Below are 144,179 nucleotides of genomic sequence, written 5' to 3' on the forward strand. Positions count from 1 at the left end.
GTTTGAAAACTTAAAGAACCAAAAATAATCATTTTGTGCACATACTGATCCCCATCAGGCAACTTTATGGCATTTTTGGACAGTGTAGAAAGACTTCAGTTAATCAAGAAACTTTAAATAAAATGTTATTGTAGATGGAGATTTAAATGTAAACTTTAAAATAACCTGTCAAAATGTACCTAAAGTGAATAATTTGTTATATTCACAAAATGTATCACCCGCTATCCATGAATACTCTAGACTTGGAAGGACCACTAAAACTACAACTGATCAAATGTTTTTGGCTTGCAGAAATTTCATCATAATGTAGAAGTGATTGACACATGATTATCAGATCATGAAGCAATAAAATTTAAGGTAAATAATGCACTCAGCACAAATTCTAATAAAAGTGAGAAATACTTTCATAGAAATGTATAAATGAGAACAACATTAGGATTTTTAATTCATTGTTAAAAAATACAAACTTCAAGTTGGGTAAATATGGCAAATCAGATATTAAGTTTTAGTCATTTTTCTTTGTTACAAACATGACTCTGAAATTGTATTCCCTTTCAAATAAATTACAGTAAAAGTCAGAACTGACACTTGGAGAACAACTTAGACTGTTAATTAAATTAGCTAGGCAAAATCCAACTCTGAAATAGTGTGTAAACTGTTACAGAGAAGTATAAAAGAAAGTCATTGTAGCAGCAAAAAAAGCAACTATTCATACATCAACAGAAACAAGGGGAGAACGAAACGAAATCAGGTTCGAATGTGATAAATACAAAGTTGGGCAGAAGAAAAGCAAAAAACATGAACATTGTTCTTAAAAGCAAGGGCAAAACCATAAATGATCCTTTCCAAATTACCACTATATTTAGTTGACACTATATTTAGTAGACACTATATTTAGTAGGCACTATACAAGTTTAGTAGAAAATCTTATTAAAAACCAAAGTGATATGAAAGCTAATCCTAACATCTCTGTAAATCCCAAAATTATTTTTTGTACCTTTTAACAACACAAAAGGTACAGAATGCAACTAGCAAACTAAAAAATAAATTTTGCTATGGTACAGACAGCATTCCTGACAAAATAATTACATAGCAAGTATATTGTTCCTCTGGGTATTGATATAATTAACACTTCCTTCAGCACTGGCATTTTCCCTAGAGAACATAAGCTATCAATAATAAAATCATTATATAAAAACACTGATCCTTACACTGTAAAAAAACAACATCCCTTTAAAAAAGTAGTCTTGTTTCTCAAAAAGGTTTGCTAGAGTAATATACAAAAAAAGACTCTCCCCTCTTTTGAACAAATGTGGAATATTTGCCAGTGAAGGAAATGATTTTGGAAAAAATAGATAGTCTGAAACTACTATATATAAGTTCCTAAAACTTGTTGTACATTCCATTGAGCATATCCAGATAATCTGTGGATTGTTTTTAGACTTATCTAAGCCATTTATGTTACTGATCACAAAATTTTGTTTGCTTGAAGAACTTTACTGTGACAGAGTCTGTGGCACTGCCACATGTAGTTTAAATCATACTTATCTGTTAGATACCATTAACTGGAAACAGTTCATGAAGGTAAACCCCACATTTCTGAATATGAGAAAGTTACTCATGAGTACCCCAAGGATCGGTGTTGGGATCCCTGTAGTTCTTGATATTCATAAATGACTTACCAAGTTATTTAGCACAAGCTCATCCTGTACTGTTTGCAGGCAATACTAGTCTCGTTGTTAAATCTCAAAAAATAGAAATAACAAATGAAAAAGTAGTTAAATGGTTTAGAGAAAACAGTATCTGTTAATGAAAAGAAAATGTTATGAATACATCAAATAAAGTAATCTCGAAAATAATAGTGAAGTAAGGTGAACAGAAAGTACTACAAACTTCAAGTCCTAAATTTTAAGGAATTATGTGTGCAGGTTCAATAATTCATAATTTAAAGGATTCTCAGGATATTCGTTTTATAGGTTCAATTGTTAATTTTATACCTTTAACTTCAGTTTGTTTTAATGTTTCTAGTTTGTCTTTGTGTGGTATACCATTTTTAGCAGGTTTTTATTCAAAGGATTTAATTCTTGAGATGGTTTGTTTAAGATGAATTAATTGTTTGATTTTTTTTCTTTATTTCTTTTCTACTGGTTTAACTGCTTCTTATTCTTTTCGTCTTTTTTATTATTCAATATCTGGTGATAATAATTTTTATTCTAGATTTTCTTTTGACGATAAGGGTTATTATATTTCTTTTGGTATAATTGGTTTATTGTTTGTTTTTGTTTTTGGGGGGAGTCTTTTATCTTGATTAATTTTTCCTGTTCCTCATGTGATTGCTTTGCCTTATTATTTAAAGTTTTTAACTATTAGTGTAGTTGTTTTGGGTGCTTATTTGGGTTATCTTATTTCTGATTTTGATTTCTCTCAAAATTTGTTTTCTTTAAGTATACTTTCTTTTGTTAGATTTGCTGGTTCTATGTGGTTTATACCTTTCATTTCAACTAAGTTTATTAGATATATTCCTTTAAAATTGGGTTATTATTCGTCAAAGTCGTTTGATTATGGTTGAGGTGAATTATTTGGTGGTCAAGGTTTATATAGATTATTTATTTATTTAATTAGTTATATGCAAGGTTGATATGATTCTAATTTTAAGATTTATCTTTTAACTTTTATTTTTTGAATATTTATTTTGGTGATATTATTTTTCATTTACTCGAATAGCTTATATTTAGAGCGTGACACTGAAGATGTTAAGGAAGTATTTTTACTTTTAAGTATTTATAAATATACATATATTATTTTTACAGTGAAAATGTAATGTTTTATTTAAACTATATAAATTTTAGAAATGTTAACGGAGTTTAACCGCTAATATAAAAAGTTAGCAGCTTTCATATTGGCTTTACATTTCCTTAATTGGAACTTTATAGTTCAATCATATTATTAACAGTAATACGCCTCTTTTTGGCTTCAATTAATAAGAATAAGGGTATTTATTTACCAACCTTCCAGGTCGAAACTGACTGCAATACTTCGCTTCTTATTCTATTTAAGGTTGATTGATTATATCAATACTTTTTGAATGCAACCCAAATGTTATAGTTAACTACAACCCTTTATTCTGCTCATTGTAAGGCTACTTGGTTTCATTCATGGTATAGTCCACCTAGTAATACTATAATAAAAAATATTGTTGATATTGTTCAGATTATAATATCTGAAGTTTTAAAAATAATTACAATTGGAAGGATTAGTGCGATTTCTACATCAAAAATTAAGAAAATTACTGCAATTAAGAAGAATCGAAGTGAGAATGGAATTCGTGCTGATCTTTTTGGGTCAAATCCACACTCAAATGGTGATCTTTTTTCTCGGTCATTAATTAATTTTTTTGATAATGTTGTTGCAAGGATTATAACAATTATTGGAATAATAAATCTAATAAAAATTCTTGTAGATAAAATTAGGATTGTTTTTCTTGATTTATATCAAGCTTTTTGATTGGAAGTCAAATGTACTATTTATACTAGAAAAACAATTATCTACCTCATCAATAAATAGAAATGTATAAGAATAATCATACTACGTCTACAAAGTGTCAGTATCATGCTGCTGCTTCAAATCCAAAGTGGTGTCTTGGTGAAAATTGGTTTATTGAATGTCGAAGTAGACATGTTGATAAGAAAATTGTTCCGATAATTACATGTAGACCGTGGAATCCTGTTGCAACAAAGAATGTTGATCCATAAACTGCGTCTGCAATGGTGAAGGGTGCTTCTCAATATTCATATGCTTGAAGTATAGTGAAATATAATCCTAGTATTACTGTGAAGAATAGTCCTTGTAATGCTTGAGTATGATTAGATTCTATTAGACTATGATGTGCTCATGTTACTGTTACTCCTGATGCTAAAAGAATAGCTGTATTAAGTAATGGAATTTGTATAGGATTAAAAGGTTGAATTCCTATTGGGGGTCATAATATCCCTAGTTCAATAGTGGGTGCTAGTCTTCTTCTAAAAAATGCTCAGAAAAATGAAACAAAGAATAGTACTTCTGATGCAATAAATAAAATTATTCCTCATCGTAATCCAATTGATACAAATCCTGTATGTAGTCCTTGGTATGTTCCTTCTCGTACTACATCTCGTCATCATTGGATTATAGTTAATAGGGTAATTCCAAATCCGATTATGAATAAGTTAATGTTAAATAGGTGAAATCATTTTGCTAATCCTGATACTAGAACTATTGCTCCAATTGCTCCTGTTAATGGTCAAGGTCTGTAATCTACTAAGTGGAATGGGTGGTTTGAGTGAGTTGTTAACATAAGTTTAGTATACTTCTCTAGAATATAAAGTTCTTAGAATTGAGAAAACTTAGGCTTGAATTATTGCTACTGCTGATTCTAGAATTAATAGAAGTATTTGTCCAATAATTAGTAGTGAGATTAAGTTTATTGCTATAGATGGTCCTGTATTTCCTAGCAGTGTTAATAGTAAGTGTCCTGCAATTATATTTGCTGCTAGTCGTACTGCTAGCGTACCTGGTCGAATGATATTTCTAATTGTTTCAATTAATACTATAAATGATATTAATGCAGGTGGTGTTCCTTGGGGAACAAGGTGTGTAAATATGTGATTGGTATGATTAATTCATCCAAATAACATAAATCTTAATCATATAGGTAGAGCGATTGCAAATGTTAATGCTAAATGTCTTGTTCTAGTAAAAATGTAAGGGAATAATCCTATGAAATTGTTAAATAATATTATAATAAAGATTGAAATGAAGATGAATGTTGTTCCATTAAATGATTTTGGTCCTAGTAATGTTTTAAATTCATTGTGTAAGGTTAAGTTTAGTTTATTCCAAATAATATTAATTCGTGATGGTGTAAGTCAAAATATTGATGGGATTAATAATAATCCTAGAAATGTTCTAGTTCAATTTAATGATAAATTGAAGATATTAGTTGATGGATCAAATGTTGAAAATAAATTTGTTATCATTTTCAATTTAAGTTCTTTATATCAATTGTTCTTTTTTCTGCTCTTTTGATAAGGTTTGGTTTAAATGAGAAAAAGTTTATTTGATTAAATAAAACTAATGTGGTTGAAAATATAATAAATAGGGAGAATCATATAAGAGGAGATATTTGAGGGATTTGGATTGAATTTCCCCATCAGAAGTAGTCGTTAATTTACTATTTTTTTGGTTTAAGAGACCATTACTTACTTTCAGTCATCTGATGTATTTCAAGGTGTACTAATTATTTAGTTATTTTAGATTGACACTCTAATGTTATATATTAACTAACTCCTTAGATTATCTTAGATAATCACTTGATAAATAAGTTTACTGAAGTTCTTTCAATTACAATTGGTATAAATCTGTGGTTTGCTCCACAGATTTCTGAGCATTGTCCAAAGAACAGTCCAGGTCGGTTTATTGTAAATGTTCCTTGGTTTAGTCGACCTGGTGTTGCATCAATTTTAACCCCTAATGCAGGTACTGCTCATGAGTGTAGAACGGCCGATGCTCTTGTTAATACTCGTACTTCTGTATTTATTGGTAGGATTGTTCGGTTATCTACATCTAGAAGTCGAAATCCGTCGTATTCTAAGTCTTGTTCTGGTGTTATATAAGTGTCAAATTCTACATCTATAAAGTCTGAATATTCATATCTTCAGTATCATTGTCGTCCAATTGTTTTAATTGTGATTATTGCGTCTACTGAATCATCAAGTAAATATAGTAATCGTAATGATGGGAGTGCAATAAAAATTAGTGTAATTGCTGGTAGTGCTGTTCAGATTGTCTCAATTAAATGTCCGTGAAGTATGTTTCGGTTTGTATAAGCAATGAATAATATGTAACTTAGGGCATAACCTACAATTACTGTAATTAATAATAATACGACCATAGTATGATCATGGAAGAATGATAGTTGCTCCGTTAATGGTGAAGCTCCATCTTGAAGGGATAAATTTGATCATGTTGCCATTAATAAATTTTTTTCTAATAAAAGGTCAAACCTTTATTTGTAGAGCTTAAATCTACTGCACTAATCTGCCATATTAGAATCTAGAAATTAATGGTAGTTCTGAGTAACTGTGTTCTGCAGGCGGATTATTTTGTAGTCATTCTGTTGATCTTATATTAGCTCTAAATATGATTGATCGGTTTGTAACCATTCTTTCTCATATAATTAAAATAAATATAATGATTCCTACAATAGAAATTGTGGACCCAATTCTTGATACTACATTTCATGATGTGTATGCATCTGGATAGTCTGAATATCGTCGTGGTATTCCTGCTAGTCCTAGAAAGTGTTGAGGGAAGAATGTTAAGTTTACTCCAATAAATATAATTGTAAATTGGATTTTTAATCATGTATTATTTATAGTTAATCCTGTAAATAATGGGTATCATTGAATAACACCTCCTATAATTGCGAATACTGCTCCTATGGATAATACATAATGAAAGTGGGCTACTACATAATATGTATCATGTAATACGATGTCAAGTGATGAATTTGCTAATACTAATCCTGTTAATCCACCAATTGTGAATAGAAAAATAAATCCTAAAGCTCATAATAACGGTGGATTGAATTTGAATTTAGTTCCATATAGTGTGGTTAATCATCTAAATACCTTAATTCCTGTAGGTACAGCAATAATTATTGTTGCTGATGTAAAATATGCTCGTGTGTCTACATCCATTCCTACTGTGAATATATGATGTGCTCATACAATAAATCCTATTAGTCCAATTGATAGTATGGCATAAATTATACCTAATGTTCCAAATGATTCAATTTTCCCTCTTTCTTGACATACAATGTGAGAAATAATTCCAAATCCTGGCAGAATTAAAATGTAAACTTCTGGGTGTCCAAAGAATCAGAATAGATGTTGATATAGAATTGGGTCACCCCCTCCTGCAGGGTCAAAGAATGATGTATTTAAGTTTCGATCTGTTAATAATATAGTAATAGCCCCTGCTAATACTGGAAGCGATAAGAGTAGGAGAAGGGCTGTAATAGCTACAGATCAGACAAATAAAGGTGTTTGATCTAGAGTTATATTTTCTGATCGTATATTAATTGCTGTTGTAATGAAGTTTACTGCACCAAGAATAGATGATACACCTGCTAAGTGAAGTGAAAAAATAGCTAGGTCTACAGATGCCCCCCCATGTGCGATGGCTCCTGCAAGAGGAGGGTAAACTGTTCATCCTGTACCAGCACCATTATCTACTATAGAAGATGTAAGAAGGAGGGTTAGTGAAGGTGGTAGTAATCAAAAACTTATATTATTTATTCGTGGGAATGCTATATCTGGTGCGCCAATTATTAATGGTACGAGTCAATTACCAAATCCACCAATTATAATAGGTATTACTATAAAAAAAATTATTACAAATGCGTGAGCTGTAATAATGACATTATAAATTTGATCATCTCCAATTAAAGATCCTGGTTGACCAAGTTCGGCACGAATAAGTATTCTTATTGATGTTCCTACTATTCCTGCTCACGCACCAAATAAGAAGTATAAAGTACCAATATCCTCATGGTTTGTTGAGAATAATCATTTTTGCGGTAAGATGGCTGAATTTAAGGTGGTAGACTGTAAATCTACTTATGAGATGTTTCTCTCTTACCATGCTTTAGGTCTTATATTCAATTATGATTCTAGACTGCAATTCTAGAGGTGTAAATTTTTACTAAGGCCTAAAAGATTGTTCTTTTAATTATAACTTTGAAGGTTTTAGTTTAGTTAACTTAAGTCCTTAGTATAATGAGATTAAGGTTGATGTTGAGATTAATCCTATTGTTGAAATTATTACTGTTATAGGAAGAATAATTCTTGATTTTTGAGACTTTATTTTTATAGATCACGAATTTTCTGTGTATGACATGATTAGGGCTGAGAATCTAATACGTATGTAATAATAAAGTGTAATTGTAGTTAATACAACCATAATTGTCATAATAGTTGTTATGTTATTTTCTATTAATGATTGTATTACAATTCATTTTGGTAGAAATCCAAGGAATGGTGGTAAACCACCTAAGGATAAAAGAGATAAAAATATTATGAATTTAATTTCAGTTTTTATGTTTCTGGCTGAATAAATTTGGTTTATAAAAAATAGATTTATTTGCTTAAATAATAATACCATAATTAATCTTAATATTGAGTAAATAATAAAGTATAGTTCTCAGATGTTTTCTCTAACTGTTAAGGATCTAATTATTCACCCTAAATGTCTAATTGAGGAATATAATAGAAGTTGTCGTAGAGATGTTTGATTTAAACCACCTATTGCCCCAATAATGATTCTTAGAATAATAATTGTTCAAATGAAAGTTCTTAGTTGAATACAATAAGATAATACTATTATTGGGGCAATTTTTTGTCATGTTATTGGTGTTAAACAGTTATTTCATCTTGAAGCTCCTATTACTTGTGGAAATCAGAAGTGAAAGGGTGCAGCCCCGATCTTTAATAATAATCTAGATCTGATTATTATTGATGGAATAAATTCTGTTTCTCATCCTATTGGATATTTTATTTGAATCAGCAAAATTGAAAATAATAGTATTGTCGATGCTATTGCTTGGACAATAAAATATTTAATTGATGATTCATTTATTATTATATTTTTATTTCTTGTTAGGAGCGGAATAAATAAAAGTAAGTTGATCTCAAGTCCTATTCAAACTCCAAATCAGGAGTTTGATGAAATGGACAGGATCGTTCCTATCATTAATGTTGATAGGAAGAGAAGTTTTGTAGAGTTGTTGGTCATTAAAAAGGAGAGGATTGATACCTCTATAAATGGGGTATGAACCCATTAGCTTGTTTAGCTTACCTTTTTACATTAAGGTGTATGATGCACGTTAGTTTTTGATACTAAAGGAGGTAGTTTAATTCTGTCTTATGTAATTTTAATGAAGGTAATTTTATTTACTTGAGTTACCCTATCAAGGTAACCCTTTAATCAGGCACTTCATTTATATTTAATATATAAATTAAAAATTTTTTTAAAAATTTGTTTATGTATTATTTTGGTTATTTCTAATTAATTTATCTCAATTAGGATAATCTGAATATATATTATATATAATAAATAATTTATATTAATATATTACATTTAATTAAATTTAAATACTTATAATGTTATTTTATAATTATTAAGTGATTATTTTAATACATTTATTTACCTAGGATTATAGCTACTTATGTTTTTAGCTTAAAATAGGTTATTATGTTATAAATTATATAATAATATGTAAATTAATATTAAATATTATTATAATTGGATATAATAAATATAATTAATATTATTAAATATAAAATTTTATATTAATATATATAATTATATTAATTATAATAATATAATTTTATAAATTATCTATAATTAGATTATTTAACTAATTAATATTTAAGTTAACTTAATATAAAATTAATTTTATATTAATACCATATTACATTAATTTAGATAATTATATTAAATATATTTATTATATTATTTAATCTTTCTTTATTATTAGTGAAAAGAAAGATTAAATAAGAAAGAATATAATACATTTATTGGTATACATGTTCCATATTAATCTTTATTTATATATAATAGAGAGGTTGTTGTGGTCATTCGAGGGCGCGTTTCTTTTTTTTGTCATTTTTTGTGTTTTTTTTTCTTTTTTTTTCTTTAAATATTTGAATCTTTTATTTTTTCTTATTTTAAAAATTTTTAAAAATTTGTTCCCAAAAGTTTCATTCTTGCTTATTTATTCACTTTTTCTTTGTATTATATGTAAGTTTTGTTAAACTAAATGTTCTATTTTGCAGTAATTTGATTTAATTATCAATTGATTTTGGATTTAGCAATTGATTTAGTATCAGCATAATTCGTGCCAGCAGCTGCGGTTATACGATTGATACAAGTGAATATTATTGGTTAAAACAGTTGTTTATATTTTTAGGGTTAAAATATAAATTTGTAAGGTGAAATGTTAAAATTTATTTATAGCTCTTTTTATGAATCTGTGAAATTTGAATAATAAACTAGGATTAGATACCCTATTATTTTAAATGTTAATTATATTTACCAGGGTACTATTAGTTAAGGTCTTTAAACCCAAAGAATTTGGCGGTATCTCATTCCATTCAGAGGGACTTACCCCGTGATTGATAATACACGATTAACTCTACTTGATTTATTTGTTTGTATATCTCCGTTATCAGAGAATCTTTTTAGAGTTATAATTCTCAAGATTTATAATTATAAAGTATTTCAGGTCAAGGTGCAGCTTATAATTAAGAGGAGGTGAGTTACAATAGATTTTTATTTATAACGGATTTGATAGTGAAATACTGTTAATGAAGGTGGATTTGATAGTAATTTAATTTATTTAATTTAACTGATATTGGCTCTGAGGTGTGTACACATCGCCCGTCACTCTCATTATTGATTATTCTATTTTATTGTTTTAATTTAGCTTCAATTTAGATGAGATAAGTCGTAACATAGTAGATGTACTGGAAAGTGTATCTAGTCAGAGTTTCAAGATATAACTTATTAGTAAAGTGTTTCATTTACACTGAAAATTTTTCTGTGCAAATCAGGATATCTTGATTATTAAATTTATTGTATTTATTTTTTGTTTATTTGATTATTTAATAAGAATAATTTTGTTGAATTTTGTCTTAGTATATTTTGTAGAATTGATTTTTTAGACTATAGTTTATTGGTAATGTAATTGTTTTATGAAATATTATTTTGAATTTTTAAAAGTAGATTTTATTTGTTGTACCTTTTGTATCAGGGTTTATCAAAATTTTAGTATTTACTTACTTATCTCGATTTGGGTTGATTTATAAATAATTTATAGTTAATGTATCATAATTATTATTAAATTATTTATAGAAATGAGATGTTAATCGTTTCCCAAGATATCTAGTTTCTTAAGAAAAAATTTAATTTTTTGAAGTTAATTGTTTTTATTTAATTTTTTAGGTATAAATATTAACTTATTTATTCTTTAAGGGATAAGCTTTGGAGTTAATAACCTATAATTTGTTTTATTAGAATATAATAGTAAGCTTTAAACCAGCTATCTTTAAGATTACGTTTTAGTTCATTACTTTTATTTTTGATTTTATAATTATTTTAGGTTTTTTATTAAGATTATAAATTTAATTTTAAAATTTTTGTAATAATGATAGAATTAGTATATTTATTTGTATATAATTTTTACCTTGTGAATTTATTATAAGGAACTAGGCAAAATTGATTTCCGCCTGTTTATCAAAAACATGTCCTCTTGAAAATACTTTGAAGTCTGGCCTGCTCACTGAGCAGATTTTTAAAGAGCCGCGGTATTTTGACCGTGCAAAGGTAGCATAATCATTAGTCTCTTAATTAGTGGCTGGAATGAATGGCTTGACGAGAAATCAACTGTCTCTTAATAAATTTTTGAATTTAACTTTTTAGTCCAAAGGCTTAAATTTTTCTTTGGGACGAGAAGACCCTATAGAGCTTAACATTTTATTTTTATATAGTTTTTTGTTTGTCTTTCTATATTTAATGATGATGTTTTGTTGGGGTGACATGAAGAATAGATAAACTCTTCATTATTATATCATTAATTTATGTTTTTGTTTTGATCCATAATTTATGATCATAAGATTAAGTTACCTTAGGGATAACAGCGTAATTGTTTTTGAGAGCTCATATCGACAAAGCAGATTGCGACCTCGATGTTGGATTAAGAAAAATTTTGGGTGCAGTAGCCCAGTAATTAGGTCTGTTCGACCTTTAAATTCTTACATGATCTGAGTTCAGACCGGCGTGAGCCAGGTCGGTTTCTATCCTGAGATTATTAATTCATATTAGTACGAAAGGACCATATGGTTGAAATATTTTTTATTTTATTGATTAATACTAATTAAATTACTATTTTGACAGATTAATGTGTTGAATTTAGAATTCATTTATGTAGATTTTTCTACAAATAGTATTGATACTTTATGATTTATTTATGTTTACTTTGAATTTTCTTTTATTAGTTATTTGTGTTTTAATTAGTGTTGCTTTTTTAACTTTATTAGAGCGTAAGGTTTTAGGTTACATTCAAATTCGAAAGGGTCCAAATAAGGTAGGTTTTGTTGGAATTCCTCAACCCTTTAGTGATGCAATCACTAAAGGGAGTTCTGTGAGGAAATAGTCAAAGAACTGAAAGTTATGACTATAACATCCACATATATCTATGAAAGTATATCCTTTTTGAAATCCCATCCCCAGCTCTTTTCTCTGAACTGTGAAACTAGACACAGAACTGACTTCCATAGAGCAACACATAAGAAAGCCCTGTATCAAAAAGCGGTAATGTATCATCCCAAAATTCTTCTTAGTTACCAACCCTTAAGAGTTAAACAGAAATCAAAGCTACACATTTTTAAAAATAAGCTTAAGAAGATGTTGTGAGTGAAAGCTTTTACAGTGTTGACGAGTACCTGAATTTTATGAATTTGAGGACATCCATAACTTAAGTTAAACATATGCACGTGTCATTGGATATAGAGTAATCTTAGAATTTGTTTGTTTAATGTATTTGATTCTCTGTATGATTTTTATCTGTATCTGTATGATTTGTTTCCGTTTATGTACTTAATTATAAGTATGATTTGTATACAGATACTATCATTTAAGTTTTTTTATATCAACATATGAAAAGTCCTATGTAATTGTATAAGATAAAATGGATGATCAATAAATGAAAAAAAGTATTTGTATGATGTGAGGCATATCAGATATTTAGTTTGTTGTCAGTTCTTAAAACGGTTGCAGTTTTTTCAGAAATTTCGGCGGTTAGTTATTGTGAATGAAAATGGGTGAGAACATTTGTATTAAATTTTCCTATAAGAATGGAATAAAGTGCATTGAAGTTTTAGAAAAGTTAAATATTGCTTTTGGTGGGTCTGCTATGAGTAAAACAAGAGTTTCCATTTGATGTAAGGGTTTAGAAGGTGAAAGTAACAAATTGGGGCATTATAGGGGATGAAACATGAATTAACAGATACGATTTTGAAACTAAGGCTCAATCGTCTCAGTGATAGGCTGATAGCACTCAGGATTACTAGCCCAATAAATTCTCATTAGAAGTGATAAAATGCGAATGTTATGCTTCCCACAGTGTTTTTCGAAGTTAATAGTGTAGTCCACTATGACTTCTTGCCACAAGGTGAAACGGTGAATAAGGAGTACTTCTTAGAAGTTCAATATGGTTTCCATGAACCATTCCGAAAGAAGTTCGGAGTTGTAGGATAACAGTTCATAGTTTCTGCATAACAACAATGCACTACTTACACTTCGTTGCATGTTCATAATTTTTTGGCCGAAAACAATACTCTAGTAATATCCTTGCCTCTATATTTGCTTCATGTGACTTTTTATTCCCTTAAATAAGGAAAAATTTTAAGTGCAGGTCTTTTACAAATATAGATGACATATAAAGTAGATCGCTGAGGAAACTAATTGGCATTAGAGATTAGGACAAATTATTTCTGAGATGTGGTTCCAGTTCCCAACTTGTTTATGAAATCTTCCAGTTTTTTATTGGTATATTAAATGCTCATCATGTTTCAAACATAAAATACATAACTAGAAAGACGAAACCATGGTACGTCCAAGGCCTCGAGACTCTAAAGAATTAACTACTGCTGTTAAAGGGCTTAAGCAAAGTTAATAATTCTTCTGAAATTAAGGATCTGCAAAAAATTAGAAACTCTACAAGAAAGAGTTGCAGCTGGCTAAAGAAACATGCAACACTAATTTATTAAAAAAAAAGTAGTAAAAAACAGCAAAGCAGCCTGGTCAGTAATTGATAATATTAAGGGTGTAGTCAGGAACTCGTGATAATTCAGTTCTGACCCCAGCAGACACATTCAACCAATATCTTGTAAGCTGTCAAAAGAAATCAAAAAGTTAATAAGAGAATCTAATGAAACATATACGGATTGTCTTAAGAACACAAACCTACATCATGATCAGAGTGGACCTTCATTAAGCAACTTTAGCAAGATAAACTAATTGAATGTTCTTGAAATTTTCAAAGACATTGAAAATTCATATAATACAGATACTTTTAATATGTCAAAGAACCTGCTGAAAAAGTAATATATTACACTATAGTTCCACTAATATATTTTATAAGCTTTTGTTATACAGGAAGAGTTTTTCCTGATCCTCTCATATTATCCAACATTACTACCATCAAGGGAATCAAGTCGGAACCTGCAAACTACATACCATCGTCACTAATCTCACTAATAGCCAGTGTTGGTAACATACCCACTGAACTACCAAATTTTAGTGTAACAAATCAAAGAAATGACTATAAAATAAGAACCAGTACTGTTAAGCCCATACCACAAAACAGACTGGCAGAACAAATAATAGTCATACCTACATGCAAACAACATGAACTGTGTAGACATGTCATAAGCATGCCAGTCACATAATATAAACAAAAACAGCACAGCTTCTTGTTAGCCAACCCATTTTATTCTTTAGAAGTATTTCTAGAATGCCAAATACAACAATATAAATATTTTGTAATATTAATAAGTAAATGTACTGATGATATCTATTGCATGTACAAAAGCTCAATGGTTAATAAAGAATTTACTTCTGAATCTAAAAACTATCGCAAATACAGTGTTCTAGAAGTGTTCCAGAAATTGGGAAAACACTCGGATAAATCTATAATATGTTATGGAAATGAGGATAACATTGATGTAATGAGCGTTTGGCTTCCTTGGTCGGGGGGCCCCCTTGGTACAAGTCTTATTACATTAGACGCCACATTGGGAGACCTGCGCGCCAGATGGGGATGAAATGATGATGAAGACAACACAACACCCAGTCCCTGAGCGGAGAAAATCCCTGACCCAACCAGGAATCGAATCCGGGCCCATAGGATGGCAATCTGTCACGCTGATCACTCAGCTTTTGGGGCGGACAGATTGACGTAGACTAAAAAATAATCTCAGTATTGTGTCCAGTATTCACCACTGTTGCTTTTACTTGCATTGCCCATGTTGGTGTCAGCGTCACGACCGTGCCAACATTTTGTAAGAGTAACATTGTGTGTTGTCCACCCAAGTTTCAACGATATAAAAGAACTTACCACTTTGGTCTCTTAATGTCCTTACTTGTGTCAAGTATTTGCATTGCCTGTCGGTTACATCAGTTCTATTTACCAGAATGTTTCTTTTACATATAGGTCACCTTACAGTAAATACCATTTCACAGTGTCTTGTGGCAATAAGTAATTTTCGTAATTCAGGCATTGTGTTTTCGTCTGTGTGAAAGTCCCCCAGCACTTGTCGAATTACCGATTTTGGGAAGCTGTTTACAAAAATGCCTTTCTTTCCAAAATTCTTAGTGCTCTTTCTTGGCAATGCTACTAAACAAAATGGCTTATTTTATCATTCCATTCCGGTCGACCTTTGTATAAATCGCAACCCTTTACTTGGGTTAGGGAATATTCGCCCTGAGTTCTTTTTGTGACAACTCTTTAATAAAAGCTGTAATTACTTTAGGGACACCTGAACGCACTTTACTCCAGAGGTACCTCTTCTTTGTGTTGTGCACATTTTCATGTGATGTAGTACACTTATCCATCACTTCTGAATAACTAAATATATTACAAAATATATTAATTAGACTATCTGTCACTGGTTAACTATAATCACACAAACAGAATAAGCTGAGTTTCCAAAGGCATGAATTTATTACAAGTGTATACCCTCATGAGGACTCACATAAGTCGACTTATATCTAGAAACACTTAACTTGTACACTGTCATGCCAACTTTTGCAGAAGTTGATAGGTATTCTACTTTCTTACACGATGTCACTTCCTCCACCATCGCTTGCAAGCTTCAGCAGCTTCCACTAGGAGGGAGGAGGCACCTGTTCTGGTTCATTTGACAGTGCAGATCTATGATTGTTTGGTTATGCATACGCAAAGTTACTGTCCTGCCAAAGTAATAGGGTTAGGCTGCAACTAACTATATAAGTACTTTCTAAAGTGGCAAAATGTTCTTAAATGGTGCGATAGGAATATCACTTTAGCATTTAGAAACTCCTTATAATTACTTATTTGTGGTAGAGTAAGACACCATATTTTGAAGTGACGAAATGGACTGAAAAATATTGAAACTGTGAGTGGTAACTTGCTGAAGTTCATATTACTACAGAACAGCCAGTGTTACAAAGGTACTTTTTTATTTCAGTATAATGATGATAATTTTTTTCTTGAATCTTTGAGTTCATATACTACCTTGAAATAGAAATTTATTTGTAGTTTTAGGCATTTAAAACTACTGTTGCTCCTCAGTAAAATTCTGTCTGAATATAACAGCGTTCACGTGGGCTCTATCAATGAGTAATGACTGCTTTGCACAGTATTACAAAGTTTGGTTACAAAATGAAGTACTGATACCATATTGGCGAAACAAATGTACAGTATATTTATGGCATCTGTGAACTATCAGAACCTTGACAAGATCTGAAAATAAAAACAGAGCTGACTTGTTGAGACAAAAACCTTACTTTCTGATCTACCTTCAGTACATTGAAGGTAACGTAAAATTTTAGTAACAGTGCTCTTCAGAATGCAGTGATTCCATTGCCAGGTATTCCAATGGTACTCATAACTTAATGCGAGCTGGCAAGGTATCTTGCATATTTGTTATATTAGACTTTTATACAGAACAGAAATATAGCTCAGAATATTTCAAAATTGATTTTACTCATTAGAAAAAAATTTTTCGAGCGAAACAATCCTCATCAGACAACTCCCTTATTATCATGTTTGATAATCCCAAACAATTCGTACGAGGTGCCCGTTTCCATTTCCATCATCTGTGGGCCCGGTTTTTCTTCGTCAGTGTCAGCTATAAGCTGCGCAACTCCCGTACGAATAATCTCGTTTGTGGCCATCTTGAAAGTCGCGTAAACAGCCTTTCCACTTCAGGCGTGTAGAAACACTTTAGTGCATGTGAGTGCAGTGGTGGGGGCAAGCATGTGCCTGTGGAAACTCGGCTTAATGAATCATCTCTCGCTGCGCTACACTACTGGACACTGGACAGAAAATGGAAGACTGATTTTGGGTGTGCTTGTAAAGCAGTCGCAGGGCCACTTTCACCACGGCTGCTGCTCGCTCATGAGTTTACAGACAGACTATAGTGGTGTAGCCAACTTCAGGCTGTGATAGTGGACTAAGCAATATACGTTTTATCTTGTAGTTCTGTTACTTTGTTTATTGTAATGACGCCACGATACCTGCTGATGGCTACATGAATCGGCGTTCGGGTAATCGAAAGTCAGCTTTGAACAATTTAATTTTAAAAACATCTGCTCGTTTTGTATTTCAGAATGTGTAATTCCGTTTCCTTTTGCATTTGTATTTTCCTTTGTTTAAATCCTAATGTGAATCATGTAAGTACTTTCAGACTGAATGTCACAGACTGTATACTTCTAGTTTTCTGGACTTCGTACCGTTAGCGGGAAAACATCTCAGGCCAGCGGTATTGCTGCAAGTGGCGCCATTGTTCTCTGGTCAGTAGCAATTCAAGGCAGCCAATCAGCCATGTTTACTTTCCAGTGGGGTGTGTAGACCCATAGTGGGGTGGTTTATCATCCCATGAAAACACACAGGTTTGTTCCAAATTGCCTTCACAAATATTGCGTTGTTAAATGCTTAACTCGTAAACATTCGCGTGTTGGACAAATATATTGTGAATACGCATTTCGCAATCATCCGCCGAGAGGGTAAAGCTGCTGATATTTTCAAACACTTTTGAATCGTAAATTTTTGTAGCCAGAGTTTGTAGCCAGTGTTGAAACATGCAGTGTTTTGTGTGTGAATTATAGGGATGTGGCTTCAGGAGATCTTTCTCTGTTTTTGTTTTAGAACGCACTGGTACGGAGATGTAGCTCGTCGTGTGACGGTATTTGTTTAAATCGAAAACATTTTTGTCATTACCAGAAAAGAACGACTATCATACTTGAATTCATCACTTTAGGAGCCTATGATGTTTCCTATGCTATGTACTTGGAGATTAACTTTGTTATAGTTCTGTTTCGCACGTATCTTGCATGGATCGAGGTTTTTCCTGAAGTTTCAACGTACTAAGAAATATCCGATCTTTAGTTACGCTAGACTCATATTAGCCGTATCTGTTTTGATCTTTTAGTAGTGTATATTGTATCAAAAGTTGCAGGCGTTGTTTATATACACTCAAAAGTTGATGAACGTTAATACCAGTGTTGTGGTGGAACAATTGGAATATACATTGACCCATAATGTAGATAATGAGTCATAAGAACTGCTTAGTACTATTGTTGTTCCTTTTTTTTTTCTCCAAAATACTGTAGACAGTCACAGATGCCTGTGTGCTCGGAACCTTTTATTTATTTATTAATTCACTTAAAGGTCAGCAGTTAGTAGGACCAAAACGTGTCAGGCGATTAATTCCATTAAAAATCGGCCATTAATTTGTTTTATCCACATTAAGATATGTACCGTAATAAGTTGAAGAATGTACTGAAATATCTTTATTGTAATGTAGGTTCCACAAGGGTGCATTCGTTGTGATAAGACCCCTCGAAAGCATTTAGTATGTGTTGCGGATAGGGAGCCTTACTTAATTAGTTATCAGACTTTATTATGTGTGTGAAAAGAGAGTATTTGTGATAAAGTAAAGATGGATTTTGGATATGAAGGTTTGTATGGTTTGCAAAATCACCTCTTTCTCAAATGAGGTGGATCCCTCACATTGTGCTTAAGAGTGGCATGCCCCTTCTTTCTAACCTTCTCCAACATAATCATCTCTTCTAATCCTTCTGAAAGTTGTGTTATTTTGGGGAGAGAGTGAGTGTGAGTGAGTGAGTATGTTTGTGTTTTAGCAGTGCTGGCAAGTACTGCTCTGTCAGTATTCAGTACATGTAGTGTGTTAGTTAAAGAGTGAAGGGTGAAAAGGTAATTATGGGTCCCTTTTGCTCTAAGCCATCATTATTTAACCACCTTCTGATCTATTTGTTGAAAATACTTTTAATGCAATTGTAGTGTGAAGGCTGCTGTTGAAAATTAATTACATACCTTTGTGGTCAGGATTATAGATCATTGAAATAAATTGTTCTGTACTTACTGCCATGAAATTATTAACATTTTGACGTTGTTTTAGTGTTGATTTTCAGCTTGTTTCTTGTAGAACAAGTTATACATACATATATTTCTTTCTGTTCCAGTTTCAGAATGGGATGGAGCCTCTGTGTAGTCCATCTGCATAATTAGATGAAAAATAGATGTTGGCATCTTAGTGTTAAAACACATTTGGACATGGATAAATATGAAGAAACAGGAATGACGATTATATATTATAGATATTTCTTATATTAGTATGTGTGCTTGAGTTATTGCAGACTTATATCAAGGTAGCATTGTCAATAAAGAACAATGCCACACATGAGTATTATTCACTAGAACTATTTTATGGAACTTTTATTCCATTTGGATTTGGAAAGCCACTTTGAAACTGCTCTTAGCTAGAAGTTGTTTGGACATGAAGAATAAACGGAAAGTTGCTGTACTAGCTCACTCCAGCATTCCACATTACCGAACATCTCGTGAGCTAGAACCAATGATTTTTAACTTGTGCTCTTCATTGCCATCATGTTTCACATGCTGAGGTGAGTGCCTTGTTTGTTTATAAATTTACCCCAAATTGCTGTTGATTATTCACATGTTTCGTGGATTATAATTGTGACTTCTCACTACAATGTAGAATTATTTTAGAACTTTTTCTCGGTGAAAAATGTGGCAGAATCCTGACTTTATACAGACTGTCTTTGAGCAACTAATTCTTCCTTTTTTTTCCATATAGGCTAGTGCTTTATACATAACTTGTGTTCAATCACTCTAAAAAAAATAGTATAAATGTATAATTCTGTACATGAAGCACAGCTTACATTTCTAAGTAGGCATATTGCTTAGTAACATGTCACTGATAATTGGGCAGGATTTCTACTGGAGATCACTATGCTGTGTAGTGAAACTTATGGGAAAAAACTAGTTATGTGATCTTCACAACACATGGCCAGCCCATTTGCTACCTTGCAATACCAGCACTTGAAAACAGAGTGAGTTGGAACTTATTAGTGGTATGTGGTTGGCTGTCACCATTCACCTTACCTGAAACTTGGCCTGATACTCCATTTGTCAGTCACATTTATTATTTTTTTGTTGTATTTTTATTGTGTCTTCTCTTGTGGTCTTCTTTTTTGCATTTGTGTGCCCTTCACATTTGTGACTGCTTACCTTCTTCTCGTCTACTGCTCGTTGTTGTATCTGTATGTATTCAGTCTGCCTAACCGTTGTTCGACTTACGGACTGTTCTGTTATAAAATTGTAGGCCTATGTATTGCCACATCGTCATTAGGGTAAACTTCAATACTATTCCAAACTTTAAAAACTTAGTAACCTTGTCAATGTGCAGCTTGCAGAAAATTTGTGAAGTAGGACTGGTAGTCCATTTGTGACAAAGTTGAGAGTGAGTGTTAAAAAGCCTGTATAGTTAGAAAACTGACACTGTATTTTGCTTCAATATTTTTTCAGCTATAGGTGTTGACTGACGGGCTGGTCTGAGGTGTGGGTTAGGTTGCAGTGGTGTATGTTCTACAAACTTAGATGAAGACCCAGCTTTAGCTTTGTTATCAAACTGGTAATGTTACAGTGGGCTCATTGTATAAACATCACTGATTGTTGCTCAATTTGATAAGTTCAGAAATTGAACTCTATTGAGGACTCTGCTCTGCGGAGCAAAGGGGGTTCAATGTCGATCTAAGTTAGCATGGTTATTGACATGATTACCATGCTTCAACTCTAGATATTGATTGTAGTCATCAATAAACACTATTTGTCATCAAAAGTATTGTGTTAAAAGATGGAGGAAAGTACACTGAAAAAATTCTCCCCATATGAAAAATATTTGTCAAAGTACATGAAGGCAAAAAAAAAGGTTGCTGCTGATTTCAATTCACAGAACATCAGGACAGATCATGACTGAGAGTGTTTGAAAATATGTTATGAAAATGCTAAGAAGATAACCAAGAAGTCAAGTGCAGTTGAAAGGGTATAATTTACAGGTGCTCTTTATAGTTATTAAATTTAATCTTTATGTAAGTGCATGTGGTGTGTAAACTGGAGCAAAAACAGTGTCAATATCTTTCAAGATTGAAATGCATATAACTGGAGTCAGTAATTTTGTCTCTGTTACTGGAAATGGACAGAAGCTAATTGCAATCCTGGTTGCAGTTATTTCACATCATCAGTAATAGAAGAGACAACTGTTAAGGTCTCTGTACGTGGTTAAACAATTTGTCAAGTTGTGCTAGATTGGTCAAATTTTTGCCGATGTATGGTCAACTTGACATGTTTGTGAAACATAGTTTGTTTGACGTGTTGTAGAAGAATTTAGTTTGACTACAGACTTGACAGTGTGGCAGACATTGTGTTGATGTTTTGCCACAGATGCTACCACAAAATATCAACAGTACAGGAGGAAGGATAGGTTGCTACTCGCTGTAAAGATGACAAATTGAATTGCAGACAGACGCAATGAAAAGACTGTTACACACTTAGCTTTTGTCAGGAGCCTTCTTGAGAAAGGAAGACATTCACACTGGCAAGCACATCTCACAAAGACATGACCACCAACTCCAGCAGCTCAGACCGTAATGCAACTGCTATGTGGAACAAAAGCAACAATCTGGAGGGGACGGTTAGGGATAGCGGGGAACAGGTGGGGGGAGAGAAGAGCTCTGCCTGGCGAGGTGTGCAGGGCCTATGTGGAGGTGTGACAAGACTGCCAGGAGGCAGCTGTGGGGCAGGAAGGGGGGGGGGGATGGGTAGCAGGAAAGGAGAGAAGCATCCATTCAGGAGTCCATCTATGCCCTGGAACAGTCCACTGTGGTGTTTGTGTGGACCCCAGGACACGTCGGAATCCCCGTCAACGAACTTGCCGACAGGCTGGCCAAACAGGCGATGCAGAAACCGCTTCTGGAGATAGGCATCTCCGAAGCTGACCTGCGTTCTCTCTTACACAGCAGGGTTTTCCAGCTTTGGGAGATGGAATGGCATAACAGTACGCACAACAAACTGCGTGTCATTAAGGAGACTATGAATGTTTGGAAGTCTTCCATGCAGGCCTCTTGCGGGGAATCAGTTGTCCTCTGTCGGCTCCGCAATGACCATACATGGCTAATGCATGGTTACCTACTCCATTGCGAGGACCCACCTCATTGTCGTTGTGGCTCCCGAATGACAGTCGTCCACCTCTTGCTGGACTGCCCACTTTTAGCCACTCTGCGGCAGACTTTTAACTTTCCCAGCACCCTGCCTTTGCCTCTACAGCAGCTTTAGTTTTACGTTTTATCTGAGAGAGTGGGTTTTATACTTCTATATAGGTTTTAGCGCATGTCCTTTGTCCCTGTGTGTTCTCCACCCTAGTGCTTTTAGGGTGGAGGTTTTAATGTGTTGCGGAGTGGCTGGTTTTCCCTTTTTATTCTCGTGGTTGGTCAGCCACTGTAATCTGCTTTCACATGTAACTCTCTTCTATTTCTAGTGTCTCTCTGTCGTTTTCTTGTCCTCATTTGTTCCTTTTAGTGTTTCTTGCCTTCCCTTCATTCTTGTGGCTTTTCCTTTCTTTCTGTTTTGTGTTATATGTTTCGTCCGTCTTATTCTTACACTTTTGGCATTGTTTTATTAGGAACAAGGGACCGATGACCTTGTAATTTGGTCCCTTCTCCCGCCTTTAAACCAACCAACCAAAGAGGAGTGGGGAAGGGGAAAGGCGAGTGGGTCCGTTGGCAGAGAGAGGCACACAATAATGGTGGGGATGTGAATAGGAAGGGAGTGATAAGACAGAGGGTTGGAAACTTTTGGGTGGTGGGGCAAAGAAAAGTGGAATGTGGAGTTAGTAAAGTGGTCCAATGCTGCCAATAATAATAATACCACCACCCATTTTTGTGTCTCCTTTACAAATAATACAAGGGCATTGCATGTCATTTTACCGGTGTTTGTGGCATTCAGTTGTCAGCCCCTGCCAGGCACAGACAGAAGATTATCTTAATGTCATATTGTTAATTCTGGGAAAGTAATTAGTTAATCATTTGACTACAGTGGACAGGTTAAACCATCATGCTATGCAACTCCCCAGGTACTGTCAATCTGTGTCCATAACCTTACTCTGAAAACCACTGCAAAGTGCATGGTAGAGGGTACATCCTGTGTACTAGTTATTAGGGTTTCTTCCAATTCCATTCACATATGGATGCAGGAAGAATGATTGTTTGAATGCCTCTGTGCTTGTTGTAATTCTTCTTACCTTGTCCTCGCAATCCCTATGTGCATCGTATGTACGGAGTGGTGGTATATTCATAGAATCATTATTTAGGCCTATTGTCAGGTCTTGTAACTTCGTTAGTAGACTATCTCGGGATAGTTTACATCTATCTTCAAGCCTGCCAGTTCAGTTTCTTCAGCATCACTGTGACTTTCTCCCATGTACCAAACAAACCTGTGACCATTCGTCCCACCTTCTCTGTATATGTTCAATATCCCCCGTTAGTCCTATTTGGTAAGGGTCCCACACACTTGAGCAATTTCTAGAGTGGGTTGCCCGAGTAATTTGTTGTCCATCTCCTTTGTAGATTGACTGCACTTTTCCAGTATTCTACCAATAAACCAAAGTCTACCACCTACTTTACCCACAATTGATCCTGTGTTACACTCAAGTATTTGTATGAGTTGGCTGATTCCAACAGCCACTCATTGACATTATAGTCATAGGGTACTAAGTTTTTTTCGTTTTGTGAAGTGCACAATTTTACATTTGTGAACGCTTGAAACAAGTTGTGCCAATCTTTGCACCACTTCTTACCAAGATCTGACTGACTGTTTATGCAGCTTATTTCAGATAGTGCTTCATTATAGATGATGCATCATCTGCAAAAAGGCTGAGATTACTATTTCAGGGTTGCCACAAGTTCTGGAAATCGGGGAATTTCTAACTTGTTAGGGAAGTCATGGAAATTTGTCTCGGTAGACGAAATGGTTTGTTTACTCAGATGTCATGTGTAGTCACAGGCTGGGTGCAACTGATTATGTGCACCGCTTCCATACTTCCTCATTCTTACTGCTTCTCGCCTTCCTACCATTCCCCTCAACTTGCAGACAGTGCTGCCACCACTTCTTGCCACTAGCCTAGCAGCTACCAACAAGAGGCAGGGAAGCATGAGGAGTGCTTTGTATATATCTGATTCTGAGACTGTTGATGCAGCAGCTGGAGGTGGTGGTCATGTGTGCATGCGTTGTGTCTGAGTTGTTAAGTGAAAGTGTGCATCCTCTAGTTTTCTGACAGAGGCTGTGCCAGAAAATTCAGTTGTGAGCGTGATTGTCTTGTCTACATGCCTGTCTGTGGTCAGCAATCATCTTGATGGTGAGTTGTTACCTATCCTCAGGAGTATTGATTCCCAGAGTATTTGCGCAAGTTATCTCTTGCATGGATTGATCATCACAGTCTCATTTCGTCAATAAGGTGTCTGTGACACATGAAAAGCTGGCCACACAAGTTGACTTCCACGATGGGCCAAAACTGCAGCCCATTTCTGCGGGTATCTCTAACTGATCGGGCTTGCCATTCTGAAGCCTATCGTTTCCCACTAATGCGTGGGCCCTGTCCATCTGATCCAGCCTCACTGCACTGACCTCACCTGGCCGTAGGCCAGGTCTGTTTGTGTGTGGCATAATGCTTCGAATTTTTGTGGTATATCCATGGACCCACCAGGACTGCAGTACTCCTCAGCACGTCAGAGGCCACGGGCAACGAATTTCAGGAATTGCGACTGTCTCACCACAAGTACATTGCACAGTGTGGTGATATATAGACATATTTTTTTTCTGTTACATTTTGGTACTTTGAAAGTAGTTGATATATTAGAAAGTATGTTCGGATGTCGAATTGCAAGTCTTCGTTCAGGTGATGCTGCATTGGGGGACTTGCATGTTGGTGATCGTGGAATGACAAGGACAACACACCACCCAATCCTGAGTGGAGAAAATCTCCAACCCGGGCGTGCTGTATGGTAGGCAAATGCATTACCACTCAGCTAAGCTGGTGCACACATAATACCTCTAAAATAATGAACGTAACACAGTGGGTAATAGCAGACAATAACAAACATAGTAGAACCAACATTTCATTGGTGGACACCTATAGTACTAGTTTACACAACTCTTCCTCGCCTTACACGCTTGTTCCAAGAGCCCTACTTTTTTGTTAGGTTATTTCTGAAATCACTGAAGGTATTTGAAATCTGTCTTGTGATTCCAAGGAAATGCATATTTTTGTCACCAAATGTGTTTAGTTTTATTGAAATAAAATAACAACAGTGGTCTTTATGAAATACATATACCATTTGGCTTGCTTTCTCCATCTAAAACGGTTTGTAACAAAAGATGTTGATGTTAGTAATTAAGATATTTGCTCACATGTTTAGTAATACAGAAATCCTTATATTTTTTGTCAACTTAAGTCTTTACTCACCCTTGAGATGACAAAATCTGTCAGGGAAAAAAGCTTAAAGTTGTCTGGAAATCAGGGAATTTTACTTGGGGAAACTTTTGGCAATCCTGTATTTCTATTTTCTGCAATAACATTACCGTATTTACTCGAATCTAAGCCACACCTGAAAAATGAGACTCGAAGTCAAGGAAAAAAAAAATTTCCCGAATCTAAGCCGCACCTGAAATTTGAGACTCGAAATTCAAGGGGGGAGAGAAGTTTTAGACCGCACCTCCAAATCGAAACAAAGTTGTGGTCAATTTTAATATGAGACACAATTTAGGTCGAATGACTGATGATACAGCAACAGTAGTTTGGTTAGAGTCGTAAGCTTAGCACTTGAGCTTTACCAGGTAGCCATTGCTATACGTCAGGTGCTCCGTCCGTATTTATACGGGTACCCTTCCTTTTTCACGTGCTTCGTCTGGTTTGAATCGATTGCTACATTTTGCTTTGATCTGGTAAGTGCCGTTCTCTTTGTTATAGGTGTTTACGTCACTCTAAGCTGAAAATGCGTTACTGTACTGTGTCATGTACTGTTTGTTGCATTCTGATAATGAGTGTTTACGGCCTGTCGCCGCTCGCGGCATGGCTTACTTTTGTGCTCACTACCGCCGCTTACAATGGAAAAAAAAAAAAAAAAAAGAGAGGAATTGTCTCATTAGTGAAACAATGGCAAGAGACTGCTATTTGTTGTTACTTACACTGCTGCTTTCTTTGATAATGATCAACAAGAACCAAATAATAGACTGCGTATGAGAAGATGTTCTGAATGAGAGTTTAGCGAAAATTTTTCTCCGTTTGAAAGTCTTTGCAGACGCCTCTTTAGTACATTACACTCTGCACAGAAATTAGTCATCTTAGATTTAAAAATCTAGTCAATTGCCGTGCTTCATTTCTGACTGTATCACTATTAGGCATAAGAATAATAAAAATATAAACATGACATGATATGTATATTCTTCCGCATTTGCTGTTGTCTCACTCTAGTTTCGCAGTTTATTATGCAGACAGGATTTAAATGAGATAGGAGCAAACACGAAACAATACATGGCAAAATGTTTATATTCGTATTATTCTTACGGTGCAGAGAATACTGCATGTGATTCACAATTCATAAAAGTTCATATTAGCAACCATCTCTCTCTCTTTCTCTCTCTCTCTCTGTGGTTTTTTTTTTTTTTTTTTTTTTTTTTTTTTTTTTTTTTTTTTTTTTTTTTTTTTTTTTTTGCTGACAGAGGTTTTGGCGCCAGTATTTATCTTTGTGCCTACAAAGCAAGCCTGTGTAGCACTACATATATTTGACGGCAGAAGTTAGTTGTGGCGGCACCTACCAACATTTTTCAGAACTTCCACTTACTTTGCACTTGACTCTAAGCCACAGGCGGTTTTTTGGATTACAAAAACTGGAAAAAAAGTGCGGCTTAGATTCGAGTAAATACGGTAATATAAAACATTAACAGCAAGTGTTGTAACACACTTCCCTGGGGCATACCTGTAGTTACTTCCACATTTAACATTGACATGCCAACCAAGATTACATGCTGTGTCCTCCCTACCAAAACATCGTTAATCCAGTCACAAATTTCACTTGATACCCCATATGATTGAACTTTTGACCATAAGTGTAGGTATGATGTTGAGTCAAATGCTTTTCAGAAATCAAGATATGCTGCATCTTCCTGACTGCCTTGGTCCAAAGCTTTCAGTGTGCTGTTCTATAAGTGTTAAAATACAGAGCTGAATTTTAGCAGCGTTTTTCCAGTTAGAGATTCAGCTGCCTATTTAGAGTGAGAGTCTACATTCACTGGCGTGGTTCCTCACTGCAGGTTTTAGTTTTGCTTTGCATGTTTTTGTCTGTATCAACTTTGCATTCTTTTGTTCTGGGAGAGAAATGCCATTTGCTGTGTTTGCACAGATGGGGAGATTTTAGAGATACTCACAAGGAGTGGCAGTGATAGTGGATTCTCTGATGTTGGTGGTAATGAGTAGCCTTAAATGGAATCTTGAAGTTATAATCCTCAGCCCTGTACATTGGCAGGTGCATTACACCAGTTTCATTTTTCCGCAAGAAGGTCAGCCAGCAAATATTCAGAATCTCAAGAATCAGAATGTGATAGTGAAAAGAGCTTGCTCTAGTGACACTTTTGATTGAGAACATCAGATGAAAGGTTGCATTTGATGAGCTGGCTTGGAGCATAAATATCAACTGGTTACTGACTAGAGTGTTTTGTCATTTTTTTATGATATTCCTTTAAGAAGACTTGTATCATTTTATGGCAGATAAAATGATTAGATTTTACATAACACCAATGCAAATATTCATGCATCTGTGCATTTTAGAATGTCGTGTGGAATGATACTGGATTTGAGGAACTTCAGTACTTTGTTGCTGTTTGTCTCCAGACGGCTCAAGTTAAATAGTTGAGGATAGGCGATTATTGGTCCATAATATACTTTGAACACTACAGTTTTCAGTGAAATTATGTTCCAATACATTTTATTTCACTTTTGAAAATGCTACAATTTAGTGGCATTGTGGAGATACTGGAGACAACAGTTTGGTTGAAATTAGGGATTTTGCTGATAACGTTCATAACACTTTTGGCAACACATTTAGTCCATGTCGGAAGCTGTGCATTGACCAATGTCTCTTGTTCAAAGATTGATTATCTTTCAAACAATATGTTCCTTCAAAATGAAGTCGATTTGGAATAGACGTTTATGGTGTGTGACTGTTAGACTGGATGCGTTTTAGAATGCCTTGTATATACCAGCACAACAACAGAACTGGGTTCTACAATGTAAGGAAAAGATTATGTAATGGCAACGCGTATGAAACTATATTTGGAACATGACATACTGTGAACGTCAATATTGATGTTCCAGTGCAGGCCCATTCCTCCACAACCTGTCAGCAACCATGTGTGGTGTTTTTTGTAACAGGTGAAACATGCCAAAACTGTAGAGTTAAATGAAATGTGGAGAAATAGAACTTGAAGTAACTGACAGAATGATTACCACCAGGTATTGTGATAAGAGAAGTATGGTTGTTGGCCACTGAAACTCTAAACAAGTGATTGATACAGAGAATACTGACAGAAATACTGGCAAGAAAATCGGTAAACTCCAGTGTAGTGTAGATTACAATGTGAGTAGAAGTGCAGTTTACTGTTGTGGTAGGGTTGACACATGTTCAGAAAATGAGGGAATTTCAGTTGTATCAGGGAAATTTGAAGAAGAAAAAACTGGAAAAATTTCGTTTTGGTCTCAGTAGATGAAATTGTTTGATTACTGAGATGCCATGCATTGTCGCTGGCTGGGTGCTGCTTCCTTTCTCCCTTTCCTGTCACTCCCCTCAGCTTGCAGTCAGAGCTGCTGCCATTTCTTGCCGCTAGCCTAGCAGCTGCCAATGAGAGGCAGGGAGGCATGAGGAGTGCTTTGTTTGGATCTAATTCTCAGAGATTGTTGACACAGCAGCCTGAGACGGTCATGTGTGCATGAGTTTTGCCTGGATGATTTGTGTGTGTGTGTGTGTGTGTGTGTGTGTGTGTGTGTGTGTGTGTCATAATGCTGCAGATTTTCGTGGTTTATCCATGGACCCAGGACTGCGTTCTCCTCGGCAGGCTAGAGGCCACAGGTGATGAATTTCAGGAATTGCGACTGTCTCACTGCAAGTACCTTGTATGGTGTGGCATTTCATAGACATTTTATTTATTGTAGTACATTTGGGCACCTGGAAAGGAGTTTATATATAAGAAAATATAGACAAAAAGAAGGATAAAATTGTGGCAGTCGCTGGCGGTTTGTTCGATATGTGCTTGTATATTTCTCGAAAGAAAAATAGCACAATATCTGTAAAATAAGACATAACACAGTGGGTAATAATCGAGAATGAACATAATAGTAGAACCAACATTTTATTGGCAATCACCTATAATGTTGGTTTACACAACTCTTTCTTGCCTCATACACTTCTTTCCGGACACATGAGGTTTTTTCTGAAACAAGTGAAAGTATTTTAAATCTATCTTGTGACTCCGAGGAAATACGTATTTTTGTCACCAAGTGTATTTAGTTTTATAGAAATAAAATAACAGTGGTCTTAATGAAACACAGATAGCATTTGGCTTGCTTTCTCAGAAATAAAATAAGTGGTCATAATGAAACACAGATACCATTTGGCTTGCTTTCTCCATCTAAAAATAGTTCATTACAAAAGATGTTGATGTTAGTACTTAAGATTTTTGCACACACGGGGATAAATACGAAATTCCTTAAATTTTTTTGTCAACTTATGTCTTTATTTACCTTTGAGATCTCAAAATTTGTCAGATAAAAATGCTAGAACTTGTCTGGAAATCGGGGAATTTCACTTGGAGAAATTCGTGGCAACCTTGGTTGTGATATGTTACTCAGTTCAGTAACATCATTGTGTAAGACTGAGAAATTGTATAAGAATTATTATTATTTTTTTTTTTTTTTTTTTTTTTTCACTTTCTGTGTTAGTGCATTTTCAATGCTAGTGTTCTCTGCAGGTCAGGTACAATACAAAAAAAAGCACTCACAGATTTTCACCTATCTCATGTTAAGAAGATTGTAGAAAAATATGCAACAGAACAGAGAAAAATTGGTAGAGGAAAATGCTTTGATGATGAGAATCCTCCTATGATACACAGGGAGGCATTTTCTGAATGCTATTATGAGTGAACATTCAATGGGAGCAGGTATCTGCTTTCCACAAAACAAGTGTGTGTGCCAGGAAACTGGAAATGTGCAATTATATGTTGTACACTTTCAAGATTTGTCATAAAAAGAAGCATTACTGATCATCGGGAATTGAAACTGATCATCGGAATTATTTGACATGTCTGAATAAATTACTTAAAGAAAGAAAAAAAAAAGACAGTATAAAATGCTAATTGTAACTTCTTCATTGGCCGTCCAGAGCCCAAATCAAAAAGGAAGACTGGAAAATTGATAAAATGTGTGTAAAAAGTATTCAAACAATTTCTTCAGATGGAGTAAGTCGCGGAGGCAATGTTTCAGATGCTACAGTGTATGTTCTATTCATAACTTCACAGCATGCATTGCACCAACAAAATAAAACCCATATGTATACGCACTTTTGCTCACAATATGGTAAAATTATTACCGCATAATGTAGATAGTTAAATTTGGATATTATGACTTTTGACATTGAAATTTACCTAGCGACATAAAGCAGGACTTGAAAATACATATGTTGAAAGTTCAAGTATCAGGTGCTTGTGAGTTTCAGGTGCCCCTTAAGATGAAGAAATATATTGGAAACAAACAGATATAGTCTTTTAGATACTACAATACTTATTCCATATATGATGATGTAAATACACAGAATTTATTTCGCCAGCTAAGCAAAAACTTCACATTCATCACTTCACAATATGATGAAAGTCCAGTGTTACAGAAAAAATTATATGATTGTACTCTTAATTTTTGGCTGTGAAGCTTGCCCAAGGGAAAAAAAGGATGAAAAGTACATACTGAGTGTTGTGAAAAGTATTCAGGCGATTAAGTTTTCCCCCTTTTGGGGCATCTCTTTGATTGAAGTAGTACATTGGCAAGAAACAAACTTGCTGTTTCAGTTGATGCTGTTTCTATTTTGTAATTACACAGCATGTATTGTGCCACTTATAAACAAACATTATACATAATTTGTCTGCTTATGATACTCTTATCATTATTACCATGTAATACAAGTAATTATATTCAGGTATCATGATTTTGTTTCCATGAAAGTTGTCTACAGACATGTAAAAGGATTGAAAATACACACTGCACATTGTAAAAAGTATTCAAAAGCTTAAAAGTTCAGCATTTGAAGTCTTTCTGCAGATCAAACAGTGTACTGGTAACGGTTGAACCTAATTTCTCATATGCAGCACTGTCTGCTCAGTGCAAAGTACATACACAGCATATATAGCAACAGTTAATAAAAAAGTGATCAGATTATTCCGACGTAAAAGATTATTTTGTATTTGAAAATATTTACTTCTGTCCTTGAAATTTGCCGGAGAGAAATTCATGTTATTTACATACTCAAAAAGTATTAGAAATGTGTTCCAGCAAGCAATTTCCCTTGTGATAGCATAGACCAATAGCACTGGAGAAAGTGGAAGTACAGATTCTACAACATTTAGCTCGCAGTCTATCTTCAAAATATTCAGCACAGTGCCGGGAGGCCAGTACAAGTAATACAACGTGCAGGAAGCAGTCACTGTCTTGGTGTCAGTAGTTGTCTTAAAAATCCTGTAATACATATTTATTTTGAGTAATTGTGTTTCCAATGGGAAATCATTTTAATGGGAAATATTGACAATATAATGGAAAGCATAACTTTTTGAACACATTGGTTGAATATAACAACCAACAATGGTCAAATCTAGGAACATAGTGTATGTACTTAAATACACAGGCTGTCCAGAGTTACAATGCACTCTTTGATCTCATAACTGAATAATACAGTTTTCTCCTTTATGGAAAATTTCAAAATACACACTCTTGGACAAATATAGGTTATGGTGCATTGGGGGGGGGGGGGGGAAAGCTTGTCTCTTGGAGAGAATACTGTCATTTACAAATGACATTTGCCTCCTACACACACAATGGTTGAGTCTGAATGACACTTAACATAGATAGAGACCATATGTTCCACACGTTAACTTGGTTTTCGTGATTTTTGTCTCTGGCTCGGGTTATTTGCATTCTTCAAGCATACGTAGCATCTTGCTTTCCTAGTTGGTTCCTCATTTGCAGCAGTTTTGGTAACCTCTAGTTTCTATCCAAGGATCTCCCTCTTCTTGCAAATAATAGGGAACTAGAATCCTTTCAGGTCCTTGGATCACTCTTCTACATATGGTTTCAAAAGCTCGAGGGCTAATTCCTGGAGATACAGTTTTCTGGCATTTGATTTCCTTTGGTTCATCTTGAACAGTGTGTATGAGTTTACTGCAGCTGTGTCAAGTAGGCTGTAGAACATTGACAATGGCAATCTTCTCAACACCTTTTTGTTGAGCATGTCCTAGCCATTTGATCGTTGGCATCCACTCCTCCCTTAGTGGAATTATAGTATAGATTTATATGGGTTTTCTTTTCTAGTGTACCAACTACTACTTCTCATCATCATCATGATGTATTGGCAACATCAACAGATTTTTTCTTCCGCTTTGCGATGTAAGAGGCAATTGTTACTGGAGGCTTCGTAGTAGATTGATCTGTGCATGCAAGTTTGGAGGAATACAGCTCTCTACTTGCTGTTTTCTTAAGTTCTCGCAGTAAGTGTTTTTTTGTTGGATTTGTGTGTCCCAACCAGTGTAAGTTTGTAATCTTCATACAGAATGTCTGCCAATTCCACAGAAGTGGGGAAGTTGTGATATTGTAGCCTGTATTCTCTATTGGCTCCACCAGCCTTTTCAGTCTCAAGAGGACCTCATTCACAGGCAGGTCTACTGTCTTTTCCAGCATACACTCCCATTTTTATTATGTATTTTTCAGTAACACTGCTAAGAATTCTAATTAATATACCATATTTTCCAGGTTTGTCTTTAAGGAAAACTTTAAAATGACAAAGACCTCTGAAAAGACATAGCATTTCATCAGTTGTATTGTGAGATCCACTTCTGAAGTACCTGGGAAATATTTCATTCAGTTCTTAAAGTGCTTCACGCAGCGGTGCAGATTTGTCACTTCCACATTCTTTCTGCGTTGCTATCTGTATCGTCAAAGCAAAGAATTTTCAATAGCTGATACACTCTTGTCTTACTTAGAGTTCCTCCATATGTGGCTCTTCCTAATGAATGTTGACCTTATATCAGATAATGGAAATATTGGTGTCCTGGGAAATTCCCATCAAAGAATGTATTTCAAAAACACTGTTGTTGTTGTGGTCTTCAGTCCTGAGAATGGTTTGATGCAGCTCTCCATGCTACTCTATCATGTGCAAGCTCAAAAACACTAGCAGAAAATAAGTTTTCTTTTTTTAGCTTCTTCATTTATATGGTCAACAATTTGTGTTCTATTTTAGGAGTGAAAAATTTCTTGAATGAATCACATATACTTATTACTTTCCTAGCAGTATTTCTTCCCTGATGTTCAGACTATTTTGGCAAAATCCGTTTTACAGTACCTTGGTGCTTCTGCAAGATATACTCTACCAGGACTTGTAAAATATTTGTGTGGAGCATTATAAAGTCCAGCAATAATTTCTGCATGGTCCAACACTCTATAACTTGTTGTAAAAAATCTATTTTACAAGAAAAGCAAACTACTACTAATAATGGTTAGTAATCAACAATGAAAATGAAACTCAACAATTAGACTCTCAATAGGGCACTGTAAAACTCACATTCGAGGATGCCAAATGAAATTTAATCAAAGAAAAATGTACGGCCAATTTTTGTCCCTGCTTGATGGTTGTATGGTTAATGCAATTTCTATTGCCTTTCTGGACCTGGAAAAGTGCATTTGGTAGTGTTGTCTGGTAAGAGATGTTCAGAGTGCTGAAGAAAGCAGGTCTGAAGTACAGATATATACAGGTGATACACAGCTTCTGTAAGAACTTTGTGGCTGTAATTAGGAATTTTTGTCAGGAGAAAGAAGCAGAATTAGAAAAGGTGTGAGACAGGGATGTGCTCTTTCTGGTCTTATATTCAGTGCTCACATCCAGGAAGCTGTAGACAAGTTTGTGAAACTGCTGAGGTGGATGTCAAAATTAATGGGCAGAATACAGACTTGTTGTGTTATGCAGGTAAAACTGCTGTGATACAGAGACGAAAGATGTTCTACAGGAGCATGATGGAAAGGATTTTCTGTTATCAGTATGGTATGAGAATAAATGAGCAAAAGACTAAAGTGATGGTATAAAGTACTAAAGAAGAATACGAACCTGTAAGAATAAAAATTGGAAGAGAAGGGCTAAAAATAACGGAGGAATTTACTTATTTGGGAAGGAGGATCACAAAGTATGGTAGAAATAGGAAAGAAATTGTAAGCAGAATACAGTATGCCAAAATTGCATTAATTTGAGGAAGAACTTACTCTCAGCAAGAACATCTGTCTAGAAATAAGGAAACTGATTGTGAAAGTATTTGTTTGGAGTGTGGCCTTATACTTGTGTGTATCTTGGACAGTCGGAAAACGAGAGAGTTGATGGCTAGAAGCCTTGAAGATTTGGTGCTACAGGATGAGGAGGGTGAGGGTGAGGAGAAGGATGAGCAGCTGGAGAGACATTTTCCAGTGAAGAGGTGCTGAGAGGAACACAAGAAACAAGACATGTCCAAAGAAGAGGCAAAACTTGTAGGACACATTTTGAGACCCAACAACACCATTGGACCTGTAGCAGAAGGAACTATTGAGGGAAAGAATTCTAAGGGACGTCATACGTGCAGCATATTATGATGTGGGAGGCACTACATACACAGAAATGAAGAGTAAGGCACACGGAAGAGGGGAATGGTGTAACCCAAGCTCAGGATTGAACGCTAAATAGAAAAGACTGGAATTAGTGTAACTTGACTTACTGGTTTTCAATTGTTCTGAAGCATTAAAAGTTAAAGCTATCTCTGAACATTTTCATTGTATACCCCTTCTTCAAGCACTGTTTGATGAGAGGCAGTGGATATAACTTTTTATTTCTTTTTTTGTCAAGCACATACTGTGCAAATCTTGTAAAGTACATTTCTTCCTCCTTTTCAGATTTAGAGAAACAAAATGAGTGTGGACATTTTTTATTAATTTGTGTGCACAGATGGTTTCTACAATTTCATTGTTGTCTGCTGACACGTACATTTACTCATTCCACATTATCTGAGGTTCTCTTTGATGGTATCTACATTATATAATGAATGAGAGAAATCACCTCCCTTATGATTTTTCGATTAGGGTGTATTTCATTGCTTTAGGTTTTGTAGTTTTTGTAACCTGTTGAGTTTATTGTTATCATCACCATCATCATTAGTAATTCATGTCATTGAAGTACCTTAAAAATGTGTGCGTCAGTTCTGTGTTGGTTTCCCTAAATAATATATAAAATAATTGTCTGTTGTGTCCATTGCTGTCATCCTGCTTTGACATTGTTGGTGTTATTTTTTCAAGTGAAGGTTATGATGACTGCCAGGTTTGCAGTGTATCCAAAGGTTTAGGTTAGGAGGTGATAAGTTTCGTTGTGAGGCGATGAAGCCAGTGAATGTGTCAGGAGCATTGTGATTACAGTCTGACCCCTAATGTAGCACAAGGTCTAAATTAGTTCTGTAGGCAAAGCTTTATTTGAGATCTGGCAAAGACAATAAATTTAATGTGATGGTCTCTTTTATATTGTGCATCCTGTGATTAATTTTTGTCCCAGCTGAAGACTCCTGTTTTTCAACACTGTCTATAATATGTTAGGTGTTAACAACAACAGTGACCCTGTCCATAATCTTGATATTTAGTGTTTTTTATAGTGTGCAACTACTGAATTAAGTGTCACCCTCATGGTTACATAGTGCTGACTAATACTAACTTGTTGACAGTGCATTGCTCTAGGCTGATTGGCTGCATAATATTCTTAAATACTTCTGTCAGTACCTTGAAGGCATGATCGCTATGTCTCCCCCCCCCCCCCCCAGCCCCCTCTCCATCCATCGATTCCTGTTTCAATTCACCAATTACTAAGCACTTTTAAATTGTTCCTGTATCATCTGAGCTTCATACTCCCATAGGTTTCTTTCTAACAAGGAATTATCTTTCTTCACTGCCTCCAGTAGTCACATATCCCACAAATTTTTAATCTCTGACCTTGTGGGTTGAAGCAATACAAAATGTGCTTTTGCAGCTTAATGTATCTACTACCCAGTTCATAAAACTCACTGCCTTGTCCTTGAATTGGCTGCATACATCCTGAAATTACATAGCTTTTAATATTTTGTTTTGTATGTAAAGTGTGATTTAGTAAACCTTCTAAAAGCCTGAGACTGTATTGTTACGTTTATATTGTACTAAGGTTTTGGGCTTCATTTGACTGCATAGGACTTTGAATGAACTCACTTCTCAGTTTATAAAGGAGTGCATATAATTTTGATACATTCTTGCAATGCGGCCCCAGATCTGTGCATAACTCACCTATAATGAACATGTTGTGTAGTAGCCAACCCATGCTAAATGCACTGAACCCGCGCCCCACACACACACACACACACACACACACACACACACACACACTAAACTTATAATTTTTTCCTGTTTAACACAGGCACTACGTTCTCATCAGTATAATGCTACTGTATATATTCATTTTCAGGATTTAGAGTAGCATGAAGTATCCACAGCTGGTGTCAATGCCCTCTACTGTCCAGGACTGGCTTGACGAGCAGCTTGAAGCTCGTGGCATTGATGCAGTGGTTTATACCCGCTACATCTTCAGTCTTCTGCAAAGAGATACCTTGGACTTGTCTGACGATCTCCTTACTCTTTCTTCTAGCAAGAGCAAGGTAGGTATACTGGAAACTAAACTTTTCTGCTGTGAAGTGTGGCATCTGTGGCACCACAGAAAAACTGGTGAAAATGATATCAGTTGCATGTGGAAGAAAGAGGAGCATTTTGCTGATTGTAATATCTCTTGTAGTAACTGAAGTAACATAAATATTAGTGAAGCCATTTAATGCAATTATGTATTGTCTGAATTTTTATTGATAGGGAATTGGTTTTCAGTTAACGTAAGAGATATAGCGCAATTTTGGCATATCTCCATCAAAATTTTCAGTCTTAAATTACTATTACTACATGTAACTAAACAGGAACTTCGCATTTTGCTAAAAATGTAGAACATTTTTCCTGTGGTGGAACACATGGACCAGAAAAAGAAAAATTTTGTAGAGTAGAGTTTGTTGAAAGGGTTTGTAGTATTGGACATTAATCTATTAATAGTTAGCACATTTCATGCTCTTCACTTTGACCTTGCAGGATATAAGTGGTACATTAATAATGCAAAACAACATTGTAGTATAAGATACATTCATTCGTTGTAAGTGAAATACACAGAAGATCATCACCATACTTCTGTTACGTTTATCCATAAAATCAATTACTTGGGCAGAGTTGCATTTTTTTAAATTCATTGTGCATCTTTACATAATTTAATCTTAAATTATTGTAGTGCGTAAGTATCTTTTCTCAGTTAACCTTGATTTGAAATCACAACTTGTATGTGTGTACCCACCATAGTGCACTGCAAAATATGGTGGAATGTATCTTGTTTTCTGTATAATTTTTTTGTCCTGTGTTATCCCATGTAAAAACAGTTTTAGCAGATGCCTGCCATGTTGGCAGCACCTCTGTGTGGTAGTCGGTAAATAGTCTAGTTCAGTAATTGACAGTTGCTACATCATCAAAGTCAGATTTTTTCTCTGTTGTGATTGGTTTGAAACTTGCATGCATGAAGCTGTTGGTCTATAACAGAACAACTGTAGTTGTGGGTCCTGTAGCGGTGATGGTACCGGTCAAAGTGATCTTGCGCATAGCCTATTTAATAATAGTATAAAGAATGCAGCACATATTCGACAAATATCAACAATGTTGTACAGGTTTACTGCTTAATGAAAGGACACATCAGTCCCAAAATAATTCTCAAATCCTTTTCTTCCCCCTTATGTTCAACCACTGTATTACCATCAATGTTGCATTGCATGCATTGTGCTCAGGTGGGGTACAAGGCTTCTCCTGTGATCTCAAGGAACATAAATGTTATTAGGTAGCTAGTAATAATTAACCCTTAAACTGCTGCAGTTTGTCTTGTCCCTTGTTGTGTTGGCCCCGTTGTTGTTATCGGCAATCTTTCTAGTTGTTTGCAAATTCCGTGCACTGGGACTGAGTTACACCCATGACCTACCTTCCCTTGTACTGAGCATTTTCTATAGGGCACAGTGGCTCTTCCATTTGTTGCTTTGTGTTTGGTCAGTTCTTATAAAGCTTAAGTCAGGGATTGTGTAAGGTATTTGGATGCTTAAAGTTATTTTCTTTGAAGTTGCTGTTCAGATGAATTACTGCACAAACTCAGTCATTGAAATTGTTTTCTGGGCTCTGAGTTACATATTATTCTCCTGAAGAGTTCATTGTTCCTTGCTCTTCCCTATAACCCATGCTTGCTTAGTGTTTTTGTATGTTAAAATCTCCTGTTATGACTTTGTTATAGGGATGTGCTACTAAGAGAAGGTTGCATGATGCATTCTGCACGTAGAAGGATGGTGGATTTTTTTTTTTTTTTTTTTTTTTTTTTTTTTTTTTTTTTTTTGTACAGTTGCCAGTGTGCTATGTCTGTCGCAAAACATACATCGCAGGTGCTGTGTGCCCTACTTACTGGCAACTCAGTGGTAAATGCCACAGCAGGCCTCTGTTTCTGCTTCTGACTCTGCCTAGAATAATTTACATACTCAGAAATCTACTGCGATCTGTTCTTGGCTTAATAGTTGCCTTTTTTTTTTTTTTTTTTTTAAGCCATCCCTAGTGAACACTATTGTGGCTAAGTATCCTCGCCTTACCTAAACTAAAATGAAAACCAATATAACATGTTCCAAGTGCATGCTACAGCTGGAATGATCTTATTTGATGAAGCATCTTATGTTAACTGCTTATTTCCATTGTGCATCACCCCACCACCCGGCTTCTTATGTGCACACCATTATTTCATAAGGAATATACTTGATCATCTGTTATACCACTTTAATGTACCAACACTTACTGTGAACTATAGCAAGAACTTTTCATACTGCTTTAGTTAGTGTCATGAGATCTGTTTCGTAATTTCCTGTAAGATTTTTTCCTTAAATTTTAGCAAAGATATTCTCTGTAGTAAGTGTTAAGTGGTGAGCACTGTGTAAATAATGTTAATAAGGCACTGATGTTTCTGTCATGTGTGATCAGTATCAAGTGAGATAGTGTGCAGCTGAGCTTTCTTTCATCTACATATACATGGATACTCTGCAAATCGCACTTGAGTACCTGGCAGAGAGTTCATGGAATCACCCTCACAATAATTCTGTACTATTCCACTCTCGAACATCGCGCAGAAAAAATGAACACGTATCTTTCCGTGCGAGCTCTGATTTCCCTTATTTTATGATGATGATGGTTTCTCCCTATGTAGGTAGGTGTGAACAAAATATTTTTGCATTTGGAGGAGAAATTTGGTGATTGAAAATTTGTAGGAAGATACCATCTGGACAAGAAACATCTTTTGTTTTAATGGTGTCCACCCGAAATCCTGTATCGTGTCCATGACACTCTTTCTCCTATTTCTAGATAATACAAAACATGCTGCTGTTCTTTGAACTTTCTCGATGTATCCTATCTGGTACGGATCCCATACCGTGTGGCTGTACTTCGAAAGAGGACAGACAAGCATGGTATAGGCAGTCTCTTTAATAGATCTGTTGCATCTTCTAAGTGTTCTGCGAATAAAGCACTTTTATGGATGACCTCACACTTCATTATTAAGGGTCAATTGCCAATTTTCACACCACACAGATATCTCTTCTAAATCAGTTTGTAATTTTGTTAATCTTCTGATGACTTTACTGCTATACGATAAACAATAGCATAATCTGCAAACTTAAGACGTTTGTTCAGATTGTCTCCCAAATCATGTACATAGATAAGGAACAGCAAAGGGCCTATAGCACTACCTTTGAGAATGCCAGAAATCGCTTCTGTTTTACACAATGACTTTCCATCAGTTACTACGAACTGTGACCTCCCTGACAGCATATCACAAATCCAGTCTCATAACCAAGACGATATTCCATAAGCACACAATCTCATTACAAGCTGCTTGTGTGGTACAGTGTCAAAAGCCTTCCGGAAATCCAAAAATACGAAATCAGTTTGATATCGCTTGTCAATAGCACTCAACACTTAGTGCAAGTAAAGAGCTAGTTGTGTTTCACAAGAACTATGCTTTCTAAATCCGTGATGGCTGTGTGTCGATAGACCATTTTCTTTAATGTAGTTGATAATGTTCAAACACAATATATGTTCCAAACTCCTGCTGCATATTGACGTTAATGATATGGACCTGTAATTTAGTGGATTACTCATACTACCTTTCTTGAATATTGGTGTGACCTGTGCAATTTTCCAGTCTTCGGGTATGGATCTTTCATCGAGCAAATGATTGTATATGATAAAGTATGGAGCTATTGTATCAGCATACTCTGAAGGGAACCTAACTGGTATACAATCTGGACAGGAAGACTTGCTGTTAAGTGATTCAAGTTGCTTCACTACTCCGAGGATATCTACTTCTATGTTACTCATGTTGGCAGCTGTTCTTGATTCGATTTCTGGAATATTTACCTCATCTCCTTTGGTGAAGGAATTTCAGAACACTGTGTTTAGTATCTCTGCTTTGGCAGCACTGTCTTTGATAGTATCTCCATTGCTGTCGTGCAGAGAAGGTATTGATTGTGTCTTGCCACTAGCATACTTCACATACAACCAAAATCTATTTTAATTTTCTGCCAGGTTTCGAGACAGTTTTGTTGTGGAAACTATTATAAGCATCTCACGTTGAAGTCTGTGCTAAATTTTGAGCTTGTATAAAATATTGCCAATCTTGGAGATTTTGCGTCTGTTTAAATTTGGCATGTTTTTTCATTGTTTCTGCAACAATGTTCTGATCCATTTTGTGCACCAAGGATGATCAGCTTTGTTGTTTATTAATTTATTTGGTATAAATCTCTCAATTGCTGCCAATAATATTTCTTTGCATTCAAGCCACATCTGGTCTAAACCTACATTGTTAATTTGGAAGGAGTGGAGATCATCTCTCAGGAAGGCATCAAGTGAATTTTTATCTGCTTTTTGAATAGGTACATTTTTCATTTATTTTTGGAGGATTTGTGGGTTACAATACTCAATCTCGCTACGACAACCCCGTGTTCACCAGTTCCTGTATACGTTATTATCTCGGATTATTTGTTCAAGTGTGTTTTCACAAACGTTTACTATTCGCGTGGCCTCATGAACTAACTGCATGAAATAATTTTCAGAGAATGCATTTAGCACAATTTCGGATGATGTTTTATGCCTAGCTCCGGAATTAAACGTGTATTTTTGCCAACATATAGAGTGCAAATTAAAGTTGTCACCATTTATAATTGTATGAGTCAGGTACGTGTTTGAAGTCAAACTCAAGTTTACTTTGAACCTTTCAGCAATTGCATTATATGAATTGGGAGGTCAGTAAAAGGATCCAGTTATTATTCAATTCCGGTTGCCAAGAACGACCTCTGCCCATACTAACTCACAGGAACTGTCTACTTTAATTTTGCGACAAGGTAAACTACTACGAACAACAACAAACACGTCCCCGCCAGCTGTGTTTAGCCTATCCTTTTCATAACACCATTCGGTTCTTCACAAAAATTTTGGCTGAACTTATTCTGGCTTTAGCCAGCTTTCAGTGCCCATAACAATTTGAGCACCAGTGCTTCCTATTAGCGCTCAGAGCTCTGGTACTTCCCAACACAACTACGAAAATTTGCAGTTGTTATACCGATGGTTCCTGTATCTACATTCTTCCTGTGTTCGGCCTACACCCTTTGTGACTAAAGCCCTTTTTGTTTTTACCGGAGACCTCTAACCTAGAAAACTGAACAGTCCACATGACACAGCCCCTGTTAGCCGTGTGGTCGCCTCCTGTGTGTAGTGGATTCCTGACCTATACAGTGAAACCACTATGAAATGAAATGTTACTACTGTGACAGGGAATCACAAATCCAGTCGCATAACTGAGAGGATTTGCATAAGCACACAATTTGATTACAAGCCACTTGTGAGGTACAGCGTCAAAAGCCTCCTGTAAATCCAAAAATTGGGAATCTATTTGAAATCCTTTGTCAGTAACACTTGGCACTTCAAATCGGTAAAGAGCTATTTGTGTTTCATGAGACGATGTTTCCTCAGGGCGTATACGACGCGGTAGATATGGGACAAATCTTGGAATTTTTTAGAACTCCGGGAATTCTTTGTTGTTTTAGTTTTCAGTTAAATTTTTGTAATTTTGACTGGTAAGAACCAATACTGTAACAAAGGATATTACTGTATCCCTCTACTGCAGAATAATACTGCAGCATTAAAACATGAATGAGAGAAAAAAATGAAAATACAACTGAAATTGCAAAGGAAATGTGCCATATAAAAAAGTTCAGTGCATGTACAAGCTTCTGCCAACAAAATGTGTCAAAGGATTTAGCAAGACTATAAAATGCTTCATACCAACAAATTGCCTCCGATGAGCGTGATGTCACAACAGTTTACATTAGTCATTTATGCAGTTACAAGCGGGCTCATGCACACACGCACTTGAGTCGCGTATGAGTAATTTTTTCTCCTACTTCTGGTTACAAAAAAGTGGCTGTTGGCTGTGTAAGCAGCAGTAGCAGCAACCAGCTGCATGGGGTACTCGGAAAAATTTTAGTGGCGCACCCAAGCTGCCAGATTCACACATGCACAGCGGGCCCGGATCTAGTGGGGGGGTGGGAGGGGGGGTTGGCAAATTCATATTCTGGAAGGAAAAAAATCTTGTTTCACAAAGCACCTAGCATCCAGCATATGTCGGTCGATTGATTATTCGTAAGATTTTGAAACACACCCCTGCTGGTTTTTTGACGTTTTTGAACACAATCTACGTTGATTTTTGAATGTGTGCATAGTGTATGTGGTGTCTCTGCCAGGGGAATCCTCATCACATCTAGAAATGAACTAATGAACTTTACTGCAGACAAAACGGGATGGGGCTATACAAGCTGAGCGGAATAAAGCCGAACCAGTGAACACCAACTGCTGCTTGTTTATGTTGTTGATTCTACTACTTTTTGGTCTCTTGCATGAGAATCTGGAGTGTATGAATGAAATATTAAACTATTTCCTAACATAAAGCTTTTTGATTGTATTAGGCCAAATAGGTATTTTGTATTTGTACTTCGTGAGTTATATTGTCATACTATAAAAATGATCATTATTGCCAAAACAGTCTCACTTATTTGGTGTGTGTTAAAATTGCTGCAACAATTTTATGCAGCACACAATGACAAAAATAGATGTAATCAGATCGAGAAACTACACTAGTCTTGGGTACTATTTGTATTAACAGCTTTTTCAGTAGGGTTTGGGTATCCTATATTTAATTTTATGTCACACAGAAGAGCAAGTTACTAGCTAATAGGCAATAAATACTCCAGATTTTCTGAAGACTTCTTGTTCTCCGGGTTACAAATAATCCTATCCAGTATTAATTGCGATTTTTTTTTAAAAAAATATTATTATTATTATTATTATGTTCTGATGTGCAGAGCGGTCTGAGTTATAGTGAGGGGGGGCGGTGGTAGTCTCCACGTGACCCATGTTTACATTTAGTGATTTTTCTGTCTCCTCTTCGTTTACTGCTTTCCCATCAGATGAAAACACAATGGATTTCTGTGGCTTGGAGCTATCAAGTGAATTAAAATACATTCACATAATTGTGGAAGGCTAAAATATGTTAGTAGTTTCAGACTTTGTTTTATTTCCACCTTTCTGACAGTCATGCATTAATCGCCTTGCAGAACAATAAAGTTATTTTTGTTGGTTTGCTAAAGAAATTTGGCTTTTATTAAGCTTTCCTGCTGAAGCAGTAAATTTATTTGAAATGAAGTGTTTAATTCTACATTATTGGCTAATTTCAACTGTTTGCTGCATTTCAAGTGCACATTTTCATCTTCTAGCAAGTATGGCACAATGCCATAATAAAGAACCAAACATGAGATAATACAGTACTGGTACTCCAAGAAAATTTCTGTCCCGAAAACCACACTGAAAAGCTTAATATCAGGTTGAGGCCTGTGTCATTGGGAATCTGGACATACGAATGCATGCTTTAAGGGGAACTATGCATTTTAGTATGGTTCATGAAATTCCGACGCTCTTGGAGTATCCTCTAATGTCTTGTTTCTTTTATGACAAAATGTAAGAAAGATCTTCTAATGTTTTACATGTACGAACATACTGGCTTCTTACGTCGCCGTAGCTGCGTAAGTACAGTGATGCCTCTTATCTGGCTCTCTCTGACACTGCTGAAATGAATCTATTTCAGACAGGTCACAGGAAATATTGGGAATTGTGAGTCAAAAATCATTGTTTTTCCAGGTTAATTTCCTTTCACGCGAGATGAACTGTGTGTGAGAATGTACGATGAATTTCTTAAATCACATAGCGTTTGCCCTCATTCAAAAATCAACTCTTTGATGACGAGCCATTTGGAAGAATTTAGAGCCCAGAAGATCAGAGATTTGTCGGTGTTAAAAATTTTACTGGCATATTTGTGTGATGTATCTTAAAGTGAAACGCGCTAAACAGATCAACATTATATGTGAGAGCTTTTCTTTTCTTGTAGTAACACTATGTATATTAACTTAAACTATTAGCTTTTCCTTTTGGTTGAATTTGAATTTATACTTTCGTAATACGAAAACATGCGGTGTACATGTTGCTGCACATCAAAGATCTTTCCAAAACTTGTTACTTCTCCCGAGTTTCGTTTTCTAAAGTACTGAGAAATTCTACGCTGCTATATAAAACCATATCCAGTCAAAGGATTAGTTAGTTTTACAGTTGCAACAGAAAGTATACTGTCATTTAACATGCAAAAGGAGTTCTTTCACCCGGGAGAAAATATATTTCTAACTGGGAGATACAGGAATTTTTTTCCTTGTCCGCGTATATGCCCTGTTCCAAATCTGTGCTGACTGTGTGTCAATAGACTGTTCTCTTTTAGGTAATTGAAACAGTATATGTTCCAAAATCCTGCTGCATATTGATGTTAATGATATGTGCCTGTAATTTATATTATTACTCCTATTGCCTTTTTTGAATATTACTGTGACCTGTGTAACTTTGCAGTCTTTTGGTATGGATTTTTCGTGAGCAAGTGGCTGTATATGATTGTTAAGTATGGAGATACTGCATCAGCATATCTAATTGGTATACAGTCTGAACCAGAAGACTTGCTTTTGTTAAGTGATTTAAATTGCTTCACTATCTGAGGATACATACTTCAAAGTAACTCATGTTGGCAGCTGTTCTTGACTTGAATTCTGCAATATTTACTTAGTCTTCTATGGTGAAGGAATTTTGGAAGGCTGCATTTAGTAACTTTGCTTTAGTAGCACTGGCATCAGTAGTGTTTCAATTGCCGTTGCAGAGAGAAGGCATTTATTCTCTTGTGCCGCTAGCACACTTTAAGTAGGACTAGAATATCTTTGGATTTTGTGCTAGGTTTTGAGACAGTTTCATTGTGGAAACTAATATAATCATCTCATATTGAAGTCTGCACTAAATTTCGAGCTTCTGTAAAAGATTATTAATTTTGGGATTTTACATTCGTTTAAATTTAGCATACTTTTTTTCCATTGTTTCCGCAACAGTATTCTGACGCATTACTTGTGTACCGAGGGGGATCAGCTCCATTGTTAATTTATTTGGTGTAAATCTTTAACACAGTGATGTTTAAATTTTAGTTTTGTCTACATAATCGAAATAAATGCTGCACAATTTAAAGTGTCAAACTATTATTCTTAATCTGTACCAATGCAGTAACTTTCCTGCAAAAAAAACTTTCAACAGAAGATATCTGTGTGCCAGAAAACTATTTGAAAATTTATTACATTTCTAGCAATTTTAGCTCCAATAAAAATTTCCCTAGGCAACTTTCAAAATGAAATAATCAAGTTTTCTAAACATATTTTATTGGTGTCTGAATGACAGTTACTTGTCAGAAATAGACAATTATGTAAGACTTTGATTCATTGATACATTGTATACCACTAATTATTGTATGTCATATACCAAACAAGTATAAAATTGTCTGAAATTTGTGACATTTGTGTGTTTCAGTGCAGAAGTTAACCTGTTCACCTGATGAGTAGATTCAAAGTAATAAACTTTCTGTATTTGTTTTTCATCCTTTTTTTAAAATTGGGGTTTTGACTGGCACTGGGATTTTTTAATACAGTTTTTTCATGCAGTTTTTAATCTCAAAACATGGAACAGCACAGTAGTATATTTTATGTTCTGCATCCATACACACATCCGGTTTCAAACTGTGCATCTGTACATTATTGTAGCTTTCTTTGAGTGTTGACTGTCAATAACATTTTGTAAAGTCCTTGTAGGAAAACGGAAATCTTGCAATCTGAGCACATTTATCTGCCACCTGTGCAAAAAGAACTACTTGTACATCTTCAGTCTTCCTTACTTATTCTACTTAACTGCTTGAAAATGTGGCCAACTTGCTCCTACCCCGGAGTTGAAGCCTCCATCACATTGTGGTTTCTTGATTCTTTCACCGATCTTTATCATTGTGTCCTGTCTTGAATATTTCTCTGGTATTAAGGGTGATTGTCAGTGGCCAAACTGGACTCTCTTTGTTTCAGTTTGCTTTGTGTAGGAGGTTGCACTAGTTTCTATGAACAGTATCACATGTGGTTGTTCCATGGTTGAGAAACCAAAGGGATAGTTCTGGGCTTGAATACCAATTGTCAACATAGAAAGTTTCTCTGTTCCAAATATACTTTCATATGTGTTGCCACTTTCACCAAATTGTTGAAGACAGATTCCAGTGTAATGCCTGTGTACACAGTAAAATCCAGAACATAACCAATCACACAGTACAAATGTTTTTATTGCAAACCTTGTTTGGACAGAATGTTCTGTTTCTAAGATAATTGCCCTTTTGACAACAAATGGCTTTAGTCAGTGCTGCGAGTAATACACAAAATTTATCAAAAATGTTTCTGGTCTTGGATAACCTTTTGCTTTGTTACTAGCAGAGTTATTATTAAAATTAAACATTCTCAAAATTAACTGAATACTGTTGCTGGACACAATTTCATCCAAGATTGTCACTAATTTTCAGTATTTTCATGTGAGCCAAGAGCAGACAAATAGCAATGAAGATATATAAAGTCCTCAAACCCCTATTCTTTCAGCCTGTACAATTGAGAATGCTCAGATACTGGTGTTTGTCTTGGTGTAGAAAAAATTAAAGAAATGTGGTGTTCCACCATAATCTGTATTTGTGCCTGGAGGTGAATTGTGAGACATATGCACAAATCATTCAGATGTGTTGCTAAATCATGTGTTTGCAGGCCTTCAGTTTATGAAGAATTTTCATCCGTTGTTGAACCAAACAGATGTGTTGTACCATTTGTTACACATGACCCAAAATTGTTACTACCATCGAAATGGAGCAGTTCATTCTCAGTGCAACTGGAATCTCTTGAAACTTTTTACCTTTACATGATCTCATTGATGTGAAATTTTTCTTCTTGTAAATGATTCTTCACCAGTTGGCAATAACTACAAACTAAATAAAAAACAACAAAGAACCACAGCAGCAAATGCCCACAGGGACTCCAAATGAACAGACAAATGTGGAACAACTGCTCAGTGTGGAAATAAAGGCTCTATGCAAAACACTTTTAAAGACTACACACATGATGCAGTGTTATTGGAAACTGTTAAGTGCTAGAGTATACATAAGCCACTTCTGATGTAGCAATTCATGAATTGATCTGCTCTTCATATAAACTCACTAATTTAGTCAGTATGAATACCAGGTGACTGTGCAAAACTGTGGTTTGTAATTATGCAGCTTTCTTGATAATTTGTGTGTGTGTGTGTGTGTGTGTGTGTGTGTGTGTGTGTACATAATTTAGATTGTTTATCATTTGAAATGATCATGACATTAACATTCACTGAAGGATATTTAACCATTGTAGGACTTACATTGTATTTGGTGAATGGCCTCCTTTACACCTAAATATTTACGTTGTAATAGTTGATACAGATTTTCATTTGCGTGGTGGATTGGGATCGTGTGCTCGCTTTACCACACACTGTAAGGTAGCTTGTGGAAAGTAGAAGTAGAAGTGTTTGTGTCAGGTACTGAGACTTCCTTAATCCTTATTATGAAGCTTTGCCCACCTCAGTATATTGGTGTCCCCTACAGAATGAAAGCCGAACCACTGGGCCGACAGAAGTCAGTATACTGCACCTTTTTCCTCTGTTGAGCAGGATAGTTATCTTACAAGGTTTGTTTTCATTTGACATGAATTACGCGAAGTTTTATATGTCTGCATACCAGGATTATCTGTGGAATTTTTTTCACAATTCTTGTTTGTTTTTAGTATTCCTCTTTCCCATTTTCATTCTGAATTCCATTTTCTATAAATGTCATTAACCTCCCTCCCTTTCCACCCTCCCTTCCCCTCCTATATATCTCTATCATGGTCTTCTTTTGAAACGGACATCTTTGTCCTTCAATCTCTGAGACATGAGACTTTTATAACGGTTGCTTTCAAAGAAACTTCAAGCTTTGGATCACTCTTAAGTGAAGTGTCTGTCTGTCAGAACGTCTTGCTGCACCCCCCCCCCCCCCCCCCCCGCCTCCTCCTCCCTGCGGGTCCGGGGTACGAATAGGCCCGAGGTATTCCTGCCTGTCGTAAGAGGCGACTAAAAGGAGTTTCAACCATTTCGGCCTTCATTGTGATGGTCCCCCATTGGGGTTTGACCTCCATTTTTCAAAATTCTACAGAAGTACGAGCCTTTTGGGGAAGGACACCTTACGTGGTGTATCACTGGTCCTCAGTGCACTAAGACCTTGGCACTCATCATTGTAACAGCGTCGTAACTGCGCCCACTGTTCATCAATTTGGGCCTAAACACCTGGTGGGTTGCACAAGTTACGCCCACAGTGCATCCCATCTGCACCTACGATCATGATGGACTTTCCATGGCATCCGAAATCCAGCAAGGTAGCCAGCCCATTGTGGTGGGGTCATCATGTACCCTCTAGGTTGTAGCCCCCTGACAACACAGGGATCGTACTGCCGATACCTGAGCTGCACCCTCCCCACATAAGCCAAGGAGTAGATGCCCGTCTATCTGGGGCATCAGGACTCCCGACAATGGTCATCCTGCCAGGTGGCCCTTGCTGAGGCTGGGTGGCGCCCGTGGGGAGAGCCCCTGGTCGGAGTGGGTGGTATCGGGGCAGACGTTTCGCAGATGAAACGTCAACATGCATCAGGTCGCTCTGCGGCCGCGTCTTCTAAGAGGACAGGTTCTGTCTCTGTCTCTGGTTCTGGTACTTCTGCCTTTCCCCCCTTGGCCACTCCCTGGGAGGAAGGACAGGCCCGCCGGCTTGGGGCAAAATACTTCCCCCGCTATTTAGTCTGTTCTCGGACCGATGGGAGGATGTTCGTCACCTCAAAGCCCATGTTCTTTGTACAGCATATCGAGGATATCTTCGGAGAAATCAAGGCTCTTAGTAAAATGCGTTAGGGGTCCATTCTCATAAAGACCACCTCCGCCACACAGTAGGCGGCACTCCAGGCATGCGACCGACTAGGGGACATCCCAGTGTCCATTGTCCCACATCTGGCGCGCAATAGGACGCAGGGGATTATTTTCCATCGGGACCTCCTGCTGCAATCTGATGAGGAGCTCAGGGCCAACCTGGAGTGCCATGGCATTCATTTCGTTCGGCGAGTCCAGCGCGGCCCCAAAGGTCGTCGCGTCGGCACTGGGGCCTTTATCCTTGCCTTCGAGGGGGATGTTCTCCCGGAGAAGGTAAAGGTGATGTGCTACCGGTGCGACGTGCAACCTAATGTCCCGCCTCGATGCTTTCGATGTCTGCGCTTCGGGTACATGTCATCACGGTGTGAAGCTGAGCCCCTCTGTGGCGATTGTGGACGTCCTCTTCGTGAGGGACATACATGCACTCCACCACCTCGGTGCGTCAATTGTCCTGGCCTCCACTCGCCTAGATCTTTCGACTGCCCTGCATATCAGAAGGAGAAGAAGATACAAGAATTGAAAACCTTGGACCGTCTGTCTTATTCTGAGGCCAGGAAGAAATATGACCGCCTCCATCCCGTGATGTTGACAACGTCGTTTGTTTCGGTCACATCCACTCCTTCCGCAGTATCCTCACCCCTATCCTGTCCCCCCTCCACCTCCTCACCCCATCCGGGGTCTATGCTTCCGCCTCCCAACTCCCTCCCTTCCAAATCCTCCTCCCTTGCAGCCCCTGCCCCCTCTGCCCCAGGGGCCACCCTTCCTCCTCCTCCACCGCCTGAGAAGCGATCCTCTTCTCAAGCGTCCATCGGGGAAATGTTACGGACCCCGGCTCCCGAGGTCCGGCGTTCCAAAAAGGACCCCGAGCGTGAGGACTTTCTTCGGGTCCAGCCCCCGCAGCCCACCATCCCTGTGACTCATCGGTCTTCCAAGAAGGCCTCAAAGAAGAAGTCTTCATCCCCCTCTCCACCCCGGCGCGTTTCGTCTGATGCTCCATCAGACAGTCACTGCTTCCAGACGTCCTCAGTTTCGCCGGGACGCTCTGCTGCCAGGCGCTCAGCTGGCCTGTCGTCGGCGGACGATGCCGTCCTTTCTGTGCAACCCAGGAATGTGGCCGCAGCTGGCGACGACTCGATGGAACAGGATCCGCCTCCCGACGGTTGTAGCGATGTTCCCTCGAAACCTGGCCCTCCGCGGCCGTCGAGGTGACCAGCTTTTCACCCGTTTCGTTCCCCCTTTCTCTGATTCGCAATGGCTCTGTTACATTGGAACATATGAGGTATTCAATCTAATCGGGAGGAATTACAACTGCTCCTCCGCCTGCACTGTCTGCTCGTCATTGGTCTCCAGGAAACAAAGTTATGCCCAACTGACCGTATTGCTTTTACTCACTATACCTCCGAGCAATCTGACTTAACCCCTGTGGACGGTATTCCAGCTCATGGTGGGGTCATGTTGCTCGTTCGGGACGATGTCTATTACCATCCCATCCCATTGACCACCCCACTCCAAGCAATAGCTGTCCGTATTACTCTTTCTGCCTTTACTTTTTCTGTTTGTACTGTCTACACTCCATCGTCATCCGCAGTTAGTCGGGTTGACATGATGCACCTGATTGCCCAGCTTCCTCCACCGTTTTTATTGTTTGGCGACTTCAATGCCCATCATCCCCTTTGGGGTTCTCCTGCATCCTGTCAGAAAGGCTCCCTCTTGGTGGATGTTTTCAACCATCTTGATCTTGTCTGCCTCAATTACTGGCGCCCCGACTTTCCTCTCGGACTCTACTCATACCTACTCTCACTTGGACCTCTCGATCTGTTCTACCACTCTTGCCCGTCGGTTCGAGTGGTATGTCCTTTTTGACACCTGTTCGAGCAACCATTTCCCCTGTGTCGTTCGTATCCTGCACCACACCCCATCCCCACGTCACTCGAGCTGGAACGTACTGAAAGCTGACTGGGGACTTTACTCCTCCCTGGCGACGTTTCTGGACCAAGATTTTCTCAGCTGTGACAGACAGGTCGAATACCTCACGGCTGTTATCATCAATGCTGCCAAACGTTCCATTCCTCGTACTACCTTTTCTTCACGTCGCGTTTCCGTCCTCTGGTGGAATGAGGCTTGCAGAGACGCTATCCGTGCTCGACGACGTGCTTTACGTACCTTTCGCCGCCATCCTACGCTGGCAAATTATATTAATTACAAACGTCTCCGAGCACAATGTCATAGTCATCAAAGACAGCAAAAAAGCTTGTTGGGCCCCTTTCACAAGCTCCTTTAACAGTTTTACTCCCTCTTCTGTCGTCTGGGGTGGCCTGCGCCGGCTGTCGGGCATTAAGGCCCACTCCTCGACACCTGGCCTGACTTCAGGTAATGAGGTACTTGTGGATCCTGTGGATGTCTCCAATGCCTTCGGCCGCTTTTTCGCGGGGGTTTCAAGTTCCGCCCATTACCGCCCTGCCTTCCTTCCCAGAAAAGAGGCAGAAGAGTCTCGGCGACCTTCCTTCCACTCGCTGAATCTGGAAGATTATAATGCCCCCTTTACCATGCGGGAACTCGAACATGCACTTGCACTGTCCCGGTCCTCTGCTCCGGGGCCAGATGCCATTCACGTTCAGATGCTGACACACCTTTCTCCGGCAGGCAAATGCTTTCTCCTTCGTACCTTTAACTGCGTCTGGACCAAAGGTCAGGTCCCCACCCGTTGGCGTGAGGCCGTCGTCGTTCCCATACCCAAACCCGGGAAGGATAGACACCTTCCTTCTAGTTACCGCCCCATGTCTCTTAAAAGCTGTGTCTGTAAGGTGATGGAGCGCATGGTTAATGCTCGGTTTGTTTGGATTTTGAATCTCGACGGCTACTTATTAATCTTCAATGCGGCTTTCGTCGACGCCGCTCCGCTGTTGATCACCTTGTGACCTTGTCGACGTTCATCATGAACAACTTTTTGCGAAAGTGCCAAACGGTAGCTGTGTTCTTCGATTTGGAGAAGGCTTACGATACCTGTTGGAGAGGAGGTATCCCCCGCACTACGCACAGGTGGGTCCTACGTGGTCGCCTGCCCCTTTTTATTGATTCATTTTTAACAGATCGAATGTTTAGGGTACGTGTGGGTTCCGTATTGTCAGACGTCTTCCTCCAGGAGAACGGAGTGCCTCAGGGCTCCGTTTTTAGCGTAGCCCTTTTTGCCATAGCGATCAATCCCATTATGGATTGCATTTCCCCTAACGTCTCCGGCTCTCTTTTCGTCGATGACTTCGCGATCTGCTGCAGTGCCCAGAGAACATGCCTCCTGGAGCGCTGCCTTCAGCATTGTCTTGACAGCCGCCACTCATGGAGTGTGGCTAATGGCTTCCGGTTCTCTGAAGAGAAGATGGTTTGCATCAACTTTTGGCGATATAAAGCATTCCTTCCACCATCCTTACATCTCGGTCCCGTTGTTCTCCCCTTCATGGAGATAACGAAGTTTTTAGGGCTCTCACTGGACAGGAAACTTTGTTGGTCTCCGCATGCCTCTTATTTGGCTGCCCATTGTACACATTCTCTTAATGTCCTCCCGTGTTCTTAGTGGTTCATCTTGGGGAGCGGATCGCACTGTCCTGCTTCGTTTATATCAGTCCATAGTCTGATTAAAGCTTGATTATGGGAGCCTCGTCTGCTCGGCCATCCCTCTTACGCCATCTCAACTCCATCCATCATCGGGGGTTACGTCTTGCAACTGGAGCATTCTATACCAGTCCCGTCGAGAGTCTTTATGCTGAAGCTGCCGAATTACCATTGACCTACCGGCGCGACGTACTGCTTTGTCGGTATGCCTGCTGGCTGTTGTCAATGCCCGACCACCCCTCTTATCAGTCCTTCTTCGTCGATTCTCTCGACCGTCAGTATGGGTTGTATGTGTCTGCCCTGCTGCCCCCTGGAGTCCGGTTTCGTCGCCTGCTTCAACAATTGGATTTTGCCCTCCCTACCACCTTCAGAGAGGGTGAGAGCCCGACTCCACCTTGGCTCTAGGCTCCGGTTCACATTCATCTTGACCTCCGCTCGCTCCTGAAGGAGGCTACTCCGGATGCAGTGTATTGCTCACGGTTTGTTGAACTTCGTGCGCGACTCGCCAATAACACCTTTATTTACACTGATGGCTCCAAAACTGACGATGGTGTCGGCTGTGCCTTTGTCGTCGGGGACGTCACCTTTCAATACCGGCTCCTCGACCAGTGTTCCAGCTTTACGGCCGAGCTTTTTGCTTTCTCTCTCTCAGGCCGTTCAGTATGTCCGCCGCCACCGCAATTCTCCGTATGTACTCTGCTCTGATTCACTCAGTGCTCTTCAGAGCCTTGGAGCTCCATGTCCGGTCCATCCCTTGGTGCAACAGATCCAGCAATCCCTCCATTCTTTTGCTGATGATGGCTCCCCTGTTACCTTTATGTGGGTTCCAGGCCATGTAGGAGTGCCTGGGAATGAGGCTGCTGATGCTGCGGCCAAGGCTGCAGTCCTCCTGCCTCGACCAGCCTCCCTTTGTGTCCCATCATCTGACATTAGTGGGGTTGTTTGTAAGAGGTTTGTGTCATTATGGTGGGACACTTGGTTGTCACTTCAAGAAAATAAGCTCCGGACCATAAAACCATTCCCAACAGCTTATTTTGGCCAGGTTGCGGATTGGGCATTGCCGGTTTAGCCACCGCTACCTGCTATCCGGTGACCCCGCCCCGCGGTGCCCTTGTGGTAATGCATTGACAGTCCGCTATGTTTTATTGTCGTGTCCCCGTTTTAATCAATCTCGTGTTGTCCTGTGTCTGCCCTCTAACCTACAGGAAATTTTAGCTGGTGATGCTCGAGCAGCTGCTCGTGTTCTTCGTTTTATCACTGTGACGGACTTATCCAAAGACGTCTAACTCTTTTATTTATATTTTCTGCGTCCTTGTAAGAACTTTCTGGTGTCCCTCCTCCCCCCTTGAGTTTTCCCGGATTATACGTACACTTAAATTTGTGACTGGGTGCTAATGACCTCAGTAGTTGAGGCGCCCCCCCCCCCCCCCCCAAAAAAAAAAAAAAAAAAAAAAAAAACCCTTACTGTTCATGTGAATTTTGTAATGGTGTGTCAATAGTTTACATTTATCGTTTTGGAGTAATGTTCCCATTTCTTCAGGGATTCTCCCCACCACTCATTACTTAATGATCTGAGCCGATGTTATATCTTCTATTAACTGAGACATGTTGTAACAATTTACTTACTCTTTTTATAAGATATAATTAGTGATGTGTTTCTGACCTTAAGCCTATCAAATGAAATTAAATGGTTGTGTGGTATTATTGGGCAGTGGACCCTCTATGGAGTTGGAGTTGTAGTAGATTGGTGTTTAACACCCTGTTGACAACGAGGTCATGAGAGAAGCAGCACAGGCTTGGATTAGGGAAGGAGGGGGCTGTGCCCTTTCACAGGAACCATCCCAGCATTTGTCAGCACCGATTTAGGGAAATCACAGAAAACTTAAGTCAGAATGGCCAGATATAGGTTTTTATGGCGTTGTTTATCCACCTAGTGCAGGTCTTTATTTGATGTCACTTCAGCAACTTGTGTGTCTATGATGATAACACAACACCCAGTCCCTGAGCAGCTAAAATTTCTGACCTGGCCAGGAATTGAAGCCGAGCCCTCTGCATGACAATGAGCTGTGCTGATCACTCAGCTACAGAGTCTGACTAGCCTACCATATGTATAGGTATTAGGATTTATGTTTAAAACTGGATTTTCAGTTGTACATGTTTTCAAACTGTCTGTGTTATGTCAGTAACATTGATTGTCGGTTCTCAGTGCGTGGGCAGTAGTGCACTTACAGGTTATTTCCCTTCGATTCTTTGAGCTCGCTTACAGTTATATGATCATTCTTGTTGATGACATTTTGCAGATGTGAGAAGAAGTCATGTTACTGATAAATCTTGAAACTATTACTGCGCAACAAAAATACACAACCTAATGACCCCTATAGTGAGGGTAACTTAAAATTCTCTGCTTGCAGACTTTCTTGCACCATACTTTTTTCAGCGCATTTTATCAAGTCACGTGGCATTTTAAGTAAGGCCCTTGACACTCTTTCCAGTGTAACGGGATTCAAATACTGCTACTCCCATAGAGGTTGTTTTTCTATGCATAGGTGAAACGCTGGGATGGCTTCTTCGAAATGTTCATTGTTCTCCACCCTTGCACCTTTACTGTGTGACACAAGATTAAATGTGCTGCACAGTATATGTTAGGAAGGGTAAAATTAGTTTTGTCCACCCTTACACTACCAAAAAAGCACCTTTCAGCACAAGAATGAGGATTATTTTTGTTTTTCAGACTTTATAATTGTGGCTTAAGCTGGGTAATCAACTTAAAATTATGGGTCAGTATGTATTAGGAAATGTTCCGTAATATTATTTCATATGTTCTCAGATTTTAAATGAATTTGATTACAAATTGCTCACTTGTAATTTTTCTGAGATGACAAAGAATAGGATTAAGCGTGATGTGTAATAGGGAAATCTGAACAGGAGGTTGGTCGTCGAGGCCGCAAACGTGGCCGGAGGGAAGAATACTGGGATGTTTGGGACTGTGAGCAACTCAAGCGCTCTGCTGCTGTGGAATGCCTCATGTCTGCTTCTGATCAGGTATAAGACTTAGGTTTGATTCAAAGCCCTTTTTTTTTTACTGAGATAACAGTGTGGCTATCTTGTTTTCTGTTGCCTGCTTTTCGCACTTGCCTGTAGTAACATGGCTGCTATTACATTGAAGCTTTCTGTTTGTCATTATTTGTTTGTAACAGTAATTCATGCTGAAAAGAAATTGCAGTAGTTTGAAATTTTAGCTGTTGAACACGTGTTTTCTTGCCTGAAAGAAAGGTGATGCATGAAACTTCTATGCAACTGTGTACAGAACTTAGTATTGTTTCTCATCCGACTGTCTGTTACATATGACCTTTTGTCTATAATTGGGATAAAAACATTTAAGGTACTGAAATTTCATAGTATTTCCTTTTGTGTTATAATGTGTTTCTGTAACAAACTAGGCAACACTTGGGTATTCATAGATGATTTCCAACCATTTTTTTTCCATGTTCATAACCTTGGTAAAGAGATCATTTTAATTCACCTTAATATAGAACACTGTGCTTCAGCCCATCTCTTCCTTCTGCATCATAAAGAAATTCCAGAAAGGCTTTTTATGCATTTGAAACTTGCATACATATTACTATTTCTTTGTAAAGTCTAATAAAGGTGGTATTAGATACACTAACTTCAAACCAAGTAACAACTTTTTATTGGTTAAAATGGGCAAACATTTGAAGTTTTATGTTATTGTATAGCCTAATCAGTCAAATTTTGTCGGTTATAACCCCTACACGTATGTCAAGTCACAAATGCACACATATATATTCACAAATGCATATGTATATATTTGGTGACAGTGCTGATAATGGAGTTTTTTAATGACCTAAAACCAACGTAACTATCATAGTCATCCTTAATGTCGTGTAATTTAGTCATTCTAATATGAATTGCCAGAGTCTGCTTTACTAACACCGTGGGCAACGGCAGCTACTTGATTGTAGAATATGCCCATTGTTAACATTAAAATCTGAATTCTCTGTAGAACCAAGGGCACTCAAGATAATGATTTAAAAGTCAATATTATACAGGTTTTTAAAAGTGTCTGAACTGAAACTTTTTATGGCTACTTAAGACGCCATTCATCTACCAAAATTTTAACAATGCTCCATATCCAGAGGTCTAGTGCATTCACCATCCCCCACCTGCTCATAAACTGCTATATGGGTGCTCTTGTGTAGAACTAGCCTGTGAGGATCAAATAGGTCTTCTAACATCATGGTACAAAAAGCCTGTAATTTCCTGTTACTCGTTTGAACTTGATTATCTGAAAATCAATGGATTGACTAATACTTGTTTGTCCTGAACATGGGAGAATTACTTATTTATTAGCAGATAAATAAAGAGCTCACAGTAGGAGTTGTGGTCTTAGTGTATTGTTATTGCTGTATACTACAAGAAATAAGAAGAAATTTTAGCGTTTTCTGTGCAGTTCAATGTAGAAAGTTTTTAATGTAAGCTAAGTGTCGAATGTAACTGCATAATACATAACATTTCCCCTGTTTATGGGAATAATTTTTTAAATGTTTCGTAAGAACAGTACCCATTGTTGGATCATAAAAAGCTACCATAGAATCTTAAGATTGTAGTTTTTAATATACAGATTCTTCAGTCATATCATACAGGCTATTTCTCTCTGAAACAGTGCTCAAGTCTCTTTTGCGGTTAAAATTTGTTAGGCAGAATGTTTGGGCCAAATAGAATGGTGAATCTTAACATTGCCTAGAATCTGCTGAAAAATGGAGAAAACAACTCGTCTTAAGGAGAATTAGAATATAGGAAAACAATGGTGCTGTTGAACAGAGCTCTAAAAACTACTCATAAAGCTAAAGGAACACCACTGAAGGAAAGTTTTAGTTAATGGATGTACTTTTCATTGTTGTAGAGATGGAAAACTTTTTCTTAAACTTTTCATGTTGAATAAACTTGCATTAAAATAGTTTTCTTTTTCTGTTTAGTGTAGAGGTGTTCAGAATGCTTTCCATATTGTTATAAGCAAAATCATGCCTCCTTTTGTGCACATTGAGTATCACGAAGCAGGACCTTGCATCTGGGAGCAAACAGCGTGTTTAACAAATTTTCTTTACCATATCACCTGCTATGGACACTGTTGATACATAATGGCTTAAATATGTCACCAAAAGATATAATAAAGTGAAGTTAAAACTGGTGACTAGTGGTAAACTCACTGACCTTTGTCTGCCAATTTCTGTACCAGAAAAAAATTGTATGAAGATATGCCTGATCATCAAGGAAAAGTTTACTGGTCATGCATCTTGCTGCATCCATGTTGCTAGTGAACATATTCTAGTAGCTCCATCAGTGTGTGACAGAGAAATTCATAGTAATGTTCATCATATGATTATTCATCAATATAGGAAGATCTGACGACATTTATCATGAATGAATCAACACTTCAATGTTCTGTATGTACTGGTTTGTTTGTCTTGTTGACACGGGAAGTAGGTGTTTTCTTCTGACCAGTAATACGCACATTGAATATTTACATCCCCACTAAATTGTAAAATGGTTTTACCATTCCACAGTATGACAGTCATAGAGTTACGGTTTTACTTTAAAACTATGTGCAGAAGTCAATTTTGGCATGGGAATATCTTAGTTTATTGCCTGATGAACATTGATGTGATACCGACATATGCTACTATCATCTAGAATTGTCCAGGTGGCATTTCTGTTGACACTGGAATCCTCTCTGTTCTCTATTAGAGTATGTTTGTGGAGACATTGTGTGCTGGTTGCATCTGACCACTATTCCTAATCCATAACTCCAGTCGTCAAGAAACTTGTGATCTATATGGATGATACTGATACCATTCTACAGAAGCATGGTATGTTCTTAGTTGATTATTGCAACATCATTTGAGTCTCATAAGCATATCAGATATTCTTCGTTAGTTTGTGCCATTACTGATAGAATAGCATAAACTGAAAATCACAACAGTAACCGTTGCAGGTGTACTTGGAAAAATCTAGTGGAAATGAAAATTGTGCTAGCTAGTGTAAGCAGTTCCCACTCGATTTGCTTGAGTGGAGGGGCACATTGCCTGGCTGCCATCAGAAATGCAAGAATCGTTAGGTTCCATTTGCTAATGTAGTATTCAGTTTACTTACTTCACGTTCCAGTGGCTTCCAGACAGTATAAGGTTTGCTATTGTATTTACCTTCATTTGCCTATATTTTGTTTTACGTCAAAAATATAACCCTTAGTTACTGGGGAAAGAGTGCCTGTATGTTTGAGCTTAAGGCACCCTGTATGTAGATTCTATGTAAATCCCACATATGTTGTTTGTTGGGTTAACTACTGACATAAACTCAAACAGTATGTCAAATTTTTACATGTAATAATGTGAATGAAGTAAGCATGCATGACAAGGACCAAATGTATTCACCAAATTTACATATCTTAATCTAACAATGCGACAAGGCAGTTTCTTATTTCTTTCGCATGTGTCACTACTCCTGAAATACTTTACTCCTCTCTCTTTTGATAATCTGCTGACTTGATTTCGTAGATGTGAGAACTAAACTACTTATTTAAATTTTTGACAAATTATTTCGCATTTCTTAATTTGTTGAATCAATAAACAATTAAGGAAATAGAGAGAATTGCCTTTAAAATCAGTGTTTATAAAATCCATTTTTGTACAAGAAGCTTGCTGTCAGGTTGCAAGATCGACATTGTGAAATTTCTTTCTTAACTGGTAAAATTTCTGGTAAACATACATGGAGTGAAATATGTTGTGTGGACATAATTGGCATCAATGTGTAAGTTTCAGTACATATTTTTGCTAAATGCAGTATACAGTATAATAGTTACAGAAGTGGAGAATTATCATGCCATACCGCCAGTAACATAAAAGAACAAGAAGTTGAACATAAACTGGGAGGATGTCAAGAGTGAGCCCAAAAAATTCATATTCATAGATTTTAAAAGGTCATATGAACTGTGGACCATGCCATCTGTGGGGTGGCTTCTGTGCCTCAGTGATGCAGATAGCCCTGCCTTAAGTGCAACCACAATGGAGGGGTATCTGTTGAGAGGCCAGACAAATTAGTGGTTCCTGAAGAGGGGCAGTAGCCTTTTCAGTAGGTGCAGGGGACGATTGACTTACTGTCCATATAACATCAACCAAAACAGTTGTGTGCTGGTACTGCGAACGACTGAAAGCAGTGGGAATCTACAGCCATAATATTTCCCGAGGGCATGCGCTTCTACTGCATGGTTAAATGGTGGTCTCGTCCTCTTGCGCAACACATTCCGGAGGTAAAATAATCCCCCATTAAACTCTCCCAGTGGGGACTACTCAGGGTGGCACTGTTATCAGGAGAAACAAAACAGGCATTCTACGGATCGGAGCTTGGAATGTTAGATGCCTTAACCGAGCAGGTAGGTTAGATGTTAGAAAACTTAAAAAGAGAAATGGGTAGGTAGGTTATAGTTACTAATAGTGGGAATTAGTGAAGTTCAGTGGCAGGAGGAACAGGACTTGTGGTCAGGTGAATAAAGGGTTAAAAATCAAATACAGGTAATGCAGGAATGGGTTCAATAATAAATAAGAAAATGGGAATGTGGGTAAGCTACTATGAACAGCATAGTGAACACATTTGCCTACCAAAGTAGTACACGTTAATATGCCAACTAGCTCTGCAGTGATGAAGAGATTGAAGAAAATGTATGGTGAGATAAAAGAAATTGTTCAGAGAGTTAAAGGAAATGAAAATTTCATTGCATTGGTGGACTGTAATTCAATAATAGGAAAAGGATGAGAAGGAAAAATAGGTGAAAATGGTCTGGGGGAAAGGAATGAAAAAAAAAAAAGAAGCCACCTGGTAGACTTTTTCACACAGCATAATTCAATCATCGCTAACACTTGGTTTAAGAATCATAAAAAAGGTTGTATACGTGGAAGAGAGCTGGAGACACTGGAAGGTTTCAGATTGATTATATAATGGTGAGATGGAGATTAGGAACCAGATTTTAAATTCTAAGACATTTCCAGGGGCAGATGTGGACTCTGGCCACAATTTATTGGTTATGAACTGTAGATTAAAACTGAAAAAAATCGAAAAAGATAGGAAATTAAGGAGATGGGACCTGGATAAGTCAAAAGTAGCAGAGGTTGTTGGGAGTCTTAGGAGCTGCTTTAGGCAACAGCTGACTAAAACGGGGGAAGGAATTCAGTAGAAGATGAATGGGTAGCTTTACGAGATGAAATAGTGAAGCCAGCAGAGAATCAAATAGGTAAAAAGACAAGGCTTAGTAGAAATTCATGGATAACATAGTAGATATTGAATTCAGTTGACGAAAGAAGAAAATTTAAAAAGGCAGCAAATGAAGCAGGTGGAAGGGAATAAAAATGCTTAAAAATGAGGTTGACATGAAGTGCAAAATGCCTAAGCAGGAATGGCAAGAGGACAAATGTAAGGATTTAGAAGCATTTATCACTAGGAGAAAGAAAGACACTTCCTACAGGAAAATTAAAGAGACCTTTTCAGAAAAGAAGAAGCAACTGTATGAATATGAAGGGCTCAGATGGAAAACCAAAGAAGGGAGATGGGCAAAATACCCCCGGACAAAGAAGAAGTGAGTAATTCCAATTCCAAAGAAAGTAGTTGCTAACAGATATAAAAATTACTGAACTAAGAGTTTAATAATTCTTGGTTGCAAAACACTAAAATGGATTCTTTACTGAAGAATGGAAAAACTGTTAGAAGCTGGTCTCAGGGAAGGTCAGTTTGGATTCCGGAGAAATGTAGGAACACACAAGGCAATACTGACCCTATAACCTTATCTTGGAAGATAGGTGAAGGAAAGGCAAACCTATGTTTATAGCATTTGTAGACTTAGATAACTGTTTTGACAATGTTCACAGGAATACTCCCTCTCCAATTCTGAAGGTAGTAGAGGTAAAATACAGGGAGTGAAAGGCCATTTACAACTTGTGCAGAAACCAGACAGTATTTGTAATAGACGATGGGGTATGAAAGGGAAGCAGTAGTTGAGAAGGGGGTGAGACAGGGTTGTAGCCTATCCCCTATGTTATTCAAGCTGTACATTGAACAAGCAGTAAAAGAAACCAAAGAAAAATTTGCAGTAGGAATTAAAGTCCAGGGAGAAGAAATAAAAACTTTGATATTTGCCGATGACATTGTAATTCTGTTTGACAGCAAAGGGGCTTGAAAGAGCAGTTGAATGGAATGTACAGTATTTTGAAAGAAAAATTGAAGATGAATATCAATAAAAACAAAACCAGGATAATTGAATGTAGTCAAATTAAATAAGGTGATGCTCAAATTTGTAATGCTGGCCAAGACTTTTAAAAAATCTGACTGCTAGATTAAAGCCACTACATCTTTGTAAAAATGTGGGACGTAACAGGAGGACAGAAGACAGATATCAACAGTGGAGTAAGCTATCAATCTAGTTTTCGTTGGCATGCAGATCTATAACAAATAATTTTATTTATGGCCACAGGGAGTACTGTGTGTGGTTAAAATTAAATAGGTGCAACAACAAATTAAAGAGAATTAAATTTGGGGGAATTGCATTGATAAGAATAAAATTGAATAGAAGTTGGGTTCTGTGCACTATATATGCAATTGCTTTGCATTTAAAATGCTTTTTGGCTAAAGTAGTGTTTTCATATGTGCTATTATGCTTGCTGTGAGAATGTTTGAAAACATTTTACATAAAATGTTAGAAACAATTATCTGCATCAGTGACTTTCTGGTTAATATCCACTGTGTTATTGAGCATTTGTGCTGTAATCTTCAGTTGGATACAGTTGTTTACATTTGTGGTACTGCTTCATACAACCATTCATCTGCTTTGCATTTTATTTTCATATAAAATACTTACTTCACTGATTATTGAGATTATGGCAGTGAATCCTACCTCGTGCAGAGGACGACGGTTCAATCCCGCGTCCGGCCATCCTGATTTAGGTTTTCCGTGATTTCCCTAAATCGCTCCAGGCAAATGCCGGAATGGTTCCTCTGAAAGGGCACGGCCGACTTCCTTCCCTAATCCGATGAGACCGATGACCTCGCTGTTTGGTCTCTTCCCCCAAAAACCAACCAACCTACCTCGTGCTGAATGCTGGGGAGCTCTTGACTGTGTTTGCTCCATTCATCATCCTGGCCGTACCCCTTTTACTTAATTTTTATTACCTTTCATGTGTTCCACAAACATGAGATTGATTACCTCACAGTTTGGACACTTAATCTTACATACGCACATACATACATTCATGTATACCACCAGTATGGCAATGAATCTTACATTATAAACATAACAAAATTACTTGGACAGGTTGTTCCAGTAAGCTACAGTTTGCATTTCATTATCACACACAGCTTAATACCCCTGAATGCATACAAGAGCAGAAACCTTCCAGAGATTGTATAGACGAAGATATGCATAGCCTTGCAAGTCAAAGAGCAATGCATTACTATGCAAATATAAGGATAATATGTTAAGGTGAATAGTGGTAGTCATTTAAACAGTTCAGCAGATACAGTTAGTATGTGTATAGATGTGAATTTTTTTCATTTAGTACATAAATATAGTTTTTTTCATATAGAAACATAAATGTCATTTTCCATTATTTTAATGATGAATCAGTGAACTTCATTTGTCTTGTGCAGAGGAATGTCCAGTAACAAGCTGATGTCAATCACTGAGTGTGCTAACAAAGCTTTTGTACGTCAGTCACCTCTGTCTCAGCTTCTTCTTCTTCTTCTTCTCTTTTTTTAAGGATTTGTGCCCATGGTTCATGCTATGTATGTAGATTTCTTAACCCTTCCCATCAATTCATTTTGTGGCTTTGGTTTAATGTATGTGGTACTGTAAAATATTATCAGTATTGTCATATGAGTGCTCTGTATTGAATGTGTGGTAGTAATCATAAATTTGCTGAGTAGGTTGCACCTGAATGGATTGGTACATTCTTAAAATAATGTCAGAAAGCTTTGACCAGTTGTAATGCAGCTGTAAGGGTATACTACCTAAATACTCTTCCTAACTAGGAGTAATACTCGTGAACATATTGGACCCCCAAAAATATTACAGTGAAAATTGTATAAGCATACATAGTGAAATAGTATTATAAGAGCAAGTTTATCCTTGCAGTTCAATGGAATAACTAATATTATGTTGTTATATAGGTTTTAAAAAATGATTAAAAATGGTACGTTGCTGTCAATGCATTGTTAAAACACTTCTATACCAAGTCACGTTTTACCAGAAATGCACTCAGCTGTGAGTGGTGGTAATGTTTCAGTAAAAGTGGAAACTTAAATTTAATTACTCTGTTAATTCCTTATAAAGGTTTTCCATCTTGAATTTAAAAATAGAGGTCATTATTGGATAATACATTACTTTAAGGGGTTGAAACTTGCACTTTGTGGCAATAGGAGATGGGTGTTGCACTCACTGTTACAATGTTTAAGGCTTATAGTAGACAATTCAAAACATTAATTTAAATTGTAAGTTATTTACTGTTCTTTCCCTTTTTTCCAGAAATTTGGAATTGAGAAACTGGTTGATGAACTTTGTGCAAAATTAAAGGAAATACAGAGCGAAGGTAAGTGTGAAAGATTAGTTTATTTGGCCCCAGTTCCATGAAAGTCGTGGTTTCTTATAGATTTATATTCTTTTATTAGGTGAGAACCATAATCACTTCACTCCATCCTTGCCTTCAGTCAGTGAGCCTCAGTCACAATCACCAAGTGATCTAGTGCAGAAGTAAGGAAAATATTTGTAATGATTTCTTCCATGTATGTTTTCATGCTAATACATTTTTAAATGTGTTTTTATTTTTTAATTTCAGGTATTATGCTGCTTTTCCACCTCTAACCAGGTGTAGTGATTCCAGTATTAAACCACCCGTTTTAAGCTCAGATCTATCTTCAGCTTGGGGAAATAAGAAAATTTTAGCAAATTCTTTTGGAAAAAATAAACTCCAGATAAGTATTTCACCAAAAAGTGGTAAAACATTGGGCACTACAAATTGTGCTGAGAACAAAGAGAACCAGGGGAGAAATGTTGACAGTTTGTCAAATGGTATAAGATCTAGAAACCAAATCAAGGACAAGGACTGGACCGACAATGCAGAGAAAGAATTGGTTTGTCCTTTTTCATGGAGTTTTACAGGAGTGTGGAGTAATGAAAACACAGACTTAAATGCATTTGCTCCCAGTGTAAAAGCTATAGCGACAGGATGGAGAATATCAAAATACAATAGGCAAAACCAAGGGGAACCACAGGAGACACTATCTTTGGAAGACACACTGAGCATGGAAGGAGAAATGTGGAATATTGGTTCATGCAATTTTTATGAACATCAGGTGCAGAATGAATTAACAGAAGACATGGGAAATGAAAGTGAAAGAATACAGGATTATGAGGGCGAGTCAGGCCAGAATGTGGATGAAAATTTGGCCCAACTAATTGCGAAATTTGACCACAGTATAGAAGCTTTGTGGAGTCCAGAGAGTAGGTCTGAAAATTCATCACCAAGTAACAAGGTAATTGGATCTGAAACACCATTAGAGAACACTTTCATTACTTGTGCTGAACAAGAAAACTCGGGAAGTAAGAATTTACCTGTTGGGAGCTTAAACAATTCTTTCATACGTTGTGGTACAAATATTAAAAGCTCTATATGGTCAAGTCAGCCATCTGATACAGTACCTCTGGCCACAGATGAAAACAAGGTGGACTTAGTAGAACAAGAAAATGTAAGCAGTTGTTTTGTTAGTGACACAGAGAACAATGATGAAAGTCAGTACATTGACAAAACCAAGCAGGATGTTGATAAGCTTGATGCAGTAATTAATGGCACAGAAAAAGTTGTGGGAAGTAAACCAAATAAATTGGGAGATCAAGTATGTAAGAAGAGTATAGCTCCCAAAAACTGTTTTCCATTCTTGAAACTTGGAAGTAACATGGCTGCTGGAAATGTGAAAATGGAGATGGGAAGATCAGCATGGAATAAGTTTGATGGATTTTCATCAATGGCACCTGTTTTACCATTGGAAGAATGCCTACATCCTGAAAGACCAAATAATGTCTGGAATAGAAGATGGCCAACTACTGAGAGTTCAAACATACTAACAAACAACTTCCCACATTATAATATGTTTCCAAATTGCAGCAGTTTTTCAGATGGTAGTTTTGGGACATTGAATCATAATAGAGAGGATAGTAGTTTCACAGAAGTAGTTCCAAAACAGTCATTTTGCAATTTTGCTTCAGATAATACATTTGTTGCTGTTCCGCCCAGTACAGTTCTTAAACACTCTGATGGAATTTATAATGTAGCAACAGAAGGTAGAAAAACAAATGAAGTGACAGATAATGTTAAGGACAAGGAAGAAGAAGATTTACTTACTTCTACCCGAACACACTTTCGTCCAATACGACAGGAGAGCTCAGACTCCCATAACAATAACACGGGATGCTATGCTGATGGGACAACTTTTGTAATCCCTAACAGTTTGGAGTCTGTTCCTTTCAAAAGAAGTGAAAGTGGTGCTCTGTATTTGGAAACAGATTTAGGCATAGAGACTCCAAAAAAGTACATGGAGTACAAAGAGAAAGAACTTAATAATGGAAGGCATAAGGCTGCAAGAAGCCCTGATGGTGTAACATCAGCAGGAAAAGATTTTGTACCAAAATTTGGAGTACGTCAGATTGAAAAATGTTGCCAGACTGAGGCATCTGATGAAAATGCTACAAGTGATGAGGAAGTTGATACTAAAAGAAGCAGGCAAGAGTCAAAAGAAAATGAATTTTACTTCCCAGGAGATGAACATTTTGCCGAAAAGATTGTTAACTGTTTGGAAATTGATGACGATCATGTTGACCATACATTGGAGAGCAAACAGCCATTTTCTATGCTATTCACAAGCAACAATACCAATGACAGTAAGTTAACACCGCTGTTGAAACAAAGTGAGCAGTATCAGGCCATGAGAACATCAGAGAATGTGTCTGTATCATCAGAGGAAATGTCATATCGGTGGAGTGCTGCTGTAAAGAATTGTTGCAAATGCAACCGTAACAGTACTGCTTGGAAAACAGGTTGGCTGAAAGAATCACATGGCTTACCTATGTCTCAGGATGAAATTTGGAGCGCATCAGTATCCACCATTCAGTCACATGCCTGGTAAGATATTCCTCTACTGTTAAGCTTAAAATACACATTCTGTATGAAATTATGTTCATTATTTTGTAGAGCTAGCTGTAAGCTACAGACGAGTGACAATAATTAACCCCTTAACTTAGCAATTTTTTTCAAATAATGTCTTAAAAATATATTTTTTAACAATGGAAAAATGCTATAGTGAATGACATGGCATAAAGACATCTTTTAAAGCTAAAAATTGTGATTACAAAATTGTGAAGATCGCCAATAATATAGTACCGAGTATACTCGTGCCCTGGTCTTTGGATTTTGTCCTGAAACTTGAAGCCATTTCTTAGTTTCTGTATATCCATGAAATCTAACCATTAGTTCACAAGGGTTTTCTGTGAACATAAATCTTGAAGGAGCTGGCTGAAGCACAGTTGATGTATTTATCTCGTACCACTGGAAAGCACTTGTCACTCACCTGATGGTTGTCATCACTTTGTCTCTAATAAAGTAACATCACATTCATCTTCACTTTCTGAGTTGCTAAATTCAACGTCAAACTCAGAATCACTATAGTAATCCTTTTTTGAAAGCATTGCCTAAACAACATAGGAGAGCATCTGAAAGTGTGTGTTGTTTTGTCAGGTATCCAAAGCTATACATAGTAAAGATGACTGTGTAGTGGTAACCACCTCAACCACAAGATAAGTCAGGCTAAAAGTGTAGTACCAGATGCTGTCTAGCAGCTGAACAGTCATGAAATTGATATAATTGGGGTTTTATTTACTTGAAGGTCTCTTCTTAATTTCCCAAAGTATATTTGGGATTCTATGTTAAGGGATTAAATGTAATCTTTTTTTAATTTTATTCCCAAAACTTTAAAATTTATCATTGCAAAGAATGAGGGATAGTATACTTTATAGTGTTTGTTGCCATTCAGTTGCAAAATAGAACAAATTTTCTCCTAAGAGTTTGTTCAGTTTTTTTGTAGCAGGATTGACAGAAACAAAAGTCTGGCATTTTACGTCAGAAACATAGCTGCTACCATTGTGTTGATGATTTTCTCTTCAGCATTTGTAGAGCCCCAGACATTGTCACATGAGATCTGGTTTCTAATTTCCAAACAGTGCATCCTTCAACCCATTTACAAAAATGAAGAAAACCAATCTTGAGTACATAAACTAGTAAAGTTACCCTAACTTACAGTTTTTTAAGACAAACAACCTGTTCTTGTTACAGCATAACTCATCAGTTAAGGAGCCAACAGCTCTCACAGTCAAAGGGAAGTAATGGTATAGCTTTAATAAAATAACTCTATAATCAACAGATAGCTGTGGCAAAGGGGAGTTGGACACCAGTGACACTAGAGAAGGTAGCACATAGTTCAAAGAGAGAACTGCAATTTGGTGGACCTTGCTACTTCAATAATTGAAAATCAGTCAAAGTTCTCAAAATATAGCACCCGCCTGCTGTAAAGTGATTAGTGAACATCAACGGAAGTTGCACAATAACCGGGGAGGGAACAAGATTGTCTCTATATAGAACACTACTAGCGTGTTTATGTTCAGTTTATGTATAACATAACTCTTTTTAAAATTTTATGCAAGAGTAAGTCATAAAATTGCTTAAAAATACCATTAGGCTAAGAGCCACTTAATTCACTACTTTCCACAAGAATAGTGGACACTGCTACATACAGATAGCAATCCTGTCCCTTTGAAATATGCTCACTATTTTTATATACTTGAATTTAGAATATTTCGTGACAGTACTCACTTTTCCACGAAATGTTTATAAGATGATATTTGACTTTTCTGTGTTGGCTTCAGTCGTCTAGTGAAAGTATGATTCCACAGTGGTGTTTCGTCAGCTGCCGAAATGACCTGGTTCAATGCGTTTGCCTTATTTTTGGTGCTTCAAATACCATTTCTTCGAATGTAGTTCCATCTTGATGTTTATATAAAAAAGTAGTAAAATAATTCATTTTTTCTGTTCACTTGCAAATTATTATAACAGGGACCTGAACATTGTTCCACCGTCTCACATCGAGAGTTCACTGCGGACTGACTATTGTCAAAGACAACTCCAGAGTCAAAGACATTTCACACAACACACAAGCTTCCACTTGTAACCAGTCTCTTCGATATTTCTTCGTCACATCTACTAATATTAATCAATATGCTGTCGTTCTCTAACATATAACCAAATTAGCATAAAATAGGCAAATTACAATTCACAAAAAAAATATTCTGACAAAAATATAAGAAAACATTTACAACCTTCCTCATCAGATTTGGTATCGACAAATCCGGTAGAAAATAACACATCTCCCAGATCCATTACACCTTCTTCTGCCTTCTCTATTGTAAGTGTTTAAAATTTATTACCTCTCATCCTGCTGGTCATCCACTGGCAGCAAAAAGCTATTCTCGCATTGACCTATGTCATTGTTGTTTTGCCTAAAATGGTGCGCTATATATTGTCATCAAGAACAATCTCTGCTAATTTGTGACTGTACATCCATAAGTATTTGCAGTAACCATAGTTTTGCAGAAAAATTCTAAGTCTAGATGAACCCATAAAATAATTAAATCCTTGCAGTTCTACAACATAGAAATATCCTAGGTTGTGGTGGTCTAACAAAATAATCAAAGTCCATACCACTGCTGTCCAAAATCAGTCAGAAAATCTACTATTCAACAGGCTTACAGAGCTCCCTACTCTCTCAAAACACTAAACCAGAAGTTCTCCTTTTCCCAAGTCTCAAACACAAGTCCCCTTCTTGTCTCAACATCCAATCCCAGCTTACTGTACCATGTTCCCATGATATCTTTGTCCTATTGGCTGCCCCTTCATTCCTTTCCCACTATGCCACTCCATCAGAGCTGCCAGCGGGCTCACCACTCTTTGGCAAGTTGGTGCTTGGCTACTGTGGGGCCACAGCCCTTGCAGCATCTTTTCCCCTTTTGTGCTGCATGTCGGTCCTCTTCCCCTCTATCCTTTCCCCCCTCCCTTGGGGGACATGTCTAATATATTTTTTGGGATTGTGTTCTGCATTTTCAGTAGCCTGACATCAGGACAGTCCCTTCACTGTTTTTTCGTTCCTTCTCCTATCCTTCCTCCACTTTGGAATTTGAGGTTCCTCTTTTTCTTCTTCCTCCCTGTACGATCCTGAAGGCCAGGCCATGCGTCTGACGCATAACAGGTGATTGGGTAACGTGTAATTCTCAGCCCTGATTTGACTAGTAGGGTTCACACGTAACCGCTGGTAAATGCCAGACCCAGGGAGGGGTACTTGAAAGACCATTTCCTTTATGCTATCCATTTGCCGACTCATACCCCACCAACGTGCAAACCCCCGTGTAAGCTTTCTAATGCCAACTGGAGGCTTTACTCCTCCCCGGCGAACTTCAACAAACATTTTCCCAGTTGTGATGACCCGGTAGAGTACCTTACCAACATTATATTTACCATCGCAGAACGTTTCATTCCTCACAACTCATCTTTACCACGCCGTTTCCCTTTTCCTTGGTGGAAGAGACGTGCCGCGACACAATTCATGAATGGAGATATGCTCTCCGTGTTTCTAACCATCATCCTACGATGGTGAACTGTATGTATAATAAACAGTTGGGTGCGTAGTGTAGTTGCTTTTCTTGGGATGGCAAAAAGTTAGTTGGATTTCATTTACTATTCTTTTACCAGTTTCACACTCTTCCGTGTGTGGGCTAACCTCTGACGACACTCAGAGACCAAGGTCCATTCCCCAACTTCCAACCTGGTCATAGCAGATGATGTAATAGTGGACCCTGTTGCTATGTTCAACACTTTGGGCCACTATTTTGTGGAGATTTCGAGCCCCAACCACTTTCACCCTGTCTTTCTCCATCAGAATTGTGAGTATTGCAATACCATTTTTACTCTCGCTTCATCCCGATCCTCCGCCCCAGGGCCAGATGATGTTCATACTCAGATGTTGCAGCACCTTTCTCTTGTGGGCAAGCACTTTCTCTCCTTCATACGTACTATCGCATCTGGGCAGAGGGCATGTTTCCCAGGTGTTGGTGTGCCACTGCCATACCCATATCTAAGCCCAGTAAGGACAGACTCCTTCATTGTAGCTACCGCCCCATTTCTCTCACCAGCTGTGTTTGCAAAGTGACGGAACGCATTATTCATGCCCAGCTGGTATGATGGCTCGAGTCTCTCTATGTGATTCTTCAGCAGTGTCATTCAAATAACAGGAAACCAATGCTGTCTGCAAATTGTAGTTCGTAGGCACAGAACTTGACATATTTACGAGTTTGAAACTGATACCGATGTGTGGAACTTGGGTTACTGTGTGTTGACATTCGTCGTCAGCGATTACAGGAAGCAGTTAGCGCTGCAGTTGCGGTCTCATGGGCGCTACACTGAGGGCTAGCACCATCTTTAGGGAAATTCAGATTTCGTACATCTACACCTGGTAACTTCCTTTTTGAGATATGTATTTGCAGGCGCTCTCTCTATTTATGCCTTATTATATTTAGCGGAAAGTACAGTTGTTAGGTTCAGTCTCCTGATAGGAATGGCTTTTCTTCCTATGTGCATAATGGCTGTTTATCTCACGCTGTGAGTGAGTTGTGTTGTAAGTGTGTCTGTTGGGTTCAGGTGAATGTATGAGGTGCACATAGTATTGTCACATCTGTGTTGTATGATGATGAGAGAATAGAACAACTCTGTGCAAGCACATGGCCTACTCTTGTTGAATAGAACCAAGGTGGCTGTTGAGTTTAACGTCACAAGCAGATAAACATCAGTAGTATATGCCTAAACTCAGTTGTGAAGAGGTTTGAAATTTAATGGAACATTGGTGCCAAGCTTGATCTGGAATGTTTGCCACTACCTTGCTTGCCCTTGCTGGGAAAATATTAGTGGCAAAATTTCTTCCATCTCCAGGATTCCTGCTTTATTGATACTTAGGAGTTGAATACCAGAGCACAGATGTGTTTTAGTGACCTCTGGAATTTACTTCTGAAAGCAGCATTAAATTCTTTGTTTTTTTCATCTCAGTGATAAAACTTACTGCAGAGTACCTATCTTGGTCTTTACCTCTACTGGTTTTGCTTACAGCAGCTCTGTACAATCCACTTCCTTTATTTGTACCTGTGATAGCCTATAGTGATAATCCACGTGGTATCATACAGTTACAGTAGCTTAGCTTCAGTCCTGCAATTTAGGATTTCTAGACAGAGCATGGCAGAAGTAGTCAGCTCCTAACAGTTCAGTCTACATTGATGTCGGTAGAGCCAGGATGCAAGCTCAGGTTGTATCAAGGATTGGGAAGGAAATCGGCCATGACCTTTCAAAGGAACAAAGGGTTATCCTACACTGGTTAGACAGTATCATGCCCTTAGATTTCCTACTGCAGAAAATGTGCTCTGTCTGGAAGTTTTTAGACATACGCTTGCCACAGAATATGCAAAGCCAGGTGGAGAGTTGTTCATCTGTATCTATTCACCAGCTTTGCTTGGATTGATATCTTACAGGGTTATAATGTGAAGTATTCACTGATTCAGCTGCTGGGATCCATCCAGTGAAGAATTACCATTGAGTATACCTCTGGCAGTGTAGCTCACAGCTTTATGTGAACACACAAAAGCATCTGCTCACATGGTCAGTACTGTGATAAAGATGTAATCCTGTGTAGATCAAATGATATATAGTAGAGGCATCAGTATTACAGGCATTGGAGGAATGTGATGGCATAGTGGGTTTTTTTAATATGAAACAAAAGAAAGTTAATGGAAATAATTTTAGTCCATGCACTGATGTGCTCATATTGTAATGAGTAGCTGGGTCATTCCATGTCAATTCAACCAATTTGAGAAAATGTTTCAGCTGATAGTCTCTGATTTGGCTGAAATTTAGCACACCAATGCTACCAAGTGTGGAACACTCGTGTATAAAATTTTAAGTTCCGCTGTCAATTAGTTCTAGAATTATGGCTTGTGAAAGAAACTGGCGTGACCCGGAAATTGCAACCCGCATCTGGCAATGTATCTTCAGACCCAACTTCAGGTCTTACTAACTTTGGAACTATTCCACACAGTCCAGTGAAATTTTTACAACCCAGTAACATCCATTTAGAGACCACACTCTATGAATCAAAACACCAACATATTTCTGAGGGAAAAATAAAAAATTACAAAATGTGATTAAAAAATGTAATACATTAAAAGGTACATATTGTAGGTGCCCTCTATGCCAAATATAATTCACTCAAAAAGGGTATACTTTTTTTTGTGGTAAGCTTAATGTGGCCTAAACACACAAACAACTCATCTTGCCCATGTCAGTCACACAAACAGAGTTACATGCACACGAAAATACAAAAATTAGGAAAATTACCTGAAAAACATGGATTTTCTAAGTGTGGTAGCACAAAAGGGGCAAGTGATATGCAAGCCAAATTTCAGACACTGCATCAGTAGACCATAATATAATATGTGGCAAAATTTCAACTTGTTATTGCAAGATATTTGTGTACAATAAAAGTTGACAGAGATGTATTTGGTTACGTTTCTTTTAACATGATTTAGCAAGTAATAATGATGATGCAGACAGCTTGTTTCAGATAACCATTAGGCAACAGAAAGTTAAACAATGGTAGTTTTCAGGGACAGAATGAGTCATTGTTAGGCAGGAACAACAAAGGAAACGAGCAACAATTACAGGTTACTCATGTTTTTAAGATTCTAGTTCAGACTGGTTAGTACTGTTGTAGAAAGTCAGTATGGAGGAGAAGAGTGTACTAGTGGTGCTTTTGTTCAAACAAGCTGCAGTATTGGTAGAGCACAAGCATCTGAATGTCATAAAACAACATATGGAACAAAATGTGGCATTCACTTTGTATTGTATGATCTGGATGAATCGGACCAAGATTTGTTGCTATCGAGATATGGGATACACCCTGTGGGCACAAGAAGTACAGTTCCAGGAAACTTTAGTGTTTGTTACCATCATATGGAAGTGTTTCTGGATAAGTATTCTTTCCTACAAAGAAATTGTTTTGATCCATTTCGGGTTCATAAGAAGCCAGTGAAGTGTGGCCTCAGAGAAATTGATATAAAATCAGTATTGAAAGTGAATCAGTGCATGGGAATTAACATGAAACCAGGACAAAAGTTATGTTCCAGGTGTGTTACACTGCTAAAAAATGAAGAATATTCTGATAATTGACATGACTGTGATGAAGAGTATCAGCCACCTACAACCACAGCGGATGAGCAATTAAATACTTCAGTGACTGCTCTTGGTTTGTCTCCCATGAAGACACACAAAGTTGGGAACAGAGACCGGCCCAGCTGTGGTAGAAGAAAACTACAAGAAGCTCAAATGGAATGAAAACACAAAATAGTTGACACACTAATGGTGGAAGAAGAACTATCTGCTCCAAAGGAACAGAAATCATGCCATAAATGCTCTGATTTTGACAAAATTGTGCATTATTTGAAAGAAAAATGTGCCATATCCACACACCAGAATAAAAGTAGCTATTCTTACCCTTGCACCTTCCAGCTGGTCTATTGCCTACACTGCAAAGGAATTCAATGTTTCGACATATATTGTAAAGCAAGCTAAGAAAATTAAAGCAACCCAAGGAGTGCTTCCACAACTTCAGCAGGTTCAGGGTAAGCAATTGAGTTCAGAAATAAAGGTGCTAGTGTCTGAGTTTTATGAAAATAATGACTACAGCCGAATAATCCCTGGAAAAAACGACTATGTAACGGTGAAAATGGGAAATCTACGTGTACAGATGCAAAATAGACCATTGCTATGCAACATATCAGATCTATATGTAGAATTCAAGGAATAGTATCCCAATACCAAAGTAGGTTTATCATCTTTTTTCAATCGTCGGGCCGAAATGGGTTGTGCCTGTAAGTGCAAGGGGCACACACAATGTTTGTGTATGTGAGACCCATCAAAATGCTAAGCTGATGTTTGCTGCTATAAAGGATTCTGGTCTGGATTACAAAGGTGCAACGAAGCTGCTAGTTTGTGACATCAGTTCCTACCAGTGCATGATACAAAGTTGTGAAAAGTGTCCTGGTAAGGCAAATCTTGCAGAACACATGAATAACAAACTGTATGGTGAACTCCTTATGGATGACGATGAACTTGCTTCTCATAAACAATGGACACACATGGATTGCCCAAGTCTTGAAACAAAGCAACGTACAGTGGAAGATTTTGTTGAAATGTGTTGTCAAAAAATGGACAAATTGACCACACACAGCTTCACAGCAACAGCACAATCACTTATCTCCTGTTTCGTAAGGATAATTTGAAACAAGAAATTATAGTAATACTAGACTTTTCTGAAAATTATGCATTTATAGTTCAAGATGCCATCCAAGGTTATCATTGGGGCAACAGTCAAGCAACTCTCCAGCCATTTGCGATTTATTATAGAGGTGAATGAGGTGATGTGTCTATCATGAACCTATGCATTTTTAGTGACTGTTTAATTCATGATGCCATTGCAGTTCATGCCCACGCTCGCACTGTCATGGCATATGTGAAAAACAAGCTGCTTCACATACATTTTGCGAAATACTTCAGTGATGGGGCAGCTAGTTAGTACAAAAGCTGTAAAAATCTCAAAAATTTATGCATGCATTACCATGATTTTCAGATTCAAGCAGAATGGAATTTTTTCACAGCAAGTCATGGTAAAAATGCATGTGATGGTATTGGTGCCTACCGTTAAGCGCATGGCATCACAAGCAAGTCTGCAGCACCCTACAGAAGGTCACACCTCTTCAATTATTAACCTGGGTACAGAAAAATCATTCTATGTTTCGAAAGATGAGGTGAAATCAGTCAGAGTTGCTACACAGCAGACTAGAACATGTTAAAACTGTTGCAGGCACAAGGAGCTATCATCACTTCTCTCCAGCGGATTCTGACAATGTGCAGATGAGCAGAGTGTCTGGTTATAACTATAGGTTCATGCACAACATGTGTCTTCACAGTGTTTCTGACTCAGGATTCAGAAGCAAAAGCAGTGACATACAACCAGGTTGCTATGTTATTGCTGTTTATGATGACAAATGGTACTTAGGATGTGTTGCAGAGTGCTGTGAAGCAGAAGGTGATGTATTTGTGAACTTCATGGCACCAGCAGGACCAGCAAGATCATTTCATTGGCCATGTTTGGCAGACAGGTGTTGGATTCCTTTTGAACATATTCTTATGACAGTTCCAGTTCCTACCACAGTGTCAGGAAGAAAATGCAATTTGCCACTCAATGCACAGAGTACAGTAGCTAAAATGTGGGAGAACTTCTGTTCGAAGCACAATCAACTGGTTTCTAGCAGTTTAAATGTGCAGTAAACGTTAATGATAGGTTGTGTTAATCTGTATATATGTTGTTGCTTAGTGATTAAACAGTTGTGGGAGAGGATAAGAAGAGGCAGAACAGTTTACAATATGTTTTTACAAAATTGTGTTGTGGAACAATGGCCACATCACCAAATACATCTGTCAACTTACATTGTACACACGTCTTGCAATAACATGCTGAAATTTTGAGATATATATCATTATGGTCTACTTATGCAGTGTGTGAAATTCCGCTTGGATACCACTTGTCCCTTTTGTGCTACCACACTTCGAAAATCCATGTTTTTCAGGTAATTTTTCAAATTTTTGTGTTTTTGTGTGCATGTAACTCAGTTTTTGTGACTGATATGGGCATGATGAATTCTGTGTGTGTTTAGGCCACATTAAGCTTACCACAAAAAAAATTATACCCTTTTTGAGTGAATTATATTTGGCATAGAGGGCACCTACAATATGTACCTTTTAATGTATTAGCCTACATTTTTAATAACATTTTGGAATTTTTTATTTTCCCTCAGAAATATGTTGTTTGTGTTTTGATTCATGGAGTTTGTTCCCTAAATGGATGTTACTGGGTTGTAAAAATTTCACTGGTCTATGTGGAATAGTTCCAAAGTTATTAAGACCTGAAGTTGGGTCTGAAGATAGATTGCCAGATGTGGGTTGCAATTTCCAGGTCACGCAACCTTCTTTCACAAGTCATAATTCTGGAACTAATTGGCAGGGGAAACGAATACTCTGTAAACGAGTGTTCCACACATGGTAGAATTAGTGTACTGAATTTCTGTCAAATCTGAGACTATGACCTGGAGCCCCTGGTTGAAATGACATGGAATGACCCAGCTAGAATATCTGGCAAAAAATCCTGATGGAGGTAAGTGATCCCACAAAAAGGAAAAAAGGAATTTTCATGCAAAAGGAGAGCAAATGCACAAGAAACATTCCTAAGTATGTGATGTTCACCTGCTTTATTTCTTCATTGATAGTCCTCGGTGTGAACGTACTGCATTGTTATACTGTCTGAAAAATGGGAGGGTGGAAGTTCAACACTGACTACTGTAAATGACATAGCCAACAGTTGCGTTTCCCAGTTCTTTACTTTCACTGTTCATCCCACTCCCCCCAATATTACGTTTTTATGGCCAGTTCACTGTTGGTAAATGTTAAGCCTTATTAGTACATTGAAGGCAAACATCAGCATACTGCTACAATAGTTTGCTGCTGGCAATCTATGAGCAGTAAATACCTAACCACACAGTTCACAGTTCTTGAAGAATAATAAGGTATGTGTGACATTATTTCTCACATAAATTGAACAGACACTGTCACTGTTTTCTCACACGGCCTATTTGTGTTACACTAATCCCACTGTTAAGTTAATGCATTATTGTTACTCTAACTGATTCAGACTTCCCATCTGAAAATTGGCCATGGACTGTCTTTCTCGGGACCAAAAATTGGCCCTTTACATGTCCTTACAATAATAGGCACAGAAACTATACATTGGGAAGAGCAATTCCGTCTTATGCAAGACACATTTTTTCTGTTTTGTTTCGCCCAGACATGTTTCAACACATTTTGTGCTCTCTTCAGTGGGTTCTTTTTTTATTTTTTACTTACACGATACTATTAGACATTGGTGGTGCCATGTGACTAGGGTCTCTGGTCGGGCAGACTGTTCGCCTGGTGCAAGTCTTTTGAGTTGACACCACTTCGGCAACTTGCATGTCGATGCGGGTGAAATGATGATGATAAGGACAACACAACACCCAGTCCCTGAGTGGAGAAAATCTCCTACCCAGCCGGGAATCGAACCCAGACTGTTAGGTATGACACTCCATCGCACTGACCATTCAGCTACAGGGGCGAACATTGGACATTTATTTTGGTAGCTATTCTGCTACACAAGCTACAACTTCTCATGGTTTTGTTATTGTATATGATGTTGGCGATGTGAATGGGCAGATTTCGTGGCCTATGGTCACTTGACACTACACTTCCTCCGATTTTTCTAAACATAGGCAGAGTTTTCGCCACCATTATGTGTTGTAGTCAACAGAAAAAAGATGTACCTAGCATAAGGCGGAATTGCTTTTCCCATTTTGTAGCAAGCCCGGACATAACAAGAAGAACTGCAACACCACAACATGATTAAACTATACATTGTTTGATGTTTAAGTTGCAGAAATTACGATTACAACATAGCTCGTTCTATTAACTGAACACATTGAAAAATTCCTTCTTTTTAATATTCATTCTACCACAAAGGTTAGGACGAATTATTTGTTTAAATAATGAAATTAACCATTATAGTTATGCAAACCCTGCTATTGACAAATCTGAAAATTATTTTGGAATTAATTAAGGGCTGGCTTTGCTAACATGTTTCAGAATGGAGTCAAATCAATACTTTAAGAATCCTAGTTGTTGTTCTTCCAAATGTTTATGATTAGTACAGAATTTATATTCGTTTATAACTCAACAATAGAACCTGTCATGAAACAGTTACTGATTTCACCCTATAACAAAATATATTAACTAGGAATAGTCAGAATAAATTAGGAAATTGATTACATACACAAAACTAAGCACAAAATTAGATCTGGTGCTATATTTCTTAAGACTGAAGACGAACCTTTTATTTTTTATGTAAATGCAGATTATACTGTTATGAATCTAATACTGGTATATATGTTAGTGGTAATTAGTCAAAATGAAAAAATAAATCTAACGAGGCAGATGGCAAAACGAGAGGAAGTAAAAAGATCCCAGCTTGCTTCGTCACAAGTGGGGAATCTCTGGGTATGATATTTGTAACTGCAGAGATCATAAATTAGTAGAATTTGCTGAGAATAACATGTCCTTTCACAGATTCTTCCAAAAGAAAACAAACAGAAAAGAGAGTTGTATGATTTACAGAATATTTGTGGTTTCCCCCTCCATTGTGTGTTTGGTGATATAGGTGTGGTAAGATTATTAACCTATATACTGAAGTGGTACTGTTCACTCAGGCTTATGCTTGCCTTACTGGATGTACCTATTTTGTGAAGAGATCTGTCACCCTTATCCTGTTCATATTATTATTTATCTTCAGTATCTTCTGAAGGTCATATTTTCCATGATTCTTACTGCAGTGGTCCGGCTATGCAGTTCCACTAATTGTATGGGACTTCACTACCAACTACAGTGGGTTGAGGGCTGTAAGAGAGAACTCGTATTCTCTTGCTGCGAAATCACATAACCACTTTTTGAAGAACTCTTCTGAACATATCTCATAAACCATAATGACATGAAGTGAAGATTCTGTCTAGACATAAGTTAGCGAATGAATGACAGTAAGTAAGTAAATGAGAGGTTGTGAAATACACAGTTCCCAGAACTAACTCTTCACACCGTGTATGACTTTTTTATCACTTCCATCAAATTTCCTGTGTTCAAAATGTTAATTTGCACCTGATTTATAATATTTCCACAATTTGCGCTTTATGAAAAATGTTCACAGAGAAAAAACTTATGTAAAATGATGGTGGCATGATATTGAGTGTCAAGTAGTGTTTACAAACATGGCATGTTTTAAGTTTCTTGACACCAGGGTGCTCTACTCAGCAGATTTGAACCATTCAATGTCACCCCGTTTGCATGAGGCTCCCAATACTGGATTTCGTAAACAGATTTCCCAATACCGCTTTTGGAAGGTCATGCAAACACTTTAAAAACGATTCTGGTAATCCGCCTCAGGTTGCAAGTTTTGCATTCTGCAATAGATTTTTGCTCCCATGTAAATGCAACTGGTTCTGAAATGTGTTTGGGATGTCAGGTTTCATCTTGTTTTTTTTTTTTTTAAAAAAAAAAAGTTCTGCTAATATGGACACAATTGCTTTTTGTTCAGGGAAGGGTAAGAAGAAATATTAGACTGAGGCATCTAATTGAAGAGAGATAGTGATTGTGCTGACTAAATCATAAACTGTAACAGTTGTTTGCTAGGTACCATATTTATCTGGGCTAGCAGATTCACTTCAGACCTTAATGTGTGAACACGACAGCAAAGAAACGTTTCTGAAATTCAGTTGTTGTCTTTCAGAAGGTGTGTCACATGTAAACGTAATGCTTGTAAAGTTGGAACAATTCGTGCTGTATCTCCTGCTGCTGCCAAGCTCTACTCTGCATGGTGGGTGATGGGAGTAACTAGGTCCTTTCGAATAAAGATATCATGACCAATCACAACGATTTCCAAACTGTCTCTACTGTGCATCTGCGGTTCTGTGATTGTTGTGATCGTTGACACCTTTATCAAACCATATTTAGCGTGTTTAATCGTTTGATCACTTGCAGCGCTAGTTGACACCTTCAGTCACTCTGCATTGCTCAGATGTTTTCAGTTTAAAGACAGCTCCAATTATGTATATTTTCATGCTGAGAAGCATATTTCGAGAATTTATTCTCGTTGTCAACTCCAGTATTTTGTTTAATGTTACACAAACAATGTGAATGATAATTGGCGTCTGTATGGTTCCCTACATAACTGAGGAGGTACAGTACCTGATAACATCAAAAAGACCACTACAGTGCAAGAGACACAGAACAACACACATGCAAACACCACACAAAAAACTTGTGTAAATAATTGCAGTTGACAAAAATTCTCGAAGCACATCGTGTGAAACATGAAAAGATATGTAACTGGTGCAGTGTTTCATTATTTATATAATGAATGACAGCTGCAGGCTTTCCGGAAACAAGGATTGTGACCTATGAAATTGAGTCAAACATTTCTGTTTCCTAGAAATTTATCAGTTTCATTTAACGTCACCTGTTTTTATTAGTTAATAAACTATTATTAGATAATAAACAGGTCCTTGACAAGTATTGTGATGTCTGTTGTGTACATACATCATACATACAGTGTGAAAAATGTAAGGTGGTATCTTATACCTTATTTAAATTCCTTGACAAGTGTAAATGCTGGGTTTCACTGTAGCTTCACTTGTTCTGGGGCTAGACCATTGTCATCAGGCCCCTTCTCTGGAGTCCACAGGTTCCCCACAGTGCAAGTTCAAAGTGTAAATGACTTCTCCAATACAAGTAAAGACATTTGCTCGTCATCTTGTTTTGTGGATGCACTATGCTCACATTTCACTCTTCATATCTATACATAAATCCAAAAAGTATACGAACAGTGGGTCATTCTTCCTACACAACCATTGAAAAACATGTTTCTCCATGAAAATCTTTCATCGGTATAGCAAGAAGTGACACATTGCTATATTAAATAACAACATGTACCACACAGCTTATGTACTTACTTCTGTTTGATGTCAAGAAAGGATTGAAAATAGACATAAGATGCTATTTACTGTCATAAATACCCCCTTACTTCTAGATACTTCAATATGCAATTTTATTTTGGTAATACTGCTTGAGGTTGCATGGTAAGGATTTGCACTCATCCTGTTCTCAAACCATGGAGAAAAATGGTCCCAATATATTGTCGTATGCACAGGTTACTTCAGTTACAGTGACAGGTTTCTACAGAAAGTGCATTAGATGATGTTTGTTTACAAAAAATATACTGTTGTAGAGTAACCCACTTTTAATTAGGTTTATTTATACATGTATACTAGGAAACACAGCTATTTGTAGCAATTGCTAAGTATGCACTGAAGAGCCAAAGAAACTGGTAAAACTGCCTAATATCGTGTAGGTCCCCGCAAGTAAGCAGAAGTGTCGCAACATGGCATGGCATGGCACGGATTCAACTAATGTCTGAAGTAGTGCTAGAGGGAATTGACACCATGAATCCTGCAAGTCTGTCCACAGATTTGTAGGAGTACGAGGGGGCGGAGATCTCTTCTGAACTGCACATAGTAAGGCATCCCAGATATGCTCAATAGTGTTCATGTGTGGGATGTTTGGTGGCCAGCAGAAGTGTTTAAACTCGGAAGAGTGTTCCTACAGGCACTCTGTAGCAATTCTGGATGTGTGGATGTTGCATTGTCCTGCTGGAATTGCCCAAGTCCGTCGGAATGCACAATTGACGTGAATGGATGCAGGTGATCAGGCAGGATGGTTACGTATGTGTCACCTGTCAGTCTTACCTAGACGTTTCAGGGGTGCCATATCGCTCGAATTGCACATGCCCCACACTATTACAGAGCCTCCAACAGCTTGAACAGTCCGCTGCTGATTTACATGGTCCATGGATTCATAAGGTTGCCTTCATACCTGTACACGCCCATCCACTCGATGCAATTTGAAACTAGACTGGTCCGACCAAGAAACATGTTTCCAGTCATCAAAAGTCCAATGACTATGTTGACGGGCCCAGGCGAGGCGTAAAGCTTTGTATCGTGCAGTGATCAAGGGTACACGGGTGGGCCTTTGGCTCTGAAAGCCCATATCGATGATGTTTTGTTGATACTTGTTGATGGCCCATCATTGACATCTGCAGCAATTTGCAAAAGGGTTGTACTTCTGTCATGTTGAACGATTCTCTTCAATCACCGTTGGTCCCATTCTTGCAGGATCCTTTTCTGTCCACAGCTCTGTCAGGGATTTGATGTTTTACCAGATTCCTGATATTCACGGTACACTCTTGAAATGGTCGTACAGGAAAATCCCCACTTCATCACTACTTGTAGCAACAGTAACCAATCCATCAACTGCGGCAGACCCTTTTTGTCTTATATAGGCGTTTCCGACCACAGCGCCATGTTATGTCTGTTCACATATCTCTGTATTTGAATACGCACACCTATACTAGTTTCTTTGGCACTTCAGTGTATATCGTAATTGGGTTCGAGGTTTGGAACTTAGTGGCAGCTATTTATTCACAACTGATACAAAAGAGTTACATGTTTGCACCAGTTATTGTACTTGTGTGTAGAACCCGTTACCAGCGATGTGGAAGGTGTAGTATACCGTTAACAGAGCCTGTCCTGTTGATGGTGCAAAAGGAGCGGTCTCTTGATTCTCGCGTACGACTGTGATGGTGTTATCCTAATGCATTACATTCCTCCACGGCAGACCATCATACAGCGCAAGTTGTGGCTGCTCTGTTTGGTAGATGGGACCCGCCATACTTCCCTGGCTTCAGTCCTTGTGGCTTCGATTTGATTCCGAAGATGAAGGAACCACTTCGTGGCATTCGCTTCAGAACTTCTCCAGAGATTCGACAGGCAGTAGACTGCTCCATTCACACCATCAACAGAACAGGCTCTGCTAACGGTCTACTATGCCTTCCACATCACTGGCAACAGGTTCTAAACAATGCTGGTGACTACTGTAAAGGACAGTAACAGGTGAAAACATGTAACTCTTTTGTATCAGTTGTGAATAAATAGTTTGCCACTATTTAAATTCCAAACCTTGTATATGTCCTATGTCCTCCTTCCCCCTACCTATTTCCATTCCCTCCTGTACTCTGTCCATCTGCTACTCTCCCTCTATCTGGCCTTGGGCCTTGTTTATTGTTACTGCATATTGATTCAATAGTGGCAGTCTAATCGTAAGCCAAAAACCCAACTTCTCAGTTTTCTGTGCAAATGGATTGCAAAGAAAAAAAAACAAATTAACACACTGTGTGTGTGTGTGTGTGTGTGTGTGTGTGTGTGTGTGTGTGTGTGTCAGTTTTTATAAAACTGATTGCAAGAAAGAAAACAAAACTACACATATTCACAGAACACCACAGCACAGCATTTTCTTTCTGAGTCAATTTTAATAGAAAACCTGTACATTGTTTTTATAAAAACCTTTAACATAAGTCTGTATGAATGTTTATTACAACATCCTGTAAAAATTTAAATTAAATTGGTCAAGAACGCTTTGAGATTTTTGGTAACAACATTAAACGACAACTTTTCTTAATGTAATAATATATATTATTTTCCCCAACTTTGTTCAGAATTCTAATTATAGGTTTAAGCAGAAAGTAGGAAACTTTAAATGCCCAATCGAGTATTGTTATAGGCTCCTACATCAGTAAATTCCATTGGTTTTTCTTTTTTTTTTTAACCACAGCTTTTTCCATATTTACAGATTTTGTTCATACAGTGTTTTGTGGTTGTTACTTAGTCTCTTACTGCTGAAATCTGAGGAAGCTCTGAATATACAGTTCAGTCCATCCACTTAAAAGAATCATTTCTGAGCAGGCTGTATCTGGTGCTTTTTTACCATACTGCAATGATACTTTCTTGTTATTCCTTTGCATGATTTAGTCACTTTTTATGTCTTCTAAGTGAATAATATAAAATAAAGTGCTATGCTGTCTTTGGGTTCATTTACTGCTTCTGAAGTTCGAAAACTTTTGTTGAACAGGTATGATATTTGGAGTGGTACTTATGATGGTACTGGAGACACTTGTAAGAAGTGTGCTGGTGTAGATCACACTGCATCACAGGACATGAATCCTGAGCACATGAAGCTACGTGAAGAACTTAGTCTGGACGGAGAGCAACTGCTTTCTGATTTACGCTATGTGCAACATTTGTACCAAGGATCAGACTCGAATGACTCTGGAGCTGGTTGCGCCGAGGTATTTCTATGTTTAGGCACTATAATATGTGATTCTTGTTGCATAAATATTCTGACCATTTAATGAAATTTTTGCTTCCAAATGCTATAGTATCATACTGAGTTTGTGCAGGTGCTTCTTAGTGGTGAATTTTCATTTGCTGGAGATAGCAGAAAGATGACAATCCTTTGACAGTGGTGGAATCACAAAGTATTCTTTCAATTTCTGCATATATTCAGCTGTGTTTGTAATTTCATGTGCTTCACAATCATTCTCACAAATATCTTAATGTTGAAAAATGAGTTTAACTTGGTGGCTTGTGTGTGTGTGTGTGTGTGTGTGTGTGTGTGTGTGTGTGTGTGTGTGTGTGTCATCTCAATTTGTTATAACAAATCTGCCACTCCTTAAGGGTATTTGAAAGACCTGTAATCTATGCTTAGTGTAATTTTCAGATTTGTTAGATTGAAAAGAAACTAGCTTGTCATTCTTCTTAGTTTGTGATACAAGCACCTAATCATTACACTTCATTGACAGAAGATGCAGTGCCTTTCTCCATCATCAGAAGCAGAAGCAAGCAATGACGTCCAATTGTACGATGACTCAGATTTTGGTGTCAGTCAAGCAGCACCTATGCACTGTAGCCCCAGTCAAAATGGGCTTGATGGGAAGGAAAATGAGGTATAGTTCTTTTGTATCAAAAGTAATGTGTATGTGTTGCATTCTGGATGCATGGTGTAATATTTTGTCATATGCTCATTATTGTTTAATTTGTTCTGTTGATGTCAAGTTTTACCTTGCAATGCCTACACTGAGCAGTTGTATGTTAAGTGATAACCCTGACCTCTTCTGCCTATTGCCATAGTAAAAAAAATTCTCTAGTATTTACCAGTTTCGGCATAAATAGATGAAGAAATCCACTACTGTTTCCTTACCTTCTTGGACACAGATAACTGGGATAAATAACTGTGAAATGTAAGGAATAATCATCCAGACTGACCTAAAATGCAATAACCACATAAAACAAAACTTTAGGGGAATCAGATGTGTGTCTAAGATTCATTGGAAGAATCTTAAAGAAATGTAATTCATCAACGAAAGAAGAGGCTTACAAAACACTTGTTAGACCAATTCTTAAGTATTTTTCAACAGTCTGAGACCTTCTCCCACAGAAGGGAGAGCACATCCTGTGAAGAGCGGTGAGTTTTGTCACAGAATCATTCAGTTGCTGCAAGGGCATTACGATGATGGTCAACGAACTCCAGTGACAAATATTAAAAGAGAAACGTTGTGTATCTGTATACATAGTCGGTGAGCCACCTTATGGTGCCTGGAGAAGGTTATCTTGTACCATTGCTAGTCACTTCTTTTTCTGTTCCACTCACAAATGGAGAAAGGGAAAAAGACTGCCTTAATATCTCCACATGAGCCATAATTTCTCTTAGTCTCTTTATAGTCTTTAGGTGAAATCTTTGTGGGCAACAGTAGAATCACTCTGCACTCGGGTGCAAATGCAGATTTGAGTACAAGAAGCACCTCTGTAAAAATAGCATGTGAATCGAACTTGCCAGTAATACAGCTAGCAGCACAACTATGAGTAGTTACACTGTCTTACTTTAATCTGATCTGGTGAAGATCTCAGCCACTTGAGCAGTGGTCTATATGCAGTGTCCTTTACAGATGAGCTATGCTTTATTAGAATTCTCCGAGTAAACCGAAGTCGACCATTCACTTTCATTACTACCAGCCTGATGTGCTCGTTCCATTTCATATTGCTTTGCGATGTTACGCATAGGTATTTAATTAACCGGATTGTCACACAACGCACCGCCAACAATGTGTTTTAACATTGTATGATTATTTTTTCTACTCATCTGCATTAATTTCTTTTTCTCTCATTTAGGGCAAGCTGCCGTTCGCCACTCCAAATAGAAATTCTGTCAGTCATTCCATAACCTCCTATAGTCACTTGAGGATGCCACTGTACCTTACACCACATGAACTTCAGCAAAAAGTAACATATTTCTTCTCACTCTATTCATCAGATCCTAACAATACTTCTGTATCCAATGAACACTCACAGTTGAGGACAATGTGCTGGGTTCTGTTACTGAAGAAGTCTGAGACACCAATAACCTATTACATTTACTATGAAATTCATTAACAGTTACCATTGTAGTACTTTGTCAATTCTGAAACTCTAGGCATATGTAATCTGCCTGTTGCCCTTCATCCGTGGACCTCAGGATGCCTTATGAGAAGTGGAAAAGCAGAGTTTCACACAAGCACTGCGTGCTAGATCCATGCTGATTTATGATAAGCTTTTCTGTCTCAAGGGACTTCATTATATTCTAACTGAGAATATATTCAAGAATTCAGAACAAACCGATGTTAAGGATATTAGTATTGGTGTGCAATTTTGGAGGTCCATTCTTTTATGCAGGAGTTGCTGCCGTTGTTGTTGTTGTTGTTGTTGTTGTTGTTCCCCACCCCCTCAGGTCCTTGGCAGTTTTCAGTGGGCGAGAGAGTCATGATAAATGCAAGCTAAGAACAGGACAAATGCTGTAGAGTACCCTGTGTAAAACCAAATTGGGATTCCGTCTGAACATGGTGACTTGTTTGTTTTTTAACTCTTCAAAGTCACGTCTCCACACCAGGGATCCCCATTTCTATGTTCACCATACAGGAGTCGGTGTGATTGTCAGACAGTGGTATGTCTGTACGATCCTCCTACATAAATGATTTTTAACATTGAATTTAAAACTTCAGCTTTCTTTTTCTTCAATTGCCACACCATATAAGTCAATGAGTGACAGAATAGAAGTCTTCGTCCCACTTAGTGAATTTTATAGATGACCAGAATTTTCTTGGGTTCTCAGCAGGAGCTTTTGCTGAGGTTTAATGGTGGAAGTTTTATGCTTTGCACATCAATCATTTTACAGGCTCAAGAAATTTGACAGACATTTATTTGCCTGTTGACATTTCCATGTCCTCTTTTTTTTTTTTTTTTTTTTTTACTTAGAGTGCAACGATCTCATGACTCCTCAGCATTTTATGAATTTTGTTATTAAACCAAAACGTGTCTTTTCTGTCCTTGCACGTAAGACTCTAGAGCACTAGTCAGAATCCATGCAAACTTTGCCCACAATTCCTCTTCATCCCTCATATTGAAACTAAATGATGTCCATTCATTGTCTAAGTAGGATCCTGACACTGCTTATCTACTCTTTTCCAGCATAAAAACTCTCCTAGCTGCCATGGCAAATTTATTAACTTTAATAACCATCATCACTACATCAGACTGACTGTTGGAAAGGTCAGGCTGCTTGTAGCTATAAGGTCAAAAATGTTTCCATTTTCTATTGATTATTGAACTAGTTACACAATACACTTTTTGGAAAATGTGGTTGTAATTACTTTGCAAAGCTGTCTGCCCTTAACTCCTGCATTTAATTCGTGACTCTACAATCTGTAGTTGGTAGTTCAGACTCTTCCCACTAATATTGCATAATTGTGATATTTCCGCACTACTGTGTGTAAACTTTCTAGGAATGATTTTGCAAATGTTAAAACAGAATCAGGTCTTCGGTAAAGACATCTGATGATTAACTTAATTCACCTAGCCTGGTTATTCACGTCCAGATAACATTGTAGTCACTCAATTTCGACCTTGATAGATGCATTATTTTTGGCATTTGCAATGAACGCTCCTGCTCCTAATGTGTCTAACCTGTATTTTTGCTGTAGTTCCATGTCTCATTTAATATTATGAATCTTTCTACCTCGAGTTTCGTCTAGCTTCGATTCAGAGTAAAATATGACAGCTTTTTGCGGGATCAGTAAATTCCAGGACTTTTGTTTCCAATGCTTCAATAGTTTACTGTTAAAATTTTGACATTTGAAGTTATTTGTTTGGTATGCGATCTCATTTCATTCTCTGTGTATCAATTAGTAATCCTTCAATAGAAGACCTCAACTTATGTCACCAAATCTAAAGAAACTTTCTTCCTCCGATATTCATCTTGATGAAACGTTGAGAAAAATGAAGAAATTAGAGCTTGTTCAGATGTTCACTGACTGTCATTCTTCCCATGCACCATTTGTGAATGGAACAAAGATAAAAGATAGTACCAGAAGTACTCTCTGCCACTCACTGTAAAGTGGTGTGCAATGTGTAGACGCAGATTGTATTATTGTGACTTATGCGAACATAGATTTTGTGAATGAATAATCTGATTATTTTTCCAAGAGATGCATTGTCTCTGCTTTTTGGACAATAAGTGTACCCAGTCTCGTAGTAAAGGGGGCACAAAGTACATTACATTAAAGTGATATGGTTTACTGAACATATCTTTGAAACCTGTAGGTCATTCTTTCATCTTGTTTGCGCAGAGAATATCAAAGTTCTCGATAAAATGTCTGTTTAGATAAATTGCTTCCCTGCATTTCCCCCAAGTCTCTCTGTTATGTAAGTGGAATGTCAGGTGGTTTCATTCATAGAGATTTCTACCTTATCGGTTTAAGGAGTGAAAATGAATGAACCTGTTGATCAGTCTCATTTAGAGAGTTTTGTATGTCTTATACAGGTCCCATTTATCCAGGTCTGACTGTATTGGGATGAGTTTGTCAACCTTATTTTATAAGGATAGTTAAATTAAGAATTACCTGGGGTAAGAAAATTTATCTTTAAGTTATGGTTGTATTTTCAGTCATTTGAAGATTTTGGTGCAACAAACTCTCGAAGGATGCTGTCGAATAAGGTTCTGTTATCCATGGAAGTGGGTGCAGAAAAGAAAATGAACGAACGACCCTTCAGTCTAAAAATGCCAGCAAAAGACAGAAAAAGGTAATGAAAAATTAAAAAAGTATAAATGTTCTGGTGTTCATATCCATTCAGTATGTTTATTTGGTCGGATATTAATTAGTGAAAAGTTTGTATTGGCTTTTGATTTAGTATTAAAATACATGGCTTAGAATAACCAGGGTTGCATTGTATATATGTAGGTATTTTTCATACACAAAACATTAAAATTTGTGCGCTGTGTTAGAGTTGCTTACTTAAGAAACACAGTTTTTAAACAGGTCCCATTCTCCTTGGTAAAGTCGTAATGATGTAGATTTAACATGGTCTGCTAAATAACTTAAGGGTAAAATGCTAGAATGAAGCTTTCTTATAGTTATAAAGGGGTCATTCTCCAGACCTTGTCCACTCCAAGCTGAGGCTAACTTTCTAGTAGTGTTAATGTTGAATTTGTGTTAAACTCTCACCAAGTGGGATGTTGCAGTGGTTAAGGCTCTGAGCTCTCACTGTGGAGGACTGCATTAAATTCCCCATCTGTGTACCCTTGCTCGAGTTTTCGGTAGTTTCCCTTAATAGCTTTAGATGATCCTCTACCCACCTTAATACTATGAGGGTAATAGAAGGTTGGTTTAATCTTCCTTCCTTCTTTTTCTGTACTCCTTCCCCTCACTAACTAATATGATAAAAGAATGTATTATTGTGTATACTGGCTGAACTTTCAAGCATTTAGAACTTGACTGATGATATAACTTACATGTTATTCTTAATTGTATTGTTCAAAATCAGTCTTCAGAAACAGTTTAGTCATTGGCTGGGTATGTTTTGTGCATAAGCCTCTTCATTCTTTTCAATCCTCCCATCACTGCACTGCCACCACCCTGTTCCAGTCCTGTCCTTTTTTCCAAATTCTCTCCTCCTCCTCTTTCAACAGCAAGCTTCCATCTGGTTGTCTTTTTGGCCTTTTGCACTGTATTTTCATTGCTGTTGTTTCACATGCCATTCTCTTTACATGTCTGTATCATTTAAGCCTTGCTGATTCTACCTGGTTCTTGCATTGGTACTTCCTTTACACCTCCCTGATTCGATGGGCCCTTCCACATCATATCCAAAAGAAGTAGTATGCTGTCCATCTTTGTACTCCCACTCTGCTTGTGTGAAATTATATTCATGTGCAAGTGTCTTTGCTTAAGTCTCTTTTTTTCCATTGCCCTGATTTCACAAGCGTAGGCCAGAATATGTACACATTAGGTTTGATATTGTTCCTTTGGTTTCTCACTTACAAATGCACTTGTTCTCATGTTAAATTTCATTCAGTATCTGTCGATTCATATAATTACCACTGAACTACATCCTCCTCATTCCTCCGGATCAGTAAGCCACCTGTGAAGACCATTAACTCTAAATCCTGCCAATTTGTGCATTACCTCATATAGAGGGTGGCGATCCTTCTGGAAAATCTGGAATTCTCAGGGAATTATATTTTACCTGAAAAAAACCATGGAATTTGTATTTTTAACCTTGCATTGAAATTTGACGTCGTTGAATTTTATAAATCACAAATTTTAAACTACTTAATATTTCAAAGTGTGTTAATTATGTGAATAATATTAAATTTTTTGTTTAAAAACTGTGGTTAAACTATCACTTCTGGCTGGTATATTGCTCAGCAAGAGGGAAGAAAAGTCATTATTGTGGTATGCTTGTCTCTTTCCCACCCACCCCCCCTCCCTCACCATTAATTTATGAGGAGCTTCTTGGCACTGACACCATCTTTCTCATTGCACTGGGAATTCTTAGGGAACTTTTTGTGGGAATGGACTTATTTGTTTTTAATCCAATCTGTGCCTCTCTTCCAATTTTAACATAAGCTAGCTTTTTTGAGAGACTTTTATGCACACCTGTGTTCTTCAGGACTTCCCATATTTCTTTGCAACACACTCTATCATACACACATCAAGATCCAGGAAAGCCATTAGCAGTTCTTGCCCACACTCATATTTCTCCTTCAGCTATCTTACCACAGATGTACACTCTGTAAAATGTGCTGTTCACACACACACACCCCCTCCCCCCTCATCCTGAAGTCGTGCTGCTGTTCCTTCATTTTCCCCCCTATTCTCTTCCCTAGAATTTTCTCAAATATTTTTGCATAGTGAAACATTGCTATCACCTCTCTAAAGTTCTGAAATTCCCTGTTGTTAATGTTCTTGAAGAGTGGGACAGTTATTCCTTTCTTCCAGTTTTCAGGGGATGCCTTCTCCTTTTAAATTACCCTCGTCATATAATATAGCCACTGCTTCCTTATAATTGAAGCTACTTTTACCTATTCTGCTGACACATCATTCATGCCTGTTTAGTTTCCTCCTATCATACTGCTCATTACTGATCAGCTCAAAACCTTTTATTTTTTTCTCTCCTTGGTTCTCATCCACCAATTCATTTGATGTCTCCTCCTAACTTTTAGTTTTTTTGTTGTATTTTGTAATGGCCCGGTGTGCAACGATTGCTATGGAAGGGTGTGGAAAAATTGTTCTTTTTACTTGCCAGGATGGCGTTCAGCTCTCTCACTTGTATGTTACGGGTTCAATGGCTTGGCGAGGGCTACAGCAATCCATCGGAGGAGCAAGGTGGCTGCAGCAAAAACAAGACGGCTTGCATGTAGACTCTATATTGTATCAACAGGTGTGCGCCCTTGTCCGTTAGAGCCGCCATTGATCTGTGAAGTGTGTGTTCTGTGGCCTGGTCAGCCATCAGTCCTGTAGTTCTTGGTAGGAAAGCTTCTTTATTCAGGAGATGGGAATAGCTGCTAGGCTCAGTGCAGTGTGAGCCTGGAGTGAACTTGCATAATAAAGCATTCATCTGTGACAGTGTCAGATGCTGATGCAACCAACTGGTGTGTACATCTAGCAAGATGGTCGCCTCCCAACCACACAGCAGGGGCCAACCAGTTATTCCATTGTACTTTTTGGTTAAACTATACACCTTGAATACTCATCAAAATTAGTCCCATTCTTACCATACAGTTATTAAGAATCAATTGCACAATAAACATTCAAACTGATTGCAAATGATTGCAGATTACATGACAACTATCCTTGTTGTCAGTATAGCTAAACACTGTTTTTATAGCGAAACACAGTGTATGACACTGTGTCTATTGATGTAGTTCTATATAAGGAAGGAGGAAATGGCAAATGGCTGGGGTGGCTCCTTTTGTTGAATGTGGGAAAATGCAAGATAATGTGTGAGATATAGAGGTAGTAACCTTTAAGAACAACGCTACAGGTATGCTACTTGACTCAGTTGTCACTTTAGCAACTGTGTGTATTATTGGAAAGTGATATGAAATGGAATAAACACAAAATCAAAAAGGATGACACAAGGACAATTGATGTATCAAAATAATTCAGGGAAATTAATGCAGCAGCAAAGCCAGAATACAACATTCTGTTTTTAAATATTGCTTGTGTCTAAAATTCTCAGGAGTCTGTATTTCTTGTAAAATGATGCTGAGCTACTGAAAAAAAAGAACCATATTAGGCAGACTGTAAAGTTATTCTACTACACACATAATTATATCACTGGGAAATCTGTAAAAATGAAAGGTGGAGATTATGGTGCGTACCAATGTCTACAGTGAAAATTTACAGACTTGTTTCAAAAGTGGAACAGGAAAAGCAGAGGCAAATAATACCACACACACTACAGAGTTTTGGGTTGGTGGTGTTGGAGGAGGAGGAGGAGGAGGAGGAAAAGGGTGGGGGGCAAGTGTAAATGAAATTATCTTGCTATTATATGCACAAATACATTAAAAATTTTGCAAATACGGATTCAGTTTATGTGTGCAGGCGGCATTCCGGGTGCCTGCGACAGGTCAGCGACAATCAGCATTTTGAAGCCCCGAGCACTGGCTTCCCTGCTGGACGTGAACCTTCTGCTGCCATGGGATGCCGTCTTCGGACCATACCGGACACAACTCGCTTGAAGGGATCCTGTGTCCCCCGTTCGCTTCGTCCTGTTACCTTGTGAACCTGATACCAGGGTAATAGGTGGTACTAGATCAATTAAAATTATTTTATGTTTGTGAATTTCATTCTGTGTGTGTGTGTGTGTGTGTGTGTGTGTGTGTGTGTGTGTGTGTGTGTGTGTGTGTACAACTATAACGTGTGAATATCTGACACACGCTTCACAGTTTAAATTTCTTTCTTCGATGTGAGGCCGCTTTAACATCTGTATTGGACGGAGTACAGTTATCACTGTTATCTTTTAGAGCATATAGTCCTGTCTGTTTTGAGAAATATTGATGTTTCATCATAGCAGCTGGAATTGTGCAATGTGCCAAGTGCTGGGAGAAATAATTTGTATGCAGCCCAGTGAAGCAATTGCATGGTGTGATATCTGTTTAAAAAAATTAGAACAAGTGGTAATTGGAAAATATAAGCACATGATTAACTGTTAATTGGCTATTTTTCCTTGCCAGTGACAGTACATTTCCCTTGTTTTTAGTAAAGGGAAGTTAGTAACCATGAGAATATTTCATTAGGAATGAGAATGATTAGCATCTTTGTGTATATAGTTGCTACATACTAATTTATAAGACTGTACATTGTCTTCAGAATCTACGGTCATATAAATGCATTGAATTACATAATTTTTACAAGCTGATAACATTGGAACTGCTGCCATTGGCATGGAAAAATACTTGACACTAACATATGATCAATTATTTACGGAAAGCAATCATTGTAACCTGTTTAAATGTACTGAAGAAAATTGATTTATACATATTCTGTTTATTGTGTTAATGTAAATCATTGTTTGTGTATGGCACTGCTGATGAAATAGTTAAGTAGTGGAAATCATCAGCAGTACAAGTACTAGTAGGGTACTGGTAAATCTGTTCCAGTGAATCATACATATTTATCTCATACATAAATATTTTTGTGTCAACTTGTGCTCACATTTATGAGAAGAAAAGAAATGAGCATAGTAGCTGGTGCATATGAATCATTGTTATTTATGTATATCATATATTTCACTGCACCATATTGTAAATGTTATCTGTTATATTTATTGCATAGTGTTGGATGTTTCCCTGGGGCAAGTGTCAGAATACACCTACACTTAGAACAATCTTAAATACTTATTTGTATATGTCCACTTTAAAAAAAATCATTAGTGTGACTAAAAAATGCATGTGCTGGAGGGAAATGACTTATTTAAGATTGCTCTTAATTTTTCGTTGAACTTACTTGGAGCTCATGTTGTAACAGAAAATTCTGTCACATGCTGTTAGACATCTTCATTTTTTCTTTGTTAGAGATCTTGTTTTAGTTGTTGCTGCAACTTGACTGTTACCAGGATGTTTTAAGAGTGATAGAATTACAACTAATAGTGTAATTGTATTCTGACAGACGTTTGGGATTTTGTATTCTAATTGTCAGTCATTTGTTTTCTGTAATGTTGTGAGGATTATGTTATAGTTTCTGTCCTGATGTTATAGAATTGTTTAAGGCAATTTAAAAATTTGTGCAACCAAGTGGTACCATTCTGTTTTATCCTATATTTTGGATATTCTGCATCTTAACTTTCAAGCTTGCTTTATTGTTCCACCTAAGTGTACCATCAAGACACATTCCCCCCCCCCCCCCCCTGCTAGACTTGGCTAAATCCTTACTTCACTCTACTTTGTGGCACATTACCAGACATCTGTAGAGAAACATTTGTTTGTTGAAAACTCACTTTTAACAGTCGATGCAAATAGTACAGCAGAGATGTGCAGAAAAGTAGTAGTTTCATGTTCTTTTGCAATGAAATATTTATCATGTTTATTTTTCTGTGTGAAAGCTAAGTTCACTCCTCTTTCTTCATAATCTCATTATGTATAAGATTTGGCACTCTGATTTGTTTCCTTGTAGTTTGGTGATCTGTATTACCATTCAGGGTCAGTGTTGAGTAGAAGCTTCAGATTGATATCTGACAGTTCATGAAATTGCACTGTTGTTTAATCTTCTGTATATATGTTAATCCAGTATAATGTAATAATAAGATCTAATGTGATATGTGGCTGTAGATGGCTTCTGTAGTGTGTTAGTAAATCATAAAACTACAAATGATTGCTTAAGGAAAATCATCCAAGGTGTACATTTGCAGCCACATTTCACAAGTTAATAATTTTTACTTTGTGGAAACCATGGAACATAATGTATGTTGAAATTTCCCTCTAGTGGTAACTTATCTCCTGCTTGGTTTCTCTGTCTGTGTAAGCAAGTGAGAGGGAGAGAGGGCGACATGCAGGCAGTTAGTATTCACATACGCGTATCTTGAGATTATTTTGTAACGTAATTCAGGATAGTACTGGATTCTCCTATTGGCAAATATTTCTTAACCTCTGCCACATTTTCTCATGTTTTTGTGTGTGTTCCATGGTTTCAGAGAGAGGTAGAGATGGGAAGGGGACATGAAAAGTGTCTCCTTTGTTGTTTAGATTGTTGAGGAAAAGGAGGAAGAAACTAGTACAGTGAGTGAGTGAGTGAGTGAGTGTGTGTGTGTGTGTGTGTGTGTGTGTGTGTGTGTGTGTGTGTGTGTGTGAGAGAGAGAGAGAGAGAGAGAGAGAGAAATGTATTTGGTACACATGAAATTGTGTAATGTTAATAATATAAGCCAGGTTATCATGGCATTTAGCAAGCCCACCAAATACATTGTGAGACCTGCCTTGTGGCTAGAGGGCTTGCTGCAATAGTAGAATGAATTTTTGTCCCATCACTGTGATGCATTACTAACTTGCATTTTTTGGTGACATTGTTGGGAATTCAAAGTTTTGATAGGTATCAGATTAACCTGCGTACTAAGAAAACTTTGGTTTTTGACAACCAGTAGTTATTCTTCACCATTTAGCAAATGGTCTATGGTACGTTTGAAATTTACAAATTGTCGGGGTTCTGTAGAAGCAGGCCAGTATTTGAGTGTCACCAGAGCCCACTTTTTTCTTTTCTTTTTTTCATTGAAAGCAGTTTCAAATCGGAAGCAAACAAAAAAATTTCTTTTTGAAGAATTTGTTTGGGTGTTAGCTTATAATGTAAAATTGTTATATTTAATGAGTCTGAAAATTTTCCTTTCCTAAATTTCTTAAAATGATAAAATTCTGTTTTAGGCTACAATTGTAATCAGTAACAAATAAACTGCTGTTGAATTAAAAATTTTCCTACCTGAAATTAAATGGGAAAAATGTTGAAGAAAAGCAATAATCATTTGTTTTTCAAGTGTATGGAAGAAAGTAAATTACCTGTCAGTCAGTTTAAAAGAAAAGTCTGGATTGCTTAACAGGCTTATTGAAATTTTGTCTTATTTTAAAAAATATTTCATTTCCTGTATGTTGTTGGATGTGTTAGTCAGGGGCCTGTGCATAATAAAAATGACTTCTTGTTACTTGTGGAAGCCTAATATTGCATCTTACAGGTAATATTCTCTTTGAATTCCACTCCAACTGCAGCCAGGAATGTTATTTTGCTTTGGAATTTCTTTTTGGGTTATGAAAAAATTAACATAATTGTTAAAAATGTATCATTGTGCTACAATGCAGGAAAAATAAATAAATTCTGTTACATTATTGTTCCTTACAGTTCAATCCTGTCCCTGTTTAAGAAAATTGTATATAATGAACAGTATGATGATGGTAAAATTGACATATCTGAAAGTCCTAGGTAGTTCAGACACTCATATATTTAAAAACATGGAATTTTTACAACAGAAGCTAAATCATTATGGTAGTAATGAAAGTGCTTTCCCCAGGATGGTACTAGTTTTACAGTATGATTACACATACATTTTTTTTTTTTTAAAAAAAAGGTAGTTGGAAAAATTACAAGTGGCATCCATGGCATGATTCTTGGACTGCTTTTATTTTAGATCTCTTAATGACTTTAAAAGAAGGAATGTATTTGCAAATATTGGACCACTACAGGGAGCAAATGAAAATTTGTATTGTATTAGACTGGGACTTAAACAAGGATTTCACACTTTATTTGAGCAGTTCCATAGACAAATTCTTCTGTCCATGCATGCTTCAAATGTCCCAGTGTCTGCTTTCCAAAATGCTCACACAATTATGTAATTCTTGCATAGGGAGACACATTTAGTTTCCTCATCAGGTTGCCTTGGCTTTGGCATGAAATATATTAGTGCAGTGTCTGTAAATTTCAGTGCAATGTTCCTTCATCCACGTCAAATACAGAAACTGCAGTATGATATGACTTTAAAAGAAACTAATATTTGCTGATATCAAACATCAGGTTCTGCATGACAAAGTTGTGGTGGAAAGCAAATGAGAGCGGGCATTCCACATTATTGCAAGACAAAAGCTAAGAAAGTAGTAGTATGATATGAGGTGTGTTGGAAAAGTAATGAGATGGACAACATAGTGAACTATGTGGCAATGCTGTGTTGCTCTACTTGTGTAGACCTTCCAGATGCTCAGTCAGTTACGTACAGTTACCACATGATTTTTGAGAATGCAGTCAATGAAGCTGTGTTTTTTGCTGTATGTTTTGAAAATTGAACAGAAGAATTTAGAGAAACATTATACCATATAAAGTTTTGTGTTTAAACTTGCGGAGCCTGTGTGTATGACCTTTGAAAAGTTGAAGCAGGCCTGTGGGCAACAGTCCTCATGAAAAGCACATTTTTTGCTGGCACAAATCATTTTTGGAAGGCTGAGAACACATTTAAGCTGAACCTCACTCATGGAGACCTTCAACTTCAAAAACTGACAAAAATGTGTGTGCGCGCATGTGCCTGCGTGAGTCAGATCAGACTGATGTTTAACAAAAATGTTAGGTCACCTGTTAAACACTTTTACTGTACAGTAAAATTTTGGACATGTGAAAGGTCTGTGCCGAAATTGTGCCAAGAAACCTCACTGCTGAGCCACTTGCATCCTGGAAATTTTGACCTCAAAAGGGATTCCTGTAGTTATGCAGTCCACTTATTCAACTGATCTGAGTCCCTTTGTGACTTTTTTTTTCTTTTCACAAAATTGAAAAATGTCATTTTGGGACTCTGGAGAACATTCAAAAGGCCTGTCGGTGCTGTTAGCAAGACTGGGAATAACAACTCTGCTGGTGTTAATCTCCCAAAGGGGACAATATTGTTGTCTGAAAAATTAAAACTTTGGTAGATAAAGTATTAGTCTACTTTTTCTCTCATACCTCATAGGTGTTACCTGATTCTACAGCATATGCACCCATCATTTAATCTCTCAGAATTACTTCCATCTTTACTGAGCAGCTTACATAAATAATTACTTTGTGATTTGGCTGTAATAGAACATGTTGTGACAAAAAACTAAAAATAAAGTGTATATTTGAAGGGGAAAAAAACAATGTATAAAAGTTAAAGCTGGTTGTCCAAAAAATGGGTGACATCACTTGTATTGGTGAACAGAGCCACAACAGAAAGTCTTAACTGGAGTGATATGTGTACACAGCCTGAAGTAATCGGTTTTTTAGTGCACGGAAATCATGTTCGTGTTTCAGTGTCTACCTTCTGGGATGATTGTGGCTAGAAGGGCACACATTTTCTATAAATCATTTATAATAATAGTGGTTGGAAGATCCTTTACAAAGTGTCCCCTTCCTATATTTCTTAAAATTTGGTGGGAGTTTATGGATATTTGAAATGTGTCCAACAACTTCAAAATGCCACTACTGGTTTACATAGCTACACCAGGAAAATTACGCAAGATAAGAGATTGCGGTAGGTAACACGAAATAGGTGAAAGGAATGTGGTGAAAAGTTAATAATATTGATAAATAGTCTCAACCATGTGCTTAAGAATGATATACAAAAACTCCAAAGCAAAATAATTTATATTTTCCCCCTTTTTGTAGTAAACATTGTGCAATATGAATTAAAGCTTTATATTTTGAGGATAAAAATTTATTTTGCGTATTTTCTTCAAACCAAACACATTTAAACACTATTGCATCAAAATAAGTTTATGACCTTGCACATTCTCTTTAGTTATGTCATCTCATTGTTATGAGATGGTTAAAATTCATTCAAAAATTGCATCTTTTCTGTTGGAATATAAATTGAACTGTTTCTAACATCATCAATTTTTAATGTATTTATGTGTAGTTTGGCTTTGTAGGCAGGTTCCTTGGGAATTTCTAGATTCATGGATTCATCTGAGTACTCATATCACCTTGCAGCGCTTTGGTGTCAATCTTACATTGCGCTACCTTTGCTGAGACTAGATTCGTAATACTTTGATGGGTCAAAATAAATCTTTTGCCTTTGGAACACCTTTTCATTAATAATTATTACTAAGGAAATTTTTGTAGACTTTTGGCCACCGGCTACTGTAATCTGTGGAGAGAAACACAAAATTTATCTTTCTTCTGTGAACAATTCAATATGAGGTCTATCACCTCATCAACTGTGTAATATCATTCCTGTTTCCTCCTGAAGATGCCAAAATCCCTATCTTTGGCTTTATTGATAGGACAAGTTCCATTGCTGCCATAAACGATGTTCATACCCAGCAGGACTTCTTTGATGCAGTAAACAAAGTTTGGACATCTTTCCTGTCTGCAGTTAGTGATTCAGATATTATTGTTCCAACAATGTGGAAAGGATAGATATCTTCTTGCCACATTGAGCAGGCGTTGAGTCGCAGACAGGCACAATGAAAAATACCACAGGAACATTAAGCTTTCAGACAAAGCCCTTTTACAGAAATAGAAAATTCACACAATCACATCTCGTACAAACATGGGCACTGGGAGCCAGCCGTCTGTGACTATGTCTGAAATGAGCAGCAATCTGCTGGGCAGGGGGATGCGGGTAAGGAGGAAGCATAAGGTGGGGAGGGAGAGGAATAGCAGGGAAGTGGTGGAAAGACATGCAGTGGGAGTGTTGGAGGAAAGACAAGCAGCCTGTGGGAGTGTTGGTGGAAAGACATGCAGCCTGTGGGAGTGTATGGGAAAGGACTAGCAGGTGCATCGGTGGGATAGAAGGCATCTGTAGTGCAGGAGTGGTATCAGGGAAGGTATAGGTAGGTGGAGGACAGGTACTATCGAAGGTTGAAGAAAGAGGATTTAAAGGAAATGTTGTAGGAAGAACCCCCACCTGCACAATTCAGAAAAGCTGGTGTCAGTAGGAAGAAAATAAATGACACAGACTTCGAAGTAGTCATTACAGTGTGTGTAAGCTCTCTAGTCATGTTTGTGGTTGTAGTTATTTATATCTCTGTTTTGCTGTTTTTTGTTTCTTAGTTCTCTTTCATTTGCGAAGAAAGGTGCTTGATACTTTGCTGGTGAATCAGCACCTTTATTATTCGGTGCCCCTGATTGAGCAGATTGAGGAAACCACCTCAGTTAAACACGGAGATTTTTCAGAAACATAATTATTAACCACAACATATATTTCCATGCTAACATCAAGAGTGAGTTACATCAATAAGAGTCTGTGACTATGATTGTGACTCTACATCATCACCATCTAAGAGCACTTCAAAAATGGTTGGCAGCATTCAACAAGCTCCATTCTATCCCAGCATAACACCATGTAACAGTGCAGCAGTCTTGAGACCAGTGATGCAGCCAGCGACTTTCAATGCATCCACCACAGAGCCAACCCGATGGGTCTTATTAATGTTAAATTGTGATCAGTGGAGTGATCATAAATTATGAGGTAGTGTTAATTAGTGGATTACCAGTTTCCCATGATTATATTAAGTTTTGGATTAACTACAGAATAAGAGAACATTTGACCATCATTATTACTTATGTAGTTTATTTGTGTAGATCAGTAGTAAAGTATGTCATAAATATGGGTTTTCTAGATGAGCAAATGACAATGGAGTCATCTATGTAGACAATACTGCAACAATTAGCCCAAGTCACCAAAAATGGATCAGGAATTGCTTGAACTGTTGTCACAATATAATGCTTTGAGAAAAAACAAGATCTAAGTTTGAAACAGTTTGAGGATATAGAGGAACATTCAGAGAGTGTTGAGGAGAAACTAGACAACAAAACAGAACATTTACATTCACTTAAATCAGAGTATGATCACTTAGTTCAAAGAACTGAATTGTTTGAAAAGGAACTTTTAGAAACAAAAGCTATCTTACAAAGAGTTACAAATAGAGATGTAGTTTACTATATCAGTGATAACTAACAGTTCCAAAACTAGACTAAAATGATTAGCGTCTGATAAATGCCACAGGTATTGAGAAGTATATAACAAGAATAAAGATGTTGCCACTATTATCTACCACTATTAACTACCAGTACGAAGCCTGTCAACAGATACTCATCATCTAATAATTAAAAGACTATGGTGGATAGCACCCACGTAATTCCTAGTAACAGTAATGATATGTTAAACCGAGATTACGCTGAAACAGAAATAAGAAAGGGTGTCAAGGATTTATTAACTAGAGATGAGTTACAATATAATACAAGTGATAACAACTACATTAAATAAGGACTGAATCATAAATTTACACTATCTGCTGATGCACACCCAGTTTTATTTTTGAAAAGAATTAAATGAATGCTACTAGATACTTGGACTGATCACAATAAAATTAGATTTGTTGTAAGTCATTTCTGTTTGAGCTCTGATTTCTCTTATTTTATTTTGATGATCATTCCTACCTATGTAGGTTGGGCTCAACAAAATGTTTTCGCATTCGGAAGAGAAAGTTGTTGACTGAAATTTCATAAATAGATCTCGCTGCGACGAAAAACGTCTTTGCTTTAATGACTTCCATCCCAACTCGCGCATCATATCTGCCACTCTCTCTCCCCTATTACGTGATAATACAAAACAAGCTGCCCTTTTTTGCACCCTTTTGATGTCCTCCGTCAATCCCTCCTGGTAAGGATCCCACGCCGTGCAGCAATATTCTAACAGAGGACGAACGAGTGTAGTGTAAGCTGTCTCTTTAGTGGACTTGTTGCATCTTCTAAGTGTCCTGCCAATGAAACGCAACCTTTGGTTCGCCTTCCCCACAATATTATCTATGTGGTCTTTCCAACTGAAGTTGTTTGTAATTTTAACACCCAGGTATTTAGTTGATTGACAGCCTTGAGAATTGTACTATTTATCGAGTAATCGAATTCCAACAGATTTCTTTTGGAACTCGTGTGGATCACCTCACTCTTTTCGTTATTTAGCGGCAACTGCCACACCATACAGCAATCTTTTCTAAATCGCTTTGCAACTGATACTGGTCTTTGGATGACCTTACTAGACGGTAAATTACAGCATCATCTGCGAACAACCTAAGAGAACTGCTCAGATTGTCACCCAGGTCATTTATATAGATCAGGAACAGCAGAGGTCCCAGGACGCCTCCCTGGGGAACACCTGATATCACTTCAGTTTTACTTGATGATTTGCCGTCTATTACTACGAACTGCGACCTTCCTGACAGGAAATCACGAATCCAGTCGCACAACTGAGACGATACCCCATAGGCCCGCAGCTTGATTAGAAGTCGCTTGTGAGGAACGGTGTCAAAAGCTTTCCGGAAATCTAGAAATACGGAATCAACTTGAGATCCCCTGTCGATAGCGACCATTACTTCATGCGAATAAAGAGCTAGCTGCATTGCACAAGAACGATTTTTTCTGAAACCATGCTGATTATGTATCAATAGATCGTTCCCTTCGAGGTGATTCATAATGTTTGAATACAGTATATACTCCAAAACCCTACTGCAAACCGACGTCAATGATATAGGTCTGTAGTTCAATGGATTACTCCTACTACCCTTCTTAAACACTGGTGCGACCTGCGCAATTTTTCAATTTGCAGGCACAGATCTATCGGTGAGTGAGCGGTTGTATATGATTGCTAAGTAGGGAGCTATTGTATGAGTGTAATCTGAAAGGAACCTAATCGGTATACAATCTGGACCTGGAGACTTGCCCGTATCAAGCGATTTGAGTTGCTTCGCAACCCCTAAGGTATCTACTTCTAAGAAACTCATGCTAGCAGCTGTTCGTGTTTCAAATTCTCGAATATTCCATTCGTCTTCCCTGGTGAAGGAACCTAATCGGTATACAATCTGGACCTGGAGACTTGCCCGTATCAAGCGATTTGAGTTGCTTCGCAACCCCTAAGGTATCTACTTCTAAGAAACTCATGCTAGCAGCTGTTCGTGTTTCAAATTCTGGAATATTCCATTCGTCTTCCCTGGTGAAGGAATTTCGGAAAACCGCGTTCAATAACTCCGCTTTAGCGGCACAGTTGTCGGTAACAGTACCATCGGCACTGCGCAGCGAAGGTATTGATTACGTCTTGCCGCTTGTGTACTTTACATACGACCAGAATTTCTTCGGATTTTCTACCAAATTTCGAGACAATGTTTCGTTGTGGAACCTATTAAAGCCATCTCGCAATGAAGTCCGTGCCAAATTTCGCGCGTCTGTAAATTTTAGCCAATCTTCGGGATTTCGCATTGGTACTAGATGTGAGAACCATAAACAGAATAATATAACCCAAAAGAAACAGACCACTTGTAATTGAGGAGGGGCAAAATACATTGGTACTATGGACCAAACTACAGGCTATTCGTAGATACCACTTCATAAAGAACCCATAAAATAAAAGATATTTTTATTTGAGGATACATCACACCAGTTTCAAGTTTGTAGGAATATTGTAACTAAAACAGGAATCATACAAGATCCACATTGGTTATATGCCATTAGACAGTATTCTGAATCATCAAATAAGAGATAACTAAAATAATACCTAGGAATGGTAGTATTTTATAGAAAATTTCTGCCAGTTTCAGTGTTAAATGCACCACACAAGGTGAAACTATTAAAACAAATCATACCAGAGAGTCGGACTAAACACTGCAAAGAGAAGTTTCATGAGTAGTTGATTCACGGAGGAAAAATGACGTATGAAGCATACCCCTGTTCCTGACAATGCTTGAAAATAGACTCCAGTACTCGTGCGTCAAATTACTATGAGGTCTGCCTAAAAAACTGTGTGACGACTTACATGACACTAAGTTTTCAAAGAACCTAAAAGACTATCTGCTGGAAAAGTAATTTTACAGTGTTGATGAGTACTATTCACATTAAATTTGCAGATATTGCTAATTATAACCAATGGTGTTAGAATAGTTAGGAAGTATGTGACAATGAAGGATTTTGTATTTTATCATGTCCGATATTACATGTACGTTCACTGTACATCAAGTAACCCTACAGGATCAAATAAAATTCAGTTCAATTCAAATCAGTTTTTAATTTACCATTCTGGCAAAAGGTGCCTCGGGCCACAGTCTTGTCTGTCAAATATTCAAGTAACATCTAATACAAGAGGTACTAGAACACTGTCTAATAGTGTTTGTTATTACAATGCTAATACTCTATGGACCTTAAGGATATTTAGATATTTAAGTATCTATTAGCAGCAATGAAACAATAATACACAGTGACCTTAGTACATTAATGTTCCTGTGGAAAAGTAGGCTTTTACACAGTAGACTCCTGAGGTGGGCTTTTACAAGAATTTAAAAATTTAATCAAGTACGTAAAGGGACGACCAACATACTGTCCAATGCGCTCTTGTGGCTACATATAGGCTTACAAGTGAACGAGGACATAAGAAACAGAGGCAACTTTGCAATATACTTTTTTTAAGGTTAATAAACATGGGAAAGATGTTAGAGCACTTTGTCATTATATATATATAATTTGAACCCAACAATTTCAAAATCTTTTCTGCCGTCTTATTTTCTCTTTCTGTTTTTACCAGTAGTTTCACTTTGTATTCACCTTCCCCTTTTTACCGTAATCTACTATACAATTTTATCCCGCCTATATATACTCAATTATACGTAACCCACTTCCAAACCATAACCAAAAAAATTTTTTTCCGCTTTCAACACTACCGCTGCTATAAAATCCACCGTTTCTAGTTCAAAAACAGTTGCTTTCACGTATTAAACAACCATTTCGGCTAGTTCTAATAACTTTCGCTTTATTTCCACTTCCGTTTTTCGCACATCACTGATCATTTTTAGCCGCTCCCCACAGGTTTTAACGTCATTATTTCTTCGTCAGACAATTGTTAGCCCCATTTTCGTAATCTTTCACCACAACAGCACTCCTTTTAATACATTTACACGTAGTTTTTTCGAAATTTTCCCGAATTTCTCCACCCTTTAACGTGTTTTGGCTACAACACAACCACCTAAACTTTATGCACATCGTTGGCTACCAACCCAAGTTCACCACAGGATCAACATAGCCCAGCTTTAACCAACACTTTTTCGCCTTTTTTCATACCAGATCTCCAGTTGCTTTCTAGTTCACCTTTATCTCTCCCCATATATTTTTATTTTCATTTCAGCCTCATGTTACACTTTCCACCTTCTAATACCATGTCACCCTCACAACACCCCCACAACGACCCCATTAAGTTTTATTTACATTCCCTCCGCAAACATGCCTTCGCCCTAGCCAGATTACGCTCCCATATTTTATTTTCTCAGGCTTGTCTGACATTTGGCATTACCCCCAACGGCCTCACACTTAAAGTTCCCATCTCTGGCTGCAACCCTTCTTTCCATCAGTCCCTATACCAGTTCCAAACTGAACAATCCATTGCCCTCACCCACCTAATCCTTCACCTACACATCAACTCAGCCAACGAACACACCCGTCAACTCCTATCCTTAATAAAAGTCCTCAATCTTTCCTCTCCCACATCCACACCGGCTGTTCAGAGCATCCTCCTACAGGCCAACCGCAAATTAGAACAGCATGCCACCCTCCACCTCAAAAAACTATCCAGTCTCCTGGTTTCCCACCTCCGGAAAGGCAATTCACTCACCCTTCACAACCTTTCCAGCAAACCTGAACCTCCTCTCATTGCACACAAACCCAGTCTCTCCCATCTACTCAATCTCCCACTTCCAGCTCCACTCCCTCCAAAACCTCAAAATTCCAATCAACACAATCTGGAACCACAACACCCTAATTCAGTAGTTAACCTTCAAACCTCTCTCCCAATCCGAAACCTCTGTCCTGTCCAAAGGCCTCACCTTCAGCCCCACTCCCAGATTCAACCAAACAGCCCTCGTCAAAGATTTACTGTCCTACACTCGTACTCTCTGCTGGAAATATCACTTTGCCACGAAGAAAAATGATCCTAATCCTACTCCTAATGATCCAACTCCCCAAGACACTATCCAAATTGAACCCTGCCTGGAACAGTTCCGTCCTCCATACAGCGGGACCCACCTCCTCTTCCTCAAAATCACCTTCTCCAAACCTTCCAGGAATTTCTGACTTCCAGCCTTGCCTCTCAATCCTTCTTAAAAAACCTTAATCCCACTCCCAACATCACCACTGCTGAAGCCCAAGCTATCCGTGATCTGAAGGCTGACCGATCCATCTTCATTCTTCCGGCGGACAAGGGTTCCACGACCGTGGTACTTTATCGTTGGGAGTATGTGGCTGAGGGACTGCGTCAGCTTTCAGACAACATCACATACAAAGTTTACCAAGGTAATCCCATTCCTGATGTTCAGGCGGAGCTTCAAGGAATCCTCAGAACCTTAGGCCCCCTACAAAACCTTTCACCTGACTCCATCAACCTCCTGACCCCACCGACACCCCGCACTCCTACCTTCTACCTTCTTCCCAAAATTCATAAACCCAATCATCCCGGCCGCCCCATTGTAGCTGGTTACCAAGCCCCCACAGAGCGTATCTCTGCCTACGTAGATCAACACCTTCAACCCATTACATGCAGTCTCCCATCCTTCATCAAAGACACCAACCACTTTCTCGAATGCCTGGAATCCTTACTCAATCTGTTACCCCCGGAAACCATCCTTGTAACCATTGATGCCACTTCCTTATACACAAATATTCCGCACGTCCAGGGCCTCGCTGCGATGGAGCACTTCCTTTCACGCCGATCACCTGCCACCCTACCTAAAACCTCTTTCCTCATTACCTTAGCCAGCTTCATCCTGACCCACAACTTCTTCACTTTTGAAGGCCAGACATACCAACAATTAAAGGGAACAGCCATGGGTACCAGGATGGTCCCCTCGTACGCCAACCTATTCATGGGTCGCTTAGAGGAAGCCTTCTTGGTGACCCAGGCCTGCAAACCCAAAGTTTGGTACAGATTTATTGATGACATCTTCATGATCTGGACTCACAGTGAAGAACAACTCCAGAATTTCCTCTCCAACCTCAACTCCTTTGGTTCCATCAGATTCACCTGGTCCTACTCCAAATCCCATGCCACTTTCCTTGACGTTGACCTCCATCTGGCCAATGGCCAGCTTCACACGTCTGTCCACATCAAACCCACCAACAAGCAACAGTACCTCCATTATGACAGCTGCCACCCATTCCACATCAAACGGTCCCTTCCCTACAGCCTAGGTCTTCGTGGCAAACGAATCTGCTCCAGTCCTGAATCCCTGAACCATTACACCAACAACCTGAAAACAGCTTTCGCATCCCGCAACTACCCTTCCAACCTGGTACAGAAGCAAATAACCAGAGCCACTTCCTCATCCCCTCAAACCCAGAACCTCCCACAGAAGAACCCCAAAAGCGCCCCACTTGTGACAGGATACTTTCCGGGACTGGACCAGACTCTGAATGTGGCTCTCCAGCAGGGATACGACTTCGTCAAATCCTGCCCTGAAATGAGATCCATCCTTCATGAAATCCTCCCCACTCCACCAAGAGTGTCTTTCCGCCGTCCATCTAATCTTCGTAACCTGTTAGTTCATCCCTATGAAATCCCCAAACCACCTTCCCTACCCTCTGGCTCCTACCCTTGTAACCGCCCCCGGTGTAAAATCTGTCCCATGCACCCTCCCACCACCACCTACTCCAGTCCTGTAACCGGAAGGTGTACACGATCAAAGGCAGAGCCACGTGTGAAAGCACCCAGTTGATTTACCAACTGACCTGCCTACACTGTGACGCATTCTATGTGGGAATGACCAGCAACAAACTGTCCATTCGCATGAATGGACACAGGCAGACAGTGTTTGTTGGTAATGAGGATCACCCTGTGGCTAAACATGCCTTGGTGCACGGCCAGCACATCTTGGCACAGTGTTACACCGTCCGGGTTATCTGGATACTTCCCACTAACACCAACCTATCCAAACTCCGGAGATGGGAACTTGCTCTTCAATATATCCTCTCTTCCTGTTACCCACCAGGCCTCAATCTCCGCTAATTTCAAGTTGCCGCCACTCATACCTCACCTGTCATTCAACAACATCTTTGCCTCTGCACTTCCGCCTCGACTGACATCTCTGCCCAAACTCTTTGTCTTTGAATATGTCTGCTTGTGTCTGTGTATGTGCGGATGGATATGTGTGTGTGTGCGAGTTTATACCTGTCCTTTTTCCCCCCAAGGTAAGTCTTTCCGCTCCCGGGATTGGAATGACTCCTTACCCTCTCCCTTAAAACCCACATCCTTTCATCTTTCCCTCTCCTTCCCTCTTTCCTGACGAAGCAACCGTTGGTTGCGAAAGCTAGAATTTTGTGTGTATGTTTGTGTTTGTTTGTGTCTATCGACCTGCCAGCACTTTATATAAACAAAGATGCTGTAACTTACCAAACGAAAGCGTTGGTATGTTGACAGAGACAATAAAAAACACACACACAAATTTCAAGCTTTTGCAACCCAAGGTTGTTTCATCAGGAAAGACGAAAGGATGTGGGTTTTAAGGGAGAGGGTAAGGAGTCATTCCAATCCCAGGAGCGGAAAGACTTACCTTAGGGGGAAAAAAGGACAGGTATACACTCGCACACACACACACATATCCATCCGCACATATACAGACACGTGTGTGTGTGTGTGTGTGTGTGTGTGTGTGCTAGTGTATACCTGTCCTTTTTTCCCCCTAAGGTAAGTCTTTCCGCTCCCGGGATTGGAATGACTCCTTACCCTCTCCCTTAAAACCCACATCCTTTCGTCTTTCCCTCTCTTTCCCTCTTTCCTGATGAAGCAACCTTGGGTTGCGAAAGCTTGAAATTTGTGTGTGTGTTTGTGTGTTTTTTATTGTCTCTATCAACATACCAACGCTTTCGTTTGGTAAGTTACAGCATCTTTGTTTTTAGATATATTTTTCCCACATGGAATGTTTCCCTCTAATATATAGCACAAAGATAAGATAATGGTTTAAATGTTCACATAACAATTTAGAACAAAATCAGATGGAGAATAACATGCACTGAAAACTTCTCACAAAGGAATCTTATTTTATATGAAAAATGAACTAAATAAATGGTTACTACATATTCCTAGAGACAAGAAAATTATTAGTGTGGTACATAAACTTAGGTTACACACACTTTGGACTAAAGAAGTATGTGATGCCTGTGGGAAAGTATTATTACTTTAAAAACATGACTTGGTAAGCAAAGAAGATATCAAGATCCTGCAATATATGCTAGCAAGTAAAACCACAAATCTTAGAAGTATGCAGATTACTGTACCCCATAATTCTGGGAGTTAGTGGTAGTAGACTTCTACACCATCCACCACCTAAAGGCCTGGAAGGTATGGTGCACATCTTCTCAGTTTTAAAATGCTATTCAGAGTGAATAAAACTATATCCTATAAGAAGAGTCATGACTAATAGTGCGGTATTTCAATTAAGGAATCACTATTTCAGATATGTTGGGAAGCCTAAGAATTTGTCAAGCGATAATAGAGCCCAGTTTACTGCCAAACAATTTAAGGAGTTTTTAGCCTGGGAGAATGTTAAACACAATTTAATCTCTAGGTACTGTCCCCATACTAGAACAGTAGAAAGACTCACGCATGAGCTCGGTACATTGTGCTGGATGTATTATTGTGAATGTTTCGTGATATCTCTATTATGTGTTGTTGCTTGTCAGATGTCACATCATTTGTTGACTGTCACTGACTTCATAATTAACTCTTTTAATAAGCTTTAAGAGGAGTGAGGTTTACAATAAGCTTTTTACTTATCTTATTTTCTCATAGATGTCTCCAGTTCTTCATGTCCAGGGGCTGATTCTTGAAACTGAAATTTTTGACATTGCTGGTTCTCATAGTTCCAATTGACATAAATAATGCTGAAGTATTGCCTGAGCAGTTAATTTTATTCTCTCACATTTGCTATGCCACACTGTCTTTACAATTTCCACAACATAACTGAAAATTACATTGTTATTGCCAAAAATAAAAACACGTCCATTCACATCAGAGACATGCCCACTACCACTCATCCCTTCTGTGGTACTGACAATATTCCAAAGAGTTTACAAATTTTTGTGACAAATGAACCTCCACCAATTTATATCATCATTTTATAAATGAATCCAGAAGTAAACATAATACATATCCTCAGATTGGGCAATTAATAATAGGAATTTTAAGTATGTCAGATATTTTGTAATTCCAAATATTTCTAAAAAATAGTATTTTAACTGTACATACAGAGCTAGTACATGGCAATTTAATAATGAAAATAAAGTAATTTATTTTTATCAGTTATAGCCTGAAATATACTACATCATGTACAAAATCATATGAAATTCATTTAAAAAACAGCTGAAATAAAATCAACCTGTTTAAAAAGTTGCAAATATGTTTCATTTCAACTATTTCTGCTGAGGAAAACAAATGCTAGAGGAGGATGTCCCTTTACAGGGCCTTAAGGCCCTAATCTGGTCATGCTAAATAAGCAACAGATAAATAATATTGTGCAAACAAACATTCCAAATGGACAGCACTAGTACTGGAATGAAAGAATGTTTTAAATGAACTACCACACTCCACCAGTTAGATTTCACCACTGGAAGTAATTGGCGGAAAAGTGGATGGCTAACCAATCCTGAAGTGGATCAAATGGCCTCAAGGTAATTAAGTCATTCAACCAATATCAATAAATAACATCAATGAGTTGTTAACCAAGGAAGTACAAAAGCAAAAAAGGAGATGGGAGAAAGGCATTGTTGTGCATTAAAAGTTAAATGATACAGTTTTAGTTAAGAAACATAAGCAAAGTCCAAAGTGTGAAAAGATAATAAGTAAGTTCCATCATTTGTACAAAGGAACATTTTTGATAACAAAAATGCCCCATCCAAAAGCAACAGTGCAAACCAACCCAACAACTATAAAACTTAAGGGTATGTTCAATAATCAAGATTTACAACATTACATAGCAAAACCTACCTGATCACATATCTTGTTTCCAAATTTAAAGTGGGAGTGTGTCCTGGAGACTTCCACATATAGGGAGAACAGAGGGAGATGGGAAATGTTTGACTTAGTTTAATCATAACTGAGATACATATAAGTTTTTATATTTTTCTTTTACACACCTTTTCCATAGGACCAAATTGAGGAGCAAATCTCCGTCATGGAACATGTGAGTACATGAAATTACAACATAAAATTAATAACAGATCAAATAAAATGTTTTTGAACCCACAAAAGACAAGCCGTAAGTTTATGTAAACGCAGTCAACAATATAACACAGGAATCAGCTTAATTTTCCAAGAAAAATCCACCCACAGACATGCAACCCACATTACAAATATAAATATTTTTAATTTGATCTCATTGTGACTTCACGCCAATTTCAGTTTGTTTTCACCTCTCAGTATCAGCCTCCTCCCTCAGATTTCATCCTGTTTCCCCATATTTCATCCGTTTTGTCCTTTTTGTAACTTTTCCCATGTATTTTGGTGTATTTTTGAGAGTTTTTTGGACGTAATTCTGCCTTATTTACGTAGTTTTTCACATTTTTTCCGCCACTATGGATCCATTTCCTTCCATCTGCGACAATATTGAAAAGTTTCCTTATCCCTAGACAGAACCATAGCCTTACAACTATTGAACACTACCTTTCCATGTGCTCAATGGATTCCAAACCAGCCACCTCCTTCCTAGTCACCATGACCAACTATATCCGTGCCTGCAATTACTTCTCCTTTGAAGGCATTACCTACGAACAAATCCAGGGTACTACTAGGGGCACCTGCTTGGCACCATCCTATGCCAACCTGTTCATGGGCCATCTAGAGGAATCTTTCCTAGACACTCAGAATCCTAAACACCTCACCTGGTACAGATTCATTGATGACATCTCTGCAATCTGGATCGAGGGTGAGGACACCCTATCCACATTCCTCCAGGACCTCGACATGTTCTCATCCATTCATTTCACCTGGTCCTATTCAGCACAACAAGCCACCTTCCTAGACGTTGACCTCCACCTCAAAGATTGCTACATCAGAACCTCTGTCTATATCAAACCTACCAACCACCAGAAATACCTCCACTTCGACAGCTGCCACCCATTCCATACCAAGAAGTCCCTTCCATACAGCCTAGGCACCCATGACTGTTGCATGTGTAGTATTGAAATATACTGAGGGTCTGTAATGAGGTCTTTACAGATCATATTTATCCTCCCAACCATGTACGAGGGCAGTTCAATAAGTAATGCAACACATTTTTTTCTGAAACAGGGGTTGTTTTATTCAGCATTGAAATACACCAGGTTATTCCCCAATCTTTTAGCTACACAACACTATTTTTCAACGTAATCTCCATTCAATGCTACGGCCTTACGCCACCTTGAAATGAGGGCCTGTATGCCTGCACGGTACCATTCCACTGCTCGATGTTGGAGTCAACGTCGTACTGAATCAATAACTTCTTCATCATCCGCGTAGTGCGTCCCACGGATTGCGTCCTTCATTGGGCCAAACATATGGAAATCCGACGGTGCGAGATCGGGGCTGTAGGGTGCATGAGGAAGAACAGTCCACTGAAGTTTTGTGAGCTCCTCTCGGGTGCGAAGACTTGTGTGAGGTCTTGCGTTGTCATGAAGAAGGAGAAGTTCGTTCTGATTTTTGTGCCTATGAACACGCTGAAGTCGTTTCTTCAATTTCTGAAGAGTAGCACAATACACTTCAGAGTTGATCGTTTGACCATGGGGAAGGACATGAAACAGAATAACCCCTTCAGCGTCCCAGAAGACTGTAACCATGACTTTACCGGCTGAGGGTATGGCTTTAAACTTTTTCTTGGTAGGGGAGAGGGTGTGGCGCCACTCCATTGATTGCCGTTTTGTTTCAGGTTCGAAGTGATGAACCCATGTTTCATCGCCTGTAACAATCTTTGACAAGAAATTGTCACCCTCAGCCACATGACGAGCAAGCAATTCCGCACAGATGGTTCTCCTTTGCTCTTTATGGTGTTCAGTTAGACAACGAGGGACCCAGCGGGAACAAACCTTTGAATATCCCAACTGGTGAACAATTGTGACAGCACTACCAACAGAGATGTCAAGTTGAGCACTGAGTTGTTTGATGGTGATCCGTCGATCATCTCGAACGAGTGTGTTCGCACGCTCCGCCATTGCAGGAGTCACAGCTGTGCACGGCCGGCCCGCACGCGGGAGATCAGACAGTCTTGCTTGACCTTGCGGCGATGATGACACATGCTTTGCCCAATGACTCACCGTGCTTTTGTCCACTGCCAGATCACCGTAGACATTCTGCAAGCGCCTATGAATATCTGAGATGCCCTGGTTTTCCGCCAAAAGAAACTCGATCACTGCCCATTGTTTGCAACGCACATCCGTTACAGACGCCATTTTAACAGCTCCGTACAGCACTGCCACCTGTTGGAAGTCAATGAAACTATACGAGACGAAGCGGGAATGTTTGAAAATATTCCACAAGAAATTTCCAGTTTTTTCAACCAAAATTGGCCGAGAAAAAAAATGTGTTGCATTACTTATTGAACTGCCCTCGTACAAAAACAGATCTCCCATGCCAAATCTTTCCAGTCACCCAGCACCTCCCAAAGCCCCCCCCCCCCTCCCTCCCTGTCCAGCCACAGAGGAGCATTCACCTCATGACTCCATACACCCAGGACTGGAGCAACTGAATTACATTCTCCGTCAGGCATTCGACTACCTCTTGTCTCCAACCCCTTGCCTCATGGCTCATATCCCTGCAACAGACATTGAAGCAAGACCTGTCCCATACATGATCCCCATCAATGCTGTCACAAACATTACCTGTGAAAGCAGTCATGCGATATACAAGTTAAGCTGCAACCGCTGGGCGGCATTCTATGTGGGCAAGACAATCAACAAGGTGTCTGTCCACATGAATTGCCACCGACAAACTGTGGCCAAGAAACAACTGGACCACCCTGTTGCTGAGCATGCCATCCAGCACAACATTCTTCATTTCAATGACTGTTCCACAGCTTGTGCTGTCTGGATCCTTTCCATCAACAGCAGCTTTTCTGAACTGCGCAGGTGGGAACTCTCCTTGCAATATATTCTACTTTCTCATTACCTTCCTGATCTTAACCTTCACTAGTCGTTGCTCTTACCCATTTAGCCCCTTCCCTGTTCCCATTTTAGCACTATAAAACCCTCTATTCCACCAATGCACCCAGTCTTTTTTACTTCTCTCCTTTTCTACAATGCTCCCTCTCCCTTCCCCCCTGCATCAAACCTCCCAACTGCACCTAACTGCCCCACTTTCCACCTTGTCCCTGCATGCTCTCAGCAGCACTTCACTGTCCCCCACCCATACCTTGCTATCCCTCTCCCTCCCTGCCCCAGCCCTCTCTTACCTCCATGCGGTTGCCTCTCCCTTGCAGCCCTTTTGCTCGCAGTCTGGCTCCAGCTACCAGAGACTGTGATCATGTGCATGTGAGCTGTGTTTTCGTGTGTGTGTGTGTGTGTGTGTGTGTGTGTGTGTGTTGTCGGATTTTGAGAGAGGCCTTGTTGGCCAAAAGCAAATTGTGTGACATTCTTTTTGTTGTGCCTTTCTGCTGCTCAGCATCTCTACTGTAAGGTGAGTGGCTTGTATCCATTTCATTATATTGTTACATTCTGTTCTGGATTTTCCATAAAATCATTGTTGTACTAAGATTGTATTTGGTGCTCTGGCCCACGTGCAATCAATCCACTTTTTGAATCTGGTAGGTGTTTTAAGATCATTCTCATTTTGCGGGTTGTCCCAGTGTAATTTTACTGTTTTTTTATCTTTGATATTGCTCATATCTGTGAGAAGTGTTAACTGGTTTTAGATATTAATAAACTGTAATGGTTCTTGCATCTTGCCTTGATTGATATGACATTAGTGCATTACTGAATATTTGTTGTTATTCAGCTACTTGTGACATTTTAACACATTGCTATTATATGCTTTTTTTAAAAAAAAAAAAAAAGATTGGTTGTAATATAAAATCTCTGCCAAGCTGTTAAATAAAAGTTTTAAAATTATGAACATGCACTCCTCAACTCAGCTCTTACGTCATGCTCTGGTAGCAGACTTTAGTTGCAGGAGTGGTGAACTATGAGTAATACAATCAGTTTAGAGAATTTGCTTTGGTATAACTGTTTGGTTTCTGTATACTTTGGGAAATACTACTCTGCTTGCTGCTCTGTTTTGTATGGCTAGAAGGGAGATACATCGGTGATGGAGCTCTGCAAGGATGAATTTAAATACGAACTCAAGATTAGGAGCACAGTTACCACAGGAAGTGCAGCTGACAGAGGTGAGTACTGCCATCTCCCATATTCAGTTGCCAATGGCCGATAGCTTCAGTAGTAGGCATGTTAGAAGTCAGTGAACCATCACATTCTCATGTCGGCAGAATTCTGTCATGAGTGTTGCATTATATGAAGAGACTGTAGGATTTGCACAGGATCAAGGAAGTAGAAAACTCTGAGAAATTTATAATTCATTACAGAATCAAGTGAAGCATTTGCCAGATCACATGTAAGCACTGCTGAGTAACATTTTGGAACATTTGGCGGACAGTGAAAGATATTGTGGCAATGGAATAGAAGATAGGGAACAAGTGGCACATTGAACATATCTCTGAATTATTTACAAGGTGGCCTGTTCCCTTGATAGGATTATTGCATGAAGGAGGGGTCCAATTACTTAAAAGTTGGAAGGACATTAAACTCTACACTTCCTTCTTGAATTGCAGGATAAAGGAGAGAGGTTAGGATTAAAGGCCTTTTAGTTTTATCAGTTGTTGGTGCCAACTGCCTCTGGTCATTTAAAATAGGCGTTATGGTTAGCTATGGAGAGAAAATTACTGTTTATCTAATTTTTTGAGCTGATCTGCCACAGAAATCTCTACTGTACAACTTGTAATGAGTTAGTAGTTAAATTATACCTTGGGGTACAATATTCACAAGAACCACTAGAGAATTATGCTTATAGAATTAGGAAGAGTGCTAGATGTACGCCTCTTTCTGTTTCTGAGGAGGAAATTATTAATAATGTATTGAAGGGTATGTGCCCAGTGGATAGGATGCAAATAATGTTCATTGCTCAACCAAGGAGTTTTATGCAACTGGAGCAGCTTATACCACAGATTGAAGCCTTGAGATAAGCTGGTAGGAAACATTTGGATGAGAATAGTTTAGGGTTGGTCTCGGAGAAGGATTGGCAATCTCCAATTAGAGGTTATAATAGTGATAAAATAAGATGTTATGGATATAACTGTCTGGGTCACTTGGCAAGGAACTGTCCTGGTGTGGATAAGGTTACCAATGGTTGACACCAGAGAAACCAGGCACTGTGACTAGCATCAGAATGTTATATGATATTTGCAACATGCCCTTGCATTCTTTTTGTGAGCACAGGGATTAGTGGAGAACATGTATGCACATTGCTCAATATGTGCAGTTCCTTAACATTGATTGGTAAGGAATTTTATAATGTTCATAAGGACAATTGTAAATTTGTTTCTCTATCTGGGAAAAGGCTAATTTAAATGAAATGTCTTTGTTGTGGAATCTGAACATTAGCTTAAGCATTAATAAATTTAAATGGCCAGTTAAGATCACGGTCATCATAGAGATACCTGTACCAATGATTTTGGGCATGGTTTTTGCTCACCATTTTGGGTTAGGTCCTAATTGGCATGAGAAGAAAACTGCCTTCAATTTTGAGGCCCACACTATTACTGGAAAGCATGTTGCACAAGTTGGTGTTCGTGTGGTGGTTAGCAATAGTGATTCTTGAACCATATTTGATTACTAATTAAGTCATTTGTGCACCGGCCAGTGGAAACAGTTGGAGGACTTGAATGAAGAGTTTCAAGGGGTTGGTAAAGAGCAGGGAGTATAAAACAGAATGCAGTGACACTGTTCCAGTTAGACAACTTCCATATCATCTGTCCTCACTACACATGAAACAGTTAAAGGTCAGTGTGGATGAAATGCTGGGACTCTGTAATTGTTTCCCATTTTTCTGGTCCAAAAACATAAGGGTGGATTGTGACCTGTGGTATATTACTGCACACTCAGTCTGTTCCACTACCAGATTTGCACTTCTGTTTTGATGGCTACAAAATGGTAAGGTATTCACCACTTTTGATGTTAACTAGCCTTATTTCTAATTACTTTCAGCAGAAGGGTCAAAACAAATAACCACTTTTGTGAATGGTTGGAAACTGTTTGAGCACAGTTGTGTTCCCTTTGGGCTCTCAACTAGAGCAGCTGAATAGGACAGATCTGACTGGACATCTGGGTAACTGTTATCTAGTCGCTAGCTTATAAGAAGTGTGTGTATTGTATGGGCAGTGGAAGTATGACACACCTAGTGCTGTTGTTTGCTATACAGCAGTCTGCTCCTAGCATTTCCTGAAAAACACAAATTGGGGTATTATCTTGAGCCGTTTGAGTGTGTTGTCATACAATGCTGCCCTCATCTCTGGAACAAGTTGCTGTTCACTCTCCCTTATGCGACTGGTATCATGCTGGCAAGAAAGAGCAGATAATGTTATTGGTGTGTACTCTGGTTCTTATCCCAAGTGAGGATGACTATTTATTATTGCAGGGCTGTTAAGCATTTTTGTTATAGATTACCCCTAATTCTGAGTATCTGTATTGTTATCATTTTGACCAGTTGTGCAGTAATATCCAGCAAACCACTAGGTTAGTTTATTGTATCTCTTGTCAGGTAGTATAAGCATGTCTAAGTAAAGCAAACAGTTGGCATATTTTGGTGTCTTCAAACTAGTGTTGCTGAATAAACTTGTTGTAGCTGAATTACTGCTCTGCTTACTTTTGCAGCAAGTGAGTTATGAATCTTGCATATTCTTTTTAATGTTTTTGTTCATTATGCTGCTTTTGAGTACAAGGCCTAAAACTGTTTTGGGAAGTTATTTGTAAATGTTCTCTCATCCTGTTGTAATTTTTAATTGTGATGAAATTCCTTATGTGTTGTTATATTTCTGATTTATTATCAGTGTGTTATTTGGCAGAGACTGTGGGCACGATTATCCAGATCAGACTTTCATACGCATTTTCTCACTGTTATAATAAGATTGTATTTGGTGCTCTGGCCCATTTTTGCAGTCAGTCCATTTTTTTAATCTGGTAGGTGTTTTTAAATTGTTCTCATTCTGTGGATTGTCCCAGAGTAATTTTATTATGTTCTTTGTTCTTGATGTTGCTAATATCTTTGAGGCCTGTTACCTGGTTTTGGATTTTATTTAAATGTATTGGTTCTTGCATTTTGCCTTGATTGAGAGGTCATTATCACATTACTGAATCTTTGCTATTATTCAACTACTTGTTGGATTGGAATACATTGCTCTTATAAATTTCTTTAAAGATTGGTTATAATGTAAAATTTCTGCCATGTTGTTAAATATTTAAAATTATGATCACTCACCACTCAATCCAGCTTTGCCATGTCCTGTTGCATCACAGTAACTATTCACAGTAGATGGTAGTAAACTCTGAGGACCATTAATCTCAAGGTAAGTGCCTGCACTCAATGAAGTGCCTTAAATGTTTAATTAAATATATAGTAGTGGTCAAGATACCATTTCCACTTCCAGACCATCATCCTTAAGTGGGACCTGACATGGTTGTAGATATCCAATAGTTTATGAAGAGGTGAGATTATGAGAGAAGTCTTGATTGGAGGAATGTTGTTGCAGAGTTTTTGGTGCTAGGATTGCTAAAAGTGAACGAAGCTGGTTATGGTCCATAACACAACTGCTATGACAGTCATACCTGTATTAAGAACTGTCAATCTCCTAACAACTTCTGATGTTTGTTTCACTATGATAGATGTGACAAATGAAGGAGATACTAAAACTACAATGTATGCTGTGTGAAGTTGCGTGAAAGGAATTTCTACTTTTGGAGATACTTTAGTTTACTGGTTGAGTTTGTACACTTTTCTAGAAGTGGTAATTGCAATGAGAATAATTAATATTAGGTTAGGCATTACAGAGTCATGTAAAGGTAGATGTAGGATAATGAAAAAAATGGTGGGAAGGAGGGGGGGGGGGGGGTTGCAGTACAAATCCTATTGCCTTAGAAATGGAATAGAATTCCCAGTCATCAAAGAAAATTTTAAACGTATTGTTCCAAATTATGTATTGAGATAGCAAATATTTAGTGTTGTCGTCGATATCAGTTGCGCAAATCCTGCGTGACTGTCAGGTCAGAGTGAACATAATGCTCACGTGCTGTTAGTGCGGGTTGAATCAACAATCTCTAGGAAAGGTATTATTTGTCGATGCCAATAAGTAGTGAAAATACTATGAAAATGATAGTTGCTACTCACCATATAGCAGAGGCACTAAGTCACATATAGGCACAACAAAAAGACTGTCACAAGCCACCTCCCTTTACACTAACATCCCTAATGCCCATGGCCTTACTGCTATTGAACACTGCCTTTCCCAATGTCTGATGGATTCCAAACCAACAACCTTCTTCCTAGTTGTCATGACCAACTACACTCCTGGAAATTGAAATAAGAACACCGTGAATTCATTGTCCCAGGAAGGGGAAACTTTATTGACACATTCCTGGGGTCAGATACATCACATGATCACACCGACAGAACCACAGGCACATAGACACAGGCAACAGAGCATGCACAATGTCGGCACTAGTACAGTGTATATCCACCTTTCGCAGCAATGCAGGCTGCTATTCTCCCATGGAGACGATCGTAGAGATGCTGGATGTAGTCCTGTGGAACGGCTTGCCATGCCATTTCCACCTGGCGCCTCAGTTGGACCAGCGTTCGTGCTGGACGTGCAGACCGCGTGAGACGACGCTTCATCCAGTCCCAAACATGCTCAATGGGGGACAGATCCGGAGATCTTGCTGGCCAGGGTAGTTGACTTACACCTTCTAGAGCACGTTGGGTGGCACGGGATACATGCGGACGTGCATTGTCCTGTTGGAACAGCAAGTTCCCTTGCCGGTCTAGGAATGGTAGAATGATGGGTTCGATGACGGTTTGGATGTACCGTGCACTATTCAGTGTCCCCTCGACGATCACCAGTGGTGTACGGCCAGTGTAGGAGATCGCTCCCCACACCATGATGCCGGGTGTTGGCCCTGTGTGCCTCGGTCGTATGCAGTCCTGATTGTGGCACTCACCTGCATGGCGCCAAACACGCATACGACCATCATTGGCACCAACGCAGAAGCGACTCTCATCGCTGAAGACGACACGTCTCCATTCGTCCCTCCATTCACGCCTGTCGCGACACCACTGGAGGCGGGCTGCACGATGTTGGGGCGTGAGCGGAAGACGGCCTAACGGTGTGCGGGACCGTAGCCCAGCTTCATGGAGACGGTTGCGAATGGTCCTCGCCGATACCCCAGGAGCAACAGTGTCCCTAATTTGCTGGGAAGTGGCGGTGCGGTCCCCTACGGCACTGCGTAGGATCCTACGGTCTTGGCGTGCATCTGTGCATCGCTGCGGTCCGGTCCCAGGTCGACGGGCACGTGCACCTTCCGCCGACCACTGGCGACAACATCGATGTACTGTGGAGACCTCACGCCCCACGTGTTGAGCAATTCGGCGGTACGTCCACCCGGCCTCCCACATGCCCACTATACGCCCTCGCTCAAAGTCCGTCAACTGCACATACGGTTCACGTCCACGCTGTCGCGGCATGCTACCAGTGTTAAAGACTGCGATGGAGCTCCGTATGCCACGGCAAACTGGCTGACACTGACGGCGGCGGTGCACAAATGCTGCGCAACTAGCGCCATTCGACGGCCAACACCGCGGTTCCTGGTGTGTCCGCTGTGCCGTGCGTGTGATCATTGCTTGTACAGCCCTCTCGCAGTGTCCGGAGCAAGTATGGTGGGTCTGACACACCGGTGTGAATGTGTTCTTTTTTCCATTTCCAGGAGTGTATATCCTCACCCACAATTACTTCTCCTTTGTAGGCATTACCTACAAATAAATCCAGGGTACTGTTAAGGGCACCTGCTTGGCACCATCCTATGCCAACCTATTCATGGGCCATCTAGAGGTATCTTCCCTAAACACCCAGAATCCTTAACCCCTCACCTGGTTCAGATTCACTGATAGCGTCTTTGGTATCTGGATCAAGGTTTGAGGACACCCTATCCACATTCCTCTAGGACCTCAACACCTTCTCACCCATTCATTTCATCTGGTCCTACTGAACCTAACAGGGCACCTTCCTAGATGTTGAGCCCCACCTCAAAGATGGTTACACTAGAACCTCTGTCCATATCAGACCTATCAACCACCAGCAATACCTCCACTTCGACAGCTGCCACCCATTCCATAACAAGAAGTCACTTCCACACAGTCTAGCCACCCGTAGCTGTTGCATCTGTAGTGATGAGTGGTCCCACTCAAAATATACCGAGGGTCTCACTAAGGCCTTTACAGACCGTAATTATCCTCCCAACCTTGTACAAAACAAATCTTCTATGCCTTATCTTTCCAGTCAGCCAGTACCTCCCAAAGTGTCACTGTCAGGCCACAGAGGAGCTTTCCCCTCATAACTCAGTACCACCCAGGACTGGAGCAACTGAATTACATTCTCTGTCAGAGTTTCAACTGCCTCTCATTGGGCCCTGTAAAGAGAAATGTCCTGCCCGCTACACTTCCCACCCCTCCCATAGTGGTATTCCACCATCCACTGAACCTACACAATATACTCGGCCAACCTTACACAACCCCTGCTCCCAACCCCTTACCTCATGGCTCATATCCCTGCAATAGACGTAGATGCAAGACCTGTCCCATATATCCTCCCACTACCACCTACTCTAGTCTGGTCACAAACATCACCTATCCCATCAAAGGCAGAGCTATCTGTGAAACCATTCATGTGATGTACAAGCTAAGCTGCAACCACTGTGCTGTATCCATGTGGGCATGATAACCAACAAGCTGTCTGCCCACATGAATGGCAACTGACAGTTTATTGGCTGACAAGATCTGATGTGTGTATAGTGTTGAATAAGTTATGTTGTAATATTGTATAAATTAGGTAACTAAGAGGCTGTGGTCTTGCATTAGTTTGTGGATCAGTTGTTGTTGTTGTTGTGGTCTTCAGTCCTGAGACTGGTTTGATGCAGCTCTCCATGCTACTCTATCCTGTGCAAGCTTCTTCATCTCCCAGTACCTACTGCAACCTACATCCTTCTGAATCTGCTTAGTGTATTCATCTCGTGGTCTCCCTCTACGATTTTTACCCTCCACGCTGCCCTCCAATACTAAATTGGTGATCCCTTGATGCCTCAGAACATGTCCTACCAACCGATCCCTTCTTCTGGTCAAGTTGTGCCACAAACTCCTCTTCTCCCCAATCCTATTCAGTACCTCCTCATTAGTTATGTGATCTACCCACCTAATCTTCAGCATTCTTCTGTAGCACCACATTTCGAAAGCTTCTATTCTCTTCTTGTCCAAACTATTTACCGTCCATGTTTCACTTCCATACATGGCTACACTCCATACAAATACTTTCAGAAATGACTTCCTGACACTTAAATCTATACTCGATGTTAACAAATTTCTCTTCTTCAGAAACGCTTTCCTTGCCATTGCCAGTCTACATTTTATATCCTCTCTACTTCGACCATCATCAGTTATTTTGCTCCCCAAATAGCAAAACTCCTTTACTACTTTAAGTGTCTCATTTCCTAGTCTAATACCCTCAGCATCACCCGACTTAATTCGACTACATTCCATTATCCTCGTTTTGCTTTTGTTGATGTTCATCTTATATCCTCCCTTCAAGACACCATCCATTCCGTTCAACTGCTCTTCCAAGTCCTTTGCTGTCTCTGACAGAATTACAATGTCATCGGCGAACCTCAAAGTTTTTATTTCTTCTCCATGGATTTTAATACCTACTCCGAATTTTTCTTTTGTTTCCTTTACTGCTTGCTCAATATACAGATTGAATAACATCGGGGAGAGGCTACAACCCTGTCTTACTCCCTTCCCAACCACTGCTTCCCTTTCATGTCCCTCGACTCTTATAACTGCCATCTGGTTTCTGTACAAATTGTAAATAGCCTTTCGCTCCCTGTATTTTACCCCTGCCACCTTTAGAATTTGAAAGAGAGTATTCCAGTCAACATTGTCAAAAGCTTTCTCTAAGTCTACAAATGCTAGAAATGTAGGTTTGCCTTTCCTTAATCTTTCTTCTAAGATAAGTCGTAAGGTCAGTATTGCCTCACGTGTTCCAGTATTTCTACGGAATCCAAACTGATCTTCCCCGAGGTCGGCTTCTATTAGTTTTTCCATTCGTCTGTAAAGAATTCGTGTTAGTATTTTGCAGCTGTGGCTTATTAAACTGATTGTTCGGTAATTCTCACATCTGTCAACACCTGCTTTCTTTGGGATTGGAATTATTATATTCTTCTTGAAGTCAGAGGGTATTTCGCCTGTTTCATACATCTTGCTCACCAGATGGTAGAGTTTTGTCAGGACTGGCTCTCCCAAGGCCGTCACTAGTTCCAATGGAATGTTGTCTACTCCGGGGCCTTGTTTCGACTCAGGTCTTTCAGTGCTCTGTCAAACTCTTCACGCAGTATCGTATTTCCCATTTCATCTTCATCTACATCCTCTTCCATTTCCATAATATTGTCCTCAAGTACATCGCCCTTGTATAGACCCTCTATATACTCCTTCCACCTTTCTGCTTTCCCTTCTTTGCTTAGAATTGGGTTTCCATCTGAGCTCTTGATGTTCATACAAGTGGTTCTCTTCTCTCCAAAGGTCTCTTTAATTTTCCTGTAGGCAGTATCTATCTTACCCCTAGTGAGATAAGCCTCTACATCCTTACATTTGTCCTCTAGCTATCCCTGCTTAGCCATTTTGCACTTCCTGTCGATCTCATTTTTGAGACGTTTGTATTCCTTTTTGCCTGCTTCATTTACTGCATTTTTATATTTTCTTCTTTCATCAATTAAATTCAATATTTCTTTTGTTACCCAAGGATTTCTACTAGCCCTCGTCATTTTACCTAATTGATCCTCTGCTGCCTGCACTACTTCATCCCTCAAAGCTACCCATTCTTCTTCTACTGTATTTCTTTCCCCCATTCCTGTCAATTGTTCCCTTATGCTCTCCCTGAAACTCTGTACAACCTCTGGTTCTTTCAGTTTATCCAGGTCCCATCTCCTTAAATTCCCACCTTTTTGCAGTTTCTTCAGTTTTAATCTACAGGTCATAACCAATAGATTGTGGTCAGAGTCCACATCTGCCCCTGGAAATGTCTTACAATTTAAAACCTGGTTCCTAAATCTCTGTCTTAGCATTATATAATCTATCTGATACCTTTTAGTATCTCCAGGGTTCTTCCATGTATACAACCTTCTATCATGATTCTTAAACCAAGTGTTAGCTATGATTAAGTTGTGCTCTGTGCAAAATTCTACCAGGTGGCTTCCTCTTTCATTTCTTAGCCCCAATATCTAACTTTAACCTATCCATTTCCCTTTTCAAATTTTCTAACCTACCTGCTCGATTAAGGGACCTGACATTCCACGCTCCGATCCGTAGAACGCCAGTTTTCTTTCTCCTGATAACGACATCCTCTTGAGTAGTCCCCGCCTGGAGATCCGAATGGGGGACTATTTTACCTCCGGAATATTTTACCCAAGAGGACGCCATCATCATTTAATCATACAGTAAAGCTGCATGCCCTCGGGAAAAATTACGGCCGTAGTTTCCCCTTGCTTTCAGCCGTTCGCAGTACCAGCACAGCAAGGCCGTTTGGATCAGTTAAGTAGGTAAATAGTTTCCACACTTTGTAGGGTTAGCATATGTGAGGATACAGGGGAACTTTCCAACTTGGACATAAATGAGCAAGTGTAAGATTCAGCAGTTATCTATTCAGATGATGCCTTAATATACAGGTTAAAGTTGTTGAAATGATTCTGTGGATGTTTGGTATTGTTATGTTTGAGATCCTCCTGGGGCTCTGAGTGGTTGTTGGGGACCTCTGTTCACCCTGATGACATCAAAAATGGTTCAAATGGCTCTAAGCACTATGGGACCTAACATCTGAGGTCATCAGTCCCCTAGAACTTAGAACTACTTAAACCTAACTAATCTAAGGACATCACATACATCCATGCCTGAGTCAGGATTCAAACCTACGACTGCAGCAGCAGCGCGGTTCTGGACTGAAGCACCTAGAACCACTCAGCCACAGTGGCCAGCTTGATGACATCAATGTAAGATTTTGCTTGGAGTCTGCAGAGCTGTACAGCACTCCATGCAGTACAACCAAGTACAAAGTCCTGTGGAGGAACTCTTTTTCATCTCAGAGCAGCATTTGCAGCCCACATTCTCAATTATTTGCTGGATGTATCCCAATCTCTGTATTCTTCTACTGTTTTTACCCTCTACAGTTCTCCCTGATGTCCTACCATCCTGTCCCTTCTTCTTGTCAAAGTTTTCCACACATTCCTTTCCTCTCCAATTCTCCACAGAACCTCCTCATTCCTTACCTTATCAATGCACCTAATTTTCAACATTCATCTGTAGCCCTACATCTCAAATGCTTTGATTATCTTCTGTTCCAGTTTTCCCACAGTCCGTGTTTCAGTATCATACAATGCTGTGCTCCAAACATACACTCTCAGAAATTTCTTCCTCAAATTAGGGCCTATGTTTGATACTAGTAGACTTCTCTTGGCCAGTAATGCCCTTTTTACTAGTCTTAGTCTGCTTTTAATGTCCTCCTTGCTCCCTTCATTGATTATTTTGTTGCATAGGTACTAGAATTCCTGAACTTCAGCTACTTAATGACCATCAATCCTGATGTTAAGTTTCTCACTGTTCTCATTTCTGCTACTTCTCATCTTTTTGTCTTTCTTCAATTTACTCTCAGTCCATATTCTGTACTCAGTAGACATTCAGCAGATCACTTTCACTGAGGATAGCAATGTCATCAGTGAATTGCATCATTGATATCCTTTCACCTGGAATTTTAATCCCACTCCTGAACCTTTCTTTTATTACCATCATTGCTTCTTTGATGTACAGATTGAGCAGTAGCAGTAAAAGATTACATGCCTGTCTTATGCCCTTTTTAATTTGAGCATTTCGTTCTTGGCCATACACTCTTGTTATTCCCTCTTGGCTCTTGTACATATTGTATATTACCCATCTCTCCCTACGGCTTATTGTAATTTTGAATGTCTTGCACCATTTCACATTGTCAAATGCTTTCTCAGGTTGACAGATCCTATGAATGTGTCTTGATTTTTCTTTAGTCTTGCCTCCATTATCAACCACAACATCAGAATTGCCTCTCTGGTGCCTTTACCTTTCCTCAAGCCAAACTGATCACCATTTAACACATCTTCAGTTTTCTTTTCCATTCTTCTGTATATTGCTCTTGTTAGCAACTTAGATGTATGAGAGTGTGCTATCATTCGTGCACTTGTCAGCTCTTGCAGTCTTCAGAATTGTGTGGATGATATTTTTCTGGAAGTCAGATGGTATGCCGTCAGTCTCATACATTCTACATGCCAACATGTATAGTGATTTTGTTCTCACTTCCCCCAAACATTTTAGAAATTCTGGTGGAATTTTTTCTATCCCTTCTACCTTATTTGATCTTACGTCCTCCAAAGCTCTCTTAAATTCTGATTCTAATACTGGATCCCCAATCTCTTCTAAACCGACAGCTTGGAATGTGGTGCCGTCTTTGCGAAATCACAGATACTGCTGTCTTTGTCTGCTAGTGGTGGTTGTAGGTATCAATACCTCCATATAGATGCTCCATCATAGTGCAGAGCACTGAAGGGAGCATTTTTGTGGGGATTTGACTGAAGAACTTGGTTCAGTAGTGCAGGTGCTCATGACTGACCGTGTGGGGCTGGCACTGGTGTGGGGCACAGTCAGACCATTTCTCAGGGGTAGGTGTTGTGGAGCTGGGCATGGTGCTTATGCCAAACAGATGGTATCATTGCATCATGAGTGCCGTACCTAGATATTGGCGCATGCTTGAGAGCCAAAGAAGGTGTCAGGGGTGCAGTTTTCCCTGCTGATGCATCCGATGTGTTGTGCAATGTGGATGAATTGGTTAGTTGCAGACTAGTGGTCCTAGGGCAGGTAATAGTGAGGATGGTGTCCTCAGACACTTTGAAAAAGATGCTCGCTTAATCAGTGTCATTTGGAAGGGAATAAGTGTGTTCCAGTTATTGGATACATGCAGCAATCACAGATGGGTCACTGTTAAGGGCAGTTACGAGGGTTGTTTTTTAAGTAAGGGCCGTTCGCGCGTATAGTCCCGTAGTTCACGTGGACGCCGCAACAAGCCAACGCCACTTGCCGGCATCCTTCCCGTTCACACTGATGCAAGTTGCAGCTCTGTAGCTGACGTGTACGCATCACTGTGCTACTTTATAATGTTTACGAATATTGAATCGCCCGCCGCGTTTGAGATACGGTCAGTGATACGTTTTTTGACCGCGAGAAGCCTATCAGCTGCATAAATTCATCGTCAGTTAACAGAAGTTTATGGCTTGAATGCAATGAGTGAAGGTAAAGTGCGTCAATGGGTTAGAGAGTTTAAAAATGGCCGTCAAAACGTCCATGACGAAGAACGCTCAGGCCGGCCCTCTGTGATCACTGATGATTTGGTGGCTGCAGTCGAAACAAAGATTCGTGAGGACAGAAGATTCACAATTTCCACTCTTTCTTTGGAATTTCCACAAGTTTCAAGATCAGTTTTGTACAAAATTGTGCCTGAAAACCTAAACTTTAAGAAACTGTGTTCTCGGTGGGTACCCAGACTCCCCACAGAGGACCACAAAGGGAAGAGATTTGCCACTTCATTGGACTTTTTGATTCGTTATGAGGAAGAAGGGGATGACATGTTGAGTCAAATTGTCAATGGAGATGAAACATGGGTATCCCATATCACTCCCGAAAGCAAGCAACAATCGATGGAATGGCAACACACAACCTCACCCGTCAAGGTCAAAGCCAAACAGACGCTGTCAAAGCGCAAGATTATGGCAACTGTGTTCTGGGACTGGCGCGGTGTTTTGCTAGTGGACTTTATGCCACGAGGAACGACAATCAACTCAGATGCCTACTGTGCAACTCTAAAGAAACTCCGCAGAGCAATTCAAAACAAAAGGCATGGCATGCTGACAAAAGGAGTTTTGCTCCTGCACGATAATGCTAGGCCTCACACCTCTCAAAAGACTCGGGATTTGATTGATTCTTTTGGCTGGGAAGTTTTGGACCATGTACCATACAACCCCGACCTTGCTTCTAGCGATTTTCACCTCTTCCGGCACCTGAAACACCAACTTGGCGGGCAGCGCTTCAATGACGACGATGAAGTGAAAGCAGCCGTGAACTCTTGGCTGTCGGAGCAGGCGGTCGAATTCTTTGAAGAGGGAATTAAAAACTTAGTTGTACGGTATGACAAGTGCTTAAATAAACAAGGCAACTATGTAGAAAAATAGGTAAAAGTGTGTAGAATCAAAAAATAAAAGTTTTTTTACGAAAGTATTTGTATCTTTTTTAAAAAATAAAAACGGCCCTTACTTAAAAACAACCCTCATATAATTAAGCTGTCATGCAAGAGCTTGGTGGCAACATCATTAGGGTCCAAGAGAGTCATACTGCAAAATCTACCAAATGAACAGTTACTTGATGCAGAAGGCATCTTACAGTGAACACATCAGAGTTTTAGATGTAAATAGCTTCCTCCAACGGAAAGACTTCACCAGGCATGGGCTTCACTTACATAAAAATGGGAAAAATAAACTGTGTGTTAATCTGCTGAATGTCATCAAAAGTCTACTGGTAACAAGAAGTGCCATAAAACGTGTTACACCAGGACATCAAGCATATTTGTGGTCCAATGAAGCTAATTTGGTGGACAATCTCAGAAGAATGAGCAATACTGCAGCTGAACCAACAGCAACACCAGGAGCTGAAGAGCCGTCAGTAACAACAACAAAAGTGAATATGCAGTCAGGGTCATCAAGGAAAACATCAGAAACAGTTTTAGAAAAGAAGAAGGTATCCACAGTCAGCACCAAGTCACCACCAACATCCTATGCTAATATCTCGTCAAGTGCCACAAATCAGTCAGCCCACGACATCCAAGTGGAAACAGCAAAAAATGTGCAGCCACACTCCAAATCAGTACCATTGGAAACTGTGACAAGATCTTCAACACGAAAACGCAGACCTCCAGCCTACAGCCAGGATTTTTTATGGGCAAGAACACCAGTAGCTCCCTGCTAGAAGCAAACCAAAGGAAAACAGACGCAGAGCAAAATCTTCATGAAGCAAAACCACAAGAAAACCCGGTGAGTGGTGTCAAAAATCATTCCATTGGAAAACAGTCACTATTATCCTTTAAAATATTTCACCATAATGTGCAGTCAATGTTTAATAAGTTATTAGAAATAGATCTCTTCCTAAAAACAAAGTCACACTTAGATGTTCTCTGTATTACTGAACACTGGTTGACAGAAGACAAAATTAAAAAAACGCCACTTGGCGAATTTACTCTAGCTGGTTATTCTTGTCGGAACAAAAGTAAGGGAGGTGGTACAGCAATCTATGTCAAAAAAAATTTAAGACACAAAAGCCTCACAAAGTACAATAATATGCAAATAGAAACAGACTTTGAATTCTCCTTAATTATCTTAACAGACTATAACCTATTGATACTGAATGTATATAGAGCCCCTGATGGGAACATCCAAACCTTCAAACACTCCCTCGAAGCACTACTCACAAAAACTCACTCACTAAACAAAAATCTATTAATAAGTGGAGATTTTAATATTGACTTCCTCACACCTGGAAAAAACAAAGATGAATTGTTGAATATTACAAATTCGTTCAACCTATCCCCAACTGCAAACACACCAACCAGGATCACAAAAAATTCAAAAACAGCTCTAGATCAGATTTTCATAAACGCAGACAAACTACACCACTCAGTCGAAGTCATCAGCACAGGTTACAGTAACCATGAAGCCCAAATACTAACAGCGAATTTAAATTACATAGGACAATATCCCACAATAACTAAAATGCAAAGGCAATTTAATGATGATAATATAAGGCTTTTTAACTGTCTGTTAAGGGCTGAAAACTGGGCAGAGGTCTATAAAGAAAACGATGTAAACTACATATTTAATTCCTTCCATGAAACATTTCTCCACCACTTCAGTACTGCATTTCCACTGAAATCCAGGAAAATCGGAAACAAACACACAAACTCATGGGTGACAAAAGGGATAAGGACTTACAGCCAAAAAAAGCGTGACTTAAAAAATCACATGAAACACCATGGTGTCGATGATCAGTTTAGGTCATATTGTAAGACCTATTTTGCAATCTACAGAAAAGTTATCCAACAAGCAAAAAAATTATACAATGACAAATTTATAAAGGAATCTAACAATAAAATGAAAGGCTTGTGGACAGTTGTAAAAAACGAAACAAACAGTAAGCAGCATGTTATAAACAAAACATTAAAACTAAACCTAAAAGATGAAGTCACATCAGATCCCCAAAAAATAGTAAATGGTTTTAATGACTATTTTAGCAAAATAGCAGAAAACCTGATAAAGAACAACTGACACAGACCAAATACTCAACGCCAAACACTAATAGAAACCATACCAGTACAGGCATCAATGTTTCTTCAAAAAGTCTCCAATACTGAAGTACTTACAGCTATAAAAGGACTAAAGAATAAGTACTCCAGTGGTAGTGACAACATTCCTGATTTAATTGTAAAGAAATGTGGAGAATCCATTGTAGAATCCCTAACCCACATAATAAATGCATCCTTTACAAATGGAGTTTTCCCTGACCTACTAAAGACTTCTAAAATTACCCCACTTCACAAAAAGGGCTCTAAAAATTATGTAGCCAATTACAGGCCCATAGCACAACTAAGCTCATCCTCAAAAATATTTGAAAAATTATTTTACACCAGATTGGAAGACTTTACTAATAAACTATCCTTATTAACAAAACACCAGCATGGTTTTAGAAAGCAAGACAACTACCACAGCTATTTATGAGTATCTCAACAAAACCTTAAAAGCACTGGATAGTAAGGAAATCACTACTGGTATCTTTTTAGATTTATCCAAAGCCTTTGATGTAATTGACCATACCATACTCCTTAAGAAGTTAGCAAATAAAGGTATAAGAGGAATTGCAAACAAATGGTTAGAATCTTAGCTGTCAAACAGATTTCAAGAAGTTGAAATTAATTTTGAAAAAAAAAAAAGAATACAACCACCCATAAACCTACTGTCCACTCCTCTGACACAATGCCTATTAGATATGGTGTGCCACAAGGCTCAATCCTGGGACTCATACTGTTTCTGTTATACATTGATGATATAAGCACGAAGCTTGCTACAGGACATACCACACTATTTGCCGATGACACAAGTATACTAATAACAGGTACTGATACAGAGGACCACAACCAAAAAATTAAACCTCTTATGTCATCACTCAGCAAATGGTTCAACGAGAACAAACTGATTATAAACATACAGAAAACAACATACATCAACTTCAGACTCTCATCCCAAAAACAAGAAATGCCTGATGTGATTCTAAATAACCAAGAGCTTATGTGTGTGGACTCTGTCAAGTTTCTTGGCATATGGCTTGAAGAAAATCTTAAGTGGGAGACTCACACAAATTATATCTCAAAAAAGCTCTCAACTGTGTGTTACATTTCAAGGATACTCAAAAAATCAGTCACAAAATCTGTTCTCATACATGTATATTATGCTTACTTCCATTCTACATTACAGTATGGAATCATATTTTGGGGGTACTCACCTGGAGGTAGATATATTTTCAAAATGCAAAAAAAGGCAATACGCATAATATGTAATCTAAGACATAACGAATCATGCAGACAACATTTCAAAACAAATGGCATTATGACACTGCCCTCTGCTTACATTTATAATATCGTCTCATTTGTCAAGTCATACCTGTTAAACAATGACTGCACACTAAAATTCAATGGAGATATTCATAACTATGCAACAAGGTAGCAATCTGACCTACATATGATTCAGTCCAGAACTAACTGCTACCAAAAAAGTGTTTTAAATGTTGGGATACAAATGTATAATAATTTACCCAATGAAATCAAAGCAACAAAGAACCCAAGAGCCTTCACACATAAGTTAAAAAAATATCTCTTGGACCATTGCTTTTATGCAGTTGATCATTTTTTTGAAAGGGGTTAAAAATGTAAACAATATGATAAATGTTCAATTAGGTCTGAAAATTATATACTGTGCATGCCTGTGAAACATACTGGATTATTATATACTGTGCATGTCTATGAAATACATTGGACTACTTTACTATTACATTTGTATTGGCTGTTTGTATTTTACCATACAACATTTGTATTTACTTTTTTGTTAAAGATAGCTAACTTCCTCATTGCAAAATAATGTAAAATCAATTTATTAAAAATTACTTGCAAATATGTTCTCTTGACCTGTCCAATATCGTATCTACAACCTTACATTTCTATGATTTGTATTAACTGTTTTGTTTAAGATAGATAATTTCCTTGCTACAAAATAATGTAAAAATCAGTTTGTAAAAATTACTTGTAAATAGCTCTCTTGACCTGTCCAATATCATATGTACAGCTGTACAATACTATGATTGCCTGGATCAATAAAAATACAATACAATACAATGAGCTGGATGGTGAGAGATGGTGTTGCTTTGGATGTGGTCATCAGCACAGTAGTTAGAGGTAGGTGGCACCTGATGCTATTGAAATCATCTGAGGTATTGTCCACCTGAAGTACCCTCACCAGTTTCAGTCAACTGATGGCAACAATAGAGTTTTATCATTGATAGCAATATCAAAAATTTGCATGTTTCATTTGATGGCTTGTTTGGACCTGAATAAGGTGGTTAGAGCACAAGCTGCACTGTACCATCAAACAACATAATATATTTGCAGTATGAAAAGGCTTTTTTGTGCAAATACCTGAAGTGTGTTGTAATGGTTGGGTGGTGGTACATGGGAATACAGATGTGTTCATTGTCATGTTGTACAAGTGCTCGTGGGGTTGGATATTCATCGTTTTGTGTTCAAAATACAAAGTCTGTTGAGAGGACCAGACATTCACCATACAAGATTTCAGCCAATAGTGCTTGCAGGTCTTCTTTGTAGGCTATGCATACAACAAGCAGGACCCAGGGCAGAGCCTCCATCCAAGATCTGACATGTCATATGATAGGGGTGTTAAGGTTCCTATGCCACCTCTCAACCAGGCTGTTGTTCTGCGGGTGGTAAGTGGTGGTGTGGTTACATTTACTGCAGAGACTGCAAAGTACTGTGAAGACCACCAATTCAAATTGGTGGCTCTGATCTGTGGTGATGGTTTCTGGTGTGCCAAATCATGATATCCAAATGTAAACAAAAGCATGTGCTGTTGTTTCAGCTGTAAAGTCATAAATGGGTGTTGCTTTGACTACTCACAAAGCCCTGTCTATAATGGAGAGAAGGAACCCTCCAACTCAGTAAGAGGACTATGAGATCAACTTGAAAGTAACAGAAATGAGTGGTGGGTTTCTTGAAATGTGCATGTCATCCTGCCTTGCTAAAGTGACAAGATTTATACATTTGTTCCCAGATGCAGCAGTCTCTCGGTTAATGTTTAACCCCACAAATATTCAGACAGATGGAGGGGTGAGCTCCAGGATGTGGAAATCCATGCAATTAGTCAAAGATTTCACATTGTAGGGCAATGGCGTTACCACAGTGGATACACCGGTTTCCATCAGATCACTGAAGTTAAGAGCTGTCGGGCATGGCCAGCACTTGGATGGGCAGCCACCTGGGCTGCTATATGCTGTTGCCATTTTTCTGGGTACACTTGCCTCTTGATGCCAATTGAGGAGCTATTCAACCGAATAGTAGAGGCTCCGGTCAAAGAAAACCATCATAACAACTGGGAGAGTGGTGTGCAGACCACATGCCCCTCCTATCCGCATCCTCAGCTGAGGATGACATGGTGGTTGAATGGTCCTAATGAGCCACTTGTGTCCTGAAGACAGAGTGCTTTTCACATTGTAGGGTTAGTTGTACAAGTGATCTAATTTTTTTGAGAAAGACATCACACAGAATCAATGTTCCACTGCCTGGCATGGTGCATTTTTCAATTTTGAGACTGGTGTCATTGCTGCATTACAGTTTGGCAATGCTAGTGTTAGTTCGTTGGGTGGCAGCTAGCGCTTCATAGTTGAAGCACAGGGAGGTGATATTAACTCTCAACAGATTATAGGCAATGATGTTGTCAGTACTGTGTAAGTGCTGTACATCTGTTGAGTGCTGTGAGGTGAAATCCAGGTGTCAAAAACATTGTGTGGTGACTTCCTTTGATTGCCTCATAAAGTGTGGATGCCAACCATTTGGGTTGGGAAGCTGTCAGTTTGCAAGAGAAAAACGGAGAGGTTGGACTTCACTGCCCACCAATAGTTATAGCCTAGGGCAGTGTCACGCACATCAGTGGTAACAGTCAGTTGAGCATCTGGGATGGGTTGTGTGAGACATTCTTTTGCATGATCAAAAGCACTTGACAAGTCTTTGGTCTGTTCCACCTTCCTTCTTCCATTTTTGTTGTGACCTGGTAATGTCTGTGAGTGACACTTGCAAGGCAGCTGTTTGTGGCGGGTGGTGTTAATAGAAACATAAAATCCTGAGGAATGTCATAGTTTGTGGTAAGTTAGTGGTAATGAAAGCTGTCAAACAGCATCTGCCATGTCTGGTATAGATTTGATGCCTGTGATGCTGACTTAGTGTCCAAGGAAAGTGAATTCTTTTTGGTGTAGTTGAGATTTGTCATGACTGATCAACACACCATTGTCTTGTAAGGTCCTGAGAACTTGTTCAAGGTGTACCTCATGTTCTTCAGGGGTGGCAGAAGAAATAAAGATGTGATTAAGGTATACAAATCAATTATTGTGGTAGATGAGGACCTTGTCAATAAATTGTTGCCAAGTATCTGCAGTATTTTTCAGCCTTCGGATGATGAAAAGGCATTTGTACAGACCAAAGAGTGTGATAAATGCTATTTTCATGATATTGTTGGAGTGCTTAGGGAACTGTAAATATGCATTTTTTACAATCAAGACCACAAAATGTGGATGCACTTACCAGTGCGTAAATAAAGTTTCATATATTTGGTACTTGGTAACTGTCATGCACTGTACAGGTGCTCTATAATCACCCCAGAGGGGAAGAGCACCACCTTTTTAGTACTAATTTGATAGCTGATGTCCTTGGGCTATTGGACAGATGAAAAATATCAGTTTGCAGTATCTTGTCAATTACTTCTTTAGTGGTATGTAAGTCGGCTGGTGCTAGTCGGTGTGCTTTATGCTGTACAGGTGGATAATTGGTTGTTAAGATTCAGTGCACAGTGACATTGTGGATTGCATTTGAGTAAGTGTTGTTTAGAGAATGAAGTAGAGGCAGTGCATGAGGTAGCACAAGGCAAAGCAGATAGCATGATACTAGCCTTCATGCTGTGCATTGAGGCACAGTTGGATGGCATGGGCATGTGTGTGTCTGTGTCCATGTGATGGTCGATACTGTGCATGAGCGAAGTATGCTGCAGCTGTTTGTATGCTAATGTGAAGGAAGTTGAAATGTCATTGGCACATTGCAGTAAGAAAGCATTTTCTGTGCAGAGCACATCATTATCAATGTGGCAGTTGTTGTAACGCTGATGGGTTATGAGAAGGTATTGTGCTATTGTAACACACTCATGGAGTATGTGGGCATGCATAGAACCATTGTCGAGCTGCCGGGTAGGGCAGCATGCTGGATCAAGGATGGAGGTGTGGTCAGGGCAAAAAGTCATGGGATGTGTTCTCCAGTACTATGTTGTACAAGGAAAGCAGTTGTGATGTCAGGTAAGAATAAAAAATGATAAAGAAAATTGATGCCCAGGACAAGTTCAGCAACTTCGGTAATGTAAAATGTCCATGTGAGTTTGTGTTGACTTGAGAAAAGTAAATTGCATGTCACAGAGCTGTACAATCCAATCATGGAGTTATTGGCTGTGTGTAGTTGGAGTGACTGTGAACTGACAGCTTGAATGTGTCATTTTGTGGCACAGAGCTGATACTGGAACTAGTATTGACAAACATGTATTCGCCAGGTTCGAGATTGATGATGTATAATCTGCCTCCTTGATGGCGTGTGAGGAGGTGTGTGTTTGCAACACATGTAGCAGTTGCTCACATTTGCAGTTTGGGAAATCAAACATGGTGTGCCATTTGCTTGTGACATCATCAAACTGGTTATGATAACCAGCAGGATTGTAATCTTGAATTGGTCACCATGGCCTTTGTTTTGTTGTGCAGGGTTGGACTGGTACCATGTGCAGTTTGCCACTGTGCAATGGTCGTGACTTCATCATCAGTGGAATTTGGCTGCATTTGGTGGTATCCAGCATGGGGGGCTGGTTGCCAGTTTGTAGAGTGCTGTTTGGATGCTGTGGCTCCCTGGCTGCTGTGGTGCCTTTGCTGTAATTGCATAAACTACCTATCAGTGAGGGACAGATGTTTATCCAGCAGCTCTGTTTCATTTAGTATCAGTGTTAGTTGTAACTGCTGCAGTAGTTTAATGATCCAGAGCACCCACAATGTGTCATTCATCATAACATTCATGTCAACTGTGGATCAGAAATGATGCCAAAGTTGTAATAGTATCTTGTCTCTTGGCTGTTCATCATTCAGGCTTATTGCAATTGTTGTTCCAGTGTTTTTGACAGTCTTTGTGACAGCACTGTCTTAGCTGTGTTGTACACTCCTGGAAATGGAAAAAAGAACACATTGACACCGGTGTGTCAGACCCACCATACTTGCTCCGGACACTGCGAGAGGGCTGTACAAGCAATGATCACACGCACGGCACAGCGGACACACCAGGAACCGCGGTGTTGGCCGTTGAATGGCGCTAGCTGCGCAGCATTTGTGCACCGCCGCCGTCAGTGTCAGCCAGTTTGCCGTGGCATACGGAGCTCCATCGCAGTCTTTAACACTGGTAGCATGCCGCGACAGCGTGGACGTGAACCGTATGTGCAGTTGACGGACTTTGAGCGAGGGCGTATAGTGGGCATGCGGGAGGCCGGGTGGACGTACCGCCGAATTGCTCAACACGTGGGGCATGAGGTCTCCACAGTACATCGATGTTGTCGCCAGTGGTCGGCGGAAGGTGCACGTGCCCGTCGACCTGGGACCGGACAGCAGCGACGCACGGATGCACGCCAAGACCGTAGGATCCTACGCAGTGCCGTAGGGGACCGCACCGCCACTTCCCAGCAAATTAGGGACACTGTTGCTCCTGGGGTATCGGCGAGGACCATTCGCAACCGTCTCCATGAAGCTGGGCTACGGTCCCGCACACCGTTAGGCCGTCTTCCGATCACGCCCCAACATCGTGCAGCCCGCCTCCAGTGGTGTCGCAACAGGCGTGAATGGAGGGACGAATGGAGACGTGTCGTCTTCAGCGATGAGAGTTGCTTCTGCCTTGGTGCCAATGATGGTCGTATGCGTGTTTGGCGCCGTGCAGGTGAGCGCCACAATCAGGACTGCATACGACCGAGGCACACAAGGACAACACCCGGCATCATGGTGTGGGGAGCGATCTCCTACACTGGCCGTACACCACTGGTGATCGTCGAGGGGACACTGAATAGTGCACGGTACATCCAAACCGTCATCGAACCCATCGTTCTACCATTCCTAGACCGGCAAGGGAACTTGCTGTTCCAACAGGACAATGCACGTCCGCATGTATCCCGTGCCACCCAACGTGCTCTAGGTGTAAGTCAACTACCCTGGCCAGCAAGATCTCCGGATCTGTCCCCCATTGAGCATGTTTGGGACTGGATGAAGCGTCGTCTCACGCGGTCTGCACGTCCAGCACGAACGCTGGTCCAACTGAGGCGCCAGGTGGAAATGGCATGGCAAGCCGTTCCACAGGACTACATCCAGCATCTCTACGATCGTCTCCATGGGAGAATAGCAGCCTGCATTGCTGCGAAAGGTGGATATACACTGTACTAGTGCCGACATTGTGCATGCTCTGTTGCCTGTGTCTATGTGCCTGTGGTTCTGTCAGTGTGATCATGTGATGTATCTGACCCCAGGAATGTGCCAATAAAGTTTCCCCTTCCTGGGACAATGAATTCACGGTGTTCTTATTTCAATTTCCAGGAGTGTATTTATTTTTGGTGGTTGGCAACAAAATGTGACACTGGTTGAGTAGGTATGTTCCATGAAATTACTGATGAGCGGTAACTTATTTGGTGGTGTTGTTGATGATATTTAGTGAACTGAACCTAGATTCAGCAGTGGGAAAACATATCACCGTCAAAGTTTGTGCCAAAGCAAACATCCTTAGGGCAACATGACCAGAGTTGGCCAGCTCATTGTTGAAAACATGAGAGGTTGTGGTGAGGTAACAAACGTGAAATCTGGAGCATTGTTGCACTCAACAGCTTGTGTCGGCAGGCATGAGATGGGAGGGATTTCAGACACACTACATTGCATGGAAGGCACGGACAATTTGTGAAACATCACATTTAGTGTTTAGTTCCACTTGATGGGTCAGTACACTCTGATGTGGATAGTAACTGATTGTTTGGGAATGTGAATGCAGAACATGCACATTTTCGAGCAAAACACGGTTGCCGCAGGTGTGGTCATTTCAGGATATTGTTCATTATTAGACGTAGTTGCTACTTGTTGATTCACTACACTAGGATGCGAATTCACAGGGTAATCTTGTTCAAAGTCTGGCAATAGGTTGTTATTATTGGACATTATTGTCACATTGTGGTTGTTGATTCAGCAGGTGATATATCATTTAACACTGAGATCCATTTGTGTTTTATTACTTTGTGGTTTTTAGCACAGTAATTACACTGTCAGTACACTTCACATGATGTTAATTCAGATGTGGTGGTGCATGGAACTGCAGGCATTGTGAATCCAACAAAAGATGGGTACATTGTTAGTGCATAACAGGCCATTTGTGACGAAAATTTGTGTATTGTGTGTTGCAGTTGTAACCTTGGCCACCACTTTGGAAGAATTTGCTATGAGGTGGTAGGAATACACCAGTAATAAGATGGGAATGATGATGTAGGAACACGATTTATTGACAACCCCAATACAAGAAGCACATCCATTCACAGACATGGTTTCAAATGTTAAAAGTCATAGATACTGTAGTCCTCACTCACTAGTAGTGGTCATTGGTCTCGATATTCACTGGTTGTCTGAGATCTTTTATTCTAGTCCAGAATTTGATTATTTCTTTGATAATCCATTGTCTAAGTGGCTCTGCTTTCTCTGAGAGGTCATTTTTGGGTACACTATGTGAAAATATTACATGAATGTGTTTAGAAATGCATCATACCTCTCTTGAGAAAGAGAGAAGAAAAACAACAATGCTGCAAACAATATGCACACAATATTACACATGCACGTAACATACAGTATGAAAATATCATTTATGATAAGATACATCTTTTACATAAATCATATATCTAGAAATTCATTTAAGTTATATACAGGGTGAGTCACTAATTATTGCCACCTAGAATAACTCTGAAAGTATGATAGTAGCTGAAAAGTTTGTGGGACGAATGTTGCATGGAACAATGGGGGCCATAATATGATGTTGATTTTTTGTTGCTACATGGGGTTGCTTCAGAGATATGAAAGTCAACTTTGTTTTTTAAATGGGATGCTATAGTTTGGTACTTATTTTCTGATAGTGGCTATAGAGGTGAATCCAATGATGTGTAACAGTAAGGTCTTTGAAGGTCACAAAGGTGGCATGAATGTCCATTTACACAAGCCGTTCGAAGTGATGACCGTTGGTATCAATGCAGTGCTGCAATCTTCTTATCATGAATTGAGTGGTATTCTTTATCACATTGGCACTTATCGAAGCACATGCTCTGACAATTGTCTCTCATATATCGTGAAAACAGTAAATATCTGCCGAATATGGCATATCCTTCTAATGTCTCGTTGACATGTAAACACCATTTGATGGTTTTGCAATATAACACTGATAGGAACAGTAAGACTAGTATCGTCAAAGCAAGCAAATGTGAATTATTTATTCCTTCAAAGAGCAAGTTGATATGCATTTATGGAGGATGCCAACAAAATTCAGTGAGACCTAGAGACTTATACACCGAAAGATATCCTAATTGTACTCAAGCTACATGTTATACATTTAAATATGTGTATGATAAATTGAGAACAAATTGATCTTTAACGCATTGGAAACATATCCAGCAAAGTAAAGTTACTAACAAGGAAATAGAAATTGGTACTCTTGCCACTGTGGTTTGAGATCCTTGTATTAATTCACATCAAATCATAAGGGAATCTGGTGTGAGCCAGAGTAGTGTTGTTTGTGTCCTGCATTGCCATAAATATCACCCTTACTACATCAGTCTCCAGCAAGAATTAACTGGTATGGATTGTATGTGTCACATTGAATTCTGCCAATGGGCTCAACTTCAGATTCAGAGGGATGACACATTTATTAATTTGACTTTATTTACCAACAAGGCTACATTTACAAATCATGGAAATGTTAATTTGCATGACATGCATTATTGGACAACTGAAAATCCATGTTGCCTGTGGCAAGTTGCACACCAAAAACCATGATTGGTGAATGTATAGTGTGGGATTCTGGAGGACAGGATTATAGGCTCCTATTTCATCAAAGGAAATGTTAATGGTAGGAAGTACACCACATTCCTACAAGAAACATTAGGTCTGTTATTGGAAGAAATACCTTTACGAACAAGGAACAGAATGTGTTATCAACACGATGGGGTCTGGCACATTTTTCGCTGATGGTTAGAAATGAGTTGCAGAGACCATTCTCAAATCATTGGATTGGATGCGGAGGAGATGTGTCATAGCCGGCTCATTCGCCAGACTTGATGCCTCTGCATTTTTTCTTGTGGGGATTTGTAAAAGACATTGTTTATCATGACATTCCAACTACACCTGAAGATATGCAGGAGAGAATTGTCAGAGCATGTACTTCGATAAGTGCCAATATGATAAGGAATGCCACTCAATCCATGATAAGAAGATTGCAGCACTGCACTGATACCAATGGTCATCACTTTGAACAGCTTCTGTAAATGGAGGTTCATGCCACCTTTGTAGACTTAGTTGACCTTCAAAGACCTTACTGCTACACATCACTGAATTCGTCTCAATGGCTGCTATCAGAAAATAAGTATCAAACTACAGCATCCCATCTAAAAAAACAAAGTTGACCTTCATATCTCTGAAGCAACCCCACGCAATGTTTGTCCTACAAACTTTTCAACTCCTATCAAACTTTCAGAGTTATTCTTGGTGGCTATAGTTAGAGACTCATCTTGTATAATATAGTTTATGAAGAATTACTTCAATTTCTTCTTGAATATATAAGGATTGTCAATGTCCTTCTTTACATTCAATTTAAGTTTATAGTAAACCCTTATTACAGACATGATAACTCCTTTATGCACTATATTGAGAGTTATTGAGTATTTGTGAAGGCTTTCCTTATACCTTGTGTCATGACTGTGAATGTCACAGTTAGTCCGGAAAACTTCCTTTGATGCTGACTACAAATATCATCACTGATATCTTGAATTGTGATTGTCACTAGCCTAAGCATCTTGAATAGGTGCTTACAAGATCTCCAATTTGTAACACCACAGATCTGCCTCACAGATTATTTTTGTAGTTTAAACTTTTTTCCACATTTGCAGCATTTCCCCAAGAGTGAAAATATGCAAAATATGAAATCATCATCATTTCCCTGTCAAAACAGTGCAAAACAGCTCTTAGTGAAAAGCATGCTGAGCTTAATTTTTTGACCAGGTGATCAGTATGTTGATTCCATTTTAATTGATTATCCATTTGTGTGCCTAGAAATCTCATATGTGGAGTTTCATTAATTTTCTGACCATTGATGTCAGTTTAAAGAGTGTGTAGCTTGTTTTCACTGTTGAAATAGCATTAGATTTAGTAAAAACATTTAAGGATTGAGTATTTGCCATGATAATCAAGGAAAGGATTTATTTCTAATCATTATAGAGAGGATATGCTGAGTT

At 38.6% G+C, this 144,179-nt stretch overlaps 1 protein-coding gene across 2 annotated transcripts; it reads left to right on the plus strand.

The window, feature by feature from the left end:
* The first annotated feature begins 17,640 nt into the window (after positions 1 to 17,640).
* LOC126248191 (uncharacterized) lies at positions 17,641 to 98,236 on the plus strand. Of its 2 annotated transcripts, XM_049948972.1 has the most exons (11): positions 17,641 to 17,754; positions 19,348 to 19,788; positions 37,039 to 37,228; positions 56,658 to 56,774; positions 65,314 to 65,377; positions 65,457 to 65,538; positions 65,624 to 67,963; positions 85,634 to 85,850; positions 86,364 to 86,507; positions 90,536 to 90,672; positions 94,476 to 98,236. In XM_049948972.1, the coding sequence occupies exons 3-11, from the start codon at positions 37,052 to 37,054 to the stop codon at positions 94,654 to 94,656; spliced, it is 3,459 nt and encodes a 1,152-aa protein (XP_049804929.1). In that variant the 5' UTR covers positions 17,641 to 17,754; positions 19,348 to 19,788; positions 37,039 to 37,051; the 3' UTR covers positions 94,657 to 98,236. The 2 variants fall into 2 exon arrangements, with proteins under 2 accessions (XP_049804929.1, XP_049804939.1); XM_049948982.1 differs by lacking the exon at positions 56,658 to 56,774.
* Positions 98,237 to 144,179: the final 45,943 nt, after the last annotated feature.

The sequence above is a fragment of the Schistocerca nitens genome, chromosome 1 (genome assembly GCF_023898315.1).
Source record: "Schistocerca nitens isolate TAMUIC-IGC-003100 chromosome 1, iqSchNite1.1, whole genome shotgun sequence".
In the NCBI taxonomy this organism is placed as follows: Eukaryota; Metazoa; Arthropoda; class Insecta; order Orthoptera; family Acrididae; genus Schistocerca; species Schistocerca nitens.

Bases quoted from the DNA above. Each gene is read 5' to 3' on its own strand.
- LOC126248191 (XM_049948972.1), top strand. From the start codon at position 37,052: ATGAAGTATCCACAGCTGGTGTCAATGCCCTCTACTGTCCAGGACTGG. The intron at 56,775-65,313 runs GTATAAGACTTA...CCTTTTTTCCAG, and splicing joins TCATGTCTGCTTCTGATCAG to AAATTTGGAATTGAGAAACT. The intron at 65,539-65,623 runs GTAAGGAAAATA...TTTTAATTTCAG, and splicing joins CCAAGTGATCTAGTGCAGAA to GTATTATGCTGCTTTTCCAC.